The sequence below is a fragment of the Gopherus evgoodei genome, chromosome 10, assembly GCF_007399415.2.
Source record: "Gopherus evgoodei ecotype Sinaloan lineage chromosome 10, rGopEvg1_v1.p, whole genome shotgun sequence".
NCBI lineage: Eukaryota > Metazoa > Chordata > Testudines > Testudinidae > Gopherus > Gopherus evgoodei.
In genome coordinates, this window is record NC_044331.1 from 69,630,734 (window position 1) to 69,749,551 (window position 118,818).

The 118,818-nt window shown below is 43.1% G+C and overlaps 1 protein-coding gene across 2 annotated transcripts; it reads right to left on the minus strand.

The window, feature by feature from the left end:
- Positions 1 to 3,113: 3,113 nt before the first annotated feature.
- Positions 3,114 to 114,984, minus strand: DNAH3 (dynein axonemal heavy chain 3). 2 transcript variants are annotated; one of them, XM_030578529.1, is made up of 62 exons: positions 114,957 to 114,984; positions 114,189 to 114,311; positions 110,850 to 110,951; positions 107,661 to 107,886; positions 105,006 to 105,075; positions 102,915 to 103,104; positions 102,136 to 102,325; positions 88,602 to 88,797; positions 87,408 to 87,533; positions 84,594 to 84,789; positions 83,400 to 83,579; positions 82,378 to 82,514; positions 82,126 to 82,231; positions 81,082 to 81,260; positions 79,742 to 79,926; positions 76,019 to 76,142; positions 75,191 to 75,344; positions 74,829 to 74,973; positions 73,784 to 73,995; positions 73,420 to 73,511; positions 71,449 to 71,563; positions 69,256 to 69,372; positions 67,011 to 67,190; positions 65,550 to 65,686; positions 64,574 to 64,775; positions 63,072 to 63,164; positions 62,658 to 62,768; positions 61,131 to 61,245; positions 52,154 to 52,352; positions 50,872 to 50,980; positions 49,788 to 49,901; positions 48,720 to 48,896; positions 43,802 to 43,893; positions 42,867 to 43,086; positions 41,493 to 41,627; positions 40,340 to 40,451; positions 39,428 to 39,669; positions 38,924 to 39,024; positions 38,724 to 38,829; positions 35,781 to 35,910; positions 35,046 to 35,279; positions 34,195 to 34,298; positions 32,365 to 32,659; positions 31,245 to 31,424; positions 29,830 to 29,953; positions 29,554 to 29,710; positions 27,669 to 27,812; positions 26,422 to 27,088; positions 26,169 to 26,334; positions 24,239 to 24,455; positions 23,054 to 23,236; positions 20,433 to 20,631; positions 17,480 to 19,621; positions 16,721 to 16,946; positions 16,171 to 16,415; positions 14,425 to 14,541; positions 11,407 to 11,561; positions 10,494 to 10,661; positions 9,357 to 9,499; positions 8,586 to 8,790; positions 8,056 to 8,193; positions 3,114 to 3,527 (listed from the first exon to the last, which is right to left on the minus strand). In XM_030578529.1, exons 2-62 carry the CDS (start codon positions 114,219 to 114,221, stop codon positions 3,174 to 3,176), a joined length of 12,213 nt encoding a protein of 4,070 aa, XP_030434389.1. In that variant the 5' UTR covers positions 114,222 to 114,311; positions 114,957 to 114,984; the 3' UTR covers positions 3,114 to 3,173. The 2 variants fall into 2 exon arrangements, with proteins under 2 accessions (XP_030434389.1, XP_030434390.1); XM_030578530.1 differs by lacking the exons at positions 102,915 to 103,104; positions 107,661 to 107,886; positions 110,850 to 110,951; positions 114,189 to 114,311; positions 114,957 to 114,984 and having other exon boundaries at positions 105,006 to 105,067.
- Between the last annotated feature and the right edge of the window lie 3,834 nt (positions 114,985 to 118,818).

Sequence of the window (118,818 nt, forward strand, 5' to 3'; positions counted from 1 at the left end):
TTAACCCTCTACTATACAGATTTCACATGGGAGACCTGCATTTCTCAAAATGGGGGTCCTGACCCAAAAGGGAGTTGCAGGGGGATCACAAGGTTATTTTAGGGGGAGTCGCAGTATTGTCACCCTCACTTCTATGCTGCCTTCAGAGCTGGGTGGCTGGCGAACAGAGACTGTTGGCCTGGTGCCCAGCTCTGAAGGCAGCGCCCCCCCAACAGCAGCAGCACACAAGTAAGGTGGCAATACCATACCATGCCTTTACGTCTGCACTGCTGCCTTCAGAGCGGGGGGCGGGGGGGAAAGAGTGGCAGCTTCTGTCTGAGGGCACAGCTCTGCAGGCAGCAATGCAGAAGTAAGGATGGCAATACCATACCAGGCCATCCTTACTTCTGTGCTGCTGCTGGCAGCGGTTCTGCCTTCAGAGCTGGGCTTCCAGTCAGCAGCCGCTGCTCTCCAGCTGCCCAGCTCTGAAGGCAGTGGTGTCGCCAGCAGCAGCACAGAAGTAAGGGTAGCAGTACCAGGCCCCCCTCCCAACTCCTTTTTGGGTCAGGACTCCTACAGTTACAACACCGTGAAATTTCAGATTTAAATAGCTGAAATCATGAAATTTACAATTTTTAAAATTCTGTGACCATGACATTCACCAGAAATGGATTGGGAATTTGGGAGTGCCCTACCCATGTTCCTACTTGTAGATCTATCAACATGTAATAATAATGTACCAAATACCTGTATGCGATACTGTATATAATGTACCAAATACTTGGGTATAATGATACTGCATCAAGTACCTGTGGCTATTTTTATAGAGAACATTATACGAAGTGCCCGTTACTTCACTTACTGGTATAGATCATATCACACTTAAAATATGTGCATTTTACATCTAAATATTCCTATAACAGTTAATAAAATGATAATGGGCAATGTTTTATGCTGTTTGCTATACTATCTAGACACAATGGGCAAATTCTTGAGATAAGACATGGTGAGACTTAATTACCCAAGACAGCATCATCTAATCATAGAATATCAGGGTTGGAGACATGAAACTAGGGGCTAGGAACATCTAAGTTTTCACTCCAGTTCTGACAATAACTCACTACCTGGCTACCTGGCCTCAATTAAGTCATTTAGGTGCCAAAAGTAGGGCAGCCAAAAAATTAAGAGTCAGAAAATTAGCAAATGCCTTTGAGAATATTAGCTCTGCTCTCTGACCTCTGTTTCCCCTAAGTCTAATACGAGCCTCATGATCTGTAAGCATACAGCTCATCAGTCAGCACACCCTGTGGGGCCTGGGCATGGCATATCCGGAGCTCCTCCCTTAGCACTTCCTGCTGAACAGCTGTGCTGGCCCAGCGGTGTTGCTTGTTGCGACTCAGCCCTTCAGCCAGGGCACAGAGTCCCACATGTACTGGGTATATTACTGGGATACCGGTAGTCCTACAAATAATAGTCTGTCAACTTCACATGGAACCATCAGTCCAAGTCTGGACTCATTAGTTCTTACCCCTTTATTACAGTGATGGTGGGGGGGAGGGGTTACAGTAGTCCTTACTCCTTGTCAGCAGGGGTTTCTGCTCCTCCTTCCTCAGCAGTCTGGTAGAGGAACTCAGGCCCTCCTTCTCTACTGGGTTCCAGGCCACAGACCCTTGAATAGGCAGACAAGGCCCAACTGCACAAGTGCTGCCCCCTCAGACCACTTCCTTGCTCTACCTTGGGCTTTTGCCTCAGTCTCTTCATGGGTTCTCAGCATGTCAGTTCCAAACATACCTTCCTTTAGAGAGGCTCCATCTCCCAGCTATCCCACTCAGCTCTCTGACTCCCCCACGTTTCTCCCACTGAGCAAGAACCAACAATCTGCTCTCCTTCCTGAGTAGGGCCTAACTGAGCCAGGCTCAGGCCTTTTCACGCCTTCCTCCAGGCTTAACACCTACTGCAGGCTGATTGCACCCACAGGTCCTCATTAACCCCTTCTAGCCCAGTGTGGGGTTGGTACACACCCATCACAGATCCCCTGTCTATCTCAGCAGGGTGTTGTGGGGAGTAATTAGTTAATGACTGTGTAGCTCTAAGAAGATGCACAGCACTACTTTATTTTTAATTAGTTTGCAAAGTACTTTGAGTTCCTTTGATGAGAGGCTCTAAACAAACACTATAGATAATCAGGTTATGAATTAAACATATGAGAGGGTGGGCTGAGGAGGTAAGGCCTAGCTGGCACAGGGAGAAATTCTATTGCCTTTCTCTCAGGCACACAGAATGTGTATGGTCGGGTAAGACAGACAAAATAGAACAGCACTCTGAATGATACGTATAAATTATATTGAAACAGAAAATTTAAACATGCTGAAGCAAGCATATGCCTCGGGCATGCTGAAAACCATGTACATGCTGTCTCAGAAACACAGAGGCTTGTTCTGAAATTCTGGGGCCTATCATCATCTGGTGTAAATGATCATAGCTCCACAATGCAACTATGACAATTTACACCACCAGAGGGCCTGTTCTGTTTGTTTGGGACAGACTCTAGCCCTGTCTCTTCTCCACACAGCAGTAGGCAGATCCAGTAAGGGCGGCCTATTTTCACAAGTAATGGTTGCTGGAGGAAAGCATCTAAATCTCTTTCAGATTAAGCAGCCACCTAGGCCCCGATCCTACTCTCGTTTCAAATCAATGACAAAGCCCCATTCGGCAGGTCTAAGCCCCTAGTTCATAAGTGGGGAATAGGGTTGCCAATTTTGGTTGAATGTATTCCTGGATGTATTCACATCACTTCATCTTTCATTAAAGATTTATTTTTAAATTCCTGGAGACTCCAGGACAATCCTTGAGGGTTGGCAACCCTAGTAAGGGGGAGCTAAGCAAACTGCACGAAGATTCGTGTTTATCAGGATTTCACAAGGTCAGAATGATGTGGATCATACAATGAATATTTTCTCTGGGAATTCTGCCCACTTTCATCTACAGCACAGTGAGGCCCAAGTCTTTGTAACAGAGTTTTGTTTTAATCAGTCCTCCCTCTACTAATGCAAAATGGCTGAAAAGCGAAAGAAATAGGAAGCAGAAATGTTTAAAAATCAACAATAAATGTTGATGTAAAAAAGAAGTGCAGCTACAGGAGCATGAAGTATGTCTTTTAATTATAAAATGAAGGTATTTTGACGTACATAAAGTTAATCATCTAACTGGCATAATGCTGCCACACCACGATTTATCCAGTGTTTCTGTGGCTGGTCTGAAGGGAGCTCTATTGAGAGAACATAGTTAGTTGAATGGCCTGTAGTGGACAAGATACCTCTTCTTGCACTTGTCTTATAAACAGGGCATGAGTAAATGTTCTCATGCAGAAATGCTGAACTTTCTCCAGGTTTCAGCCAAATTACAGGCATAGAATCATAAAGGATTTTTGGAAGTGATTCCCCAATCTGCATGGTTTCTCTGTCCCAACGGGCACCTTCTAAAAACAGTCCTTTCACATATGCCCCATCTTCTGGCATTTCCTCCATGCTGTGTTCCTGTCTTGTCACCTGGAATGATTAAATAATTGGCTTTGGTCTCTTTTTATATCCAGAATATATTTACTCGTGGAATCATAATATCTGCAGTGCTCTGATAGCTGATTAAGAGCCTGATCCAAAGCCCAATGAAGTCAATGGGAGATTTTCTTTGACTTAAATGGATTTAGGATCAAGCCATACATGCTTCTTTGGCGTTCCCGTCCTGCAATTCTTACAGAGACCCAATCTATCTTTTGTTCATACTACTGGCAAATATGCCAAAAAATCATATGTATTATTGAGTTTGCCATCATTTTAGTGGCATTTGTATAGTTGTATGCAAAGGGGGTGAACTTCACCTTTGTATAGAGGACTGCACACTAGTTAAATGCCACTTAAGCTCTCAGAATAGGATTTAAGTGGTGCATAGGTCTTGTGCCAGCTCTCTGCAGAGGGATGAATTTTACTCAGAGACCTTATGATAAGAATGAATTAATTAAACAAAAAGATGCCTTGGTGATCACACAATTAAGATACCAAAGGAAAATTAACAAAATATAAAAGAAGAAATTAATGGCACTTAACCCGAACAGGGCCCAGGCTAAATACTCCTGCAACAAAAGTAGGGAGGCACACAACAAAAAAAACAGTATGCTCAATTATGTACATCCTCTGCTACTAAAGGGAGTTCCTTCAACCACTGGTGGCTACTTTCCTCGTAGAGAAGCGATTGTAATAAATCCCCCTTGCCGCACACAAGATATATGACTGATTCATCTTCTCATTTGTGCTTCCCTTGGTTTGTTTTCAGAGCATTCACTAAGATGGTTTTTAAGACCATTTTTCTAGCATGTGGCAAGTCTCATAAAAACAGGCATTGATCATGTACCATTGCAGTCAAGGGGAGCTCTGCCAACTGACTTCAGTGAGCATAGTAGGATCAAAGCCATGGAGAATCCACAACAATACTTCTAAAGATAACGTATTTTCTATGCCCTAGTGTTTCACAGTCTGCTCATTATGGTATATAAGTGTTTAATGGTCTTTGGCCTCATTATTAAGGGGGTAGAGATAGCTCAGTGGTTTGAGCACTAGCCTGTTAAACCCAGGATTATGAGTTCAATCCTCAAAGGGGCCACTTAGTGATCTGGGGCAAAATCAGCAGTTGGTCCTGCTAGAGAAGGCAGGGGGCTGGATTCAATGACCTTTCAGCATCTCTTCCAGTTCTATGAGATAGGTATATCTCTTTCTGTGCAAATCACGGACTTAAACTATTATCCTGAGGAAACTACAATGCACTGATCACCTCCCAGAAAACACCATCCTAGCCACCATGGATGTAGAGGCTCTCTACACAAACATCCCACACACAGATGGAATACAAGCTGTCAGGAACACTATCCCTGATGATGCCACAGCACAACTGGCTGCTGAGCTCCGTGCCTTTATACTTACACACAACTATTTCAAATTTGATGACAATATGTATCTCCAGATCAGTGGTACTGCTATGGGCACCCGCATGGCCCCACAATATGCCAATATCTTTATGGCCGACCTGGAACAACGCTTCCTCAGCTCTTGTCCACTCACGCCCCTTCTCTACCTACGCTACATTGATGACATCTTCATCATCTGGACCCATGGGAAGGAGACTCTGGAAAAATTCCACCATGATTTCAACAGCTTCCACCCCACCATCAACCTCAGCCTGGACCAATCTACACGGGAGGTCCACTTTCTTGACACCACGGTGCAAATAAGTGATGGTCACATTAACACCACCCTATATCGAAAACCTACCGACCACTATGCCTACCTTCATGCCTCCAGCTTCTATCCCGGACACATCACATGATCCATTGTCTACAGCCAAGCACTGAGGTACAACCACATCTGCTCTAACCCCTCAGACAGAGACCAACACCTACAAAATCTCCACCAAGCATTCTCAAAACTACAATACCCGCACGAGGAAATAAGGAAACAGATAAACAGAGCCAGACGTGTACCCAGAAGCCTCCTACTGCAAGACAAACCCAAGAAAGAAACCAACAGGACTCCACTGGCCATCACATACAGCCCCCAGCTAAAACCCCTCCAATGCATCATCAAGGATCTACAACCCATCCTGGACAATGATCCCACACTTTCACAGGCCTTGGGTGGCAGGCCAGTCCTTGCCCACAGACAACCTGCCAACCTGAAACATATTTTCACCAGTAACTGCACACTGCACCATAATAACTCTAGCTCAGGAACCAATCTATGTAACAAACCTCGATGCCAACTCTGCCCACATATCTACACCAGTGACACCATCACAGGACCTAACCAGATCAGCCATACCATCACTGGTTCATTCACCTGCACATCCACCAACGTAATATACGCCATCATATGCCAGCAATGCCCCTCTGCTATGTACATCGGCCAAACTGGACAGTCTCTACGGAAAAGGATAAATGGACACAAATCAGACATTAGGAATGGCAATATACAAAAACCTGTAGGAGAGCACTTCAACCTCCCTGGCCACACTATAGCAGACCTTAAGGTGGCCATCCTGCAGCAAAAAAACTTCAGGACCAGACTTCAAAGAGAAACTGCTGAGCTTCAGTTCATCTGCAAATTTGACATCATCAGCTCAGGATTGAACAAAGACTGTGAATGGCTTGCCAACTACAGAACCAGTTTCTCCTCTCTTGGTTTTCACACCTCAACTGCTAGAACAGAGCCTCATCCTCCCTGATTGAACTGACCTCGTTATCTCTAGCTTGCTTGCTAGCATATATATACCTGCCCCTGGATATTTCCACCACATGCATCTGAAGAAGTGGGTATTCACCCACGAAAGCTCATGCTCCAAAACGTGTTAGTCTATAAGGTGCCACAGGATTCTTTGCTGCTTTTACAGATCCAGACTAACACGGCTACCCCTCTGATACTTGAAACTATTATCAGTTTATCTCTCCAAGATCCTGTTTTTTCCATTCAGCATTCATTCTTCCCACTAGTTCTCTAATATTTTTCAGACTAGTGTCTCCTAGCCAAGGGATCAATTAAGTAGAAAAATAGCCTCTGGCACTTCTAGCCTCTAAAAGCTCTGTAGGGACCCCGGCCTCTGCAGCCTCAGAATCTATTTCTGATTGTTCAGGAAAAGCATCCCCTCTTCAACAAGGACCCAGTTCTGCAGCATTCCACATCAGTTTCCAACTCCCCAGACAAAAGTCTCCTAATCCAGCCAGTATGGTCACAGAGTTGATGATGACAGCAGTAAGAATGGGGCCCTCAGGCTGTAAGCTCACCAGGGCTGAGATGCTGGGCCAGGAACAGCAGCACAGGAGCCAGCAAACAGAACTGGAAACAGGGGAGTTTGAATAGGTGTTTGTAAGAGAAGTTTGGGGAAGGGAGGAGGGTTGTGTTGTAGATTTTTGGAGGGGGGGTTCTTATTTTCTTGAGAGGAGCTTAGGCAGGAAGGCTATGACAGCCACTGAGACAGCAGAGGTAGTGACCCAAGGAATGGAAGAGACAATAAAGATGACGGGATGTAGAAGTTGCAGAATGTACATTATCCTGGAGCAGGTACATGAAAAGTGCTTTGTTTGAATGAAATGCCACAGCTGATAGAAGAGAAGATCCAAGGTTTGGAGATGCAAGTAGAAACTAAGGTTGAGTTTCAAAGGGGATTCAAACAATGATGGAGGGAAGGTGAGAAGAGGCTCAAGGGAAAACTCAAGACTCGCAGACAAGTTATTTAAGTTAAGCGCCAATGTTGACACAAGAAAAAAATGGATAACTGGCCATCAGCAAGTTTAGGCTTGAAATTAGAGAAAGGTTTCCAAAAATCAGGAGAGTGAAGTTCTGGAACAGTCTTTCAAGGGGAGCAAAAAACCTAACTGGCTTCAAGACTGAGCTTGATAAATTTATGGAGGGGATGGTATGATGAGATTGCTACAGTGATATGTGATTCATCTGCAACTGCTAGCAGTAAAAATCCCCAACGGCTGGAGATGGGACACTAGGTGGGGAGGGCCCTGAGTTACTACAGAGAATTCTTTCCTAGGTGGTCTTGCTGATGTGCTCAGGGTTCAACCAATCGCCATACTTGGGATTGGTAAGGAATTTTCCCGCAGGTCAGATTGCTGAGACCCTTGGGTATTTTTGCCATCTTCTAAAGCATAAGTCACGTATCACTTGCTGGTTTAAACTAGAATAAATGGTGGATTCTCTGTAACTTGAAGTCTATAATCATGATTTGAGGACTTCAGTAACTCAAGACAGAAGTTATGGGTCTAATACTGGAGGGGCTGGGTAAGGTTGTGGCCTGCAATGTGCAGGAGGTCAGACTAGATGATCACAATGATCCCTTAAAGTCTATGAGTCTATGAGATTCTAATTTCTGTTACATTGGTGTAAATCTAGAGTGACTCAGGTTCACACTGACACCCTAACATGTCCCCATTGTCTTGTCTGTAAAGTGCTAGTTTCTTTTTGTTCTTTTTGTATAACACATGAAAATGGTTTGTATAAACGAAATTCCTCCACATATTTTTACCTCAAATTCAAATCCAATATGATCAATTGGGATGGTGTATTTTCTAGCATAGTTCTGTGAAACACCTGTTAAGAAGGACTGAGTAAAGTAGAATCCCGATATCCAAAATACGTTGGGTGACCCTTCGTTGATCCACTCCTGAATATGAAAAAAAAAACAATATATTTATTAGCAAAACCCAAAACATTTATTTCTTTAGATTGTAAAAACTCTTCAACCCTATCTTGCTGCTGAACACGATGTAAAATATTTCTCCTTACTGAAAAGTCTAAAGTAAAAAGCTGGGAACTGTACATTCTCACTACAGAGTAAGGGCCAGATTGTGAAGTCCTTACTCACACTTTTGAGCAGTTACTCACATGGATAATTCCAAGAGGACTGTTCATGAGTAACTGCTTGTGAATGTGTGTAAGAAGTTCACAAACTGGCTCTATTTGGGAATTATTAAGTTGACCCTAACTGAAGTAAATCCTCTCATTCAGCTTTCACATGTTGGTCCCTGAGATGGATCCAAATCAGTTTTAGTATACCTGGAAGAAGGCCAAACGTGTAAGAAGATCAGACACATAGCTGCCCAGGGGTTTCAGCGATGGATAGGATTTGGCTGCCCACATTGGTGGTACTTTGCCTCCAAGCATGCTGTTGAAAACATCCTCAAGTTCAGACGACATCAACACTTGACCTTTGATAGCTTTGCCTAAATTGACAAGACTGCTCCGAACAACTTCTGTAAGCCTGCAGATAAAGGGGAGATTGCCATTTCATTACTCACTAAACCTCTGATCCAAAGCCAACTGAATTCTATGGACTGATTGCCATTGACTGAAAGCCCTGGAGAGTATTGAGAAATTTCTCACTGTGTCTGTAAATACCAAAACCATTCTTTGGCTATTAACTTCTAGTAAAAACTTACAATAGACCAAGGAAATTAATTAACAATAGCTCTAAACTTTAGATACGAGTTGAAATATTGTCATATGCTGGGAATATGGGGGAATGAATGACTCAGAGGATTCGTAATAGGATATGTAGTCTTTCACCTCATCATCACTCGTTCACATGTGGTCCAGGTTAGCAGTGACTAAATGTTGTTACTATCAGATAACTGACCATCAGGATTCAGGAAGTCATTTGCTGCAGCTTTCAAGTATTTTGAATCTGCTCTCAAATAGCTTTTGTAAATGAAGTTTATTACAAAATGCTTGCAATTGTCTAAAGCTTGTGACCTGGTGCTGATCATGAACACAAACATTTTAGCATCTTTCAGCTTTTGTAAAGTTAAAGAAAACAGGCTGCCCCACCTGTTGAATCTAATAAGTTCTTGCCTAAGAACTGTATTCATGGACTCCTCATAAAGCACTGGGTATTTCTTCATTACTGCTTCCAGGTTAAAGTCATTTGGTAATTTGGACAGGATGTCCCGTGCCAAATCTTCAACAGTTTCCTGAAATCAAGAATGTGCAGAGAATGGGGATTTTTTTCAAATGGCCTTTTTTTTGTTATTGTTACTTTTTACAAAACAGATTTCCTCAAATATTGTTGTTTTATATGCTTTTGCTTCAATGGATTTTTATATAGCTATTTATAGACAATATACAAAGGCCCTGTTCCCCACATTACTGAGGAGCTATGAGCTGGCCTGACTGATCTGAGGGACTCTCGGCACAGAGCAGAATAGGGTGTGAAACGGGATCCCTGGCTCCTCCATGATCACGGCCTGTGGAGCTGCAGAAAGGGGTGGGGAGTGGATTAAATGACTCATCTTTCCCAAGCTGGCCTTCTCTGGATTCTGGCCCCTGTATCTTCACCACAGGAGTCACCCAGCCTACTGCAGCCCTGAGACTGCAGCAACTCCTATGGAGCAGCCAAAGGGAAGCACAGCTGACAATCTGTATCCTAGCAGTTAAGAACCTTGAGGACAGCCATGTGTTGTGTTGAGGGGAGGATGCGAGGAGAGGAAAGACCTGCTACAACATCTTGATTTCTGGGGGAAGGACACCTTTGGCCCTAATGGGCCTATGTTGTCTGACTGATCGTCCTTGAGGTCACTTCCCAGAACCATGGACTCTGTGCCCAGGGCAAGTCTGAGCAGACATCCTGCTGAAGGAGATTTGACTAGTGCTGTGTGGGTGAGGAGCCCAGGTCAGAGCACAAACCTCCAGGATCAGTATTTGCTCAATGAAATTAAATTCCATATTTTGAAACTGCCTTGGAATCTGAATCCAGGAGCATAATCAATTGTATGTTTCAATTATCACTGTCACAGTTGCAATGTGGTGATGATTGAATCCATAAGGAGTCACCCAAAGCCATTCCCGGCCCAGTAGTCATAGGTGGAGGTGGCTAACTCCTCTAAACTATAAGGGATGATGCACTAAGAATGCTTCTCTAAGATGCTTCCTTGACAGGGGATTGTTTGGATCTCCATTCCCCATTACCTGTGGGGACTTGCCACCTCCACCCACTTGTCTAGGCAGAGTCAAAAGCACTCCACTGAAAAGCTGGTTGGTCTCCTGATTATCTTTAGTGATGTCTGCATTTTCATGAAGCCCAAACACTTCAGGATGTGTTGCAATTGGTAAGCTTCTTAAGTAGTCAATGTAAGACTGCAAGGAAAACATGTAGTTACCAAAAATGTGTATTTAATAACATTTTTTATCCATCAGTAAGTACAACCCAGCTTTAATGGAACATAATGAGAATGTAATACACAGCTGGTCATATTCAAGCACATGAATTCCCAACTAAAAAATCATTGGTTTACATAATCCAAGCAGACAAATACAAAAGCTTTGAAGATTTCAGAAACTAATTCAGGACCTGATCTTGCAGTCCTCATATAAGTATTGAATTTATCTAATTTTCTATAGTAGCTAATAAACTCCCCAGCCTTACTCAGATTATGCTGTTGAAAGCAGGAGCCAGGTGCAATATTTTCAAATATCAAAAGAGCTAGACCTGGGCAAACCATGCTGTCATGGCAAAAAGGGCCTGCGGGAGGTGTAGAGTCCCCCTGCAGCCTGACCCTTCCCAGCTTTGCAGCACCATAATGGTCCCGAAGTAGAAAACCTGCATAAATGTGGCATCATTTTCACTCATAGGAAACAGAACATTGTAAGATCATCGTATCTATCATCAAGTTGCATCAGAACATTAACTGCCGGTTCAAGACTGGTGAGTCTGTATTCTGTGCATACAGAGATACATTCTGACACTCTTTATGATCTTATATTTTTTTTGTTTCCTGTACACAGTAATACACAGCAATGTACTCTGAGAATATTGTTCTTAAAAGTTCACATATAAACTAAATGATTTATTAAAAGGAATTTCTGTCCTTTAGTTCCCTACCTGGTATGGTCCATGCGGTGGTATATAGTAGTCATCCCCAGGTGAAAGTTTATACTTCTCCTGTTCTATATCTTTATTATAGACTATGGAAAGAAGTGACAGGAGAAGACGCCTGTCTTTGTCGTCTGTTACTCTCCCACCATAGTTACATTCCCCTGGGAGATTAAACAGAAAACAAGGCTGAAAGATTGAATGGTTATTTATAAAGATGTAATAAAAATGGCTTACATTAAAGAATTCCTCTGGTAAGCTGAAAACCGTGACAGGAACTAACTAACCCAGTGTTGCTCAAGCTGTGATCTCTTGGCCATAAATGGTATGGGGGGCACTTCCAGCTGGTCTGGAAAACTCCTTCCCTCACAATGATGAATCATGTCATGCTTCAAGCAGTGATACTTCCTGCTAACTGAAACCCATCTTTGGGCCTTTCCATTTTCCACAGGCTTTATCTGACCAGCTAACCTCCAAAAACTAAGCACTTCTCTAAGCCCTATGTAACTTCTTCCTGTCTTTGGTATAAACTCAACCCTGACTATATTTGTTCACGATGGCAAAACTGTAGAGACATAAACACTCTGCAAAAGGACCTGGAAAGATTAGAACAGTGGGCGCTGCAGGCAATGAAGAGAGATTTGGTTCTAAGGGTATGTCTACATTACGAAATTAGGTCGATTTTATAGATGTTGATTTCTTAGAATTCGATTTTATACAGTCTATTGCAGATATCCACACTAAGCGCATTAAGTCGGCGGAATGCATCCTCACTACTGCGGCTAGCATTGACTTACAGAGTGGTGCACTGTGGGTAGCTATCCCACAGTTCCCGCAGTCTCTGCTGCCCATTGGAATTCTGGGTTAAGCTCCCAATGCCTGATGGGGCAAAAACTTTGTTGCGGGTCGTTTTGGATACATGTCATCAGGTCCCCCTCCCTCCCTCCTTCCATGAAAGCAATGGCAGACAATCGTTTTGCGCCTTTTTTCCAGGGTCCCGTCCGCCAGACCTGCTCAGCCCCCTACCTGCCTGGATGACCGGAACCCCAGGCAGTCAGGAGGCTGAGTAGGTCCGGTGGACAGGACCTCAGACCGGCAGCAGGCTGAGCAGCTCAGCCCACTGCTGGTCTGGGGCTCCGTCTGCCAGCTCCTGACAGCCGGGGTCTTGCTCAGCTGGCAGACCTCGGTGAGGTCAATCAGGGATGCCTGGACAGACATGGCTATCCTCCTCTCAGAGCACTGAATAGGAGTGACGCCAGGTCATTCTCTTCTTTTAGTTTAGTCTCATGGAGATTCAGTCCTGCCTGGAATATCATGCGAGCTGGAGGCTTCTACCTCACGCTGCTCTCCCAGCTGGCAGCACTGTGCAGTCGCACCTACCCCAGCCTGCCCCTTGCTCCCATGGCCATGAAGCCTGAACAATAGAGCAGTTCAGCTTGTGGAATGACAAATCCAGAAGAAAGGATTGCATGCTATGGGCCATGGTAAGATTATTTCAGAGTCCTAGATAGCACTTAGTCCCTATAAAAGGTTTCATGAAAATTTTCCCCTGCCCCTAACAAAAATGTTAATTTATCAGAGCAGCTGAAAGGGTAAGGAACCAGAACTATAACTCAGAGAGAGCTTCCATATTATTTAACTCATAATTGATATAATTCAAAGTAAAATTTCAGAGCTCAGTCTGTTCTAAGACTAAAAATGCAGAAGGAGAGTCAGAAAAAGAAGCAATGACCTGTTTCCACCTGGTTTTGAACTGGGGACGTTTCACATGTTAGGTGAACATGATAACCACTACACAAAGGGGCTTCTCTTTTTTTGCCACAGACTCTGCCAAATGCACAGGAATGTTTTCTCTAGCTACAGAAGTTACCTAATGCAATGTCTGTATCTATGGCCTTCCTGCTCACAAAGCGGTCATGCCCCCGCCCAAGGCTGACATAGCGTGGAGTGCATGTGACACAGTGACCTGCCTCGGGCAGGATTGCTAGCAAGGCATGATATTTTTGCTGTTAAGCAAACACAGCAATTCTTTCCTGGCTTCTGCCACTGAATGCCTCCCTGCATTATGCTGTGCCCTATCAGTGAGGGAGGACTGCATGAGCTCGGAAAACATGTCATCCCGAGTGCATTTTTTTCGTCTTCTAATCTGCGATAACCTCAGGGACAGACATGACAGGGGGAGCATAGAAATGTTCTGGAGGGACTGCATGGTCACCTGTGCTACTGAGTTCACCACACTGGCCAAACAGAAAATGAAATTCAAAAGCTCCCGGGGTTTTTCCTGTCTACCTGGCTAGTGCATCTGAGTTCAAAGTGCTGACATAAACTTGTAGTGTAGATCAGGGCTAAGAGAATAGAAACTTTTATACCAGGGAAGAGAAAATAACAGCCTACATACAAAGTGGGGAAACACAGCCAAGCAGTCACACCTGTTACATTAAACAAGTTTATTTTCATATCTTCTTTCCATAATACTATCCCAATATTACTTTTCATGTAACTAAATTCTCTATTCACTACAAAGAAGCATGAAATCATGTTTTGGAGGTTAGGAGGGGAGGTATCCATGAGCAGGCCTCTAGCTGAAGAATGAGCAATATTTAGGTGACTGTGACTACCAGAAAATATTATATCAACTATTTACAAGGCACAGAGCAATCCCCAATACCTTACAAGGGAGGGGGATTATCACACTCCCTGGCAAATCTCCAGCACTGAATATATCATGCTCTGATGTATTTGTCAGCCAAGGTGACCCAGATGCTGTTGATGCTTTCATTTGACAAATGTTAATCAAAGCCCAGGAGTTTTTCTGGACCATGAGTAACATTTCTAGCTATGCAAACTACAACAATGATCTAGTTACTCAAATCTTATGCCTGGGGATATAGCCGCTTGGCTGGGGGGAGGGAGGATGGCAAGAAAGAATAAGTAAATGGAATCTATCCCATTTATCATTCATCACCTGAAGTTATTTTTATAAACTACCCATCAGTCTATGTACATTACAGAGTGCAACTTCTATACCTGTTAGATAGGTCAGAGCTTCAAATGGGATTTCTTCATATTCATTCAAAAACATCTGGATCTGTCGCATACTGATTCTAAGATCAGATTCATTGAATTCATATGGAATATTCCAACCTGTTCAATTTAAAAAAAAACATGATGCAGTGGTATATAGTCCTGATAACTGTGCTTAGGAAATAATGACATTGGTATGAAGTTGTTATTACAGAATAACAGTCTCCTGTCACTAGATAACTATGCAGTGAAGCTTACGCATTTGCCTGAGTGTTTACTGCCCAAGTTCGAGATAGCTACCCTTAACAATATTCTATCCCAGTGCAACATTATATAATTACTTACTGAATTCAAAAGAATTAAAGATGTGCCCATAGGTCCTGACATTTTGACACTGCTCACAACTGAAAAGTGTATTCTAATAGATGTACAATGCTTTAGCTGATCTGAAATCAGCTGGATAGGGACACCATAGGAATTCTGACTGATTTCAATTTTTTAACCTTTGTGACTGACTGAACTTATACTTTTTACTTTTTATCAATAAACAAATATCCTCCTTCTAGCAATCTAACTGTTGTGCATTTAAATGGGTACAATGGTTGCTACTAAAAAGATAATGTTTAACAAGAATTACTACATATCACATAGTGCTATCAAAGATATGGAAGTTATTTCATATCCTAAGTATAGGGAAATGGTAACATGTAAGATAAACTCTTGGCAGATGTTGTCTTTTTAATGGTGATCATTGTGACATGTATTTTGAATAATTCTGATCTGAATAAAACATAGTCCATATGTCACTATATATCAAACCAACCTTGCAAAACTGTACCCACTTAGTCATCTAGGACAGGTATCTTTCTCTGACAGACAAGTCAAATATTTTTCTTTTATCATCGGCTGCATGATCAGGTGGGTGAGTAGATTGTGTGTATAGAGTGATTAATTTGTATGATAAGTTAGCAATGCTGTGTTAAGCATACAATGTGCATGCCAAGTTCAGACTTGGTGTAAGCGGGCAGAACTCCATATAAGTCAATGGAATATATGACATCTGAGTTTGTCCCTAAATATTTTTTAAAATAACTTATAATTCCACACCATATTTGTTGGTCATGTAAGACTTATTTACAAAAAATAAAACACAACTCAAATTCTTATATATGTTATGCTTTTGGAAATTTTCATTGTGTGGCCAATTAACTGCAGCTAAATAAATTCAAATGCTACACTAAAGAAACACATGTACTAGTTTTGCTCGATAAAAAAAGTAAAAAAAAAAACAGTAAAATTCAATTTTTATTAATAAAAAAGGTAAATTATTTAAAATGAAAATTTGAATAGGAGTTGTTTTTGACAAACAGTTTTTTATGTAGAAATGTAATAAAATAATAATAACAATAACACAGCAATTTATAACAACATAAATACATACTATGTTTACTGTGCAAGCTCCCAGTGACTTTCATAGCAATTTTGTCTGAATAAGAACCTCAGGAGTGGAACCTGTGTGTATTTATACAGCCCAAAACCTCAAAATAGCTTTTAAATGTTGCTTCACTATATTCTATGCAATGCTGACACACATAAAAATTCTCAGCCATCATCAGATAACATGACCATCCTCTTGTCACAATGCTGGAGGTAATGCTTCTGGCTGGCGTTCTGGAGGCAAGACTGAAGTAACATATTGCAAAACTGCTAATGCTTTTTAGAAAGTCTGCAAAATGATCCAAATCTTACCCAACGGGCCAAAATTTTTCCTTTCTTGAACCAGGGCATGGAAAAAGCAAAGTCCAAAGAGCAATTTTTGCCACATTTCTTGTTTTTGGCAACTAGTAAAGAATGCAGGATCAGACACTGGGTCATTGAGGTACGAACGTAGGAGGTTTGCTCTAACCCCTTTAGGGGGTTCATTGGTCATTTTGATGCCATTCTGGAGAATACTGACAGGAAACTTTTCTGATGGATAACTGGTTAACCATAATCTGAACAGGGTAAAGACAGAAACATATTTGATTACATATCCTCAGTCTTGAACTGCATCAGTTTTAAACTTTAATATAAGAGTCAGTTGCAATTTAAATATATTTTTAGAAACATGTGGATTAGATAAATTGAATAACTACACAAAAAAGATGGTGTCTTGATTACATATTGCTATTTTCTCAATGATCTTTAAATATTCTAATGTGATAATTATTCATATAACCTCTTTGTTCCTTTCTACTAGCAATCCTAATTTATATGGGAAGTAATCCCAAAGAAAATGGAAGAATATTAAAGCTTCTACCTGAATTTTTCATGGGTATTCTCAGGCACTATCATTTCTTCACAGATTTTCTCCAAAGCAGGCATCCAGCTGGTTGCAAGATGGCAATTTTGTAACACTACCCAAGTTCCATCAATGATAGCCTGACATATCATTTTTGCTGCTATTGGACCCTGGCCCTGGCCAAGTGAAATAGTCTGAATGCTTGTACCTCCCATGCCAAGATCATCAGCAAACTTTAGCAAACCTATTATAGAAAATATAACGCACACAAAATCTTTTAGCAAATAGATCCATGTTGCGTATGTTATTTATATAATCAGAAATATGATTAAAGGTATATATGTTAATCTGATTCTAGTCAATTAAAAAATAAAGAAAGGTAAAAGTAGTCAGGTGGTATGTGTGAATGAATCTCCCAGACAGATGCTGTTTTTAGATGTAAATTACTCCCAATTTAAAGAGTGGTGTAAAAGGGCCTTAATATAAATGAGAATCTGGCTTGGAATCTAAATCTTGTTAAACCCCCGAAGATTGGAGATTTCTTCATTTAATCAGCATTATAATTATAATTTATTTTCCCCAATTTCTGCCCTATTTTGGTGTGTTTCCATGAGGTGTTTTTACACGATAAAGGACACATGGAAGGATAAGAATGTTTGAAATACGAAGCTAATACTACTACAATTAATTTATTGTACTATAAAGGGACTATTTAAATGAAAGAGCCCACATGTTATCATGCAAAGATTTCAATTTAAAATCTTTTTTTAACCTCACCTGCCATAGGATCAGCACCTGGTGATAATACAAAAATCAAAGGTGCACAGCAATTGGAATCATTGTAACTTCCCACAAGGTCAAAAGTGGGTGGTTCTATATAAGTTCTTCCCATATTTTCTGTGATGAAATCCTGTGTTGCTGGAATGATTTTGTCAGGTCTTAAACACCTTAGAATGATCATACGATCTAGCCCTACTAATGTCTTCCATACATCTGGGAATGCTTCTTCCTGGGGCTTTGCAGAGTCATAAATCATTTTCCACTTTGAAACATTCTCCCTTACATGATCCATCAGTCCATGATGGTTTTTTAGACTGGATGCACGTACAATCTCAGCCCATGATTTGTCAGTCAACCACTCTGGGGCTGGGTTGAGGTAAGGGTTATCAAGAGCAACACCCCCTGTCAATAGGAACCGCCAAACCTCATCATCTATTTTATCTTCTCCTTTCATTATTCCTATAGTCAGGAGGAGGGAGAATAGCAGTTTATCCTTCTCAAATAGTGAACGGCAGACATTATTGTAGATGCTTACTGTGAAATGTTCAATTATATTCTCAATTCTCTCCTTTAGATCATCACTCTTTTTGCTATTAGCAATGGATTGAATGTACAAGTTAATGAACCAAATTAATGAATACTGGTACATAGGTTCAATGTTTGCCAGATCAGAGATGCAGAAGAAGAGAGTTGCTGAATGAACAGCCACTGGCTTGTAACCCATTCGAGTAGCATCTATCTGCATTTCAGTTACAGATGCAATTTCCTGCTTTTCTGAGATTTCTTCAGATAGCTCTTTGGATGAAGATAAAACCTTAATTGCGGTTTCATCTTCTAAGATGTTTCCTTCTGACTTGGAAAGAACCTCAAGGATTTTATCTTCTATCTCCTTCAGCTGTTTCTTGTTGGCCGCACTTTCTATGATCAGTTTATTTTTCTTTTCTTCCAGCTCAGGCTTTTCCTTTGCAGCTACAATTCCAAGAAGTTGGTCCTGAAGACCTAGTGGTGTAATCATGAAGTTGAGTAGACAAACTTTCACAGCCACTTCAGGAAAATAATGAGGATTCCTTAAGCGAGTTGTCATGTAAAACTTAAAGTCTCTTGAGTATTCAATTATATTTTCACCTAACCTCATGTATTCCACACCTTGTTGCTTGAATGTTAGCTTTAGCAATATAGGTTCTATGAAAGCATCTAGTTCTTCACCAATATTTTCAAGCAAGACTGGTGTTCCAAACTGGATAGCATTTTCCAGTATCCTCACATAGTTTGTATCAGACAGTTTGATAACTGAAAGCTTGTTAGCTTTCTCCATATTTTTTATCCACTTGTTGGCTTGCCTTTGAGGATCAATCATTAAAGCCCATCTTCTTGAGTTAGAAACAATTATACCATTATCAACTGAAAATGAATCAACTGGCAATCCAGCAATCTGCCAGGCACGGATTTTGACAGGATCCCCTAAAGTATTACTGAGGCTAAAATCATTGGAACATGGTATGTGCTTCTCCTTGCATAGGACCTGCCATTGCTTTTGGCATTCAAGGCGATAGTCTACAGTAAAGGCTCCCAAATAAGCCACTGTTCCTGAAGATAACAAAACATCACCAGTAAGATCTGTGTATCGGATTCCCAACAATCGTGCAGCTTCTGTCCACCTATCTTTCTCTCCTCCAAGTCCACTAATCAGCTTTTCAGCTCTTACCAGCTTTTGTGAACAGATTTCAATGTTGTTTTCTAATTCTTTCTTCCGGTTATTCATGGTTTCAAATTCATCGTTCAAAGCTTGGAGACGGTCCATTACATCCTTAAGTTCAGCACGCTTTGTATTTAGCTTTTTCATTTGAATTTCAAGTAAACCTTCCGCCTCCCTAAGGCGCTCACGTTTTGGAGCAACCACTTTAGCTACACGGTCATACACCTCCATGGCTCTCACCCATTTGCATAAACCTTCACAGGCTGATGACACATTTTTTATGACAGCCGGCTGAAAATCTGGATGCTCAATAAACCTCTCTCGGATCCTCTTCATTACAGCAGGAGGAATATTCTCCTTGTCGTATGTCTTTAAGCCTTCAAGGAATTTCAGATCTCCTAGAAGCTTTCTAGAGATTCCCCAATAGTCTTCTATCATTTTACCTGTATTGCACATAAATCAAATCAGGCTTAAATCAGAGGTATTTAAAATTAAAATACTTTAAGCACTGATACGAAATAGCTAATACTAATTATCTTGTTGTAGGTTTGTGCCATACGCTGCAGTTAACAAATTTTAGAAAAATGCTTACATATTAAAATTCAAATAAGGACACAGCATCATTAATCTGTGTTGAACTGAAATTTAGTGGGCATGTACATTAACGATACAACAATTTTAATTTTAATCTGCCAAAAGCAAAGGGAGAGAGAAACAAATGGTTATAAAAGTTTTTTGGGGTTGACTTTTATTAAATAAATCCTATTCTGAGGATTTCCTTCCTAATTTACATAATAAAAGCAATATTTATACTATTAATTCCTAATTATTAAGGGATAAACTGTGGGTGCACTAGGTAGGGGAGAAGGTGGTAAAAGGCATCTCTTCCCCTCTTCCATCCAGTATGCTTATGTGTGACACAATACTAATCCTATTAATCCCCCTGTGCAAAAGTCTGGCTAGCATGACTAGAGATGCTCCACAGGTGCAACAGGAGTGGTTATCTAGAAGTATGGCATAGCCTGGATTCTACCTCCCCTACATGCTTGGTAGTGTTTGGCAGGTGGTGCTGGAGGGGAGCATGCAGGTGTAAGGTACAATAGTGCAGCATACTCCACCAGAGCTCTCTGAGGCATCCTTCTTGCAGCTGCAAATCTTAGCTCGGTGTGAATGTAAAGCAGAATACTTGACTGTGTCTCAGCTAGGACACAGATGACACAAACAGTCCCTAAGCTTTCACAATGGTATTATTACCGCTGCCACTTGGATCAGGCTTCCTCTCTGGTTTCATTCCTTTCATTACACAGATACTCTCCATAACAAGCTTGACAGGGCCTGGTGGATTCTGCATGGCTTTGACAAGTGAGATGTCTGAGGGGTTCAGGGTATCAAGAGCTGAGAGTGCAGCCTCTAGAGCTGGCATGGCCTCTGCAAGGTCCCCTTCACACTCTTCCTGAAAATACATTGAACAGAATGCTTTAACCCTTTGAAGCAGTTTACAGTCTATTGTAAACTGACTGACACGAGCTGAGAGATGCTAATGAGGTATTAGTGAACCATTTGCACTTATAATTAACTAGGAAAAATGTACATAGCAGTACATTTCAAGCAGAGATAACTATTTTAATAATCTGTCCTGACAGTTTAGTGTATTACTCTAAACACAGTCATTTTAACTGTATGTCACCACCATGTTCCTTTTTACAGTTGAAGGCCCAAGGGATATCTCCATTTCACTATTTAAACATCTTCAGAATGCTTCTGCTGACATGTTGCAGGTACTGAGAAATGTGAGGGGTGGGGAAGAGTTACAGATTCATGGAACATCAGAAGTGTGCTGAGCAGCTCATTTCTTTTACCATGTGCATGTTACTATTACAGCAGAATACAGTATATAGCAATAACTTCAGAGATAACCCCAAGTATCAGCAGTTGTATATGTTTTGCATTTCTGCAATAGCTGAGACAGTGCTAGAGATTCTCACAATCTCTCATGGAGGCCTTTGTGCCACTAATATCTGATCATGGAGATATTCCCTCTGAGGCTGTTTGGTCCTGGCCTATAACTGAGGCTCCTGGGTTACTATCATAATATAAATAATAATAATAATTTTTTATGACCATCTCATTCCCCAGTAGTGTGGATACAGGGTTCTGGATTAATGACTTGCAACTCCTGGCCTATATACAAGACTGTCACACACAAAGCACTGCAGGACAGTTTCCAACCTGATGATGGGATACTGTGTTGGGACACCTCATCTCCTAGTGTCCAAGACTTAATCTCATCCTTGTAAAGCACACATCTTGTGTTTCTGCTACATTCATTAGAGTGAATGGAATATTAGGCTCACTGGGCAACATTGTAACAAGACAACATGTTTTGTAGGCCTGTCTGCTATCACCAAGGGTATGTCTGTACCGAGTCAGCTGACTTGGGCTTGTCGTGCTCAGGTTAAGGGGCTGTTTAACTGCAGTGCAGATGTGTGTGCTCGGGCTGAAGCCTGGGCTCTATGATCCTGTGAGGTCGGAAATCCCCAGAGTTCAAGCTGCAGCCAGAGCCCGAACATCTGCACCATAATTAAACAGCCTTATACCGCAAGCCATGTGAGCCTGAGTCAGTGGGCACAAGTCAGCTGCAGTGTCTAACTGCATTGTAGACATAGTCAAGAGACTACAGGTGAAATTCTAGGATCTGTAGAAGGCCCCACTGCTTTGGAGCTACTGCAGTCCCAGTGCATGGGAAATGGTGGTCTGAGAAGCTATTCCTACATGCTGTAGAACTCAGGAACACTAGCACAGAGTGGGGAGTGGAGCTATGGATTGGCTGACAGAGTGACATGGCATAGTAATGTGTCCACAAACTGAAAATACCATAACACCACAAAAGCCCCACATAAAGCAGTGGGCTTGGCATACCATAACTTGCTGCTCCAGCTTAGAGACTATGGCTCCTGTCTGCATATAGCAGCCACAGAGTAACTGCACTATGCCCCACATCAGCTGTGGGGAAGAGATTTCTCCATCCCCGGAACCCTTTATAGAGTCTCTATATAAAACCTGTTTACTGGTGCTTTATGCAGAGTATGAGCAGGGCCGGCGCTACCATTTAGGCAGCCTAGGCAATCGCCTAGAGTGCCAGGATTATTCGAGGGGCGGCATTTTGCCAGGGGGGCGGCAGGCAGCTGCGGTTGACCTGCTGCAGGCATGCTGCGGAGGGTCCGTTCGTCCGCGGCTCCGGTGGAGCTGCCGCAGTCATGCCTGTGGATGGTCGGCTGCTCGCGCGGCTCCGGTGGACCGCCCGCAGGCATGACTGCGGCAGCTCCACCAGAGCCATGGACCAACGGACCCTCCGCAGGAATGACTGTGGCAGCTCCACCAGAGCTGCGGGATCAGCGCGGGGGGGTGGCGAAATGGCCATGTGCCTAGGGCGCAAGAAACCCTAGCACCGGTCCTGAGTATGAGACTTATTCCAGATAAATAACAATCCTGGAAACATACCCCACCCATGTAATTAGGTCCATCTCTTTCTTTAATCAGTTGCTTAAGGGGACTAATTTTCCCTTTCAGGAAGATCTGAGATGCACCTTGAATGACGTGTGCAAGATATATGTTAAAGTCAGGACTGGAAAAAGGAATTCTGGGAGCACTGTAGAATTAGTATCCAGCCATCACTAAATACAGACAGGGTAACATTTGTTAACATTATTAACATCTCAATCATCATCTCTCATGTTTTTGTTTTTTTAATTACATTGTTAGGAACTTGGGCCTCACCTGTAAAGTACTTTGCATCTATCTCTGCAACCCCCAATTACTTTGATGGGAGTTGAGGCAGATTCAGTACCTAACAGGGACAGGCCGTTGTAAACTACCTTAATAGCTTTGGAAACAGCCGCAGCATCATTAGCCTCCTTTTCATCTGCAGATACTAGCTCCTTCTTTGCATCTACTTGGATCGTTTCTTCTTCTATCTGGATCATCATTTTCTCTGTTTCTGCAGAGGTTTGAATTAGTTCAGGCTGCAGGGCAGTCAGCTCCTTCTGCATTTCTGCAACCTAGTGAAGATATCAAGTGAGAGAAATCCTGGTAATTTGCATGAGCATTTCCTGTCTCAGTGTGATAGGTAGAAAATGGTAAAGCTATTATGACACATAGTACAATTTAAAAAAGGACACTCAGCATACAAATCACATTTTAAAAAGTAGCCTTCTTACCTATTTTACTGAGATCTCCTCCTGTTAAAACTGAAGCAGATTTTAAAAATCTAATGTGTTTTTCATATTGTAATGTCTTTAGTTTTTGCAATTCACTCAGCCTGGACACTGAAAATAAACTGATCAGTTTTGATTTTCTTATAGTCAGCTGGTGGACCCCAATGCTTCCCTCCATTTACATGCATGGATGAGAATCAAATCCAGCATAAACCAGACAAGGGTTACAGAAGTGGGAATAGCAGCAGATCCTTGGGGTGCTCTGCTCTCCTCTACTAGGGAAGTGCACAGAAGTTGGAAGCCCCTTTGTTTTGCCAGGGTCTGTTCCAGGAGCAGCAGGGAGAGGATCTGGGAAGCTGGGAAGCTGAGGGCTTGGTGGATTTCCTAGTGCAAATCTCCTCAAGAGGTAATGCTCATTCATGCAACAGTAACTCCCTTTCTGCATCTTCTTCCCATTTTGAAAGGAGGAACAGGCATAGGCATGCGCAGCCAATGTCACGAAAGCTCTTGAAGAAACTATGCTGCCAGAGATTCTTCAACTGGGGCTCTGAGAAAACTATAATGTTACTTGAACTTAGCAAAGCTTTTCTAACATGTTTGGTTAAGTAGCATTGACTCCATTCAATCTTAGATTAGGAGATCTTCTTTGAAGTTACATGCCACCGTTTCTTAAAATAGCTAAGCAAGAATCTCAGATTTGCTGGTGGCTTTTAAGAGGAAAATTATTAACACAACAGTGAACAGAGAATTAAGCTTGCAACTCCTATTAGCATTAGCAGATGCTGTGTGCTAAATTAACCATATGCTATGTTAAAAATATTCTTCAAGTTTTCTGTCTAAACTTACTTGTGAAGATGCAAATTCAAGTTTTTGAAGACCCACAAGATAACGATTTCTCATCATGTCAACTTCTTGCCTCTTGCTATTTAGTAGAGTCTTAAAGGTGAGAATCAATTCCAGATAAGATGTTGGTGTTACGTAGTTGTGTCTTCGCAGTGTGCTGTAATAGCTGACAGAGAGTTCTCTCACACTTTCTTGGAAATATTTGCACATTGACACAACCCTGTGGAAAATCTTACATATTAATATGAATGAAAATATCTCTTTATATTAATCCTGGCAATTTTGTGTCCTACTAACTGTTTGGTTATTTCTATTAGCATCTAAAATAATGGAGTCAAAGTTTGCTCTCGCTTACTCCAATGTAAATCCAAAATAACTACACAGAAGTCAATGAAATTATATTAGTGTTACTGAGAGCAAAATTTAGTCCATTTTTTAAAATATACTGAGCTAAATTCTTTTCTCAGAGAGGATTTTAAAAGGTACTGAATGAACATAGTTCACACTAAAGTCAAAGGGAACTTCAGGTATTGAGCACCAATAAAAATTGGTCCATAAACCCACACAGACCCAAACTGACTATTGTCCTAGGATGGCTCCCAACTGGGGTGCCCACCAGCATCTGGCAGCAGCATCACTAATGTGCCTGCCCCAATTTCCCCTTCAGTAGTTCCCAGAAATAGTCTAAGCAGTCTTTCTGAATATACACCTCTACCTCGATATAACGCTGAGCCAAAAAATCTTACCACGTTATAGGTGAAACTGCATTATATTGAACCTGCTTTGATCCACCAGAGTGAACAGCCCCGTCCCCCCTGAGAGCTGCTTTACCACGTTATATCCGAATTCGTGTTATATCAGGTCATGTTATATCGGGGTAGAGGTATATATAGCACTTGCAGCGTTAATTTATTACAGAATAAAGCCCTGTATGTATAAACCCATAATAAACCGAATCCCCAACGGTCTATCAGCATCCCAAGTCATCTCAGTGTCTCCCATCACGCTTACCCCTCAAGTACTGCTCTGGCATCTCTCAGCAGACCTCACCCCAGCCTTCAACCCTCTCTGGCCCCGGCTCTCTAGCTCACGAAGGTCAGCAAAGTCTGCTGGCTTCCAGGCAACTCCTCCCTCTGCAGATTTCCCCCAGGCAACTCTCTGGCATAGGTGCCGACTTTCTAATTTTACCGGGGGTGCTCAACCCCTGCTTGCCCCAGGTCCCACCCCCACTCCATCCCTCCCCAAGCCCCACCACTGGCTCTTCCCACCCTCGCTCCACCTCTTCCCATGGCCGCCATGCCTCTTCCTACCCTGTTCTTCCCCCTTCCCCGAGCGCACCCTGCCCTTGCTCTGCCCTTCTCCTGCATGCCACCGAACAGCTGATCTGCAGTGGGCAGGAGATGCTAGGAGGGAGCAGGAGGAGCTGATTGGTGGGGCCACCAGTGGGTGCTGAACACCTGCTATTTTTTTCCCATGGGTGTTCCAGCCCTGGAGCACTCATGGAGTCAGCACCTGTGCTCTCTGGTGCTCCTTCTGTCTCTCCTCTGTTCCCAGGCAGTTCTCACCCATGCCTTCCTGTCTTCTTTCAGAGACCCCTCAGGCAGCTCTCACCTGCCCTTTTCCTGACTGACTCCATCTGCACTCTAAGGCAGTTCTGACTCACCAGGTCTGTCTCCCTTTGGCTCTAGAGCCCAGGTGTCCTCTTTTAAGCCCCATCTATGGGTGAAATGACCAGTCTTACAGGGCCAGTGTCACCCTGTGAAAACATCAATGGAGTTGCACTCTTGTAACTAAGGGTATGTTGACACTTTGAGCTGAAGCTGATAACATCTTCAGCTGAAGCATCACATAGCTGTGATGTTATCCTTATATGATCCTTCAGCTGGAGATGTGATTATCAGCTTCAGAACCCTCTTGACAAATAAACACATACGCTTTTCTTATTTCATCTTCGAGTTCGACATCCTCCAAAAACTTGTTTGCAACCATTTCCAAAGCATCAGTGGGCCAGGTCTGGAACCAGTCAATGGTGCAGCAGTTTATCAGTGAAGGGAACATTCGTAGTCGATTCCGGAATGCATCTCCAATTGGACTCATTGCTGGAAAGAATGTATATTGTTCTTAAGTCCACCAACAGTTAAGAGGCAGAAAGATTTAGAATAAGACACTGAGTGTTATATACAGACCTAAGACAATATGTAAATTTTTCTTCACTCTTTCAATAAAGAAATTGTACATAGCAAGTGGAGTAGCCTCGATTTTCCTGCCTTCCGTCCTTGCTGCAGCCTGCATTTTCTCAACAACGTCAGCCTTCTCATCCGCTGCAAAGATATTAGGCACATCACCTGTATTTAAAAGCATGTTAACATCCTCCACAAATGACTCGTCTTTTATTTGATTGTCACAGAACAAAAAAGACACATTTTTGTTACTGACGCCAGTCTGCAGCATGATTCGTTTCACATCTTCCTTCCATTCGTTGTTGCCATAGGACTTCGTGATTTCAATCTGAAAAAGCTCAAAAGCATTCATGAAGGTGGCCAGCTTGGTAGCACTTTGTCGCCCACTCCCACCAATTCCCACCAAAAGCAAATGACCATTGTCCTGTTTCAGTACTCTGCATATCCTTGAGATATGCTCAATGGCAAACTTAAACATGACCAACGACATTGGTGCCTTGCTGATATTGTTGTACTCATCAAGGTAATATTCCATCAAAGTTGTCAGTTGCTTTAAGTCTGTGATTTCATCATAAGCTTTTACATCACTGTCTGGTTTAAAGTAGTCTCCAAAGAAGAGGCTGCGGATATTATTATCGGTGATCTTGCCAGTAGGTGACAGATGACTCAGTACCTATGAAAAAGACAAGATTCAACTGATAATTCAAACTCAGTTTTTTCTCTAAAGAAATACTCATACATATCCACATAGTAGTAGGTCCTACTGCTGTGGAAATGCTATCTTCCAGCTGTTCCAGTATATTATTTTAGACCAAAAAACCCAAAACAATGTATACTGAAATGTTGTTTTTCAGATATGCATACCTCAAAATATGAGCATTCTGCTTTCAATGTCCAGTATATGTCTAAGTTTCCAAAAAGCCTAATAAAATACCCACAGCACGTATGGACCCTTCCAAATAGGCACAAATCAAATAACAGCATGACTAACTACCTCAGCCCCAATCCTGCCAGTTACTCATTCCAGGTGATCTCCTGCTCCTGGAGAGAGCCCCACTGAAGTCAGGAGTCCACCTGCAAAAAGTAATTTGCAGGATGAGATCCCTAACTTGCATATTGAGGGTGCACCAATGGAGAAGGTTTAAATTGTTTTCTCATACTGCTACAGTATATCTGAAATGTTGAATTAGTTTTGTAAATTTGTCAGTCCCATCTACCTGTCCAAACTGTTCTCAGTGTATAATCCAGTGTACCTTATCAACGCTCTGCTTGAATTTGTTTGATGTTGTTTCTTTTACCATCTTAAAGAACATCTCCCTGTCATCATTGTCAATTAAGCGGTCGTAGAAAACTCGATAAACTTCATGGATCCAAAGTCTGATCAGCTTATCCCCATCCTGTAAAAGCAGATATAAATGAATAGCTAAACATTTAAAGGGCAGGATGTTTCATAACAAAGTAATCAGATCTCCATTTGAGGCCTGATCCAACTCTCACTAAAGTCAATGGGAGGATTTCAGTTGTGAGAGTGCAAGCAAATGGATCAACTGGCTTCCTCAATACATAATGATTGTGTCAAATCTTTCCTGCCAATAAAGTCTTGGCCTCTGCTCACAAAGCACTTAACTATTGTTACATCAAGGGTGTTTATCTTTGGGGCACTCTATGATGATTTTTCATATTTTAGAATAATACCAGTGGCAATGAACAATAAACAATGGGGGTGAAATCCATGCCCCTCTGAAAGCAGTTTAGTCCTGAGTACATTCTCATCTCAAGGAATAAGGATTAACACGCATGTCTCCCACCCCTGTAGTAACATTAATAAAGGTCCCCACTGACACACCCCTCCTGCCTCAATAGGTCTACCCCCTGCATGCCTGCTATATTAAAGCTGGCACAGAGATCCTCACAGGACAGCTGCAGCTGTCTGCCTCAGTTCCTGCACTAGAGGAATTCTCCCCTGGATACATCAAGAGTTTTTATGGCCACTTGTAACAGGGCAGCGACCACATTCTTAGAGAAAAGACAAGGATGATTGGAGAAGCAGCCACAGCTGGGGCCACACCCCAATCAGGCCACAGCTGGCCCTATAAAAGGGCTGTGAGCCAGGAGCTAAGGCAGTCTCTCTCCAGCTGTAGAGAGAGAAGGATCTGGCTGCCTGGGAGAGAAGGGGATCTGAGTAGAGTAGTGCTGGGGAATAGGGCAAAGGAGCTGCGGAGTTCCAGCCTGGCAACTCCCCAGGCTGCAGATCCTGTGCAAGGTCTACAGAGGTGTAGCCTGGGGTTAGGGAAAGGCAGCAGGTCCAAACCCACCCCCGTCAGTGATGAGTGGTCTGCCCATTGAGCGGGAGCTAGGTGGTGACTGGCAGTAGCCACTGAGGCAAGGTGGGGATAGGGGGTTCCGCTGGGAGGGGAGACCCAGAGCAGGGGTACTATAGAGGGCAGAATCCCAAGGAAAGAGGCCCTGGGGCCTGGAAGGGACATGGGGCCAGTGGCAGGTGAGACCCCAGCCTGCCGAGGGTGCTCTGGGCCATAGAAGAGCTAATTCCCAGGACGACCAGCAGGAGGCGCTGCTGGTGGTGAGTCTCGCTTCATTACACCACTCTATGTCACTCCAGCCCTTTTACCAAGTGTAAAGGGATGAGAATATTCCCTAACGTGCTTAATAGCTTTGTTTGGCTTTTTTATATTACATAGAAACTTCCATCATCAGCTAATAGCAAGATACATTTTTGGGGGCCAAGCCATTCAACCTCTTTGTGCATCAGTTCCCTCATCTGTAAAATGGGGATAATAATCCTTCTTTTCTCTCTTCTTCCTTTGTCTTGTCTATTTAGGTAACAAGTTCAGGGGCAGTGACTGTCTCCTACTATGGATATTACAGGTCCTAACACATCAGGGCCCTGATCTAACAGTTACTGTAATACAAGCAAATAAATAATAACAATATCTGAATATGTTTTTCTTCATCAAGAGGAAGGAGGAAAGTGCACAGCAAAATATTCAGGCCCAATCTTGCTCTCAGTTATATGCATGCAAACCTATTAAAATTACAGTGCATGTTAGTGAAGAGAATTTAGCTTTAATACTTTATTTGTTTAACTATCATTTTATGAACAGTTAAACAGCAGCCTACTTGTAAATGGGTGTGTGGACACAACAGCACTCCTCTAACAACACGGGAGAAATCACGCAGATTAAAGACGTAATGGGATTTTGAAGGAGTTGGAAGAAAATTCTCGACAGCCATTTTATAAATGGCCATTGTAGCTTGGATTATCATCTTGCCAAGCCTTAAAAAATAAATAAATAAAAAGAAGAGAAAGGTGAATTTAATTGTGAGGCATGCAAATAAAAGATCTAAGACAATATGTTCTCTGTAAAATAGTCTTGGGAATCATAACACCATTACCTTGTAAATACAGCTTCAAATCCTTTGCTGAAATGCCAGTCAACAATCGAAGAGAAAATCTTGGTTAAAATGTCATCATCAAAAGCATTGATGGAAATAATATTCAAGTGTCGTGTGAAACGCCCTGTAATACACAGTGAACGACACAGTCATGTCCAGTACTGCACAATTTTCTTTCCACCGTACATCTACCATTTGTCTAGCAGTGACCATCTTATTAGCAATAAAATCAAGCTGCAAAATTTGGATTTGGATCTGGATCTGGTTCCAGGGTTTTGTTTCAGGAACATTTCTACACCTTAATAAAATGACACTATCACTAGGTGAGACTGATATGAGATAGAAGTATAGTAGTAGCAGCAGGAGTGGCGGAAAGGGCTAGCTTCCCTCGGTACAAACCCAACATCTCTAACGGACACACACTCAAGGCTGTTAGTCCTCTCACTGTTTACACTGCCATGGCTACATTCTACTTCTAGTGCATTAGCTCAGTGAGGAGCTAGCGCAAGTATGTCTACCCGAGCTGGGAATCATACTCCCAACTCGAAATGTGGACATACCCTGAGATGAACTAAAATTCTGGTGAAGGCAAGACAATCTGTAGTTTTCACACAAATTAGCAAGTTAAGATAAACCTTAGATTCACCCTAGTTTTCACCTTGACCTGGTAAAATGTGCAAAAGCTACAAACTGCCTTGTCTATACTAGGATTTTACTGTGTTAGTCAGCATTTGTTATCTAACGTGATAAAAACAACCTGTTCCTAAGTATTTGGTATTATTTTCAGGCTTTGTATCTTCTGCTGATTATTAAACCCACCCGGAGGAAACAAACGCAGATTAAACTTGAGTCATCATCAATCACCACCACCACCATCATCATCATTCTTCCCATACCATCAGGTGAGGCAGAAGTCAAACACCACCAATCATCCTTATCCTGGGCTCATTTTTCCAGCTCCTTTATATTCAGATGTAATAATAAATGTGTGTATGTGGGTTTTATTTGGAATGGCCCAGCTGGTGAATCTGCCCGCTGGCTTACAAGCTGTATACAAACACAGCACTTGCTTACACAAAGATTTAGCTACAGATTAACTGTCCATGTGGACAGTTCATTAATGCACTTTGATCTAGTCCCGTTTCAAAGAGGACTGGATCAAAGCACATTGAGAAACTGTTAAGGCGTATCATCACGGTCCGCATGGACAGTGATCCTGCAGCATGCTAGTGCAGGTTAGACTCATACCCCAGCTTGCCGCAAACTAATTATTCATGTAGACAAGCTCATAGTTTTCTATTTTAATAACATTAGGTAAGCCAGGATTCCCTCTATAACCTCAGCCAACTAGACAATGGGTTGTCGTAGTGATGTATTTCTATATTATATTATATTATATTATATTTATTTCCTACCTGTAATATCATTTCTTCCTCCACCAGGAGGGCCCATTGCTGAAACAAGTAAGACATCTATGATATCAAGCCTGGATGTATCCTTCTTGTCATACCAGTGACCATGATCAATCCACTGTCTAAGAAGCTCAATAGGTGGCTGGGCTCCGTACACCTCCTTTGCAGGCATGTTTAGGTCATCTAAAAAGAACGTTCATGTCTTAAGAAATAAATCAAAGCACAGATACCTATTATCTCTCTTAACAAGGAAAAGGTTACCTTTCATTATTATTATTTCTCTTTGATGCAACAACTGAATCTAATGTAGGTATACCATACAGGGGTAATTTTTTTTAAGTTAAAGATATTGGTTTAATTTTGTTCGGCTGATGGGCTGGTTGTTTTGTTTGTTTTGTGTTTACTTAAGATCACAAATTGCAACATAAGGTACCAAACTGAACAGATTTAAAGTAAGGGAGCAAACCATCTTAAAGACAAGCACCACTTCAGTGCAGTGTCATTGGACCACTTTTTACAACGGAGGGTGCTGAAAGCCAAAGGTCTCCAACTTTTTACCTCGCACCCTCTCCCCTGAGCTGGGGCCAGGACCAGACTATGGCTCCGAGAGGTCAGGGAGACGGGGACAGGGGTAAGGGGGCTGAGGCTGGAACCACAGCTGTGGAAGGAAGCAGAGTCCTGGGTGCGGGGCCAGCAGCCAGATCCCTGCATACAGGGCCTGCAGCAGAACCCCAGGCCTGTGGGTCCTGCAGCCAGGACCCTGGGTGTGGGGCCAAGAGCAGAGCCCTGGACACAGGTCCTGCATCTGGAACCCTGAGTGCAGGACGAGGAGCGGATTCCTGGGCATGGGGCCAGCAGCAGCGGGACCCTGGGTGCTGGGCCAGCGGCCGGGACCTCATGCAAAACATGGGGGTGCTGTAGCACCCCCCCCACATCACTAGCTCTCACACTTGTGCTTCAATGTATGTAAATTTTCCAGCAGAGGACAATCCTAATCCTTTCACAGATGCCTTTTAAAAAAAAAAAAAGTAGTGGGTAGTGTATAATTACCAGACCAATGAAGCACTTAGTTCTCCTAAGCCTGATTTTACATGAAGAAATAAGAACACACAAGCTGTCTTACCTACAAATATTACAGCTTTTTTCCCCACAGGAGGTCCAAATAGTCCCTTTCTTCTTCTGTCCAGCTTTGACATAATAATATCCTGGGTTTGGTTAGCTGAAGTTCTTGCAGAGAAATTGATGCAGTTAGGGACGTATTTAAGTTTTGGAAGTTGCAGCAGAAAGCTGTTGGTAATCGCGGATTTTCCTGTACCAGTGGGGCCCACAAACAGCAAGGGGATGTTATGTTCCACATATGTTTTTAGAAAAAAGGATTGCCTGGCTGTTTCCATTGTTGGAATTATAAGCTCGGACACCTATTATATGGAAAATTAAAATACTATGTGGAAAACAAATATCTAACATTGTAACCAATACTGAGGTTTGAAATCAATTTACTGCAGAGAGTTTATTGCCCAAAAAAGGAGTTTTTAAAAATTACTTCTATATGTAAATAAAGGTTATGACAAGTTTCTTGCAGATACTGTAAATGGTAAGGAGCTGCTTTTGTTCTGTGTTTGTACAGCACCTAGCACAATGGAGCCTAAGTCATGCATGACTAGGGCTCCAAGGCATTGTGACAATTCAAAGCAAAAATGGGAGCACTGGATAATTCCTAATCTGGGGCTCAATTCTGCCCTTCACTGTGCAAAGGGAAGGGGTAAAATGTCACAGGGAGTCTCTTCTCCCCCCACATCAGTGGGGTAGCTATGTGCTGTGTACTTAAAAGTTATTTTTAAATGATGAAATAAAGATTCATCCTCCTTCTTTCCACATATGTCATGTAGATGCTAGCTGTACTAATATCTAGCACGTCAATGAGGAATAGCGGTAATGAGGCAATGGTTAACAACATTTTGAACTTCTTAAAGATTTTTACAACCATTAATGAATTTAACCCCACATCACAGCTGTAAGGCAGGTGTAACAGGGTGGCTCACCCCTTAAGGGCCAGGGCTAGCCAACCCTGATTATACAATGAGCCACTCTATAAAGAGCAGAAGGAGGCTGCAGTGAAAGAGGGAATGAATATCCAGGATTAGAGACTGCTAGGAGAGTGAGCAGGTTCTAGCAGAGAGTCCTGGAAGTTAGGACTGAGACTCTGACCAGGCAAGGCCTGGGAGTGGCCTGCCAAAGCAGAAAAGATGCCAGGCAGGAAGGCCTGGGAGGAGGAAGAGAAACCTTTGTCTTGTGTGGGCTTTTGGATGGAAAGAGGGGAAAGTGAGGCAGACTGCCTGTTGAATGACCTTAGGCCATGAGGGGGGACGTGGGAGGCAGTCAGCCCTGTTACAATTGGGAAGGATCTTTAGCCCCACTTTGCAGATGGGCAAACCAAGGCACACAGAGATTATGTTCAAAGCTTGCCATCAAAATGTGGATGCCTCTGTTGTGGGTTGTTGGACACCCTAAGTTGGCCTCCGCATCCTAAGGAAGCTGTGAGTCAATTCTTGTAGAAGTGCTGATTAATCAATGTTATATTACACAAGGTCTCAGCCTGAACACCCAAAAACAGGCACCAAAAATCAGAGGCTGCTTCTTGGTTAAGTGACTTGCCCAAGGTCATACAAGGATTCTGTAACAAAGCCAGGAATTGAGCCCAGATCTTTCACCACAAGATCACCCTTATGCTCCATATTTACCTTTTGAACTGAGATTTAAATATAGGTCTGATATCAGAACCAAGGTTTAAGCAAGGGAGAGCCCATACAGCTTAAGACATTCATAGTAAGCAGAAAGAAGTCATATATAAATTAATCTGAGCTACTAAATGTAACTGACTTGTAACTCTGTCATTTCACAACATTGTTTTCATCACTGAGTTCTTTTCCATAATAAAAAAAAAAATGTTAACCTTTGCACCAGCAGGGATATTTTGCTCCTCCCTAGTGATGTAATCAGTCCATATGTTCCATTGCCCACTGGCTTGCTTGTGAAAATAGAAGTCATACACACTCCCTGTTAAACAAAACACAGAATATAGGTATCAAGGGGTAGTTGTGTTAGTCTGGATCTGTAAAAGCAGCAGAGTCCTGTGGCACCTTATAGACTAACAGACATTTTGGAGCATGAGCTTTCATGGGTGATTACCCACTTCGTCGGAGGCATGTGTCATGCATCCGACGAAGTGGGTATTCACCCACAAAAGCTCATGCTCCAAAACATCTGTTATTCCATGCATCCAATGAAGTGGGTATTCACCCACGAAAGCTCATGCTCCAAAACATCTGTTAGTCTATAAGGTGCCACAGGATTCTTTGCTGCTTTTACAGAATATAGGAAAATTGACTGAATAGACAGTCAAAATAATGTCATGTCACTTTAGCCTCTAAAGAGTTTCCCCCTAGTTCTTTCTAGTACAAGGGTAGAAATGATCAAATTGATTTGTCAGTTCTTCACATGGCCTGTGCAGCAATGAATGCCTTCTAAATAATACTGAATATCCTCCTCTCCCATTGAACCTCACTGTCAGGAAGTTGTTAGCTGCAACAGATTTCACCGTTTAGGTCAATCTGGGGCACACGTTCCTCTTGTTTAGAGCAACAAAAAAGAGCTCCCCACTGTGTATCTTTCAGGCCTGGCTGCAGGATTTCTGCAGCAAAGGAAAAGTGCCAGACACCCCAGTCTGTCCGGCAGTGCTAGACAGGATTTGGCAGGGTTTGTAAAGCAAGACTACGCAATACAAATACAGTTATGTAGAAACACCTTTTTCTGGAAAGATATTGTTTTTGGTGAGCTTCACGCTTTTGGGGCGTGGGTTCTCATCATCCATTCCCATTAGCAAGTTGCGGAAAAACAGATCAAATTTCTTTCTGCTGTCTGCATTGATGGTCCCGCCGATTGTCCAAACCAATGCGAAAAGGAAAAGCCCCTGTAGCCATAAGATGATCTGCTGACTAGACATGGTTTCACCTTCTTCGCCTGATTTCCTTATTTCATCTAAAAAAATGCATTCAAATCTTGGTTAAATGATCAAAATCTGCTTTTGTAAAAAAATCATTCTAAGCCAGATCCTCATCATTGCCTTTAATGGCACTAAATCAATTTTCACCAGGTGAGACTCTGGCCCTGTTTTGATAGTGCAATATATTGTTTTAAATTAAAAATGAATGAGTGGGAAATATTTAAAGGAGATCTAAATATTTCATTAGGATGCTAGCAAACAGCATGCTAAACATCTAAGGCCATGCCCACAGGGCCTTACTCAGACCTGTAAAGTACTTTGAGATCCTGAGCTGAGAGGTGCTAAACAAGGCACAAAGGACTGTTGTTATTACTAGGTCAGTGAAAAGACCTACGGCATATGATCCACACCTCCATAGCACTTGCTTCATTCAAAATGAAGTCATCTAGCATTAACTTGTCTCTAGTGGCCTGGTTTTTCTATTGTTATGACATATCAGGAAAAAATAAGAGGCTGAAGCATTAAAAGATACTGACCGAGCAGACAGGTATAGAGTTTCATCATGCTATAGGACAGATGGACAGCGGATGTCTGTACTATGATTTTGCAGTGAAGGCGAACAAATTCCAAGCAAGGCTGGACTAGCCACATAAACATGTCATCAATCTGCAGGCAGAACAGGAAACAGTTTTAAAACAGTGTAGGAGTGGCATTATTTTCCTTACTTACCTAGTCTTGTATCAAAGGTTTATTTGACTTAGCTGTTCAATAAAATTGGATCCTTAAGGCACCAATAATTCTGCCTGGGTTGGTGGAGGGGGAGATTGGGGAGTGGCCTTGACAAGGCACTATGGGAGTTGCCACAGAGCCATGGAACCTGCCTGCCAGTGGATAGAAGCTGCTTTTGTCAGAAGCAAATAAATGGTTTGGAATAAGAAGTTTGTTCTCCTCTTATTAATCCAGACAGCAGAAGGACCTTTCCACATCTGGGAGCTGTTACTCCACCCAGACACATGGACTAAATATGGGAAGACCACATTTCACTGAGGTTTACAGGATAATCTGAGAGACCAAATCCAAGGTCTAGTAAGCATACAGCAGAAGGAACACAGACCAGGGTTCCATCAGACCATTAAGGGCACTGGGAGTAGTGCATAGTCACCTCATCCCATTGTGAAATGCCTTCTAGAGCTCCCCAGTATGCAGGGAGAGTGTGACCACTGCTGTAAGTGAAGCATCATTGCTTTCCCTCTACGGCAAGCCAGCTCTGCTGACTTATGCAGGGTGCAGGAAGTCATGGCCCAACCTCTCCTGTGCCTCTATCTTGGCCTTTTCCGAGGGTATTGCAGATAGTTTATAAAGGGATAGAGATTGCTTCTTAACCAACAGCAGGCAGCATTCCCTCATCCCTAAGCACTTTTCTGAATGTGGTCCCAACTCCTGTCTGCTCTTCCATTGAACAGTGAAGAAGGGGACTGGCAGATCACAGAAAACTACGGCTTCATCTAGCTCTATCATAACCTAGTCCCAGATTTGGACCTTAGTGTCCAAAATATGGGTGTTAGCATGAAAACCTCCAAGCTTAGTTACCAGCTTGGACCTGGTAAAGCTGCCACCACCCAAAAAATTAGAGTGTTTTGGGGCACTCTGGTCCCCCCAAAAACCTTCCCTGGGGACCCCAAGACCCAAATCCCTTGAGTCTCACAACAAAGGGAAATAAACCTTTTCCCTTCCCCCCTCCAGGTGTTCCTGGAGAGATACACAGAAACAACCTCCGTGAATCTAAGCAGAGGGATTCCAGCCTCCCCCGTTTCCAGCCTGGAAACACAAGCACTTCCCTCTTCACCCAGAGGGAATGCAAAGTCAGGCTAGTAAATCTAACACACACAGATTTCCCCCTGACTTCCTCCTCCCACCAATTCCCTGGTGAGTTGCAGACTCAATTCCCTGGAGTTCCCCACTAAAGAAAAACTCCAACAGGTCTTAAAAAGAAAGCTTTATATAAAAAGAAAGAAAAATACATAAAAATGGTCTCTCTATATCAAGGTGACAAATACAGGGTCATTTGCTTAAACGAAATATGAATAAACAGCCTTATTCAAAAAGAATACAATTCAAAGCACTCCAGCAACTATAGACATGTAAATACAAAACAACAAACCAACTTTGTACTCACAACTTGGAAACAGAAGATTAGAAAGCAGGAAATAGAAAAATCCTTCTCATAGCTGAGAGGGACAGGCAGAAGACCCAGAACAAAGGACCCACACATACAAACCCCTCCACCCAGATTTGAAAAAGACTGGTTTCCTGATTGGTCCTCTGGTCAGGTGCTTCAGGTTACTTTTTTTTTTAGGTGAAAGAGACATTAACCCTTAGCTATCTGTTTATGACAAGCTCTAGGCCCAACACAAAAAAGTCTGTTTGGCCTTTTAATGCCTGATCCTCCTCTCACTGAACTCAATGTTTAATGCTTAGATAACCTTCAGAACCTATTCCTGCAAACCCACAGTCTCATTTGTAAGTGCACTACACGAACATGAGCACCACTGATCCATCTGAGTTGTTCTACTCAGTAAGAACTACTCTAGTGAGTAAGGGTTTGCAAAAGCAGACCCTGAATGATAAGAATGTTATTAATATATGCATTTCCCATGCTAGGATCTGACTGCCCCAAACCGGTGACAGTGCATTTTTAATGCACATTTCTCACCCCCCTTCTCCTGGACCTGGCTCACATAATCTCCACCTATCAAGCACTAGGACTCTGTTAGTGAAGTCTCACACATCACTAAACCCCATGTAATATTGGATATAACTTTCAAAAGTGGAAGGGAGCCCAGGGATTAGAGACTGCTAGGAGAGTGAGCAGGTTCTAGCAGAGAGTCCTGGAAGTTAGGACTGAGACTCTGACCAGGCAGGGCCTGGGAGTGGCCTGCCAAAGCAGAAAAGATGACAGGCAGGAAGGAGGAAGATAAACCTTTGCCTTGTGTAGGCTTTTGGATAGAAAGATGGGAAAGTGGGGAAAGTGAGGCAGACTGCCTGTGGAGCCCCTTGAGATTCACAGTATGTCTTCATTGAGATCAGAGGTGTGACTGCAGCACATGTAGATGTACATGAACTAGCTTTGTTCTGTTGCAGTGAAACCATGGCAGTATAAGTGGCAGCACAGAAGGTACAAGCTCATCAGGGATCTTAGGCATGCTTGGCAAGCTAGCCTGTGCTGCCTCCCATGCTAGCACAGTTTCACTGGTATAGTTATTCAAGCTAGCTAGAGTAAAGCTAGTGTGGTTATGTCTACATGTGCTGCAGTGTGATTGCAATGTAGACATACCCTTTGTGTCCTGATTCACTGAGGTGCTTTGAAAACATTACTCAATGTGCCTACCTGGAAGCCCATAGGACATACTAGGACATGGTGGGCAGATTACCTTTAAAGTAAAAGTTATAAGGGTGACACATAAAAAAAAGGCTCGTACCAGTTCTTTGTGCTCCTGTTGCAGATTTGGGGGCAGTGTGTCCATGTAGGAATCCTTCAGAGGCTTCCAACCTAACTGATTAGGATCCATATAGATCATACCACACCTGGAAAAATAAGTAGTCATGGTGCAGTAAGGTATCTGAAATGCATCAGGTACATTGTGTGAGGTAGTTCAGACTTTAGGTGGGTTACTGTTACCTGCTAACAGTTGCTGGAGATGCCTCCTCCAAGTCAGCTGGCTCGAAGATTAAACTCATTTTGGAACTCATCTGAATTATTTCCCCACTCATTAAACATAGCTGGAAAGCAAACATGGCGTAAACATGGTTTAATCATATCATAGCTGAACATTCACTTATAGCAATGCTTGTCATAAAACCACTGAACAGCCATCCCATTTAGTATTCATTCATTCATGTTCCCGTAGTATTCGATATTTCTAGAATTCTGTCTTAGAGAGCTCTCTATTTGTTATTGCCAAGTCTTGCAGACTTGGGAGAAAAAGAAAAAATGAAGCATTAGCCAGCTCTTTATATATTCCACAATAAAAAGGAATCCTTTTTCTTTTAGCAGTTAAAGATAATTATAATTCATGTATTTCAATTTACTTAAAAGAGTTAGATCACTAGCTGCAATAACCAAACAACTGCAATTAATTATGTGCGTTCACACGCTAAAGTAACAGGCAAAAATGATGGCTACCTTCTTATTATCATCTAGCACAGTGTTCATGTTCTCTATCCAAACTGCATCCACTGGTCCATCAAATATAATCCACTTCCTGTCTTCTGTGGTTGAAGATGCTTGTTGTCTGAAGGTGTTTGCAAGGACTCCATCTGTCCACTCATGGCTCACGGGGTCAAAACACCCATACAGCTGTCCCATTGTAATAGCTTTGGGATTAATAATTCTGTACTCAACAGCAAACTCATCCATGGAATTTGCTAGGTAGGAATTAAAAATAGAATATATTGATTAGCTAGCTAGAAGGCAAAAGTTCTTTACAAATATTTTTAATTAATGAAGTTTAGAAGTGGAAGATTCCTGATAGAATCCCAGTGTAGCCACTCAATAGACCTTACATGTGGAAGCTACCCAGCAGCAAGTAATGACCTCCTTTACTTACACATAGAGTTTATTGCTGCACAAGGCCTGTGTTGTGTGCAAAAGCACAAGGTAAAAAATGAGGAACAGGACAGAAGCACAATGGAAACTGATGATGCATTAATGAGACAGCTTCACAAAATCTCTCCCAGGGAATAGATCTGTTGAGCAAAGAGGTGCCATTTTTGCAGCCATTTTCCAGAGAAGTACCATATATTAAGAGATTTGTTTGATGCGACTATTGCTGCTAGTTTTGCATGACTACTGTGCACAAATATACTGCTTAACAAAATGTGTAACTGACTTTTTTGCATATTTGTGTGATCAGTTTAAAAGAACAATATTTCTGACTGAGTTTTTCCAATCTTATTCCTGCATATCCAAATTCTCTTCTATTCTGCAACCCATTAACAGCAGAATTAGCAACCTGAACTTATATTTGTACAGCAAATTCATTGGTCATAGAATTAATTTTTTATGAGAAGTCTTCAGTAGGCTTTTTAGTTTTACCTGTGTACAAATCACCAAGGGCTGAGGCTAGCACTTTGTATGCACAGGTCTTTCCACCCAAAGCATCTCCAACAATCATGTATCCATGGCGCACCAGCATCATTTCATAAATCTGTATTAATGACATGAGTTTTATACTTAAATATATTAAAGAACTGAATGTAATGTGTGTGAAACTAGTCTCTTTTGCACTCCTACATTGTGTGAAAGAGCAGATCAGCCAATCTAGACACAAACACTGACATTCCTGTCCTTAAAGAGCCTAAGGCCAAACTCAGAGGGGAGTCTAAGACAGCATAATTACACTTCCTGCCTCCTAAGAGTGTAAATTACTCCAACCCAGGCCTTGTTTTCATTAGAAATTTGCACTGGTTTAACTTAAGTTTGTTTTTAAACTGATTTAAACTAGTGCAAACCCCGGTAGACATTCTTATTTTAGTTTAGAGGGCCTTTTTTGACTTTAGCTTAATCCAATTGCTATCTGACCCAAGCTACACCAAAATAAGTCTGGTTTAAACCAGAACAAAAAAGTGTCCACCCAACCGTTTGTACCTGTTTAACTAACTTGATTTCAAATCAGCAAAAGCAACTAATAAAAGGGTGAAAGTTAAAGCAGTGGGAGTAATAAAAGCACAGCACATGAGTGGTGGTAATAACAGTACCGAGATCTCAAAACACTTCACAAAGACAGTCAGTATCATTATTGCCATTTTACAGATGGGGAAACTGAGGTATAGAGCAATGAACTGACTTGCTCAAGGTCATCCAGCAGACCAGTAACAGAGCCAGGAACATAGGTTTTATGAGTCTTAGTCCAGTGCTCTCAATGCTAAGACACATTGGTTCCTCTAGTAAGACTGAACTTCATTTGCTGGCTCCAGTCATATGACCTGAGTCATGGGTGCAAATATGAGTACCCTTGCCACATGGAAGGGGGCAATATCTACTGACCAACTCATACTTACTGTTATAGAGGGTGGAGTTTTTTTCTGGCATATCAATGTCTGTACATTTTGTGGTTTTCACTTTGTATAGATAAGCTTTCTGTAATGCTCTGCTAGCTACTAATTTAGGCCCTGATTCAGCCAGGTACTTTAATGGTTTATACATAAATTATCTTTTTTCAGATGTGATGAATATTTTCTTTAAATACCTGAATAATTTTTCCAATAAACCAAGGAACTGGTTGAAGATTCATTTTTGTAATATTGTCAGTCAGTGCCTGCACAAACAGCTCATAGGCTGGTTTAGGAAGAACCACCCCAGGAAACAGATCAGATATGATACCCTGTTAATGAAAAAACACAGGATACTATTAAAAGCAGACTAACAAAAACAAAGGCAGAACTTCTGAGTGTTAATACATAGAAAATGGTAGGAAACTGGACTTTAAGGGTGAATGTATTCAGCTGGACTGAGTCCTAATTTACAGGCACTAATTGCACCCACATTTTTGGACCTGCAAAATTAACTGCAGGTGCAGACCTCAGTAGCTGTGCCTTTAATTGATTCACTTGTATCCACAATCAGATAGAGCTGAAGGCACTCTGTTTTGCACTCACAAATGAATGAACATCACAAATGATACAGGCATGAATTGCTCCTGCAAAACAAATGTAAAACTGCTGAAAATCTGCCTTTAAATGTACTGGGGGAGGAGAGAGATTAAATGACTAATGGGGAGATCTGTGTTCTTTTACTTCACAGCAGTGACTTTTTTCAAAAGTCCAGATCTTAGGTCTTTATAATTAACGCAGATGGCTTTGAAGCTTAATACATTGATTATCCTCCTTCTATGGAAGCATAACATTAGCAATAACATCATGGTTTTCACTCTGACTTTCAAAGAAAATATTTTCTATTGCTTGCAATTTAACTTTCCCCACCTCCTTCACAGGCTGGCCTACACTTAAAAGTTAGGTCAATGTAGCTACATTGGTCAGCAGTGTGAAAAATCCACACCCCCGAGTGCCACAGCCATGCTGACTTAACCCCGAGCATAGATGCAACTATATTGATGGAAGAATGCTTCCATCGACATAGCTACTGTACCTAAGGAAGGCGGTGTTCCTATAGTGGGGAAAAAACCCTTCCGTTGGTGTAGACCGCGTCTACACTACAGGGTTATGCTGACATAGCTACAGAAACTTAGAAATGCCTGTATAGTCTCCATAGTGTAGACACATCCTTATATACAAAATTAGCAAAGAATGATTTTCATTGGCATGAGTTAATGGAGTTACAAGAGATCATGTCAATGGCATGCAACATATCATAAGGTAACTCAAAAGGTAACTCCTATCATTGCTATAAGTTCATTTTTCAAAACAATACTAAGAGCTAAATTATGCCCACAATTAGACTGGTGCAACCCCACTGACTTCAGTAGTAATGATGAAAGAATTTGGACAAAACTGTTTTAAATTAAACAATGGTCTGTTTTCTTAGTTTATCATGGCAGTCCCATCTATCTGTCTTTCTAGGTTCTTATAACTTAGTATTTTAATGCAAGTACCTGTTATCTTACCTGAAAGAGAGGAACATCTTGTGCCAAGAATTTAGCTAAGTTAACATCCAGCAGAGCTCGAAGTAACAATACACTTTCATCTTCTTCTGGGTACTTTAGTTTTAAGTTTCCTGCTGCTGTCAGGACAGATTTAACAGCACGCATTCCATAGTCATAGTGATGCTGAGATGATAACTGCTCAGAGCAAAGGCGGTACGTGGCAACAATTTTCTGGGCAAGACTGTGGATGTTAAAATATGGTGTGTGAAATGCAAATAAAATGCCAAATATATCAGATATTTGCATATTTAAAGCCCAGATCTTTGAAGTAAATGGAGTGATGTCAGTTTACACCTGAGGACATGCCCCAAAATGTATAGAACTCTAAATGACAGATTTCTCCATTGTTTTGGGTTTTGTAAAACAGTAACAGCTCAAATGCTGTTTCCCTGTTCACGTGCCTCAAACATATATAAAACTTCATTCACACAGAGTGACAATTCACCTCTGTGCCAAGTTCCAGAAGAAGGTTTACGCACTACTTATGGAGGCTTAAGTAAGCCTTAAGTAAAGTGTAACCTTGTGCTTCCCTCCACCTAGGGGTACATTTCACCTATGGTAGCCAAGGTACATATCAAAGGTTTGTTGTGTGCTTTTGCTGTTTTACAAACTTGAATCAATTAATATCATGCAGGTCTTTTGAGATGGATTGTCAGGAAAACCCATTAAGGTGTTCATTTTCAAAGCAATGCATATGGATTTAATCACGTGATTTTAACTGAACAGAACAGTTGCCTGGATAAATATTTACACAACACTTGGAAAATTTAGTCCAAATTATCAGTAGAAACCACACCACACACACATACTCCCCACCCTCCGCCTCACACACAGAGTGATTAGCCTCCTGAGGAATTTCAGAGCCAGCTGTAAGTGAAAAATTGAATATGACTCACCTTCTAGAATCAATAAATCCCATTGAATAAAGTGAAATTTCACCAATCAAAGCATAATCTGGAACCATCATGGCAACTGTTCGGAATAGTGCCTATGGGAGAAAAAATTAACATCTAAAAGAACGCAGACCCAAGAATAGAGAATAAAGCAATAACTTGAATTAGTTTTATAGGTGTAGTGTTCCTCTTTAAATTCACAGACTTTTGTCATTTGCCTTCCATGCATATGACTTTAGGAATCAAACTGAGGTCAGGGAGAGTCTGTTATTATCGTTATTCTTGATTATTTGCATTATGGTATTGCCAAGAGGCTTTAACCAAGACCAGATCTGCATTTTGCTAGGCACCATACAGACACAGCAAGAGACATCCACTACTCTGAAAATTTCACGATCTAAATAGATAAGACAGAGGAAGTATTATTAGCCCATTTTACATATGAGCAAACTGACACATGGAGGAGAGATTGTATGCGGTATGTTGTAGCTGTGTCGTGAGCGGACCGGTGTAATCACTAGGTGAACTAGGTGGCTGCCTAGGGTGCCAAAATTTGGGGGTGCCGAAAAGTGATGTCCAACATTTTTTTTTGTACACAACAGTGGAGTCACATCTTATGCGGGGGTTAGGTTCTAAGGCAGGGGTCGGCAACCTTTCAGAAGTGCTGTGCCAAGTCTCCATTTATTCACTCTAATTTAAGGTTTCACGTAATAAATTTTAACGTTTTTAGACGGTCTCTTTCTCCAGTCTATAATATATAACTAAACTATTGTTGTATGTAAAGTAAATAAGGTTTTTAAAATGTTTAAGAAGCTTCATTTAAAATTACATTAAAATGCAGAGCCCCCTAGACCGGTGGCCAGGACTCAGGCAGTGTGGGGGCCACTGAAAATCAGCACACATGTTGCCTTCGGCACACATGCCATAGGTTGCCTACCCCGTTCTAAGGTCAGCGCGTAAGAGGAAAATCGCATATAGTGAAAAGTACCATAAAGTACAGTACACACAGTATACACAAAATACGCGGTATACACTAGAACAGTGGTCCTCAACCTACAGTTTGGCACGCGAGCCGATTTTTTTTTTTAATGGCAGGCTGTGGGTCCCAGCTGCCACTGAGCCTGTTGCCGGCCTGGGGTTCCATTCACTCAGCCTGCAGCGAGCTGAGTGGGGCCAGAAGTGGGCTGAGCAGGCCGGCGGCCAGGACCCCGGCTGGCAGGAGCCAGCGGACGGAACTGCCCCCCAGACCAGCAGCAGGCTCAGCCCACTGCCAGTCTGGTGTTCCGTCCACTGGCTCCTGCCAGCCAGGGTCCCAGCCACCAGCCCTGCTCAGCCCACTGCCAGCCAGGGTCCCAGCCGGCGGCTCCGCTCAGCCTCCTGCCGGCCTGGGTGAACAGTCTGGGGTTCCGTTCACCTAGGTCGGCAGGAGGCTGAGCAGAGCCAGCGGCTGGGACCCCGACTGGCAGCAGGCTGATGTCCCAGTCGCCACCCTGCTCAGCCCACTTCAGGTCTGTCTGAGCAGCTGCCAGCCCCTTGCCAGTCGGGATCTCAGCTGTCAGCCCCGCTCAGCCTCCAGCCAGCCTGGGTTAATGGAACCCCACACAGTCAGCAGGCTGAGCGGGCCCGGTGGTCTGGGGTTCCATCCACTGGTTCCTGGCAGCTGGGATCCCAGCCACTGGCCCTGCTCAGCCTGCTGCTGGCCCCTCTCAGCCAGCTGCTGGATGAATGAATGGAACCCCAGACCGGCAACAGGCTCAGAGGCGGCCGGGACCCACAGCCTGCCATTAAAAAAAAAATTGGCTCGTGTGCCACCTTTGGCATGCGTGGCATAGGTTGAGGACTCCTGTTCTAGTGTAGACCGTGTATACTGTCTAAACTGTACTTTATGGTAATTTTCACTATATGCAATTTTCCTCTTATGCGCTGATCTTAGACCCTAACCCCCACGTAAGATGTGACTCCACTGTATTCATTTTTGAAAGTTTATAATAAGCAATGCTCCGGAGGGGGTGGAGGGAGGGGGCGCAAGGTGGAAGTTTCACCTAGCGCGCAAAATATCCTTGCAGCGGCCCTGGTATTATATTACTTAACTAGGGTCACACAGGGAATCTATGGCAAAGCTGGGAATTGAACTCAGATTTCCTGAGTCCCAGTCCAGTGCCTACAACTATTTTCCTTACTGATACAAGAACATTTGTTATACTTTGAGGCTGAGATTTGCAAAGCTGTTTAGGGGATTTTAATTATAATTAATTTTAATGAGAATTGGGCATCCAAATCCCTCGGGTATTCTGAAGACTGCAACCTGAATTGTCACTGTACTCCACAATAGAAGATTTTAAGCAGGCAGTTTATCTGTGACAGGTGGAATCTGACTCTCAGAGGATTTTCCAGTTTTAACTAAATCTATCAAATATTAAATAACCTACACGTAAAATGAATGTAACAACTTTTTTATTCCCAAAACCCAAGTCAAAAGCTCTGCATTTCTCCTGTAACAGCTGCCATCATTTGCACCTATAACAGACCAAGAAACTACATTTCTTGTGCTGTTTATGGCTTTAGGTTTCAGAGTGGTAGCCGAGTTAGTCTGTATCAGCAAAAACAATGAGGAGTCCTTGTAGCACTTTAGAGACTAACAAATTTATTTGGTCATAAGCTTTAGTGAGATGCCTGTGACCATAGGCCGTGGGTATAATTGCCCAGGCGCTGCTGTTCACCTGCCGCCAGACACCTGGACTGCGGTGGCCCCATCCCTTCCCTGAGGCCCCACTGTCTGCTCCTCCTGCCTGCTTGCCTGCCTGCCATGTCTCCTCTACTCCATCCCCACTCCAAAGGTCCCTGCTGCTTGCTGTGTCCCTCCTCCTCGGGGATGGGGGAGTGAGGAGGGATGCAGAGAGCCAGCAGCAAGTGGGGGAGTGAGGAGGGTTGGCCGGGTGCTGAGGCTGGTGGCTGAGCCTTCAGGGACAGGAGGGTCTGGAGCTCAGGGGGCTGGCCCAGCACTGGCAGTGGGGGCCAGTAGATTGGCCAGGAGAGGACCTTCAGGGTTTGGACAGCCAGCAGCTCAGCTGGGGGGTTGTTGGGGGGATGGTGGCTCATCCTGGTGCTGGGGCTTGCCTGGCACCTAGGGGGAGCCAGTGGCTTGGACCAGCACTGGCCAGGGTAGGGGGCGGCAACTTGGCTGAGGAGACCATCAGAGGAGGGGGGGCGGGCAGTGGCTCAACCCGGTTTGGCTGGGACGGGCTAGCTGGGGCTCCTTGGGTCACGGGGGGGGGGGCCCACAGGGTTTCTCCTGTTATGGGGGGGAGGGGCTTGGGGCTCCAGCCTACAGAAGGGGCAAGGCCAGTGGGCTAGCCTCCCCAAAGTGGGGGTTCACCCACCGCCCATGTCTGTGACACATATTGCAACATGCAGTATCTTTGGGGACTATATTGTATTGCGATTATCAATGTTTTATCTATCATTGTGGGCAGGGGACTGTGTGCAACTCCAAGGAGGGAAAATTACAAGGGGGTGATTACTACAGTCCTTGGTTTAAGACGGTCCCAGAGCAGAGGGAAGGAACTGAGAAAGAACTTGGGATATAAAAGGCTGGGTCTTTCTTTTGATTCAGCAAACAGACAGGACCATTGATCCTAGGAGTCCCCCAACACTTGCTGTAGTGTTGGAATGTTTTTGGCTTAGCAGGGCCCCATAGGACTGGTGGACAATGTTTGGAGTGTTTTGCAAGCACATAGAACCTTTTATTGTTTTTATATGTTTCCTCTGTATGCACTTTATCCTGAACAATGCACTCTGCTGAGAAAGAGCTGCATGGTGACATGTTACTGCTGGCATACACTGTTCATAGCTCTTGGAGAGAAAGCAAAGCACAGGTGCTGGCCTTTAGACAGACTAGCTTGCTGGGGATATCACAGTGAATTCTAGGGAGCTACAACCTAAAAGAGAGAAGGGAGTAGCACACAGGGACCTACCCAGAGAGAGGGGAAGGCCAGAGGCCTTAAAGCTCAGAGGCATTCCTGAAGTGGACCATGGATGGGGTTAAAGGTGTGGTTATCATCACACATTACAAGAGAAGCACAGACCCCTAAACTCTGGTCTTGGCTGATAAAAGCAAAAGGAAATTACCTTCAGTTTAAACACAAATGCATTGATTTGTAATGTGTAGGTGCACAGATGTGAGACCAAATTCTGCACTGACCTACACCCTGCGCAATTCTATTGATTTCAATAGGATTACTGGGATAGTAAATCAGCATAGAATAAGGCCCACATTATTTTAATGATTAAGGATCTTAATGTTATTTATTGAAGTCAATTGGATTCCATGTGGGCGTACCTGTACAGTGGATTCACTTAACGTTTTTTCCATTTTGATATATTCTAGCAGTTTCAGAGAGATTCTCTTTACACACAATGGGGATTGTCATTGGAGCAGACAGAAACTGTCAAAACAGCAACAACGCCCCTGGTTTGCCCAAGAATAGCATACTAGTGAGTACACTGGTGAGTCTCTAAAGCCTGATCCTGCAAATGCGGATTAATGTGAGCATTCCTTACTCATATCAGTACTCCCATTGACTACCACAAGACTACTCACAAAAGTAGGGATTCAGAGGACGGGACCTGACTCCAGGCTTACTTACACCAGTGTAATTCAGGAGTAACTCAATGGACGTCAATAATGTTGACTAGTGTAAAACTGATGTAAGTGAGATCAGATTCAGGCCTATTGTTTATTCATTTTGTGCAACATTAAAACACATTATTAAAGCTTAACCACTAATGAACCAGAATGAGAACACCTAAATGGAATTATGCCCTTATATTTCACAGTTGCTTTTGCACTATCCATACTATATTGGAATCAAAACTGTAAATTGTGTTTCATTTCTACTAGAAATCAGAACTCCAGAATTACCTTTAGATTATCAGGAAGTTCTGCCCGTCCAGCATATCCAGGATTCATAGTGATGAAGACAGCGCAGGTTGGATTAAGAGAGATCTCTGTGCCTTCAAAGAGGAATGTTTTCAGATTTCGCACAATAGCCTGCTGTATACTGAGTATCTGTTGTGCAACTACAGACAACACTTCAACCTAATAATAAAGAAACAAATTAGAAAACATCCAATATATGGAACCAACATAAAAGCAGCATTTCTGGTCTAAATAGGTTTTTTTTTTTAAATATAGCTTAATGGCTTTATGTTGAAGTCCTAGAGATGGAAATTGCCCTGAAGTACCAGAATAAAAGAATTTTAGAAAATTAAAATGCTGGCTTTCAACTTCGCTGGGGTACACGCTAACAAAATCTAATGTAATGGAACAATGAATGTGATAGAATAGACTATAAAGAATACACAAAATACTATAATATACAGAACAGACAGATTATGGATGGGATTTTCGAAAGTATTTAGCATTGGCCTAATTTTGCTTCCAGTGAAGTCAGTGGTGAAAGTCACAGGAGGAGAGTTATCCCAAAGGTGAGCGCATTTAAAAATCCCATGTATTGGAAGAAGAGAAAGTATAGAGAGACTATGTGTCAATAGCTCTTAAAACTAAAAATGTAGGACCCAGATTTTCACAGCTAATAATACCAAGTCTTATCCAGTATCAGTAGATGTAAAAGTGCTTTAGAGGTAGGTGAGTATGATTATCCCCATTTTACAGATGCGGAAACTGAGACACAGAGATGTGAAGTGACTTTCCCAAGGTCACCCAACAGGCTAGTGGCAGAGTCAGGGTTTGAACCCACTCCACAGTTCCAGTGCTCTATCTACCCAGACCACACTGCCCCTGTCAAAATGTGTGCATGCACTATGGCAGCTGTGTATGCATGTAATTATGAAAACTTGGGCCTAGGTTGCAAGCTGTGCTAAAAGCAGGAACTTAATGGTACTACATATTCATGTCTACTTTTAAAGCTATTTTTTACATTTTTTAACTATATTTTTGTTGTTTTAAATACTTTGGTTAAAAAGTTACCTCAATTCTGTTGAACTCATCAAAGCAGGCCCAAGCTCCAGATTGTGCCAGTCCCTTAAAGAATTTACCCATGGCTTTGTAATCAAGACCATCAGAGCAATTAAAGACAACACACTATATTAAAAAAAAACAAAAACCCACAACAGCATTCAGTATAAACGTTTATTATAAAAATGTTGGCATCTATAAACAGAAGGGGATTATTATTGCCATGGTAACTGATAAATTAGAAGACTATAATATCTAAATATCTAGCTAATTGATCTAGTCATGATATTAATATTAATATGTTGGTAGTGAAGTACCTGATAAGTATTTATTCACTACAAGGATTCAGATTAGTTTTATGTGACATAACACACTACTGTATATTGGATGTGTGGAGACATCTCAAAGATTTTGCAAGCCTGAGAAATTCAAAACAATACTCGTTTATCACTTGGCTTAGGTGAAAATGTATATTAACAAATTAAAGATCACAATTCAGCATTTTTCTAAGATGCTTGTCAAAAAAGAAAATCTCTGGGAAAGGAATACTTCCTAAAAGGCAAATCCTGCTTCCTTTTTCTGGATGTGTAAGTGTCCAAACACAACTGAAATATCATGTTTCTACCACACAGTTGAGACCCATACAAAGAGAACCTGCATCCACACTGAGTCATTGACTAACCTCTGCGAAAGCTTCCTATACACGGGAACATGGAAAGGGGATTTTAGGTGGGCCAGGATGCAGCATGGCAGTCAGCAGTGGGCCAGGTCTATTAATTGCTCCGGTACCCTGAAGGAGCAGCTGCAGTTTAGGTACATACTGGCTATCGCAGACTGGGGCTGAGGATTCCATTATTCATCCCCATACCTATTGGAAACATTTCATGGAATGCACACAGCCTGTTCAGTCAGGCTGTGTGCTTTTTGCCAGGATTTTGTCCTAATTATAAGCGTTCCATTAGCAATCTCCATAAGTGGATAATAGGTGAAGGGCACCAACACGTTCGTGAGAAAGAACTCCAGAGAAGACCTGCATCTCCAAACATAAAACAACGTGACGCAACAATGCACTGCAACCTTTCATTAATTTTGTTACCTGCTTAGCCAGTGCTTTTGCTAGATCTTTCGTTGTTTCGGTTTTGCCAGTCCCCGCAGGTCCTTCTGGAGCACCACCAAGATTTAGTTTCAAAGCCCCCATTAATGTTCTACATAATGAAAAATAAATAACATATGAATCATAGGCCAGCCCTCAGCAGCTGTAAGTTAGCACAGACCCATAGGCACAGCAATGATTTACACTTGCTAAGGGATCTGGCCCCTGCATTGTTATCAGGAATTCATTTTTTTAATTGGTTGGCCATCTCCACCCACCAAACTGGCATATCCTCAGCATGGACTCCTGGAGTTAGAAGCCATTTCAAACATCCAAAATAAAGGCTCAAATCCAAACATGGTGAAAGTAGGTGCAATATCATTTACTTCACGGTCTGACCTTGGTTTACTATATGTGTTTGTACCTGAGCACATGCATTCAGCGTCTATGTCCTCATGTGCGGGACTCAAGTGTCATGAACAAGTCAGGACAGTTGTAAGCATAAGCCCAAGGCAGAACAGTTAGTAGATGCTAAACCTTTTGATAGGTAGGCTGGAACTGTATCCGTTCAGAGCCACAATGTCAACTACAGCAGTTAGAAAACTGGAGTAGGCTTGATGGGAACCTTGACAAAGAAAATTAATCTTGGAAGTGCTTAAAGAGGATGGAGATTGTTCCTAAAAACCTGAGAATCATCTATCTTCCTTCTATGGGGAATAGCTTGGCAGTGTTCATACTAATATGTTGCTGCCCCTTAAAGAGTAGGTCCATCAAGCACCTTATCTTAGAAGTTCTGGGTCCATGAAGGCCCCCTGAAGTCTTTTCTACACTAGGAAAACAACATGTTGTGAACTGTGTTTTTTTAAATGTTGCTAAGCATGGTTTGTCCTGCTCTATAGTTGCAATTAAATAGAGTTCAGCACCCAGTCAATAGTGGGTAATTTCCCTCATGTCAGCAGGGCCCATAAGTGACACATGCAGCCATATTTATAGCTACTACATCAGCTCCGCCGCAAGACCCACAGACTTCAAGGCAAGAAGGGACCATCATCGACCTAGCTCTGGCCTCTCAGAGAGGTGGATTAACTACATTGATGGAAAAACCCCTTCCAACACTATAGAAAATGTCCACACTGTGGCACTACAGTGGAACATAAAAAAAACAGGGAGGGGAGGAAAGAAAATTAATGATTGAGGCTCTTTTCATTAGCAACTGTTACAATATATATTAAATACAAGTCAGCAGGAAAGTGAATGCTACAGTCATAGAAAATATGAATTTTACCTATAGCATCTATCAGTCAGTGGAGTTATAACCAGACGTAGAGAATTGCCAAGGTACTCATAGCCATATTTGGCTTCTGTCGTAATCATTCGCACCATTACATCTCCTTTTTCCCAGTAATATCTCAACTGAGAAATCCACTGGAAATCATTCTGATCTGTGATTTTGTCCTCAACCAATTTTGCAACCACATCACGAGCTGCAGGAACAGAAACAGCTCATAAAATACCTAATAAACAGTAAGATAACATTTACAGCTGTAGCTCAGCTTTCATTTTTCAAAAGGAAACTGCATCCATTTTGCTTAATGAACCATCTTTATTCAATTGGGCAAAATTCTAGACCCCAGTGCCCAGCATGAGTAGCCAGGCCAGGTGCTGGGGAGCTGTGCAGGGGTGGAGGAGTACAATCACTCTACAAAGGCCATTTAAGACCAGTGGCTGAACAAACCTATATAGGACACTTGCATCCCCCAAATCCAGGAAATATGCAAGGATCTGTGCAGTGATAGGTCTCTTTCACCCCTCCCCCAGTTCACCCATGCCCTGCTGCCCCCTGTAAATGAGAACGCTTGCTCACAGCAGGGCTCTGTACCACACAGGAGTCGTACACCTGCTCCACAGCTCCCTATTCTCCAGCCCCCATTTTTTGCACAACAGAATACCACTGTGGCCTTCTATAGCCACAAAGGAGGAGGCTAGATTTGCCCCTGGACAGAAAACTCTTCCTTTGTTGGCATGTTATCCACAAATTCAAACAGAGCCAACTATATCTGAAAATAAAGGCTCTTGCAAACTCCACTCAATCTGCACTTGGAACTCCTACTGGCATCACATATTATTACATATATACAATCATTAGGTTTCCTTACATTTCTGGGTCTCTGCTAACAAATATACTGCTGAAAAGCAACACTGTATGTCACATAGTCTACTTGCAGGAGTGCGATCAAAGGGTCATAAGAAAGGAGCCTGATGGGGACACCAAGCAGAGAACCCCGGACAGCGCCCACTGCTCCTTGAAGGCGTCAAGGGAGCCAGTGGAACGCAGCCCAGAGGAACTCTGCCCGGATGCGTGAACGGACAGAGGATCGGAAACAAGCCCCACAGTCACAGGACTCTCCATTGGCCAGCCTCCTCTCTCTGGTTGCATAGATGGCCATTATAGCCAGGGCAAGGAGGAGGCTGACCAGGAGGTCCCATGACTTTGTGGGGCCACGGATAGGGAGTGCATAGAGAAGGAGGTGAGGGGAAAACTGCAGCCAGAAATGCAACAGTATATCGGTGAGGAGTCGGTATAGGGGCTGCAACCTGGCTCACTCTAAGTAAACGTGCGCCAGCGTCTCCCTCACGCGGCAGAAGGGACAGGTGTCTGGGGCAGGGGTAAACCGCGCCAAATACACGCCCATGCTCGTGGCCCCATGAAGGAGCTGCCAACTGATATCCCCGGCGGGCCTCGAGACCAGGGTAGAGTATAGGCTGGCCCACCGGGGCTCCTCACCCTCCAGAGGTGGCAGGAGGTCCCGCCACTTTGTGTCGGGGAGGGACACGAGGGTGAGAAAGTGAAGGGTGTGGAGCATAAGCGTGTAGAGATGTGTCCTTGGTGCGGTTTGGAAGCGGACCAGCTGCAGATCGTGCAGCAGGCTTGCAGAGAAGGGGTGGGGGGCCGATCGGGTCCACGGGGCAGGAGCCCGATGAAAAGGTCCGGAGGGCCCGGGGTGGAGGGTGGGCGGGGCATGCCCTCTCGCAGGACCCGGTTGAGGTAGGCCCGAACAGTGGGCGGCAAAGGGGCCTTCACTTCTAGCTTTGCCTAGGGTTAGCAATCAGAAGCACAGTATTTTTTAATGACAGAATCCTATAAATGTACAATTGGAAGGGACATTGAGAGGTCATCTATTCCAGCCCCTTGCATTAAGGCAGGACTAAATAAACCTAGACCATCCCTGACAAGTACCTGTCTAATCTGTTTTTAAAAACCTCCAATGATAGGGATTCCACAACCTCCTTTGGAAGCCTATTCCACTGCTTTATGATGCATAAAATTTGAATTTTTTTCCTAAGATCTAACCTAAATTTCCCTTGCTGTGTATTACTGATTACTTCCTGTCCTACCTTCAGTGGATATGGAGAAAAATTGATCACCATCCTCTTTATAACAGCCCTTAACATATTAGAAGACTCTTATGAGGTCCCTCAGTCTTCTTTTCCCAAGACTAAAGATACCCAGTTTTTTAACTTTCTCTTATAGGTCAGGTTTTCTAAATCTCATCATTTTTTTTGATTTCCTCTAGACTCTCTCCAATTTGTCCATATCTTTCTAAAAGTGGGGCACCCAAAACTGAACATAATAGTCCAGCTGAGGCCTTATCAGTGCCAAGTAAAGCAGGACAATTACCTCCTGTGTCTTAGATATGACACTCTTGACAATACACCCCAGAATGACACTCATCTTTTTTACAACCACATCACATTGTTGACTCAAATTTAATTTGTGATCCACTATAACTCTAATCCCTTTACTGCAGTATTACTGCCTAGCCAGTTATCCCCCATTCTGTAGTTGTGCATTTAATTTTTGCTTCCTAGGTGTTTTTCTGAATTTCATCTTGTTAATTTCAGACCAAGTCCCCAATTTGCCAAGGTAATTTTGAAGCCTAATCCTGTCTTCCAAAAGGCTTGCAGCCTCTCTGAGATTGGTGTCATCCACAGATTTTATAAGCATACTCTCCTCTCCATTATCCAAGTCATTAATGAAAATATTAAATAGTACTGGACCCAGGACAGACCCCTGCGGAACCCCATTATATAAATCCCTCCATACATCCCCCTAGGTTGATAGCAAACCATTGATAACTACCCTTCGAGTATGCTCTTTCAATTAGTTGTATACCCACTTTACAGTAATTTCATCTAGACCAAACTTCCCCAGTTTACTTATGAAAATGTCATGTGGACCTGTGTCAAAAGCCTTACTAAAATCAAGATATTTTATATCTACTACTTTCCTCGCTATCCTGTAGGCTAGTAACCCTATCAAAGAAGAAAATTAGGTTGGTTTGGGACGCTTTGTACTTGATAAATCCATGCTGGCTATTTCTTCTATGCCTGTAATCCTCTCGGTGTTTGCAAATTGATTGTTTAACAATTTGTTCCAGTATCTGTCCAGATATTGACATTAGGTAGACTGGTCTATAATTCCCTAAGTCCTCTTTGTTCCCCTTTTTAAAGACAGTGTGCCCTTTGCTAGTCCTTTGGGACTTCACTCATTCTCTGAGTTCTCAAAAATAATTGCTCATAGTTCCAAGACTGCCTCAGTTAGTTCCTTATGTAACCTCGGGTGAATTCCATCAGGCCATGCCAACTTGAATACGTCTAAATGATTTAAATACTCTTTAACCTGGACTTTCCCTATTTTGGCTTGCGTTCCTTCCCCCTTGTTGTTATATTAATTGCTACGCATCTAGCCATAATTAACCTCCTTAGTGAGAATGAAGCAAAATAGGCATAAACACCTCACCCTTCTTGATGTTTGTTATTAGTTCTCCTTCCTCCACTATGTAGAGAACCTATGCTTTCTCTCGTCTTTCTCTTGATCCTAATGTATTTATAGAACCTCTTCTTATTCTCTTTTATGTCCCTTGCTAGATGTAACTCACCCGGTGCCTCAGGTTTCTGATTTTATCTCTACATGCTTGTGTTATTCTATGATGAAACCAGGTGGGCATGAGTATTGTAAAGTCACACCAAAAGCAGTGCCCGAGGTTACATGCAAGATGTTAGGGACAAAATCCTGACTAAAGGCTGATTCCTTCTATGACCTACAAGCCAGGCAAATCCAGAATTTTTCCCTAAAAGTATGGGGATGTTATAAACTGGCAGAGTTCCGTTAACTTTGGTGATTAAATAGTAATTTTAAGAACCTGATTCTTGTTGCTCTCCATTTCCTTGTATGTAGCAGTAACACAATAAACAAGTTTAGTAGGTCAAAGTTACATTGAGCTGAGTAATTGAAGAGAATTTCAGCAGAGGTTGCAAGCATCCAAGAATAAAGTTACTTAGTTTTTTTCCAACTCAATATAGTCTTAACATTATTTGTTAATTTAAAAAGTGAAGTGATTGCTATTTTACTGTAGGAGATGGTCTAACAACATAAACAGAAATTTTATGGGGTTAAAAGAATATTTTTATAGAAGAACACATAGCACAGAATTGGGCTGCAATCTTTTTCAATTACAGCTGTAATATCACATTTAGCAATACTATATTTCTCAACTGCTGTGCTGCATTTCTTTCTTGGAATCCAGTTCAAATTTATCCTTGATCAAACAGAAAAAAGAAGAATTAGTACCAGCATTTAGGCCAGAATCTCAAAATGGAAAAAAAATGTTCAAAACTGGACAGGCACCATACTATAGAGTTGGTAGACTGAACAGTGAAATAGCAACCAATGATTAACAGCTAAGCCAAGCCACACCTTACTGTTGAACCATGCATGTTGTCACCAGGGATCCTAGTCTTCTGTGATAAAAAAACCCAAAATTCTCCGATAAAAAAAACATAAAAATCCATGTTTTTCCGCAATTAAAATGAAATGCTGAACTTCAGTTTCCCTGTTCCCAGCCACAATATAAAACTAAAGATTTTCTGTAAAAATGCAAATTCCACATTTTTCCATGGCAAGTGTATTTCTGAGATTCCTGGTCATCACTATAATACTTGTTTATAAATATCTATCAATGTATTTATAACTGTAACTTTTCACTGGGACCAGCCTTACCCTTTCTGAGTCCCCTGGGCCAGAGCTCCACTTAGTACAGATGTGAGAGTAGGAGCCATCACGCAGGGCCGGCGCTTCCATTTAGGCGACCTAGGCAATCGCCTAGGGCACCAGGATTATTGGTGGGCGGCATTTTGCCGGAGGGGGCAGCAGGCGGCTCCAGTGCAGCTGCCGCAGTAGTGCCTGCGGAGGGTCCACTGGTCCGCGGCTCCAGTGGAACTGCCGTAGTCATGCCTGCGGACGGTCGGCTGCTCCCGTGGCTCCAGTGGACCACCCGCAACCACTGCGGTAGCTCCACTGGAGCCGCGGACCAGCGGACCCTCTGCAGGCACGACTGCGGCAGCTCCTCCGGAGCCGCGGGACCAGGGCGAGGGGCGGTGAAATTGCTGTGCACTTTGGGCGCTAAAACCCCTAGCGCCGGTCCTGCCATCAGGGAGCCAGTTGCAGCTCCCTTATTCTGCACTACCTAAGGAGATGCTCTGACATATGCTGGTGAAGGATGGGTGTAGCAGAGTTCTACTCCAGCATACCCTCTCCCAGCCCCCATAGGGCGACCTCCTTTTCCCTACACCAGAGGTAGGAGGGCAACTAGTATAGAAGGCAGCTATGCTGCTTCCGCCAGTCTGACACCAGTGGAGAATTCCCACATGCAAAGGGAATTCTCAACTGGACACCTCCGGACAGAATACAACCACTCTGCTCCACTTGAATAGTGCATAGTAGCACACTGGACTGGAAAATCCAACCCACTGTTCTCCCTGAAGCTGAGTTGCCTCCCGATTCAGCAGGGTCGGCTTTATGAACTGCAGGGCCCGATTCGAATACCCGGCGGCGGACTGGGGCTTCAGCAGCACTTCGACGGCGGGGGGCCTACTCTGGGTCTTCCGTGGCACCAAAAGACCCCCCACCACTGAAATGCCACCATAGACCTGGAGCGGATACACACACACACACACACACACACAGAGCCACTGCCGAAATGCTGCCGAAGGCCCAGAGTGGACCGGGTGAGTAAAAAAAATTTAAAAAATTAAAAAGGTGCCTAAGGCATGGGGCCCTCTTAGGCGTGGGTGTGGGGCCCTCTTAGGCACAGGGCCCTCTTAGGCGCGGGGCCCAATTCTGGGGAATCGGCCTAAAGCCGGCCCCCATCAGTTCTGGTGCTGGAAGGGGAAGGGAGATTGGTCTAAGAAAGAGGGGAGCCATTTAGGGGGGATATGGTAGGGCTCTAGGCCCCCCACCCCCCGAGTTTTGTGGGGGAGGTCTACTCATCCTAGCTCCAGACTGAGCGTGATATGTGATGAGTTCGGAAGCTGGGAGCAGCAAAGCCTTTGTGGCAGGGAGTTTGTTTATAAACAGAGGCAAGGTGATTAAGATAACAAAAGGCTTATCATTAAAGTAAATTAAGGATTGTTTGATGATCCTGAAAGAACTGCCAGGCACTTCAGTTAAAAAATAGGAAACAAAGGGTAGAAATAAAAGGTGAGAATGGAGAGAGGTAAATAGTGGTGTCCCTCAGGGGTCTGTACTGGGACTCATAGATTCATAGACTCTAGGACTGGAAGGGACCTCGAGAGATCATCAAGTCCAGTCCCCTGCCCTCATGGCAGGACCAAATACTGTCTAGACCATCCCTAATAGATATTTATCTAACCTACTCTTAAATATCTCCAGAGATGGAGATTCCACAACTTCCCTAGGCAATCTATTCCAGTGTTTAACTACCCTGACAGTTAGGAACTTTTTCCTAATGTCCAACCTGAATCTCCCTTGCTGCAGTTTAAGTCCATTGCTTCTTGTTCTATCATTGGAGCCTAAGGTGAACAAGTTTTCTCCCTCCTCCTGATGACACCCTTTTAGATACCTGAAAACTGCTATCAGGTCCCCTCTCAGTCTTCTCTTTTCCAAACTAAACAAACCCAATTCCTTCAGCCTTCCTTCATAGGTCATGTTCTCAAGACCTTTAATCATTCTTGTTGCTCTTCTCTGGACCCTCTCCAATTTTTCCACATCTTTCTTGAAATGCGGTGCCCAGAACTGGACACAATACTCCAGTTGAGGCCAAACCAGCGCAGAGTAAAGCGGAAGAATGACTTCTCGTGTCTTGTTTACAACACACCTGCTAATGCATCCCAGAATCACATTTGCTTTTTTTGCAACAGTATCACACTGTTGACTCATATTAAGCTTGTGGTCTACTATGACCCCTAGATCTCTTTCTGCCATACTCCTTCCTAGACAGTCTCTTCCCATTCTGTATGTTGAATAGGACCAGTCCTATTCAACATAGTCATATATGATCTGGAAAAAGGGGTACTCAGTGATGTGGTAAAATTGCAAATAATACAAAATTACTCAAAATAGTTAAGTCCAAAGCAGATGCCAAAGAATTACAAAGGGATCTCACAAAACTGGGTTAGTGGGCAACAAAACGGCAGAAGAAATTCACTGTTGATAAATGCAAAGTAATGTACTTGGCAAAATATAATCCCAACTACACATATACAATGATGGGGTCCAAATTAGCTGAACCCATCAATAAAAGATCTTGGAGTCATTGTGAATAGTTCTCTGAAAACATCTGCTCAATGTGCAGCTGCAATTTAAAAAATCAAATAAAATATTGGAAATAATTAGAAAAGGGACAGATAATAAGAAAAAAATATCATATTACCTCTATATAAATCTACAATGCACCAACATATTGAATAGAGCGTGAAGATTTGGTCACCCCATCACCCCACCCATCTCAAAAAAGATATATTGGATTTGAAAAGGTACAGAGAAGGGCAACAGAAACAATTAGGGGTATAGAAACACCTTCTGTATAAGGATAGATTAAAAAGACTGGGACTTCTCAGCTTGGAAAAGAGATGACTAAGGCGGGGATATGATAGAGGTTTATAAAATCATGACTATTGTGGATAAAGTAAAAAAGGAAGTGTTATTTACTCTTTCACATAACACAAGAACTAGGGGTCACCAAAAGAAATTAATAGGCAACAGATTTAAAACAAACAAAAAAAAGTATTTCTTCACAGTCAACGTGTAGAACTCTTTGCCAGGGGATGTTGTGAAGGCCAAAACTGTAATAGGGTTCCAATAAGAACTAGATTAGTTCATGGAGCATAGGTCCAGCAATGGCTATTAGCCAGCGTGGCCAGGGATCCAATACCATGTTGTGCGTGTCCCTCGCCTCTGTTTTCCAGAAGCTGGGAGTGGGCAACAGGGCAACTTGATGATTACCTGTTCTGTTCATTTCCCCCAGGACACCTGGCATTGGCCACTGCTGGAAGACCAAATACTGGGTTAGATGGACCATTGGTCTTACCCAATATGGCCATTCTGATGTTCTTATATAGAACCCAGATGTATCTGCTCCCCATTGTTTCCCACTAGACCAGTGGGTCTCAAACTTTTTTACCAGCAACCCCTTTCACACAGCAAGCCTCTGAGCGGGCCCCCCTAATAAATTAAACACACTTTTTAATATATTGAACACCATTATAAATGCTGGAGGCAAGCGGGGTTTGGGGTTGAGGTTGACAGCTCGTGACCCACCATGTAATAACCTCACAACCCCCTCAGGGGTCCCAACCCCCAGTTTGAGAACCCCCATTCTCCTCTCAGAGCTGGGATAGGACCCAGCAGTCCTGATGGGGTCTCTCTCTCCACAGAGTTAGTAATAAAGTAAGAATATACATTAACATTTTAAACCTAACCAATGTCCCTTAAGTGACTTGCCACAAGATGTCAGAACATGTTATTAGAGCTGAGTGGGTTTAATATTTATTTAATTTTCTTTCTCTTATAAAGGAATTAGATACAGGGCTCCTATCAGCTAATTGCAAAGTTATCTGCCAAAAAACTAGAATTTTCAAGTGCCTAAGTAGCCCCAGGAATCACGGTTAAAGTTGCCCCTCCCTACCAAAATCTGAAATGGCAACTCCTGCTAAGAGGCACTGAAATTAGGCATCCCATAAAGTTTGCTCAAGCTACATGCTCAAACCATTAGTTATCTTGCTTATGCTTAAGGCTGGCATTTACAACTAGCTTTTGTCTCGTGAATTAGCAGATGAAAATAATTAATAGAATCCTTTAGCTTGGGGAAGCATCTCAGCTGCCTGTTGCAGATAATTTGCCATAGTTAATGGTAACAGTTCTGCCTGGAATGTAATGAGAGAGGTAATAATCATGCATTTACCGTGCACATCAATGACAGTGAGAGCCCCAAGAGTCAGACGGGCACCGCTGGACAACTGTCCTCTCACTAACTGAACAATTTCTCCAATTTGTAGGTTGCTCTTCTCCAAGAATTCCTGTTACGGAAAGAAATGTGAATATTAATGGCAAGTTGTAGCAAATAGCTCCTAAACTCCCAGGACAGTCATTAGAACAAACTCTTCCAACAAAATGAGGCAGTTCAGTAATGTCTTCCTGGCACTATGCAAACATTTAAGAGTCTCCTTCATATACTGCTGTTTTATTTCATCATAACTACTCAGAAGGGTTTTGTAGTCTGAAATGGAAGCCTTTTATTTCTCCCTAAATCAAATGCAAGGTCTCTGTACCAGGAGATATGGATGCTCTCTCTATTGTCTAAAGATGGATTAAATGTTTTGTAATAAATAGTTATTCAGCAAATGTAATATTGTCCTGAATTTACTCTTTATTTTAAATTATTTTTCCCAAGTTTCTACTAATAATTTTGATCCATGGATCACTGATGATAATTTTTTTGCAAGCATTTTAAATTCAGCCTATTTTGACTGGGCACATGGGTTCAGATCCTCCGCTGCAGTAAATCAGCATAGCTTAACTGAATCCAAGGAATTTTGTATGTCCTGAGTGGATAAGTACAAGCATCAGAATCTGGTTTCTGCTGCAGTAACTATTTTAAAATGTTCTGTTTTCAGGAAAATCCCTGCCAGTAGACTCATTTGCCAGGGCAGCTCCAGAACGTGAACAAAGAATGTTGCAGTATTCACTCAACTCTACTAGGGTCCAATCAAAAGCCCATTAAAGTTAACAGGAGGTCTTTCCATTATTTAGTGTGCTTTAGATCAGTTCCCAATGGGGTAATACATAAGACCATGGGATGATGGATGAATTGCAAACACTTGTGGGAAGAATAACATTCAACTACCAAACATAGCTGATGCATCTTTATTCTACAGAGAAGCTAGCAGCCACAAGAGCTGTGTAATCACCTGTTCCTGCAAACAGCTACTCCTGTGTGTAGTTCCCATGAGACTAGGCATATACGCATACTAGCAGGGTAAGCATACATAGAGGAGTAACTATTTATAAGATCTGGTCATAGTTTGCAACTTTTGTTTGATTTTTCAATTCACAGTTGCAAAGCTCTATGACACAAGAATAAGAGTCCACAACTTGCTTCAGCGGAGTCACTCCTGATTTACACCAGGGTAAGTGAAATCAAAATCCATGTCCATAATGATAGAGAAATAGTTGCTGCTGAGATGTAAGACAAATATACAACATGACTGAATGCAAAGTGAAAACAGAAAACAAAGCAGACAAATGACAAAAGTGAATAGCAAGAAAAGTGGAAAAAGCAAAGCACTCTGAGTTAAATTCTGCCATGATTTAACTTAAATAGAAAAGTCAAAATTTATGCTTTCAGAAATGCATGTCACTTTGTTAGAGTTCTTCGTAATATCATAATTTAGTCTCTGGTTAATTGAAAGAATTTACAAGAAAACCTTACAGGTAAAGTTCCTGATTGCATAGCTTCAGACACTTCCTTTGTCCAGTAGATGGATGAAACACAAATAACCACCTGTCCAGGCCACTGAAGTACCCACTTATTTCGGGGAACCTTTAAAAAAAAATCACACTTGAAAATGATGTGTATGCACTAGGCTTTGTCAATTATAAAATCTATTTTCCCTAATGCTTTTAAATCTGATTTATAAAATAAACAGCACTCAGCACTGAGAACTTCATTAATTTTCTTGCAAGGAAATTAGATATGAGACTTTTAATGGATGCTGCTGAATTGGCACAGCAGGATTCTACTTAGTGTAAAACCTAACATTGTGGTAAAGGGGAGTTTGGGCCCTGTACACGTGCAGATTACTTTATGCTGTAATGTATTGATACAGAAGAGATGAATAATTACTTGAACATATCCTCCAATGCCATCTTGAATAACTTGTCTTATGCTGGCCAACATCATTTCCTCTACTTGCAAAAGCCATTTCTCTACCATGCCCTTAAAACAAGAAAAAGAGAGCAGATTTGCGATTAAATGGCATTTAAAGGGCAAATTTTACTCTGGAATAAACCTTTGACTATATTAGGCTTAAAGCACAAAGGCTGACTCATGCCTTTTTCTGCTCTGGTGGGTAAGGAAGAAAATGGGTGGACAGCCTCCAAATAGATGCACAAGCACTAGTGTACACAATGAAGGCATGACTGCAGCATAACAGTCCATACAGACAAATAAGCCATGTGAACTGCATGAGCAGTGCATCTGAAGGGGCAGCATGGTGGCCATACATCCAGGTAGTGTAAATGCAGCTCTGGGAGGTCAATGCAACATGGCCACAATACCAGTGAACACATTGTTCCTGAAAGATGTGATCTAAAGGTTGTTACATAAAATATCCCCTATCTTTCACAACCCCTCCTTTTACCCCCATTCATGGCTGCCACATCGGAATTCACCTCCATACAATTTAGTGGGGCATGGCCGAGGAGAGGCAGAGGAATCAGCCACTCATTATGGAAAGTTTCTACAAAACCTACAGATGTATAGATTGTAAGGCCAGAAGAGACCATTAGATCATCTAGTCCTACCTCCAGTCCTAGACAACACAGGTCAGGGAATTTCATCCATCTAATTCATATTATAACAGCACACCTTATTACATAGTTTATAGTGTAAGTTACTGTTGCTCTTGGCAACAACAGTAACTCCTCTCAGTTTATCACCTCCCGCCATTCCTAAACGGGCTGTGGCCACACACGCAGATGAGAAGAGCAGCTAATGACAAGGCATCTCTTTGAGCCACACTACTATTGTTGTGGGGAAGGCACAGCCATGATGAGGGATAGTCTTAGATCCACAAGGCTTTCCCCATGTTTTCATGCCATTCTCCACACTGGCTGTGCCTCCCTCCTGTTTCACTTAGGACTTAGCCTTTTGCCACCCCTACTCCCCAAGGGACAATGCAGCAGAGCAATAGTGTGCTCTGTACTCTGGCCTCATGTGTGGCTTCCTGCCCTGAGGAAGACACAGTGTTTCTTCAACTTGTTACATGCTGCTACCTCCACTATGCCACCTTTTGACCAAAAGGCTAGGCGGTAATCCTATACTAGTACCTTTAATATTTTCATTCATTCCTTGTTTCATCTGTAATGTGGTATCTTAGTTATGTTCTAAGGGCCAAATTGTTAAAGGTATTTAGATGCTTGAAGATGCAGATAGGCACCTACAGAATTTTCAACACCGCCCAAGTGCCTAACTTCATTTTAAAACTCCCAGTAGGCACCTATCTGCATTTTTAGATAACTAAATACCTTTAAAAATCTGGTCTTAGTATTTTAAAACTCATTTCCCCAAAAGCACATCCTTTACCATCAGCTATTCATGTAATGTCATAAGAGAAAAAAAATTACTTTTGCTTTCACTGGGTAGATTTTCTGTATGAAAGGAACAGTTTCTTTCTCTGAACTGATCATTCCTGTGATCTCCAGATCTTCTGTAAACTCTAATTTAGAGATTCCCTCAAAACACTTCTTTAAATGTGGCTGTACTCGAAGGGGATCTTTGGTTTCTGACAAAATCTCAAGCAGCTCATCATTAGACAGGAAAAAGAACCTATTGAAAAGACAATGCACATGCAGTTTTCAGACATGAAACTCATCATCTGAGAAGCTATTATATGCCAGGAGTGTGGATTTTCTCTAACTCTTGAAGTAAGAAAGACTTATCACAAAAGGGAAGTTACCTGCTCTGATTTGGGGAATGCACTATTCTCAAGAACTTCTGGGTTCATGTGAATCTTTTATCATTGGACATAAAAGTTTTAAAAGTTATAAAACTGTTACACCTTTTTACATGCCGGTTGTCACATTGATCCCCTTATGCAAAACAGAGAGGAGAAAGAAATCTAATCAGGTTTGGGGGACAGCCATGCACACTGTAAAGGTAGCACATAGCTTGTTCTCCACCATCACCTAGTCATCTTTAGACCCTCTGGGGCAATTACCTGGGACATCACCTCCGTGCAGCTGAGTAGGGCATGGCTTAGTGTGTGATAGGCGGTGGCGAGGGGTGTGTAATCAACTGCTGAAGATGGCATGTTCCCCTGAAAATACACTGTAACTGATGATGTATTTTCCACTGCAAGTTCCTGCTGCACTAAGACACCTTTGCCTCCCTACCCCCTCAAATCTTGGGCCAAGCATAGCTCAGCTGGATCAGGGTTACATTTCTAGAAAGGGAAATAGGTTGTCATTTTTTGTTGAATTGAACTGTGTTCTGTGACAACTAGAAGTCACTCAACTCAATAAAAATTATTTCAGACAAAGAGAGCATTAGAATCTTTTTATGGTTCTTACTGCTCTAAGTTGAACCTGTTAATCAATTTACCGTGAGAAAAATAATCTTTTCTTCTCCAAGTAAGTATTCAGCCCCTTCTGGATATCATCTAAGAGAACATTTGCTTCCTGAAGCCTCTCCAACATCCTGGGTTGCTCAGTTGCTACAAGTACCCTGGTGTCTTTCACCTTTATAAAAAGAAAGTGTAGAAATGGCTAAAAAGTTCACATTTGGTCTGTCAGTTTGTTTCATTTTATTTTTATTTCATGACAACGAAGGCTACAGAATATGTTACAGAGCATGGAAAGTTAGAAACTGTTTTGTTGAATGTCCTCACATGAGGAAAATATATATGCAGTATTTGACAGTTATTGCTGTTTAAGACCATTGCTTTGTCCAGATAAAACAGTACCAACAGTATTGCAACCTGTGAAAAAATGTGCAGGATCACATCCATAGGTATACTGATTTGGAGAGAAAATTGCTATTTCTATGGATATTCACCTGTGCCTTGGGCTTGCAGCACTCACAGATTCATAGACATTAAGGTCAGAAGAAACCATTGTGATCATCTAGTTTGACCTCCTGCACATTGCAGGCCACAGAACCTCACTCACTCCTGAAACAGACCCCTAGCCTCCGGATGAGTTACTGAAGTCCTCAAATCATGGTTTAAAGACTTCAAGTTACAGAAAATTCACCATTTACAGTACAAGTGACACATGCTCCACGCTGCAGAGGAAGGTGAAAAATTCCCAGGATCTCAGCCAATCTGACCTGGGGAAAATTCCTTCCTGACCCCAGATATGGCTATCAGTTAGACCCTGAGCATGTGGGCAAGACACACCAGGCAGAGACCTTGGAAAGAATTCTCTGTAGTAACTCAGAGCCCTCCCCATCTAGTGTCCTGTCTCCAGCAATTGGTGATTTGTGCTACTGGCGGTTGCCAATGGACCATATACCATCGTAGGCAGTCCCATCATATCATCCCCTCCATAAACTTATCAAGTTCAATCTTGAAGCCAGTTAGGTTTTTTTGCCCTCACTGTTTCCCTTGGAAAGCTGTTTCAGAACTTCACTCCTCTGATGGTTAGAAACATTTGCCTAATGTCAAGCCTAAGGATAGCCAGTTTACAGTCATTTGTTCATTCACAAACAGGAGTACAGTGCAAGTCCTATGAAATGCATCTGTAGCACCCTACATTTATCTTCTTCTGTACCTTCTCAGAGTTGTGTTTGCTCTCTATTACTCTCCTTTCAATGTGAAAAGATCAGCTGTAATTTATTCTGTGATGTCTACATTCTACAGAAATCTCAAAAGGGTAGATAATCTTACCTACAATTTTTCCTAAAAGACTAGGCATTAACATTGTTTTGGACTCTGTGTTCTATGTTCCAATGACCGAAATCTGAGTCTCTGACTCTGGATAAGCAGACAAATTATCTTACTTAAAACTAATTTGATGAAATATAAATAAATATATTTTCACTTTATTAAATGCAAATACTCACTGTTTGTATCATAATGTCTTTCCAGTAAGCGTCTACTATTCCAAACTTTCTGCCCTCTTCTGGCATTTGAGCTATAATATCTTCTGAACTAAAAATTGGTTCCAGGTAAAGCCATGTGGCTTGACATTTTAACCAGCTATCTAAAATATCTTGCACTGAAACAAGCTTCTCTTCCCATGCCTGTAAACAGAACATTTAACACATATGGTCTGCAAACAATGGTTTTAAATTGTACGCTGAGTAGCAGAATAAACAGAGGGTAAAATATCAGATAATTACTTATTTTAATGCAACATTTCCAGTTACAGTTCTCTGTTATCAGTATATGTTAGATTGAAAACAAACCACCCTAAGAGCTTTTCCTATAATATTATACTCTTGCCTGAAAGAACTACTTAAAAAACAAACAAAAAAAAATCAGGGACTGATCATGCATCTTTCATTCATGGGTTTATTACTTATTCACATGAGCAGTCCCACTGGCACTACTTGTGTGAAGAACTACTCATGTAAGTAAGGTCACAAGATTGGACTTTTTGTCTGTTTGACTGTAAATTAGTTCATTTCAGGAGATAAACACCACCGTTTCAAAACTCTGGATGAAAGCATTGTTCTTAGTCATGAGTGACTGCCTCTGGACATGTTCAGAGATACTCTCTATAAATGGACTCTTTTTGGTTGTACAACATACCTCTGTTTTTACCCTTATTAGGTAGCCAAGTTAAAGTTTAGTCAAATCCTTTAAGCAGCAAATACCGCACATTTACAAAAAGAACTCAACAGTCACATCAAAGGAGGCATATGAGTTTTCCAGGGCAATCTTTTGGATACTGTATTTCCAATAAAAGATGGTCCAACAAAAGATACTATTTCACCCATCTTGTCTCTCTCATATCCTGGGACCAGCATGGCTATGACAACATCGCAAACTACAATGATATTGTAACTTAAGGACTAAAATCCCTTTGTTTGTTGCAAAAATAATCAGTCTCTTGCATCCGATAAAACCCCTGAAATAATTTTGACAATGAAATGACACAAGCCATGTGGGCAGAGTAGCACATTATTTTACACCCTCAAAATTAGTCTTTATTAAAAAAAAACAATGATGTGATTTAAAAAGAATGGAGAAACACAGAGATCTTCTGAACTTCACTCCAGACACACAATAAATATCTGAATATTCATTAACTTTGACTCAATATTATACTGCTGACAGCCAAATTGTTCATTGAAGTCAATGGGTGCATTGCCTGAATAAAAAGAGGAGGACTGGGCCCTCTTTCCTTGCCAAACCCTCTCACAGATCCCTTTGTAAGGGATATGCCAGGTATGTATTATAGGAAGAGGTGTAGCCAGCCTGTATTGTGTTTCAGTAAATGCCAGCTGCCATACAGCCCGTTGGGAACTGTTACAGGTGGCTATAAAATGAAGTAGCATTTGCTCCCACTACCCTCAGCTCTTGATAGATCAGGACCAATGTCCTAAGGAATGGATGGAATTAAGGGTTTAGAAGTGTTGACAAGTCATGACAATTAGGTTAAAAAAGCCTCCAAATCATCATCAAATATTGATGGGAAAAGTCTGTTTTCTGTGGAAGCTTCCTTTAGGGAAATCATTATATTTAACTCCTCTTTCCATCAATGAATTACTTGTAGGAAGGCTTTGTTTCATCAAAACAACAAGGAGTCTGGTGGCACCTTAAAGACTAACAGATTTATTTGGGCATCCCCAAATAAATGTTAGTCTTTAAGGTGCCACCAGATTCCTTGTTGTTTTTGTTGATACAGACTAACATGGCTACCTCCTGAAATTTGTTTCATTAGCTTACCATGAAATCATATCTGTATGGACTGGCGGACCAACAGCTAGAATGACTTTGAAAATCTTATGGTAATGCTAAAAGATTATAAATATATTATTTCTCACAAATGACAGAACTGTATCTCATCACACAACTTAGCAGAATTTGTTTAAAGCAACTGACCTATTCCCAAAAAACATGCACCAAATGGCTTGTCTATGCAATTACAGTTTCCTTCAGCGTAGTGGCACGCTCTGCATATGCTTCTTTGGAAACCAGTAGCTCAGTGCTCTTTGAAAATATAATATGAATATTTGAGTTCTTTAGAAACAGCTCAAGTTTATATTTTAACATCTTCTCATGCCAAAATACCACAAAGCACTTGAGAAAAAGGTGTATTATGAGAGACATATTAACTCAATCAAACCAGCTTCCTCTTACCCGGCATTCAGTTTCTATCGGTTTGATGAACGGAGAGCCGCACATTGTCTGTGTTTTAACAATGTGATCATCGAGCAAAAGCTGGATATCATCAATTGCTGACAGGATACTGGTATTCTGTAAACATATCAGACTTTGTTAAGGCAAATGACATTATTCTGATTCATTGATCTCAAACTATTTTACTCCTAAAAATTTAACCTGTAATTTCCTGTCTCTCTAAGGTATGGTGGAAGCAAATGAGCGCTTGTAACATATCAGAAGAGATGGAATGTATCTCTGCTGTATGCCTCCATTTCCAAAATGTCCACAGAGACTCTACCTTAGCTGGGAAAGAAGGATGGTCCAGTGATTGGGGTGTAAGCCTGGGACTCAGAAAGATTTGGATTCTGTTCCCTGCTCTACCATAGACTTCCTTTGCATCCTTGAGCAAGTCACTTAATCTCTCTTTGCCTCAGTTCCCCATCCATAAAATAGGGATAACACCACTTCCCTACCTCCTAAGGATGCTATGAGGATAAATATGTCAAAGACTATGAAATGCTCAGATACTATGATATTGAAGGCCATATAAGTACCTAAAATAGATAGTCTGGTAACTTCACATGGTCTGTTGGGCCTGATTCTCCTCCTCTCAGTTAGTTATACCATTGTAAATCAGGAATAATTCCACTATTTTGCTGAATCAGTGTGAGACAGACTACATCTAAAATTTTGCAGCGCTGGTTGTTACAGCTGTATTAGTACAGCTGTATAGGGCCAGCGCTGCAGAGTGGCCACACTTACAGCAACCAGCGCTGCAAGTGGTGTTAGATGTGGCCACACTGCAGCGCTGTTGGGCGGCTTCAATGGGGGTTCGGGGAACGAGAGAGCAAACCGGGAAAGGAGACCAGCTTCGCCGCGGTTTGCTCTCGCGTTCCCCGAACCACCCAGCAAACCGCAGGGAAGGAGACCTGCTTGTTCGGGGAACGCGAGAGCAAACCGGGAAAGGAGACCAGCTTCGCTGCGGTTTGCTCTCGCGTTCCCCGAACCACCCTGAAAACCGCAGGGAAGGAGACCTGCTTGCTCGGGGGTTCGGGGAACGCGAGAGCAAACCGGGAAAGGAGACCAGCTTCGCCGCGGTTTGCTCTCGCGTTCCCCGAACCACCCGGCAAACCGCAGGGAAGGAGACCTGCTTGCTCGGGGGTTCGGGGAACGAGAGAGCAAACCGGGAAAGGAGACCAGCTTCGCCGCGGTTTGCTCTCGCGTTCCCCGAACCACCCTGCAAACCGCAGGGAAGGAGACCTGCTTGTTCAGGGTTCCGGGAACGAGAGAGCAAACCGGGAAAGGAGACCAGCTTCGCCGCGGTTTGCTCTCGCGTTCCCCGAACCACCCTGCAAACCGCAGGGAAGGAGACCTGCTTGCTCGGGGGTTCGGGGAACGAGAGAGCAAACCGGGAAAGGAGACCAGCTTCGCCGCGGTTTGCTCTCGCGTTCCCCGAACCACCCTGCAAACCGCAGGGAAGGAGACCTGCTTGTTCGGGGAACGCGAGAGCAAACCGGGAAAGGAGACCAGCTTCGCCGCGGTTTGCTCTCGCGTTCCCCGAACCACACAGCAAACCGCAGGGAAGGAGACCTGCTTGTTCGGGGAACGCGAGAGCAAACCGGGAAAGGAGACCAGCTTCGCCGCGGTTTGCTCTCGCGTTCCCCGAACCACCCAGCAAACCGCAGGGAAGGAGACCTGCTTGTTCGGGGAACGCGAGAGCAAACCGGGAAAGGAGACCAGCTTCGCCGCGGTTTGCTCTCGCGTTCCCGGAACCACCCAGCAAACCGCAGGGAAGGAGACCTGCTTGCTCGGGGTTCGGGGAACGCGAGAGCAAGCCGGGGAAGGAGACCAGCTTGATTACCAGAGGCTTCCTCAGGTATGCTGGGATACCTGCTTATTCCACGGAGGTCAAGAAAAGCGCTGGTAAGTGTCTATACTTGATTACCAGCGCTGGATCACCAGCGCTGGATCCTCTACACCCGAGACAAAACGGGAGTACGGCCAGCGCTGCAAACAGGGAGTTGCAGCGCTGGTGGTGCCCTGCAGATGTGTACACCTCCTAAGTTGCAGCGCTGTAACTCCCTCACCAGCGCTGCAACTTTCTGATGTAGACAAGCCCTCAGACCCATTCTCCTTAACAACACATTTTTTAGTTTGATGTATACTCACAGTGTCCCTGTACTTCACAAAACTGAAGCTTATATTGGCCCATTCTGATTTCATTTTGTCCATGGATTTCTCTAGGGAATATTCTTTACTGGCTGCTGCTCCAATAGGCTCCAGTCTAGATTAAAATGAAATTTGGTTTAGCTACATCACAAAAAAAACTCAACACTCTAAAGATAAAAAGGAAAAGATTTTGAATAAATAAATAAATATAATTTAGAGAAGTGATACTCAGACTGAAACTCATGAGTTACAAGCGGCTCATTAATGTGTCTCCTGTGGCTCTTTGCAGCATATGATATTAAACACTTTGTGGTTTAATTATTAACTAATCTAAGTTATTGACCAATCAGGATGCCTTTACTATGTTATTAACCAATTGTAGTTGATAAAATAATGCTTGGTCAATCATTTTACTGTGAATGAAACAATGGATTCACAGTACTGTGACTCTTTTGGGTAATGTTGATCGCTAACGTGACTCCTGAACCACTGCGGTCTGAGTTTTAGAGTAAGATGCAGATCTGTAAAGCAGCAGTGGCTTCTGTTTTTTTCTCTGGCTCTGAAACCTGGGCCATCACAGAGAATTGCAAATGCACCAGCTGGATGCTTTCAACATGAAAGAGCAATGACGTATTGAAGGCATATGATAGTTTCATCGCATTACGAATGAGGATGTCAGGCACCAGACCACCCAGCCTCTAGTGTCTTCCCAAGTGATTCAATAATGGCTCAGATAGCTTGGCTATCTGCTCCATATGCCATGTGTGTTTGATCCAACACAAGCTGAAAGGGGAAGACATTATGGATGGCTTTGCCAAAACACTGGAGGGATGTCATGGCTTCTGACCTCACCTGCCTCAGCCTTAAAAAATAGCAAGCTGCAACATGGACAGGAAACTGGGCTCTCTGGAAATGGGGGCTACAAAGTGTGTACTCTATACTCCACAAGCAGGAGAATGAATGAATGAATGAAATCTTCCACTGCAGGAAGGAAAAAGGCAACTAGGTGAGAAAACGTGAGAAAAATTACAGATTTTCACATGCCTTTGAAGAGTTTGTGCATTACAGCCCAGTATTTGCATACAAAAGTGATCAGTTAAATGCATGTCTCACATATATTTGTTAATTCATAATAAAAAAAATATCATATATATTATGGTAGTGCCTAAAGACCAGGATCCCATTGTGCTCGGTGTTATACAAACACAGAAGAAAAACACAGCCCCTGCCCAAAAGAGCCTACAATCTACGTTAAATTAAGCATATACCCAATGTTGGTAACTACATGCTTATCATTCTAGAAAACAGGCCCAGAATTCCTGAAAGATGTACACTGGATATCAAGGTACCTGACTTCAGAGACAAAGATACAGAATGTAATAAAAAATAGTACCAAAAATGTGTTTTAAAATTGTCTAAAAGAGTTTTACTGTAAAATATGTGGCAAAGACAAATACATGACAGTGTGGTGAATGTTTTATTGTCTCTTTTTAGGGATTACCTGCATAATTCACTCATAGCCTAGAAGTTTTCTGGGCATTCCAGAATCACTGCTCCATCTGCTGCTGTTCCTCCACACTGCATATGCATATATTTCAAGGATTTTTTATTTATATGTTCAAACTAATCAAGTTATTGCTGGTAATCACTATGATATAATGCTGCTGCTTGGTTGTAAATTAAAGCTTTGTAGAGATTGGGTGGGGGTTGTGAAGTGAAGTAATTTAAATACATAATCCCATTGTTTTTCAGTGAGGCTAGTGCTCTTTAGGCACTTTTGAAAGTGCCATCCTTAGTGAATAAAGTTCAGCAGTGAAAATTTGAAAGGCCTTGAAAACTCTAAAATAATAATAATAATAATAATTAATAATCCAATAAGCCTCAATGCACTAGAATTTAGTATCTGATTATGAAAGCATATAAAATATATTGGTTGCTTTTAAGGAATTAGATTTAGGATGTATTTCTTACTTTTCAATGTACTTTGATAATCCATATTCCAACATGTTTAGAAGGCAAGTAGTTTCATCAGGTCTTATTTCATACCCTACTATTTCACTGATCTGAAAATAAGTGAAAAAATAAGAACCATCATCACATAAATTTGTAACCAAAGTTTATCAAGTAGCTGGTAAGATATAAAAATTAAAGAAATACCAACATAATTTCCCTCAGTTCTGTAGTTTTACCAGCAGGCCAAACTCCCACTTTGTCACAGGGAGTTTTGCCTGCACCCATTAAAATTTCAATATTAGACCATCATGTGGTAAATTTTGAGCGGATTTCCTTGCTGTGGTAGACTGTTTTCATTGTTTAAAATGTATTTCTATGGCACCTGCTCCCAATGTCTGTCCTTCATTCCGCGATTGCAGGCAATAGACAGGATGGGAAGATGCTGCTTAAACTTGTCAAGTTTAAATTTCACATTTTCTGCTAAGCGTCTAGGTCCAGGCAGGTCTGCAAAAGTCTTAGTTAGTTTATACATCATCCGCCACATATTTCCAATTTCCTCAGTAATTTCTTCAGAATTCAAGTCCTGGATAGATCCTGCATGTATAATTAGAAAAGAGCAGCAAGAAGATCTCAGTGCCAAGTTATTACTAAAAAGATTCATTTATAGGCATTTGTTACCATTCTCCCTTAAGGAAAATGTGCAAACAAATTAAATTCCTGAAAACTACCTTAAAATAACACCAGGTCCAGGCCCACAATTATATTTAGCACTTATATACAGTGCTTTACCTCTTCAAAATGTTTTATACACAGCCACTAATTAATCTTTTCAATATCTGCGTGAGCACAGTAAGTAAGTAATAGCATTCTCATTTTATAGATAGGGACATGGAGATACAGAGCAGTTAAGTGACTTGCTTAGACCACACAGCAAATCAGTATCACAGACTGATTCAATCTCAGAAACTCAGGGACTTGGTCCCAACTGCTTCTCAAGACATTGCTGGCTATAATTCTATCGGGGCGGCTCCAGGCCCCAGCACGCCAAGCACGTGCTTGGGGCGGCATGCCATAGGGGGCGCTCTGCCAGTCGCCTGGAGGGCGGCAGGCAGCTCCGGTGGACCTCCCGCAGCCGCGGGTCCCACAGCTTCTGTGGAGCATCTGCAGGCACGCCTGCAGGAGGTCCACCGGAGCTGCAGGACCAGCGGACCCTCCGCAGGGACGTCTGCGGGAGGTCCACCAGAACCATGGAACTGGCGACCGGCAGAGCGCCCCCCGCAGCGTGCCGCCGTGCTTGGGGTGGCGAAATGGCTAGAGCCGCCCCTGAATTCTATAGAATTCTACAGAAGTTCAGCCAACTCAAATATGGTAAATTTCATCATATAAAACTTTTTGTGAGAAATATTTCATTCAGTTCTTGTCCTCACCATTCATCCATTCCTCAGACTTAGTATGGAAATTGTAAGCTGTTACCCAAACTTGCTCAAAGGGTTGTTTATTTACAATAATAGTTTGCAATAAAGGAAACTGGCTCTTCTCCCGCTCAAGTAACTCCTCTTCTTTATTAATAGCCTTTAAGGAAAAAAACCCAACTTTAATAAACAGCAATAGCAATGGAAATGGCAAGATATTGGCAATAGATGTCTGAGAACTTGGAAAAATTACTCAAAGCCAACTCCAATATATTTGCCTATAACTGTGAAAAAACAGGAAATGAACCTAAGCACCTATCTTACCTAACACACATTACAAATAAACTTTTCACCTAAGCCAGGTGATAATTACTTGCCTCGAATTCCACTAGTGCATTATCCAGATTCTTATCCAACTCATTAAATTTCTCAACATTATTCTTCATTTCTTCCATGGTCATGACATCCCGTTTCTTGTAACTTTCTACTTCTTTGAAATAACTTTCAAGTAATGCCTCAAACTGGGCGCACCTAATTAGAGTCAAAGACAGCTCAGTAATATTACATTTTTCAGGTTTTTGGTTATTTTTTAAATTACAAAGGACACAATCAAGTGAAATCTAACCTCAACATTTAGGATTTGTAAGTAAAGATGCCCCTGCAAACATACATTAATTAATAATTACAACAGCCCTATCAGGTTCCCATTTCACAGATGAGGACACTGAGACACAAAGGTAAATTAATTTGCCCATATCCATGCAGTAAATTCGTGCTAGAGACAGTATTAGAACTCAAGACTCATTTTAAAACTTAGTTCCATACTCAGTCGACTAGTCCTTGCTGCCTTTTACAGATGTATGAAACGTACAAACAACGAGGAGAGAACGTAAGATTTTGGCATAGTATATGGGGATGTAATGAGGAATAATGGGATGAAATTATGAAAATCCTAGCACCATCCTTCCTTCCATCCTTTAGACCTATTCAGGAATAGGGAAAAAATCTAGCCCATCTGGCGTAGAGATATTTTTCTGAAACATGGTTTAAAACCCCATAGTACTAGAAGACAAATTTTTCTCCCACTAGCAGTTCCATTGACTTGACAATACATCCCTTTTTGTTGGTCCAAAGTGTTTTCATTTCTCTTGCTTAATTAAGCTTAAATTCCTAGTTCAAGAGAATGTCCTAGTTTAATAGCATACCTTTTAACCAGAGAAGCCTCTGCATGATCTCTCTTGCTAAACAACTGGGCTCTGCAATTTTCAAAGATTATCTCAATCTGTTCCGGCCAGTGAAAAACAGTACTATTCAACTTTATGTCCTCAGCTATAATTAAAAAAAAACATTTTAGAAATTGTCCTTTGAGCAGTGATGTACAAGTAGTTAATATGAAGAGTAAGCAAAACAGTTCAGATTACATTTAGGAAAAAGTGACATCTTTAAAAAAATGGCATCCATATTTTTGTGAGTGGAATGTTGCAAGCACAAATAATCTAGGGTGTCATTTTGCATTTGCAATTGTTTTCACTTGTAATTTTGTGGAGTAAAACTGCAGACCAAGTTGGTCTCAAAATCAGGCCTAGCATGATCCTCATGAAGAGGTGAAAGTAAGCTGGTCCGGTCCGGTATGAAGTACCAGTATGCTGTGCCGGACCAGACCAGCTTCCTCAGGCTGGCACTTTAAAGGGTCCCTGCAGCAGCTGGAGCCCCAGGCCCTTTAAATTGCCTCCCGAGCCCTGGGACTCCAGCAGCTGGGCTCAGGCGGCAATTTAAAGGGCCTGGGGCTCCTGCCACTGCGGGGAGCCCCAGAGCTAAGCTGCCGTAGAGGTGGCCAGAGCCCTGAGCCATTTAAACCTCTGCAGCAGGTAGCTCCGAGGGTGATTTAAAAGCCCTGGGCCTCCCAACCACAGCCAGAGGAGGGCCTTTAAATCTTCATTTCAAGGTCCCACCTCTTCAGGTTGAGGCCATGTCTCTTCCGGTTGAGGCCACATCCCTGCTCAGGACCACCAGTAAGTCCTTTAAGTTACTTTCACCTCTGTCCTGTCCTCATGTAAAATTATTAGAGTTGGTTGAAAAACTGAGAGTCTGTTTCTACCTTCATTTATGCCAGTGCTACCCCAATTTGCTCTTCCGTGTTCCAAAAGAGACATATATCAATATAAAGGGCTCTTTATATCAGTTTCTGTACTCCTCCCCAACGAGAGGAGTAGTGCTAATATTGGTATTACCATATTGGATTAGGGTTAGTGTGGCTGCAAATCGACGGTATTGGCCTCCTGGCGGTATCCCACAGTACACCACTGTGACCACTCTGGACAGCAATCTCATCTCAGATGCAGTGGCCAGGTAAACAGGAAAAGCCCCGCGAAATTTTGATTTTCATTTCCTGTTTGCCCAGCATGGAGCTCTGATCAGCACGGGTGGCAATGCAGTCCCAAATCCAAAAAGAGCTCCAGCATGGACCGTACGGGAGATACTGAATCTGATCGCTGTATGGGGAAAGAAATCTGTTCTATCAGAGCTCCATTACAGAAGACGAAATGCCAAAGCGTTTGAAAAAAAAATCTACAGGCTACACAGTGCTGCGTGACAAGCATAACGGGAAGCCAGAGACTCAAACGGATGCTCATGGAGGAAGGGAGGGGGTACTGAGGACTCCAGCTATCCCACAGTTCACAGCAGTCTCCGAAAAGTATTTGCATTCTTGGCTGAGCTCCCAATGCCTGTAGGGTCAAATACATTGTCCGGCGTGGTTCAGGGAATAGCTCGTCAATTTACTCCCCCCCCATGTGAAAGAAAAGGGAAAGAAATCGTTTCTTGACTTTTTTCAATGTCACCCTATGTCTACTGAATGCTGGTGGTAGACACGATGCTGCAGCAGTGAAGAGCAGAATCTACTCCTCTCCCCTCCCTGGTGACAGACGGTACAATATGACTGATATCCGTCGTCACCATCAGCCCATGAGTGCTCTGGCTTGCCTCAGATGAGGTCGGCTGGGGGCGCCTGGGTAAAAATAGCAATGATTCCTGGTCATTCCCAGTAGATGGGACAGAACGGCTGGTAACCATCCTCATCATAGCAACTGGGGGCTGAGCTCCATCAGCCTCCTCCCTTTCCTGTGTAAAGAAAAGATTCTGTACTGCCTGGACTATCATAGCAGCAGGATGCTGGGCTCCTCTCCTCCGCACCGCTTAATGTCCTGCCTGGACTGTCATAGCACTGGGAGGCTGCCTCCCCCTCATTTTATCTCACTAACAAGTCACTGTTTCTTATTCCTGCATTCCTTATAACTTCATGACACAAATGGGGGGACACTGACACGGTAGCCCAGGAAGGTTGGGGGAGGAGGGAAGCAACGGGTGGGGTTGTTGCAGAGGCACCCCCCATGAATGGCATGTAGCTCATCATTTCTGCAGGATCTGACACAGAGCAGCCGTACTCTCTGATACACTGCTTCTCTAGTACACTTGCCCCAAATTCTAGGCAGGACTGACTCTATTTTTAGAAACCATAAAGGAGGGATTGACTCGGGAAGTCATTCCCAGTTTTGCTTTTGCGCCCCTGGCCAACTCAGCCAGGGCACCCATGATAGCAGCAGACAGCACAGAAGGACAGATAACCGTCATCTCATTGCCAAATTACCCTGGCAGTAGACGGTACAGAACGACTGGTAACCATCTCTGCTATCATGCAAAAGCAAATGAATGCTGCTGTGTAGCGCTGGAGTATCGCCTCTGTCCGCGGCATCCAGTACACATACGGTGACTGTAAAAAAAAAAAGCTGAACGGGCTCCATGGTTGCCGTGCTATGGCATCTGCCAGGACAATCCAGGGAAAAGGGGCGCGAAATGATTGTCTGCCGTTGCTTTCCCGGAGGAAGGAATGACTGACGACATTTACCCAGAACCACCCGCGACAATGATTTTTGCCCCATCAGCCACTGGGTTCTCAACCCAGAATTCTAAGGGGCGGGGGAGATTACGGGAACTATGGGATAGCTACAGAATAGCTACCCACAGTGCAACGCTCCGGAAATCGACGCTAGCCTCGGACCATGGACGCACACCACCAAATTAATGTGCTTAGTGTGGCCACGTGCACTCGACTTTATACAATCTGTTTTATAAAACCAGTTTATGTAAAATCGGAATTATCTCGTAGTGTAGACGTTCCCCCCAGATGTGGATTTAGCTGTTTAGCTTTGTTTCCTTAAATAGTTTAGTGTGATCACAAAATACTGACATCAGCTCAGAAATATTGCACTATCTACATGAAGCCTTGACTACCTGGGTGAAATTGACCAGCATAGCTATTCCAAATAACAATTCTGCTATAGCTATTTGGTATAATTTAGCTAAGGGGAATAAGCTAAACCAGAGAAAGGCATTCTGATCCCAGAATAAGTGTGTCCTAAATATCCAGGCATAGACAAGCCCTTAGAGGTGCACTGATTTTCATTTCTAAACTATTTTCAGATTACCCTCAAAACCTTTGCAGCAATTTATTAAACGGACAGAAACATCTTTAATAAATAACATGCCAGGCTACTTGATTTTGCCAGTACAGTGGTGAAGAATGTTAGTTGAATCACTGCACATACTATAAAAATTCTCAGAAAGAGTTCTCAGTTCATAGATCTCTCAGAGAGAGATCATAGAGAAGAAAGAATGTGTGGGCAGAGCAGAGGAGAGGGGAATCTTCCTTCTTTTACACATCTTTTCCATCTAGAAAATCGTTTTGTCTTGTCATTTGCCTCTTTTTGAAATCTTTCATTAGCGTAGTAGAAGTTGTACGTTTATCTAGCTTCCTTTGATAAATAATAAATAGAAGCCCTAATTTTACATATATATGTGTGTATATACAGACAGATACATACACACATTTTTGCCAGGGACACTTTTCTATACCATATTTTTAAACATACAAGGCAGATCAGCATAGTCCATCAAGAATTCCAGTCTGTAGGCTGCTTCAGAGATCTCACGTCTCAGTTTAAAAACAGTAACTTCACTGGCTTTTTTTAAGCACGCCGTAAGCTCTACCAGCTCTTCAGTGTTCAAAGGCACCTCACTAACTTTGTCTGCGATTATGTTGTATTGATTGCAAATGCTACAACAAAAAAGAAAGCAGACACATAATTACGATTATTATTATTCATGAAGAGTGGTGCAGGATCTCATGAATGAAGATTGCATGTCAAAGGATACTAATGCATCTTTACAAACAAGATATTCTCATTAATACACATAACAGACATGGAATAATTAAGGGCATTCAGTTCCAACATCCTACCACTCTTTCAAGGACTGAAGTATCCAGACAGTAGAATGCTTGTTAAATTGGCATTAAATTGTCACTGCTAACACACTAAGTTAACTGCTCCCTCCCACAGATTTAGAAAGTTCTGTTTCAAGAGCTGAACTCTTACATACAGAGGCATCCTTAAGTGCAGAAATCAGCAGCTCATTTATTCTCCTGACACCTACAGAACTAAGGATCCTGCATGAAATTTGGGCAAAAAGATAACATTTACCCCCAGATCCTCAAAATGAACATGGACAAAAAATGGAAAAAAATACAGATGAAAAAAAGAAAACCATTACATATCATTTCCCAGCAATGTATTTTCTTGTTTGAGGTTTGGACTAAGCACTTTTGTTATCCATACATGCACAGTACACAAGTACAACCCAATTCCAAGAGTAACCATCCATATTTACTCACGAGGAAAGGAATTTCTTTCAAGTGAAGCACAATTATACCAGTAGATTAAAGCTAAATTCATTGTAAAGTAAACTTTTCACTGGCTAAAACTGGAGTTCAAAGCCTGTGTCTTTCTTACAGAAGACATCTCAGACATCTCGATATGCAGAACAGGGAACTACGATTCTTACCCTGCTTTAGGTGGGCATTAGTTCTTGCAGGGGAAACACAGAACCCTCAACTTAACTTCTAGCAAATCAGTAAAAAAGGAAATAATTGTCAAATATTTTCATTGTGATTTTCAGATCTATCCAGGTAGAACCTAACTCACGAACTTTTTTAAAAAAATATTTGTTTAAAGAACATTTCAGATCAACTTTACATACACAACACGGAGTCCTTGCAAACCAGTGAAATGCTGTGTTAATTTACAGAAGCCTGTGGATATACCTGTACAAATCCAGCAGATGAATAAAATTATCTCAGCAATGTACACAGGCACTGGTATATGGCATCAACGCACAAATCTAGTGATAGCCATGAATTCTCACATATGTGTACCTCTTATTTAACTCCCTGTTTTCATCCACTTCAAACTCAATCAGCTTATTTTTAAGTTTTTGGGCCCGATTGCAAAGCTCCTCATTCAGCTTTAAAGCATCCAGGCAGAACATGGCGAGAGGGACAGTAACATGCATGGAGGCTATTTCTTTTTTCAGTTTTGTTAAACTGTCAATCTTCTACAAAAGGGAAAAGAATAATCCTGTTAGTTTCCTTAGACTCTACAGATGGGAAATGCTACATGAGGGCAAAGAATTATCTGTCAGCCACCAGGTGGATAATATATTTTAAACAGAAATAACAATCCATGTTTACCCATTTAGGGCTCAAATCACCCTCAACCCCGGAACCCCGGAAGGCCCCCAACAATGAAAAGTCCACATGGATGCCATGGCACAAGTGCCTGCAAAAACTGCACTCAGCCCAGCAGGCGCAGCAGCATAGAAAGCGGGTGGGCTTGGTTAAGGAGAGGGAAGCGGAGGGATAAAGAAAGGATGTGCTGGTCAGGACACATTCTGGACAGCCTCCTCTAGTGGGGCTCTGCATGGAACATAGCTTTGCCCTCCCCAGCATAACCTGGCACATAACCTGGCCCCCCTACAGGCAGGGAGGGATGTAAATTGTCCCGACTCCTCTTTACCTACAAAGGTGAATCATGCTCTTAAACCGAGGCGGCTCTAGCTTTTTTCCTGCCCCAAGCACGGCAGGCAGGCTGCCTTCAGTGGCTTGCCTGCAGGGGGTCTCCTGTCCCCAGGCTTCGGCGTACCCGCCACCAAATTGCCGCTGAATCCACGGGACTGGCGGACCTCCCACAGGCAAGTGGCGGAAGGCTCCCTGACTGCCGCCCTCACAGGGACTGGCAGGGCATCCCCCCATAGCCTGTCACTCCAGGCACGCGCTTGGAACGCTGGTGCCTGGAGCTGCCACTGCCTTAGACTAGAAAGCATGGGGTGGAAAACTTGTAGTGATCTGTGTCTGTAAACTGCAATGTAAATGTTGACTGTTGTATAAGTGATTAGTAATAATAATATGGTTAGATGTTACCTTAGTGAAATCATCTAGAGAATGGCTTTCCTTCAAAAAATCAGTAATGTCTTGTTCTGCACGGTTGTTCAAAAGATCACTGTATTTCTTGTACACATTTAAGTACCTTAAACACAGAAGAACGTAAATCAAACACAAGCTCCCAAAATTAGGCTTCATGGCAATGGGAAGTAACATGCAAAAATGACACTGACGCTGCCTTAACATGCTGGTGGATCCAGATAAGCATCAAAGTTAAAAGCAAAAACTTACTTCTGTGGACCAACCACGTTGCTGTCAAATATCCTGGCAGTTTTGTTCACATATTCTGAAACCAAAGATTCATCCACTTTCACTGTACGAAGAGTGGGGTCATCTTTTTTTAATTCTGGAAAGAGTTGCATTTCTACCTAGAAGGAACCCCACAACACAAATACAGCATACTACAGGAAAAGCAAGGGCATGTCACACCATGGCTAGAAGTGTAGAATTCTACCTATCTAGTGATCTAGCAGAAATAGCATCCTGCACTACACTGTTCTGCTTCAGCAAAGCAATTAAACGTGCACCTTAGGAATATGCTTTGATGCTTTGCTGAAACAGGACAATAGTCAGGAGTAAGCTCAAAATACTAACTGGGCCACTGGAGTTCAAATATCACATATTTAGACACTTGAGCAGGCATTCAGTGGCATCCAATATGCTTTTAGGCACTGGTATTTGCATTCCTAAATACTGATCTGAGCATTCAAATGCAAGATTCTGATGCTCTGTTGGAGCCTATGTTTAAAAATTGGGTCGACTTTATGAACATTTTACTGCAGGACATAAAAGAATCCCAGAGAACACTTTTATATAATAGAGTGGAATAAATGGGAAAACATAATCAGATCATTTGCACTTTTCCAATTGTCATGAAAGATAAAGTGTTCCCACTTAGAACAGTTGTACAAAAATCTGTTATTGTAAGAAAAGTAGCAGAGAGCAGAGGTAATAATTATTTGTACTGTTGGAATAGCTTTCACTTGACAACACATATTCCTTGTTTGTGAACAGTACGTGAGATCAGACCAAAGCAGTAAAGCAGCTTGGATGTGAGCAGGAATCCTTTCTATGTTCTCTACTATAATCACTAAAGCTTCCTCAGCTACTGATACATAACTTTCTTTGTCTTCTGTATCGGAGTTTTTATACCACACTCAGCACTTTATTAGCTGAAGGCTGACTTACAGGTTTCATTCTGCATGCAGCATTCTCTGCACAATACAGCCCATCTCCCTTCTTTTACCCTGTACCTTCGGAAGTCCCTCCGAACTCCGCAGGATCTCCATGAAGCAGTGGTAGATTAAATTCCAACAATCTTCCCAAAGGGGCTGAAACACAATTTTGGGTTCCTCCACATTGAGTTTGATTATTAGTATTTGAGGGACAAAGAACTGCATTTCTTGATATGGTTCTCCAAAGTCATTCCCATCCTCAAGGGAAAAAAGCACAAAAACAATAAATGCTGAACTGATTAAGTATAATATGCACAACTCAAAAGTAATTTAAAATTACTTAAAATCCCATATATAAACAGAGATCTTTTAATACACTGCACCACGAGTATCTTCATCCTGAGCTGGAGCCTGATCTCTCAAAGTACTGAGCACCCTCAGTCCTCACTGAATGGAAGTAGAGCTCTGACCACCTCACAGAATCAAACCCCTAATGAGTGAAAATCGTTTTTAATTATTTAGTTTTTAATTATTTTGTTTGCATCCCAATTGTTTGCACAGCACCTGGCACGATGTCTGGGGGCCTGATCTAGGAGCTACTGCAAAACAAATCATAAATCATCATCATCCAGATGCAGCACTTAGCACAAGGCAGGTGCAGCTCCATACTTTGTCAATACGCTTCTGTGGCTATTTGCCACAATCCAGCCAAATTTGTGCTATTTACAAATGTTTTGCATAGTGGATTATAGCAGATCCTGGGTGATACTTAACTACTGACACAACCATGTTACTGAAGGGAAGAAATGATAGGCACTCGTGCTGGAGTCATAGCACCACATATTAATAAGTTGGTTATTGCCTGTACACACATATGATTTTATGGGACAGAATTAGCAAAGCACTTAAGCACTTTTGGCTTCAATGGGACTACTTACATGCTGAAAGTTAAACATGCTAAAGTACTTTGCTAGATCAGGGCCTATCTAAACAGCAACAGTACAGCAATGCACATTAATAGCTGAAAACTTTTAGAACTTGCTATTTATGGTCCTAATCCTGCAAACTCTTACACAAATGAATAGCTCTTGATCACACAAGAAGTCCTACTGAATACCAGCAAAGATTTACAGAATCAGGCCATATGTTTGGAAGGCAGGAGAAATCCTGGGCATTTACCCCTGAAAAGGTATTTGATTTGAAGAATGTATCGATTCCTATTTCTACATTACAATGAAAAGAAACAGCAGCAGCTCACTTCATTCCATATACCTTGTGTATCATAAAAAATGCCAGAAGGTCTTCCAAAGAATTAATAACCATCTCGCGTAGCTGTAATGACATGAGATTTGCAACAGAAGCAAAATACTCTTCAATTTGCTTAGGGGAATCATAGTCGCTCTGGGGTGCCAAATGAAGCCACCTCTCCTTCTGATCAATAAAGAGGGATGCACAAGTTGGGATCCACCTGCAATAAAATACAAAGCACATTTAGAAACCCTATAGACCTAATGTGCTGTATGTAATGAAACCTGCACTAAGCAGTCACCCAAGGGACCAACAAAACTCAGCTGTGTAGAAGAGACTGATCTTTACCTAAAGATTAAACAAAGTTGAAGATATTGATTGCTTGAGCTAGAGATGCCTACGTGTGTCGGGGGGTCCATAGTGCTGGTTTCAACATATAATGATAGTGCTTAGTCTAGCAACACAAAACCAAATAACTAGAGTTTGGTCTAGCATGACAATTTTCAGTGTGATACAGTTTTCAATCCCCTCAGATGGATTTTTATAAATATTATATTGTGTTTAAAATATCCAGAAAGCAAATTTAATTTAAACCCATAAAAGCTATGATGGCAAATTCATGGCACTCCTGTATGAAATGATTCTTGACACCAATTCCACTGGCCTATGCCTGGAGCCTCAGTGGAGATGGGGGAGCTGATACAGGTGTCTGTGACATGACACATCCTAAGGGATGGGAGGACTTTTTTGGGTGACTGCAGTAGAATAGGAACAGAGGACGCAGTCTGAAAGGGAGATGAATAGGGAGCTAAGGAATGAAAGAGATAGAACAAAGGGGAAGGAATTCAGATAGAAAGGGAAGAGAATGTGAGAAAGAAGAGGCCGGATAAGGCTCTGTCTTCAGCTGAATTTACAACCAGTGTTTTCCCTTGGGTCTTGATTCAAATTTCAGGGGGCTGCACATGTACTTAAAGTTAAGCACTCGCTCAAGTGCTGTGCTGGATCTGGACAGGGCTGCCCGGAGGATTCAGGGGGCCTGGGGCAAAGCAATTTCGGGGGCTCCTTCCATAAAAAAAAGTTACAATACTATAGAATACTATATTCTCATGGAGGTCCTTGCAGGGCCTGGGGCCTAAGGCAAATTGCCCCCCGCCCCCACCCTCTCGGCAGCCCTGGATCTGGAGCTTTACCAGTGCTGGACTTGGTGGTCCTGTGGGCGTAGTCCAGGTCATCCAAGTTTAACATTTGTTGTTAATAAGCTGCCCAGACCCTCTATAATTTTTAAAAATTTAAAATGAATTTAAAACCTCAAACACTGGAGGCTCTGGGACTTGTGGAGTCTGAGCTGCTCAATATCTTTCCTGCAAACTTTTTGAAAAGTACAGGACTCAAGCAGGATTTGTAGAGAACTGAAGACAGAAATAAGCAGCTTTCAAAGAGAGACATTTCTATTCTATTCACAGTCAGCTCTGCGTTCAAACTCCTCTGTGAGCAGAATAAAACCTTCAGTCCAAGCCCTGCTGATTTCAAACACTTCACACAGGGGAGGCCAAATGGCTTAGGCTAATGCTACCAAGTTCAGAAAAAGTTCTGAAGCTCAGAGGAGACACCTGAAGATCCCAGGGCCTCCAAGATTTATTTCTTTAGTTCATTCTGAATGGATTGAAGTAAATAAGATTATTAGCCTGCTTTAAAAATAAAAAAAAACATTCCTGGATGAAAAGCTCTAGAAGAGACTGATGCAGCCAACAAATCCTTTAGGATGGATGCCCACATTCCTAAAGTTTGGAAACTTTCATCAGTTACATGGCTTCCTTTCTCTAGGTTAGTTTGTGAACACTTAAAATACTACAGGTTTAAAACACAACCTTGCCACACAATCAATGTCACTTGCCTGAAAGATAAATGCCTTGGCTCTGTCTCAACATTTTCCATATAGCCAATGCCACAGGACATAGGGCCTGATCCAAAACCCACTGAAGCCCATGAGAGGTATTCCACTGATGACATGGGCTTTGGATCAGACCCTTAGGGACTAACTGTGCACCACTGAAGTCAATAAGAATTAAGCCATTTATTGATTCATTTCACTGAGATCAGGATTGAGCCGTTAGGTAGCAACTGGGGATCATTAGTCTGCAACTAAATTCTGTATCATGGACTTTGCATCTGAAATCTGGCCTCTCTGAAGCCAGTGGGGGCAGGATTTCAACTGTCTTTTAAAAACTAAATATTTTATGTATTATACTATAATAACAGCACATGAGTATTACAGGCAGAATTCTGCAGTGCTTCCTTCTTGACTACACAATTTGGCCTATCAAGTTTAGCTTTGGATGATCAACTAAAACAGCAACAGTTTGTAAATACTAATAATATCAAAACTAATACAAATATGACAATGTACAAGGCTTCATTCTGGAATTTAAGGTCAATTTTTCAAATGTGGGCACAGTTGCAAGTGTGCGTGCATACCTTTTCGATAAAGTAAACCCAGTAACTTGTGCATCAGACTATTATTCTGTGCATGCAGCTAGTGATAATAATATAATATTATTATTGATAATATAATGGGCCACATAATGTAGTCCCTACTCTAGCAAAATTACCATAGCTTTCTTGGGGTGTTTCATTAAAAAAAATCTCAATTTTGTTTGCATGAAGACAGAAGGAGATGGGTTAGTGATAATACTTAGCACTTATATAATCGCACATGCAAACTTTGAGTTTTGTAGGAACAAATGATTCACATTTTTGTGCATTCCCCCATTGCAGTTACCTGTACAAATCTACTCCAAGAATATTCTATTCATCTAGATTCTTATATACAGTACTGACTTGTTCTGAAGAATGTCATGTGCTTCCATACAATGTCTTCGAACTAAATCTTCAAATTCACTGGGCAGCACTGGCAGGTCACCTGACAGCATTTCTTTTGTACGAACAAACCTTAGGTCACTAAACCTTGGGAAAATAAAATATAACTCAAATAGCTGTGATTAATTTAATTTAAAATAAAATTAATGGGATACAATCAGAAGGCTCTTATAAGTAATTAAAATGTGAATACTGCTTTTCACTGATGCAACTTGTTTCTTTCCTAAGTTACCCTAAATATTTCTGATTCATTTTTACTATCAGCAAACTTTCAGGGCTGAACTGAATGAATTTCATTTTGTATTTGTCTTTTTCATATCAAAATTACTTTTTCCTAAAATGTTTTGTTTCATTTCATTGTTGGATTCATTATTCCACTCAGCCAAAGATGAACATGTAGAGTGACAGAGTTTCTTCTCTTTCTATGCTCGCTAACAGAAATACATATAAGTGTCCATTTTGGCTAAACTGTTGGAAGAAAAAGTCAAAATCTGGTCTGCTTTTGCACACTGAGGTTCAGTGTCTAACATGATACACATCCCACTTTGCAATGTTCTGTAAATCACAAATGAACAGATTAGATTCCTGACCACAAAGTGCAGTGTTACTTAAATATAAATAACAAAGCTGCAATAGCATACAAATCTGACATAACCCCACAAGGAGGCCCATGATTTTCAAAAGTGGCTAGTGATTTTGCATCACCAACCTGAGACATCTTAAAGGGGTCTGATTTTCAGAAGAGTGGAGTGCCCATCTCTGCAAATCAGGCCCTGTTCAGTTGTCAAGTTGAGAACACAAAAATTTAAGCACCAAAATCACTAGTCACTTCTGAAAATCTTGACTAGGAGTTCTGAGTTAATGGTGGAGTGTTTTACCATAGGGACTGATCAAGCTAGCATGCTAAAAAGAGGAGTGTAGCTGCAGCAACCCCAGCAGCAGGAAGGATTAACCACCCAAGCATGTACCTAGGGTCTCAAATGGTCTCTTACAATGAAAAGAAACCATATGTTTCTTGCTGACTCAGTGTTTCTTGTTTTTAATGTAATGTCTTGTGTCCAGATGACACAGCAATGCAAGAACTAAAAAATCATTAAAATAAATCATGGTACAAAGAATCACTCTAACCAATCTACAGTAAGCAAGACATCTTACTCAGTAAACCAGAGGTGTTGTAACATAAGCATCATTGGATTCACTGTGAACAGATGGTTTTCATTCCAGCTTTTTATATCTTGGTAAACACTATGCCATGGGACTGGTGCACGAATCACTCTCTGAGGAAAAGGGTGTGGGATATTTCCAATAAAGAGTCTCTCTCTCTCAGCTGGATCCATCAAGATGTAATCAACTACAACAAATCATATAAATGATTGTAAGACTGTATGCACTGCTAATAACCACACATATAGATTATGGCACACTGGTGCCAGACCAAACTCGTCATAACACAATATAATTTGGTTACTCTTACATATATTTAAAATGCATGGCTGGAAACAGAAGTCTGCTAAACAACAATCATGACTGGATATTGGTAGTTTCAAACACTCCTACAGGTTCACTGAAGCTGTGGGTATTATTGAATGATGACCTGACTTCATCACAAACCTGTTCAGGGAGCAGTTCATCTCTGTCCCACTATAGGCATGGTAGAGACATCTCTAAGGCCTCAAGAGTTGCTCCACATTAAGCAGGGACATCTGAATATTGTCTAGGGACAAGTGTGTTCTGTTAACACCCCAAGAGTTCCCGTGATGCCCTCAGGTTAAATCCACTCCCTATATAACAATCCTAGGAATACTAGTGACCACAAGAAAAGTCTACTTAGTATGTAGACCCAAGTTCAGCGTGAGCTGGGTTTCTCCTGTTTGCAGTAGCTGATGGTTAATAGTCACCAATTCAACTCCTGAAATACATATTTTTTTTCCTTTTCGGCACTGGCTGTTCATCATGGATCAGATTTATTACAGACCCTGAGTCCAATAGCATTGTGATTTTCCAGCAGGTGATGTCTCCAGACATAAAGTAACAGGTATCTGGGCAGCTCTTCAGATGGGCCATTTTAATAGTTGCTAGCCCTACTGCATCCTAACTTTTTGTTTCCCTTATTGTGGCTTCCCTCTGTTTAGGCAATTCCATCTCCGTGGCATTTGCTTTCACAATTCCTGCAAATGTCACCTGGCCTGAGACTCATTTGGGAAAAAGACGGTTACTCACCTTTGTAACTGTTGTTCTTTGAGATGTGTTGCTCACATCCATTCCAGTTAGGTGTGCGCGCCGCGCGTGCACGTTCGTCGGAAACTTTTTTTACCCTACCAACTCCAGTGGGCCGGCAGGTCGCCTCCTAGAGTGGCGCCGCCATGGCGCTCGATATATACCCCTGCCGGCCCACCCGCTCCTCAGTTCCTTCTTGCCGGCTACTCCGACAGTGGGGAAGGAGGGCGGGTGTGGAATGGATGTGAGCAACACATCTCGAAGAACAACAGTTACAAAGGTGAGTAACCGTCTTTTCTTCTTCGAGTGATTGCTCACATCCATTCCAGTTAGGTGAATCCCAAGCCATATCTAGGCAGTGGGGTCGGAGTGAGAAGTCGCGGCATGGAGCACTGCAGATCCGAAGGCCGCATCCTCTCTTGACTGCTGGACCAGGGGGTAGTGGGAAGCAAAGGTGTGGACCGATGACCAGGTCGCTGCCCGACAGATTTCCTGGATGGGCACATGGGCGAGGAAAGCCAGCGACGACGCCTGCGCCCTGGTAGAATGCGCAGTCACACGGCCCGTAGGAACATGGGCCAGCTCATAGCAGGTCCTGATACAGGAAGTTACCCATGAGGATAACCTCTGCGAAGAAATGGGAAGCCCCTTCATGCGGTCCGCTACTGCCACGAAAAGCTGGGGGGATTTGCGGAACGGTTTGGTCCTCTCCACATAGAACGCGAGAGCCCTACGGACGTCAAGTGAGTGGAGTTGTTGCTCCCTGCCTGAAGAGTGAGGTTTCGGGAAAAAAACCGGGAGGAATATCTCTTGGTTTACGTGGAAGGCTGAGACCACCTTAGGGAGAAAGGCAGGGTGTGGCCTCAGCTGCACCTTATCTTTATGGAAGACTGTATACGGGGGGTCTACCGTGAGAGCCCGGAGTTCCGACACCCGTCTAACTGAGGTGATAGCTACTAGAAAGGCAGTCTTCCAAGAAAGATAGAGTAGGGAGCAAGTAGCTAACGGCTCGAAGGGGGGCCCCATGAGCCGAGACAACACCAGGTTAAGATCCCAGGTCGGGGCAGGGAGTCGGACATTAGGGTATAGACGTTCCAGCCCCTTCAGGAATCTAGTCACCGTCGGGTGAGAAAAAACGGAGCGGCCATCCCCACCCGGGTAAAAGGTGGAGATAGCCGCCAGGTGGACCCGCAGGGACGATATCGCCAGGCCCTGTTGTTTGAGGGACCAAATATAGTCCAAAATATTGGCCACCGAAACTTCCATCGGGCGGAGACCTTTCTCCACGCACCAACAGGAGAAACGCTTCCACTTGGCCGAGTATGTCGCTCTAGTGGAAGGCTTCCTGCTGCCCAAGAGTACCTCCCGTACCGGGGTGGAGCAGCGCAACTCAGAACTGGTCAGCCACGCAGGAGCCACGCTGCTAGGTGCAGCGACTGGAGGTCCGGGTGACAGAGAGTTCCGTGTTCCTGGGTGATCAGGTCCGGGTGAAGGGGCAGGGGAACTGGGTCGGCTATGGCCAGGTCCAGCAACATGGGGTACCAATGCTGTCTGGGCCACGCCGGGGCTACCATGATCACGCGGGCCCTGTCCCTGCGCACCTTCAGAAGGACTCTGTGGACCAGTGGGAACGGGGGGAACGCGTAGAACAAGTGGGTCGTCCACGGAATAAGGAAGGCGTCCGCTATAGACCCAGGTTCCCGGCCCTGAAAGGAGCAGAACGCCTGGCATTTCCTGTTCCCCCCGGACGCGAAGAGGTCCACACGGGGACAACCCCACCTCTGGAAGATCGAGAGGGTGACGTCCGGGCGAAGGGACCACTCGTGTGAGAGGAAGGATCTGCTCAGGCGGTCCGCCAGCGCGTTCCACACTCCGGGGAGGGAGGAAGCCGTGAGGTGAATGGAGTGGGCTATACAAAAGTCCCAGAGTCGCATCGCCTCGTGAATTAGGGGAGAGGATCTGGTGCTGCCCTGCTTGTTGATATAGTACATGGTCGTCGTGTTGTCGGTAAATACCGCGACACAACGGCCCTGAAGCTGGTGATAGAACGTTTGACAAGCAAGGCAGACCGCTCTCAACTCCCGCATGTTGATGTGCAGCTTCACCTCCTGTGGGGACCACAGGCCTTGTGTTCTCAGGGATCCCAAGTGGGCCCCCCAGCCGAGATCTGAGGCATCCGTCGTTAGGGACACCAAGGGCTGGGGCGGGTGGAATGGGAGCCCCGCACACACTACGGACTGGTCTAGCCACCAGCTGAGAGAATCCAACACCCCCTGGGGGATAGTGATCAGCATGTCTAGTGGTTGCCTTGCCGGCCGGTAGTGTCTGATGAGCCACGACTGGAGGGGCCTCATGCGGAGCCGAGCGTAACTGGTCACAAATGTGCATGCTGCCATGTGGCCTAACAGGGTTAGACATGTCCGTATCGATGTCAAGGGGGCTGCCCGCAAGCGCTGAACAATCGCCGACAACGTCTGGAACCTTGGCAACGGCAGAAGAGCCCTGGCCACGGTGGAGTTCAGGACGGCCCCAATGAATTCTACCCTCTGCGAGGGGAGCAGGGTGGACTTGTCTACGTTGATCATGAGGCCCAAGGTAGCAAACAGGCCGGTGATCCTGCAGACGTGGCCGCAAACCTGTAGCTCCGACGTGCCCCGAATTAACCAATCGTCTAGGTAAGGGAACACGTGGATACAACTGCGCCGAAGATGTGCCACAACGACAGCCATGCATTTTGTGAATACCCTAGGAGCCGTAGAAAGGCCAAATGGGAGGACTGCAAATTGGTAGTGAAGGCGGCCCACCACGAATCGAAGGAAACGTCTGTGGTGTGGCCAAATGGCAATGTGAAAATAAGCGTCCTGCATGTCGAGGGCGGCATACCAGTCTCCCGGATCCAGGGATGGAATAATGGTCCCCAGGGACACCATGCGGAACTTCAACTTCACTAGGTACTTGTTGAGCTCTCGCAGGTCGAGGATGGGCCTGAGGCCTCCCTTGGCCTTGGGGATCAGAAAGTAGCGGGAATAAAACCCCTTGCCTTTCTCGTTTTCCGGAACCGCCTCTATAGCTCCTTTGTTGAGGAGCGTCTGTACCTCCTGCCGAAGGAATTGCTCGTGAGAGGGGTCCCTGAAGAGGGACGAGGAAGGGGGGCGGGAGGGAGGAAATGATACAAACTGCAGACAGTATCCCGTCTGCACCGTGCGTAAGACCCAGCGGTCCGATGTTATTTGGGTCCACGCCGGGAGGAAAAATGAAAGGCGGTTGGAAAACGGGGGGGAAGGATCCGTGGGGGAAACTGTTACTGCGCCCTCGGGCGTACCTTCAAAACGAAGGCTTGGGCCCAGGCGGGGGCTTGGAGGAGCTTTGATTTTGCCCCCCTTGGTTCCCTGAATGTCTACGCCTTCCATTCCTGCCGCGGCGCCTATTAAGGTCCTGCCGCTGGCGGAACTGGGGGTATGGCCTACGCTGCTGTTGCTGCTGTGGCCGGAAGGGTCTGCGCTGCGTTCCTGGCGTGTGCATCCCGAGGGAGCGCATAATGACCCGATTATCTTTAAGACTTTTCAGCCTGGGGTCTGTCTTTTCTGAAAACAAGCCCTGGCCTTCGAACGGGAGGTCCTGGATGGTGTATTGGAGCTCCAGTGGAAGGCCAGAAACCTGAAGCCAGGAGATGCGGCGCATCGTTACCCCCGAGGCGAGGGTGCGGGCAGCCGAGTCTGCAGCGTCCAAAGAGGCCTGTAACGAGGTTCGTGCAATCTTCTTGCCCTCGTCAAGAATCGCCGCGAATTCTTGACGGGCCTCCTGTGGCAGCAGCTCTTTGAACTTGTCCGCTGCCACCCATGAGTTAAAAGCATATCTGCTAAGAAGGGCTTGCTGATTTGAAACCCTGAGCTGAAGGGCCCCAGCCGAATAGACCTTGCGGCCGAGGAGGTCCATACGCCTGGCCTCCTTGGATTTGGGGGCTGGGGCTTCCTGTCCGTGGCGCTCCCTCTCGTTCATCGACTGCACCACCAGGGAACACGGTGTCGGGTGAACGTGGAGGTACTCGTAGCCCTTGGAGGGGGCCATGTACTTCCTCTCGACGCCCCTCGCCGTAGGGGGGATGGAGGCCGGTGACTGCCAGATTGTATTGGCGTTGGCCTGGATCGTCCTAATGAAGGGTAGGGCGACCCTGGTGGGAGCATTGGATGAGAGGATGGTGACGATGGGGTCCTCGATCTCAGAGACCTCCTCGGCTTGCAAGCTCAGATTCTGTGCTACTCGCCTAAGGAGGTCTTGGTGTGCCCTGAGATCTAGCGGAGGAGGGCTACTGGAGGAAGTGCCAGCCACCGCTTCGTCGGGGGAGGAAGATGAGGAGACCCCTGGCAAGAAAGTGTCCAGTGGGGGGTCCCCCTCAGCCCTCGCCTCTGTCTCAGGAGCAAGACCAGGGTCCTGCTGCTTCAATCCTTCCTCTCCATCAGGGGAGGGAGGGGGGCGAGACAACGAAGTCTCTGGCACCCTGTGCTCCGCCGTTGCAGGCCTAGCAGGAAGCTGTTGGAGGCCCTGGGCTTGATGGTACGCCCAGGGTGTCCAAAACCCCCACTGCTGCGGACCCTGGTCCTGTTGCGGAGGGTCCTGGAATAATGCCGCCTGTCTGTCGGTGCCCAGCGCATATACGCTGTCCGCTTGAGATGACACCGACGGCTGTCTAGAAGGCCATGGCGGGGCCGACCGCGGCTGATAAGAGTCTGCGCGGTTCGGCACCGAAGATCTTCTCGGTGCCGGGGATCGGTACCGGGAGTCATAGCGGCGCCGGGATCGGGACCGGGTTCTGTCTTGGTGCCGGGATCTGGACCGGTACCAGCCGCTGCTTCGGTGCCGGGATCGGGACCGGGACCTGCCACCGACGTGGTGCCGGGAGGTCGACCGGGACCGGGACCTGCCACCGACGTGGTGCCGGGAGGTCGACCGGCGCGGTGAAGGACGGCGAGACTGGCTCCTAGAGTCACGGTGCCGGTATCGACGGCTGGAGTCAGACCGTGACCGTCTGGAGGTCGATCGGTGCCGCGAGTGCGACTGGTACCGCCGAGGGGAGCGGTGCCGGGACTGCGAGCGGAGGCGGGATCTCGAGCGACCGTGGCGTCGGGACCTCGATCGCGAGCGTGAGTCCCGAGACGGTGCCGTTATCATGGGCTTGCCCCTAGATGCTACCCGCACCGGAGGTACCGGGGGTGGCGGCTGAGTCGAGTCAGTCAGGGCGATAAGGTCCCGTGCCGAGGCGAAGGTCTCCGGAGTGGATGGGACCAATAGCTCAACCCCAGATCTTATGGGGGAGCTTGGCGGTACCGGACTCGACGGACCCACCGGGCCCGGAGTCGACGGTGCCGGTAGTGCCGCGGCCGATGTCGATGCCGGGCGCTCCATTCGAGTCTGCCTGGCTGGAGTAGCAGACGTTGATGGTCTCGTTTCTGCACCCGGTGCCGGAGAAGGTCGGTGCCGGGGAGTCAAGTGCCGCTTCCATTAAGAGAGTCCTGAGTCTCTGGTCTCTCTCCTTCTTTGTTCTGGGCTTAAAAGCCTTGCAAATGCGGCACTTGTCCGACCTGTGCGATTCCCCCAGGCACTTTAGACACGCGTCGTGAGGGTCGCTGGTTGGCATAGGCTTTTTACAGGCCGCACATTGCTTAAAGCCCGGCGAACCAGGCATGAGCCCGGTGCCGGGTGCCGGGAAGGGCTACAGCCCAGACCGGCGAACAACTAAATACAAATACTATTTACACTACAACTAATTAACTAACTATACTTAACGACTAACTAACAACTGTAGTAACAACGGTAGTAACAAGGAGAGCTAGGGACGTGGAGGACAGCAATGCCGCGCTCCACAGTTCCAACGACCGACACGGCGGTAAGAAGGAACTGAGGAGCGGGTGGGCCAGCAGGGGTATATATCGAGCGCCATGGCGGCGCCACTCTAGGGGGCGACCTGCCGGCCCACTGGAGTTGCTAGGGTAAAAAAAGTTTCCGACGAACATGCACGCACGGCGCGCACACCTAACTGGAATGGATGTGAGCAATCACTCGAAGAAGAACCATGTCTCTTCTGACCCCTGGGACACCTGTGAATGGCTTGCACTTGGGTCTCCTCCAATTTTTTAGCTAGCAATCATTTCTTGAAGTGCTGCATTAGTATAAAGGTGTCACCGTGAGGCTGGGAATTAACAGCCAATACCTTTAAGGAAACATCAATTTCTTCTTCTAGATTTTGAACTCTGTAGATAATCTGGTCCATAGATTTATCCAGTATGTTATCCTCCTTCACCAGCGGGTTATGAAATGTCCCTGTTAAACCATTTATAAACTGACTTTTCACATATGATCTTCCCATAGCGGGCCACTGAGCATATGCCCTTCTGCATTACCAGTTCCAGATGGGGTGCTGTAGGTTCCACTTCACTGGAGCCATCTCCCAGATGCAGAGAAAGCCCTATCGAACAGTCTCTTTAGTGTGCACATATAACTATTTAGGGCAGGGGTAGGCAACCTATGGCACACGTGCCGAAGGCAACACATGAGCTGATTTTCAGTGGCACTCATACTGCCTGGGTCCTGGTCACCGGTCCAGGAGGCTCTGCATTTTAATTTAATTTTAAATGAAGCTTCTTAAACATTTTAAAAACCTTATTTACTTAACATACAACAATAGTTTAGTTATATATTAAAGACTTATAGGCCTTCTGAAAACGTTAACATGTATTACTGGCATGCAAAACCTTAAATTAGAGTGAATAAATGAAGACTCGGCACACCACTTCTGAAAGGCTGCTAACCCCTGATGTAGGGGTTCCCCTTCCAGCCTCCTCCTGGCTTGCCGTTGCTTTCTATTTTTCAAAAGGGCCAATTCCCCTTCACAGCGGTTGTATATCTGATTGTATGACTGTCTTTAAGATCCATGATCCACACTGAGAAGCTGCCAAAGTATTTACTGGCACCACGATCCAAAAATACTGCTAGGTACTATGCTGCTCCCTCCTCAGTCCACTCATTCACAGAGAGCAACACCTCAAAGTCTGTTGAGTACTCACAGAGTCCAGTCTTCTCTGTATGATCAGTAAATTTCTTCTTTTGCCATCTTGAAGCCACCATTTGTAATACTTGCTTATAGAATCAGAGCTGTATTGGGACAATGCAAGTACCAACTCCAGTCACACAGGCAGGACTGAACTTTGTGCTAGCTCCCCACCTCCTGGTCAGATCAACAACATCATAACATACACAACACCACTAAGATACACTACCCATTGGCTGTTGAGATGGAGTCTACGATAATCGTTACAGATCACTGAATTGTCCTCCAATCTAGCAACAAAGTCTGATTATCATAGCAATTTTATACTTTGGTGGAGTTATTTCTGAGGTTATCAAGTTTCAGAGGGGTAGACGTGTTAGTCTGGATCTGTAAAAAGCAACAAAGAGTCCTGGGGCACCTTATAGACTAACAGAGGTATTGGAGCATAAGCTTTCGTGGGTGAATACTCACCTCGTCAGATGCAGTGAGTATCCTGTGTCTGACAAAGTAGGTATTCACCCATGAAAGCTTATGTTCCAATACCTCTGTTAGTCCAGGCCTGCACAATATGCGGCTCGGGGACTGCATGCGGCCCGTGTGGACTCACTGTGCAGCCTATGGGGTATGAGTAGGTGGGCTCACTGTGCAGCCCATGAAGGGTGAGTAGGCAAGCGGTGGGTGAGGGAGGGGGGCTGAAGAGGCAGGTGGGCAGTGGCGGGGGGTGAAGAGGCAAGCCAGAGGGGTGGGGGGCTGAGGAGGTGAGTGAGGAATCAGTGGCTGACTTGTTCTACTGATCTGGTCAGGCTCCCATCCCCTCTCCAAGGGTTGAAGCTGTCTGGAGGTGCCAACCTTCCATGCCTTCCTCATTCACACCTCATTCATTCAACAGGACAATTCATTACAAAGTGGGGGGAAGATCTTATTCTACTTCGAGCAAAAAGATATTTTTCTTTTACCTTAATTATACTACCTTAGGGGCCCGCTATAACATATTACCAAGGTTCAATATTGCTGTTTCGGTGGGACAGCACTGGGGAAGGAGGGTTTGTTTCCATGGGGTGGGCGGTGCTGGGGGGGAGAGTATTTCAGGGGGGCCGGGCAGCGCTGGGGTGTGTGTTGTGTTTTGGGGTGGAGGGGTCGGTGGAGCCAGGGGGGGTTCAGCCCTCAGCTGTTTTCTTTGGCGTAATATGGCCCTCGACGCTTTATGAGTTGTGAAAGCCTGTGTTAGTCTATAAGGTGCCACAGGACTCTTTGTTGCTTTCTGAGGTTATGTCTAGAGTTAAACAGTTGCAATGGCACAGCTGCAGTGCTGAAACTGTACTGCTGTAGCACTTCAGTATAGACACTCACTGCAGCCACAAGAGGGGTTCCCCTGTCACTGTAGTGAATCCACCTCCCTGAGAGGCAGTAGCTAGATCGACAGAAGAACTGGGTTAGGTCAGCTGAACTACGTTGCTCAACGGTGTGGATTTTTCATAGCTCTGAGTGCCATAGCAGAGTCAACTTAACTTTTTAGTACAGACCTGGCTTGATTTACAACCATGTAAATTTACCACTGGGTTCAAAAGCCTTCAGGCTACCCAGTTCCCCTGAACAGGGAGCAGTTTTGTTGCACTCTGTAACTCAAGCTGTATCTACACTACCACTTAAGTTAGTGTAACTTATGTCACTCAGAGGTGTGAATAAATAAGCCATTCCGCTGAGTAACATAAGTTACACTGACCTAAGCATCGGTGTGGACAAAGCTATGTTGGTGGAAGAGCTTCTCCCATAGACATAGCTGGTGCCACTCATTGGGAATGGATTAATTAAGTCGATGGGAGAGCTCTCTCCTGTAAGCTTAGAGTGGCTACAGTAGAGAACTTACAGCTGTAAGCTCTCTAGTGTAGCCATAGCCTCAAATACTTCCTTTCAACTTCCCATACTGCAACCCTTGACATCCATGTTCTGAGGCTCAGGTAAATCAAACTGATTAAGTTGCCCCATTTCCCCTTTTAAAATGGATTTTCTCCCTTGAATGAGATCTTTCAATTACTAGGTGCTCCATACTGGGGAACACCCATCATGCCAATATTCCAAACTGCGGAGTCATTCCTGCTGCACTTTATGCAAACCAGCCATGCTGTTCACACTGCTTGATCTATTAGTCAGTAATGGAGGCTCTCACTGCTCTTCCTTGAGGGAGCACAGAAAGGGATAAGTACTTACTTCAATGTATCTAAATTCTGTAATGACAATCTGGTTCTGATTCCTACACAGATATAAGCTCCTTCCCAGCCAGCCCCCTAGTAACTCGTAAGAACATGTGTGCGTACCTATTTCATAAAAGGTATTTCAGCCGTGGCACAACACCAACATTTATGTGCCAGAACAAGAACTGTGATGGTGAGGCAAATACTCTACTGACAGTTCAGTTCCCAGACCTGTATGAAGGGAGTAAGCGATTAGTTCAGTGCCTTTAGGATTAGAGAAAGAGTGTGAAGGCTTATCCACATGGGAGATTTTTCCAGTTACACTGGTTTAATTATACTGGTATAACTCCAATTGTCAATCCTCGTATTCTGGAATAAGATTGCCTTTTTTTTTTTTGGTGGTGGGGGGGGGTGTAACAGCCTATAGGACTAACCTGCTTGCATAAATATATATAGATAGATATATTTTTATTTGATGTATTGTATTAGGTTTATAGATTTATATTACAGTAAGTCTGGCTATAATGCAAGAGACCTACAGGCAATATCCCGTATGTTAAACTAAAGCAAAGTTAGCATATCTATATTAAGACCTTTTATTCAGAAAGCAAAGTTGACCTATATCTTGTTAAATAGATGAGTACCCACACCTTGTCTATGACCTTTTATTTAGACTGATGACAATGACGAATGGCATAGGGGTTTTTCCCACAGACTTAACAAGTACACCACAAGAGACAGATGTGCGTACATACCTGTCATCAATATGCACATACATACTAGCCTGTGGGGTAAGGGAACCCTAACATTTCTGGGGGTGAGGAATGAAATTTGGGCATAAGAGGAAGGAAGTCCGGCATTTGCCCTACAAAAGAGGTAACCACCTCCATAAAGAATCTCCATTTTCTTACTAGCTTTAGATCTCCATTTTCTCTTCATCTTCATTCTCTCCATTTCCCTCTATCTCCATTTCTCATTTACTTCTTCCATTCTATCTATCTACAATGACTGCTACTATTTATAGGCTATACTTTTCCTTAAATTTTAAGTTTCAAGGGAACTAGGCTAAGCTAGGTTTCCCTAAGTTTTATTCTTAGTTTGTTTATTAGGTTTTGATTTAAGTTTAAGATAGTCAAGTAAACCCTAGTCAGCTTTAATAGCTCTTAGCATTTTCTAAGCATTGCATCCCTCACTCAAGAATTGAGAAACCTGAACTACAAGGCTGGTCCTGTGTCTCTTACCACCAGGTTTTCAAGGAAGGGTGTGAGTATATTAACCAAAGCTTTGTTGCATATAATACTATATTCTCATATGTATCTGTTGAATAGCAGAAATGCAATTGTAACTTTGTAACTCTTGAGTATTCTACCATTTACTTACTATTATTGACTTTAATAAAAAGTCTTTAAGACAATATCTATCTCAGTGTAAGCTTCCTGTCATACCCCCGAGAGTCCTTTATAAATTTTGTGGAGCCTGATTCAGGACAAGAACTTTTATCTTCTGATCACACAGATTGGTGAGCCTTAACTCATACTAATTAATTATTATTATTATTAAGATCGATAAAATTACATTAATAAACTAAATTCCCATATTATCCAAAATTAATATTATCAGTACACCCAAAATCAGGCTCCGGGGGGGAGGGAGAAAGGGTTAGCTTTAACCACCACCAAAGCCACATAAGCTAAACCAGAGAAAGGCACTCTTATTCCTGAATAAAATTGTCCACTCCAGGGGTTATACTGGATAACTATTGTGATTTAAATTTGTATTGCTATGATATTCTCATGTGACAAGCCCTTAAATTGGGATATGCTGGCCATCATTGAGATTGGAAAAGAAACATAAGTAAACATAGTACTTTAGTGATATATATAGCTGAAAGATGGGAAGATCTCTGTTCTGGAGAACTTACAATGTAACTTATTCAAATAACAGTAATTAACATTAGCAAAATATGGAATGTAAGGAAAGTCTGGGTGGAAATTCCAGTTGAATATTTTGAACTGATCCCAACTCAGAAGCTACATTTGGAAAAGAGCAACAAGTCTATTGGATCCTGGGGCTACCAAACAAAGTCCAGCTGGAAAATTATAATGAATCTACTGGAAAAAAAGAGAAGGGAAGAGAAAGCTACACTTGAGAGGTCATTGTTTTATCAGAATCATTTCCCTCACACTCAATCTCCTGGAACTGAACATTAGTGAATTTCAATACTTCTAATCTTCTGTATTAGGCTCAAATGTAAAAGCATCTTAACCCTGTAATTATTTCCTATTTCAGTTCCATGTGTTCCATTCTCATTAATCCTGTAATGATTTAAATAAAAACCTTTAACTCATGACACTATGGATCCTGGTGTAAAAGCACTGGAATTCAGTGGAGCCATATAAGAGATGAATTTGTCTCATTGAATGATATTGTCAGGTTATGCAGATTTGAGCCTGCATTAGAAATGGGAAACTGCATGTGAAGGGGGTGCCCAGAGACTAATTGTCTACTGAAAGCAGCAAAGCGTCCTGTGGCACCTTATAGACTAACAGACGTATTGGAGCATGAGTTTTCCTATGTGAATACCCACTTTGTCGGCTACATCCGACAAAGTGGGTATTCACCCACGAAAGCTCATGCTCCAATACATCTCTTAGTATATAAGGTTCCACAGGACGCTTTGCTGCTTTTACAGCTCCAGACTAACATGGCTACCCCTCTGATACTTGTCTACCGAAGCTGACTCTATATTAATTGAAGTCTTACAGTGCTTAGTAAATAAGGATACTTGATGAAACTGGAATTAAATGTTGCATTATCATGGATTGCATCTACATGGAAATCTAGAGTGATTCTACTGACCTCAAATGAGTAAGCCATGTGAGCAGGGGTGGCTCTAGGTATTTTGCCACTCCAAGCACGGCAGGCAGGCTGCCTTTGGCAGCTTGCCTGCGGGAGGTCCCCAGTCCCGTGGATTTGGAGGCCTGCCTGTGGGAGGTCCGCCGAAGCCGCGGGACCAAAGGACCCTCCGCAGGCATGCCACCGAAGGCAACCTGCCTGCCGCCCTCGCGGTGACTGGCAGAGCGTCCCCAGTGGCTTGCCGCCCCAGGCATGTGCTTGGCGTGTTGGTGCCTTGAGCCGCCCCTGCATGTGGAGCTGAAAGAAAAACGAGGCCCTTTATTTTTGGACTGAAAAACCAATGCATCTGCCAAAACTACTGAGACGTTTGCCCTCTTACCAATGTTTTTCATGAGGCTGATGTGGTAGTCATCCTGAATCTCTTCTGTTAAACTATGAAGCAATGTCTCCAGATTTGGGTTGGTAAGCAAATGATTTGGAATATGCTTTAAAATCATGTCTTTCACTTCTTTATCCTGGGGCGCCAGCATGTCTTTCTGTATTCCATTATGTATGTAATAACAATATCTCTGTAAAAATAAAAATATCCTTATTATATTGACTTTTAAGACAGAGAACTGACTATGATGAAATATTTTCCAGGTTTGTTTGTTTTTTTTAATCTTCTCGCCCTTTTCACAGATAGAAGGCACTTAAACTATCATGTGCCTTGATTATTTCAAACTTGAGTTTCTTTTAAACCAGTACAAATTTCTGATGTAATTTTTTTAAAGTAGTTCCATCTGCTTAGATACATTGTTCTGGGCTGGACCAACTAAAATTTAGTAAAATTTGAAGTGCGAGGCAATAATATGAGCAGTTACGAATTTGGTTAGATGCGCTTAGATGCAACACTCTGGCCTGGAGAACAGACTGAGGAGTGAGAAACTATTAAAAGAAAAAGAAAACAATTGGGAAGGAAATGGAGGCAGATTAGGGTTAAAGAAAGATTTAAACACAATTTGTTGTATTTAGTTTTTATACATGCTTTGTCTGGTGCATAGAAATTTTCTTCTTTTCCCAATTTATGCCCAATTTAAGTGGGCATAACTGTACATATTCATACTCCCGATTATGACTATCATCACTTTTCTCAACTTAAAAAAGTGAAGTTAATACCTCTATATCACTTTTCGAAGGTGACTCTTCTTGCTTATGTATCTCCTCCTCGTGCTGAAGCATGACAACAAACTGTTCCTCTGGAGTCAATGGTTGGGTGTCTGAATAATATATGATGCCTAATTCTGGACTATGTCTATCTGAATATAATGAATTTGAATCTATACTGTACAGTTGGGTTGGTGTGGTTCTGAAACAAAAGGGCACTAGTTTAGTATACTTACAACCAGAGATGCATTCTCATAACATTCTGGCCAAATTCATGCTGTTTTCCAGTTGCATTATGCTGAGGATGAACATGGCCTATTCTACAGTACTCAATTATTCATGAAGATGTAGTAAACCCATACACCAAATTGCTTCATTGTAAACAATATACCTGCTGCCTTATATGGTAATATGAAAACTAGCAAGTATATTGCAGGTAATGGCAGTGTATCGTACAATATATATACACAATCCCCCAGTTTGAAATAGTCCAAATTTGGTGACCTTCTGGTCATGCTACAAAAGACATCTGTTTGATAGGGCATTGAGAGAGGGCTGGCTGATCATTTTAATGCTGCTGACTTCTAAATTGCATTGTTAATGTGTGTTGGGGCACCTAGTGTCTTGGACAGGCATCTTTTAAGTTATTTTTAAATCAAAATAAACAAAACATAGAAATATGTATGGGTAATTATAATGACAAAGGTGGGTAACATTATTATAGGCAAACTGGTAGCACCACCTATTATTAAGGTTGACTGACATTTTACATCAGATCCATTTTCAGCTGTGTATAATTTTGCCTAACTTTAACCATTTAGGCTGAAATTTTCCATGCCAGGTGTCTACCTGAGGTTGAATACTTGTGGATAATTAAAGTCAAAGTGGTTCAGCCATTTCCGAGAATGAGACTAGAGAAAAATATGTTTTGTGGGGTTTTTTTACTCATGTTACAATCTGATAATCTTTTCTTTGAACAGTTCTAGTTCCCCCAGGCATGGAGCAGGGTTTGAAATGTGGTACACAGTGGCCTCTGTGTCTGAGATGTCCCCTTTTTGCTGTCCCCATTAAAATCTGCCTACATTTAGCCAAGTTATAAGCCACTAAAAAACCGAAATTCGCACATAGGCAGTAAACTTCTTAGATTTTGGAAGATAAATTCCACAAAGATTCCATCCGTCTTGGGCGTGTTCCAGCCAGGGGCTGAGTAAAACTTTCCCTGCAATTGCAGCCCTGATGGCCATGATGGTCCGTCCAGGCACCTGAACTGAGAACAGGAAGTCCATCTCTCTTGTTCTCTCAGTGACCTCCCCAGCTCGCACACACACTTGCAGGTGCCTGTACTGAATGCAGAGGGAAGATCTGTGGGAGGAGGAGAGGGAGAAATGGAGAGAGTAGACTGGGGACAAGGGTCCCAGATAAGGAAGACTGAAACTGAGCCTGGAAGCTGATAGCAGGGGAGTGGAAAGGAAAACTGGAACTGGATGGGCAAGGACACTGGGACAAGGAGCCAGGGAAGGAGACTGTGATTGGGAGCCAATAGGGACAGGGAATATGGGCAAAGGGTTGGGAGAAACGGGAAACCACTGGAGGCCAGGGCATGGGAGACAGATCAGATGAGGAGTCAGGGGAAGGTGGGAACAGGTAATGTCTGGGCATGGAGATGAATTGGGAGAAAAGAAACCAATATTTTCCCACTATTCAAAAGTACTGTATCTCTGAAAAACTGATAGTGTAATTAGAGCATATTTCTAGGTGTCTTGTGACTACTGCCTGTGAATATATCATCCATCCATGTACACCCCAGGGAAATAGTTCAGTATCACAATTCATTAAATGTGCCATTCTATATGCTAGAAGTGAAATTCATCCCTCTGCAAAGGACCAGCAAAAAGTGACACATGAGCTTTCTGATGGCCCTGTCTGCTCAGGCAGGAATTTCACAAACAGATTTTATAAAAAACATAAAATTTTATTGTAACTACATCCAAACTGAGAGAAAAATGAAAGCAACAGGATACTGTAAGTGTGTTAAACTGCAGAGCTCTAGCTCGAGACTTATTTCAGTACTCCATGTCTTTATGATCAACTATGGTACATTACCTATCAGATTCATATATACTTCTTTGTGTAAGTTTGAGCCTCTTCTCAGAAGGTGCAAATTCTTTTGAAGCTATAAGTATCAGTCAAGAAAATAATTTGTAATGAGGTTATTTCAAGTTATTGCAAAGGAGCGATACATGAATTAACTACAACAGACAGTGAAATAACAGAAAAAATATAATCTGCACATAGGCGGCTAGGGTCCTGATTCAGCAACGTACTTAAACACATGCTGAAGTACCTTGCTGAACTGAGGTTCAGGAAAGCATTCAGCATGTGCTTAACCTTAAGCATGTGCTTAAGTTCCATTGATGTCAATGTTTCAGTGTTTTCCTCAATAGGAATGCTTAAGTGAAATAGAACCTATATTTCTAACTTTTACATACAGATAGTGCAATGTAATATCTAAAGGTAGTGTGATAAAATATGAAGTTATAACAAATTCACTATATATGACTAATTTGTGGACAAAAGGCTGTTATGACAGGCTTTTCAGCCATCTAAATAATCAGTCGCCATATAATGCCTTTTCTCCAAGGAAACAGACCCTGACTATGACTGCATTCCATTTCATATACTTTTATTCCTTGGAAATGCATGTGGATCCAAGAAAACAGGCAAAGAAACAATGGAAAGAGGCTTAGTAACCAAAACAAAGCCTACTTAAGTATCAGAGGGTAGCCGTGTTAGTCTGGATCTGTAAAGGCAGCAAAGAATCCTGTGACGCCTTATAGACTAACAGACGTTTTGGAGCATGAGCTTTCGTGGGTGAATACCCACTTCCTCAGATGCATGTAATGGAAATATCCAGGGGCAGGTATATATATGTGTGCTAGCAAGCAAGCTAGAGATAACGAGGTCAGTTCAATCAGGGAGGATGAGGCCCTGTTCTAGCAGTTGAGGTGTGAAAACCAAGAGAGGAGAAACTGGTTCTGTAATTGGCAAGCCATTCACAGTCTTTGTTCAATCCTGAGCTGATGGTGTCAAATTTGCAGATGAACTGAAGCTCAGCAGTTTCTCTTTGAAGTCTGGTCCTGAAGTTTTTTTGCTGCAGGATGGCCACCTTAAGGTCTGCTATAGTGTGGCCAGGGAGGTTGAAGTGCTCTCCTACAGGTTTTTGTATATTGCCATTCCTAATGTCTGATTTGTGTCCATTTAACCTTTTCCGTAGAGACTGTCCAGTTTGGCCGATGTACATAGCAGACGGGCATTGCTGGCATATGATGGCGTATATTACATTGGTGGACGTGCAGGTGAATGAACCTCGATGCCAACTCTGCCCACATATCTACACCAGCGACACCATCACAGGACCTAACCAGATCAGCCACACCATCACTGGTTCATTCACCTGCACATCCACCAATGTAATATACGCCATCATATGCCAGCAATGCCCGTCTCTACGGAAAAGGATAAAGGAAAAACCTGTAGGAGAGCACTTCAACCTCCCTGGCCACACTATAGCAGACCTTAAGGTGGCCTTCCTGCAGCAAAAAAACTTCAGGACCAGACTTCAAAGAGAAACTACTGAGCTTCAGTTCATCTGCAAATTTGACACCATCAGCTCAGGATTGAACAAAGACTGTGAATGGCTTGCCAATTACAGAACCAGTTTCTCCTCTCTTGGTTTTCACACCTCAACTGCTAGAACAGGGCCTCATCCTCCCTGATTGAACTGACCTCGTTATCTCTAGCTTGCTTGCTAGCACACATATATATACCTGCCCCTGGATATTTCCATTACATGCATCTGAGGAAGTGGGTATTCACCCACGAAAGCTCATGCTCCAAAACGTCTGTTAGTCTATAAGGTGCCACAGGATTCTTTCCTACTTAAGTAGTGTGCAAGAGAACAAAGTGGACACTGAAACTCTTTTGTCAAATTCCCAATCATTTGCCAAGATGAAAAGAAAGGAAGCAACGGCCTGGATTAACAGACAGCTTTACACAAATAAAGTAAGTAATGGGAAGTTAGCATACTACATTATAGCAATCTTTCACTAATAGCAGTGGTTTATGAGGAGATGCTAGAATCTTCAGAAGAAAGTTCACAAATTAAAAAGTAGATTTTAAATTGTTGTGACCTTGTGTTTGCATATCATACAAGGCTCTTCGCTAGGAGGGACAGCTTATGTGAATGTAAGGATTCTGTTGCCCCTGTACATTATGAAAGAATCAGTCTACTGTTGATACTGACTACGACTTGCTGGAAAATAAGAATTTTGGTCTGTGAAAAGTGTTGACATTTTAAAATTTGATTTCGGTCCACACTGAAATGAAAATAAGACATTCAGAATTTTTTTGTGATAAAACTTGATACCACCCTGCCTCAGAATAACCAATAGCCTGGTGATTGGGATATAGGACATGGAGGTTCAAGGCCCAGTGTCTGAACGTGGGTCTCTGACATCCCAGATAAGTGCCCTAATCACAGAGCTATTAGCTAATCTGGCATAGGTCTCTTTCTTGCTCAAGTTGTATGGGCTAAACCTCTGACTAAACCTCTGGCCATTTTATAACCAAACTTCACCCAAGAAAGATTAACAGGAAAGAATGGTCACATACAGGAACGGCAGATTTGTACTGCTAATTAAATATGCAGAGATCAAATGAACCATTAGGCAATGTGCTAATATATGCAAGTATGGATACACGGTGAGACTGCTCTCTGATTTGCTGAACCCAATGTTGCTCTCGCCATTGCAGGGGGCACCATTTTATGCAGATCTTTCAGTTTTAGATCACGTGCAGTAAGTGTGTAGTTATTAGCTATGGAATCACTTGGGCTTCGGTAATAACGCTGTTCTTTAAATGGAACCGCCAAAGTCCATGACACTCTTTGCATCAAAGGAGGATAATAGCTGTTCTTAAGGACAAGCTGAAATTAAAAAATAGTAATATTATTAAGTCATTGGGCTATCTAAGAAGTGTCTTCCTGTAGCTAGCACAAGAAAGAATAATTGCTATTTCTTAGCCCGAAGTCCGCCTAAAACTCTTGGCTCTACCACATCACAAACACCAGTTCACATTTTGCACTGACTGATATTTTAAAAAATCTATGTTTATATAATGCTCAAGAAAAGTTCCAGATTGACAGGCCTGAAGAGCGAAGTTAGAGACGAGTGATAGCGCAGGCAGCAGTACTGCAAGCTTCCCCACACACCCCTGCTGGTGAGCAGGGCCAGTGCAACCACTTAGGCAAATTAGGTTGCCGCCTAGTGTGCCTAGTGGTTGAGGGAGCCTAAAAGCCCACTCAGGTGAGGAGGTGGAGTGGAGGTGAGCTGGGGATGGGGGGACTGTGGAGGGCCTCCCACAGTAACGGGGGAGGGGGGGATTTACAGGGGAACCTCTCCCCGCCCCAGATCAACTCCACTCTGCCTCCTTCGCTGAGCACACAGCCCCCGCTCTAAGTCTCCTCCAATCGGAGCCACAAGCCTGGGAGGGGAGGAGAATTAGAGCGACACCGGCGTGCTCAGAGGAGGAGGTGGAGACGAGGTGAGCTGGGGCAGGCTCCTCAGGCAGAGTTAGCTGCCGCGGGGGGGGGGGCTCCCCGGCCGGGGTTAGCTGCCATGGGATGGGGGGGCTCCCCGGCAGGGGTTAGCTGCGGGGGCGATTACTGCTGGGGGGGGCTCCACGGGCAGGGGGGACAGCAGGCTCCCTGGGAGGGGGGTCCCTGGGTCGGGGGCTGGGTTAGCTGCGGTGGGAGGGCTCCTCTGGTGGGGGAGCGGGGGGCATGGTTAGCTGCGGGGGGGGGCAGGATTAGCTGGGGGGGGAGGTGGCGCAAGGTGGAAGTTTCACCTAGGGCGCGAAACTTCCTTGCACTGTCCCTGCCAGTGAGCCTCACCCTTGAGCAGGAAAAAACAAGGGCACATCACTCTCCACAACCACATGATCCCTTGGCCATTCTGTTGAACCAGCCACCCAGAGAGTTGGCCAGTGTCAGTTCCAGTGGTGTTTCCTATGATGTGGATGTTTTGTCACTGAAAAACACTAAACTTATTTCATGCAGGCCACTTGAGGGGGCCACTTAGGGATCTGGGGCAAAATCAGTACTTGGTCCCGCTAGTGAAGGCAGGGGGCTGGACACAATGACCTTTCAGGGTCCCTTCCAGTTCTATGAGATAGGTATATCTCCATATATTATATTATTAACCCATGTAAAAAATACATTAGTTGATTTTTATCTTCAAGTATATATTTTATATCCTCATTGGTTTGATTTATAGCCAGCACAGTGATGCTCTTACATTTATTCCAGCTTTGTCTTGATGTATAATATATTCTAACAATGGCAATTTAAAATGAACAGCTCATTTGTCATATGACTGTATATGGTAATATTCTTGAAAAACAAATGGTGTTCTTAACTTATTTCAGTCATTATTGGAAATTCATTGAATAATTTGAAAATGTGTCTGAAATGTAGACTGCTGTGGAAAAAAATAAATAATGTCAGGCTTAGGCAGCAGAAAAAAGCCTCTAAAGCTTGTGTCCCCTGAAGAACTGACTACTGGCCTTCCGAGCTACTGTATCATACACAAAAGCTGCACTTTACTTAGAAGAAGAAACAGTCCCCTTGCTGGCAGCCAGGAAATGCCACATTAGACATCACGTAGCTATATCTAGCTGCCCCCTTCTGAGGAACACCATCTATCACTTCATGCAGTCTGACTAGCATATATGGCAAACAAGCCAATCTGGTTCATGGGAATGACAGTTGGGGACAGAAGTGGTGACTTTTATTTTTCCCAATGAGTTCTCCACCACCGCTCTGCCCTGAGGCCCCACCCGAGCTCTGCCTCTCCCCTGAGACCCCACCCTCTCCACCTCTTCCCACCCCTGCTCCACCCTCTCTTTGAAGGCCCGGCATTTGGTCTGCCTCTTCCTGCCCCCACTCCGGCCCCTCCCTCAAAGCCCCCCACCTGCCTACTGCTCACTGCTTTCCACTCTCCTCTGAGCACCTCCGCCAGCTGCCAAACAGCTGACTAGTGGCTCTCATCGAACAGCTGTGGCTGGTGAGTGCTGAGCACCACCTATTCTTTTTCCCATGGGTGCTTGAGCACCCCACTTAACCTTTCCTCACCTAAAAAAAATGCAATGAAAACATTGCTACTTGCTTTCTCACCTCTCTTTGCATGACATCATTACTAGCATCAAGTTTCTAATAATTTAAATAGCTTTTTTTAATAGGTTATTGACAATCCTGCCTTCCATTCCCTCACTTCTCTTTCCATTCCTTCAGGAGCTGCAATTAAACGTGTCTGCTCAGCTGGCCATCACCATATGACCTCTGGGAAGGCAGAGTATTAAGACATGAAATAACTTCCTTCCATTTGTGTTACTGATGCAACTTTTTTTCTTCCCCAGTCTATCATGAGCTTTAGTAAAAAAATGATAATGATGTAGTTAGCCAATTTAAAATAGATGATAAAACCAGATTACAACTCCTGCTGTGGGTTTTTCTTATGATCAATGTGGCTAATCTTATCAGTAAGGAAACAGGCATTCATACTGCTGTTAAAGTGCACTCATACTCCCTAAAATCACATTTGAAAGTTCATAGGCTCTATTCTGTTCAGTTTCTTATACCTCACCCATCACCATGGTATCTGAGAGCTTTCCAAAAGAGTTTTCAGTAATGTAACTAGCATAGGTAACTAGGCTCTTGTATAATTCTACAATATTTGGAAAGGGGGAGAGTTAGATAAATCTAAAACCTAATTAGCAGCCTAGGCTGCCCTTTTACCTCATCGTCTGCTTAAAACCTAAAAATATCCAATGCCTGCAGGCATTCCAGTACTCTGCTTAAAAGTTTTATATCAGAGAAAAGATGACACAAACCTTATACAGTTCTGAGGGTTCTGTTGTGGTTGCAGCCGGCAGAGGTGGTAACTCTGGTATCCCTTTGGAATGACTCATATTATACACAGAATTATTTTGGGACTAGAGAGAATAAAAATGTGTTTTACAAAAAGATTTTGAACTGCATTGCTTAACAAAGGACTTTATTCATGAAGGACGGAGTCACTTGATTTTCTTACAAGAACAGTATGTTGCAACTGTTCCAACATAGGAGAAAACTGATATTCTTACTCAGAGCAAATCAGGTTTTCTGGCAGCACTGTCATCTTTGACCTCTTCACAGCCCTCTGACAAATGTGTCTATTTCAAAGAAAAACCTGACTTTGGAGGCATCTTTCACTGGTGGATAAAAACTCTGGAGCAAAAGCTGATATTCCAAAATTTAGGTGCTCATGTTAGAAAAAAAATTAAAGTGTTTATCAAAGTCTGCCTCAAGACACAGATGGCTCACACAGTTAGGTGTAGCCAACAGGACCACAAGGAATTAACACGGCCAGCATGACTTCCAACCTCTATTGATTTCACTGTGCACCAGAAACCCATTTTGTAGCTAGGTGAATTGCAAGCAGCATTTCACTGTAAGATCAAACAAGACTCAAATCCACACCCTTCAGGATCCTGGCTAGCACCTTAACCAGTCAGTCACCACACCTGTTTTGCTTTAAATATTTGCTCTAGCAGGTTTAGAATGAACTAAATATTGCAGCATTGTAACAGTGAATGCATACTCGAAAGTGAATCTGACTAATCCTTGTCTAAGCTGAGTGAAATGCAAAACGTAAATATAGGGCTTTTACTGAGCAAAGGAAATCAGAGTTCAAAAATTATTTCAATTTCAATTCAGGGAGGGGCTGATGTGCTGAGATAGCTTTCTGGGATTCTATGTGGAGTTTTCTTAATACATTTCCCCCTTTTATAATTTCTTCTTTGTGTGTAGAGTTAAGGAGGTGCCCAAGGAAATTATATAAAGCGACGCTAGCAGCAAAGAATGGTGGACTTGCAGACTCTAAAATTTTACATTGTTTTATTTTTGAATGCAGGGTTTTTTTTACATAATTCTACATTTGTAAGTTCAACTTTCATGATAAAGAGATTGCACTATAGCACTTGTATTTGGTAAATTGAAAAACTCTTTTTTGTTTGTTTTTTTACAGTGCAAATACTTGTAATCAAAAATAAAAATAAAGTGAGCACTGTACACTTTGTATTCTGTGTTGTAATTGAAATCAATATATTTGAAAATGTAGAAAACATCCAAAATATTTAAATAAGCGGGAGTCTATTATTATTTAACAATGCGATTAATCGCGATTAATTTTTTTTATCGCTTGATAGCCCTAATATATATACGTATATAAAAAAAACCTAGGTTACATTCCATATGGAGCTACGAAACACATTAAAGGATCACAGAAAGCTATAGTTCCATACTGCAACAACTATTGTTTGGAATCTTCCAAGTCTATATCCCTTAATAGAGGCATAAATCCCAACTACAGCAGATGGGTAAGTGATAGCAGAAATGTGTAACATTTAAGTGCACAGTATTTGAAGGCTGATGCATTAAATAACCATCAAAAGGGCACGTATTATCAGTTGTAATTACACTTCCAAAATGTATTCTTTTTTCTATAGGATGTTTCTTTGATACATTTTGTAGCAAGAGGCTATTGACTCTTGATTCATGTGGCCATAGCAGAGAAGACAGTCCAAACTGTATTCAGCCAATCAAATTCCTTCTTTTGTGATACCCAGTGAAGAGCTCATTTATAAATGGGATTTATAAAAGAAGGAATCTGATTGACCTGTCATAAACAGATAAGTAAGAGTTAATAGAACAACAGTGCTTCATATCTCTTTTGCCTGGAAAGGGTTAACAAGAACAGTGAGCCTGGCTGTCACCTGACCAGAGGACCAATCAGAGGACAGGATACTTTCAAATCTTGAGGGAGGGAAGTTTTGTGTGTGCTGTTAGTTTTTTGGTTGTTGTTCACTCTGGGGGCACAGAGGGATCAGATGTGCAACCAGGTTTCTCTCCAATCTCTCCGATACAGGCACTTATAAGTTCAGAATAGTGAGTACTAGGTAGATAAAGCGAGTTAGGCTTATGGTTGTTTTCTTTATTTGCAAATGTGTATTTGGTTGGAAGGAGTTTAAATTGGTATTTTGCTGAAAGATTTTAATTTGTACTTGTATACTTAGGCTGGGAGGGTATTCCCAGTGTCTATAGCTGAAAGACCTGTACCTATTCCATTTTTTAAATTTACAAAGATAATTTTTACTGTTTTTTCTTTTTTTAATTAAAAGTTTCTTGTTTAAGAACCTGATTGTTTTTTTATTCTGGTGTGAGACCCCAGGAGACGGGGTCTGGATTCACCAGGGAATTGGTGGGGAGAAAGGAGGGAAGGGGGAGAGAGAGGCTAATTTCTCTCTGTGTTAGGATTACTGTCTCTCTCAGGGAGAGTCTGGGAGGGGGAAAGAGAAGGAGGGGGGAAGGTGCATTTTCCTCTCTGTTTAAGATTCAAGGAGTTTGAATCACAGTGATCTTCCAGGGTAACCCAGGGAGGGGAAGCCTGGGAGAGGCAACGGTGAGGGAAAGGGTTTACTTTCCTTGTGTTAAGATCCAGAGGGTCTGGATCTTGGGGGTCCCCAGGCAAGGTTTTGGGGGGACTAGAGTGTACCAGGCACTGGAATTCCTGGTTGGTGGCAGCGCTACAGGTTCTAAGCTGGTAATTAAGCTTAGAAGAATTCATGCTTTTGGACGCTAAGGTTCAGAGTGGGGAATTATACCATGACAGACCTCCATAGACTATTCTCCAGCACAATAATACACAAGATAAATCATAGTTTTGGGCCATACTCCATGGTCCTGTATCAAGCAAAACTCCACTGAAGTCATCAGGAATTTCACTTGATTAAAGACTGGAGAATTTACTGGTGTTTTTGTTTGTTTGTTTTTAAAGTGAACAAACAATAGAGTTTATTAGGCGCTTGTTCTTCCTTAAAGTTCCAGGAGTTGGTAGGAAAGTGAATATTCCTGCTAAGGCAGCTCTTGACATGCTATAAAAGCAATTCCAAACATTAATATCCTTTTAATTTAGCGTGCTTGAGCTATATTACCTTTTCAGAGGGAATACTTTACAGAGGCTAACACGTGATTAATATTTAACCACATGGAGCTTCTTTGAACACTCTGATCTGTAAACCAGGAGTAAGGATCATCAAGAATCCTTAACGATAAAGTTCCAATTGTGTTCAAGGTTTTCAAATTTCATTGTGAATAATTCACAGAGCCCCAACAATAAATCGCTCACTTACCCTCAGGAGCCTTGGAGTCTGTATTGGCTTCATTGTAAACTTCGGTCAAATTGTTTCTTGTTTGTTAAAATGTATAGATTAGGTCAATTTTTTTCTTAAAATAAATAAACTTGTATTAGCTACCTGCATACAGAAAATTAGGGAAATAGTTTCAGGACATAGTTTCCATTCAGGAGACTAGAGAAAGTGTTATAATAGATGCCTGCTTTCCGGACACCTCAGCAGCTGGAAGGAAACAGCTCTCTTGAAACTCCCTCCACCTGTCTGTTCCTCAAGTTGTCTTCTCCCTCTCCCATGCTGGCCCCACTAAGACCTCTTCTCCCTGCTACTCAAGCTCTCTTCCATTTCTACCCCACTTTAAGCTCACTTTTTCCCTGCATCTCATCTCAAACTCTCTTCTATCCTCCTCCAGCTGTCCCAAGCATTCTTCCACCCACCTCCTTTCCCCAAGCTCTCTAGCTTTCTTTGCTCCCATTCCCAGCTCTCTTCTCTGCCTCCTTCCATGCTCCTTTCTCCCCCCAAGCCCATATTCTCTTCCTTTCCCTTTCCCACTGCCTCCCACTCACTCCTTTACGAATGCCCAAATTTGTGGTTTTAAGTAAACAATTTCACACACATTTATTGCTGTGAAATGTGAACAAACATCAAAGTGTGAAAGAGACAGATAGACAGACAATGCCCACTAAGCCTCTTCCTAATGTAGTTTATTGGTGAGGGAGGCAGGGGAGGTTTGCTACCTGCTGCTGCCCTTCTTAACCACCTCCTTACCTGGCTGCAGCTTCTAGCACAAGTGAACTTCTCTGACACTATGCCTTTCACTTCTCAGCCTGGTAGCCAAGGTGACAGCATTTTCGTTGCTAGGAGACATAAGAATGACTCCTTTTCCCCCTCCCTGCTTTCCCACTCCTCCACAATGGCTGAAGAAAAATTCCACCCAGTGTAATCTTACGTTAGGGTGACCAGATGTCCAGATTTTATAGGGATAGTCCTGATTTTGGGGTCTTTTTCTTATATAGGCTCCTATTACCACCCACCTCCTGTCCTGATTTTTCACATTTGCTGTCTGGTCAACCTATCTTATGTACTGCTGAAGCCAGGGAGGAATGGTTCAGGAATGCATCTGTCATTGCTACAGGCTTGTTTACTATTATACTGCTGAAAATTACAGGGATGTTTTGGGACAGATTATGGTTACCTGGGGTAGGGCTGGGGAAGCCACCCATCCAGCAGAGGAGAGGCAAATAAAAAACCTCAGATCTGAAAGGGAAAAAACACAAGGATTCAAATCCCTGAATCCAAACTGCTCTAGGCACTTTTGATTCTGGTTCTGAACCAAAACCCATGGGGTCCCAGAAGTTTAGGTTCAGATGTGGGTGCTTAAACCCCCATGCTGCCCCAGCAGATTCATCCTGCTCCCCTCAGATCCACCTCCCGAATCCACTTGTCTTTCACCATCTTCAGAGAGAGAGAATCCTGGTATCCTGACTCTCTTCACCATCCAAGTTATTCAGAGGCTTCAGGGTGGCCACTACCCCACACTCAGCCTGGTACCTTTCCCCTTGCAACCCCCTCAAGAGGGCCCTGGCAACTACATAGTTCCCAGTGGGTCTTCTGCAAATGATAAAAGACAAAAACACCACATCACCTGTGGGTGAACATTTTTCACAAAACATTCCCTCTATATGCGACCTCTCAGTCCTCATCCTCAAAGGAAACCTACATACCTTCAAAAGATGAGCCTGGATGTTTAAATTCATAACTTTGCTAGACAGTAAATATCATGGATTGAATAGAGTCACTGAATTTATTACAAGAATCTACAACTCCTCCCTCCTCCATGACTGGAGAGATATTAACAGGCCGCTTCACCTAGAATGATCCCTTGAAATATGTGTTAACTACTTACGTTAAACAATCTGTTCCACCTTGTATTTAGCTGTGACATTTCCCAGACCTGAAAGAAAGCTCTGTGTAAGCTTGAAAGCTTGTCTCGCTCACGAACGGAAGTTGGTCCAATAAATGGTATTAGTTGCTGACTCACCTTGTATCTCTACTATTCTGGAGAACCAACATGGCTCCAACAACACTGCATACCCTTTAATAATGTCAGATATGAATATTTTTAGTAGTCTTAGAAAAAGCACTCTTACCTTTCTCTCTCTCTCTCACTCTTGTCTTTGAGTATTTCTTTTTTGCTGTGCATCTTTGAGTACAGAGCCTAATATAGGCAGTGGAGCAAATTTTGAGCTGATTTAGGCCCCTATCCTTCAATTTAATAAATGGACAGATCCTTACACCTGTACAGTTCAACTGAAGTCAATGGGTCTCTTCAAGGGCACAAGGTTCCATTGTCCCATTGAGTCTGTTAAAGCAGCTCATTCATAAAGCTTCATTTTAATTTAAAAAGACTGTTGCAGAATTTATACAGAATATGCAAGGGAACTTGGAAGGATTCCCCCCTCTCCCCCAACAATATAGAGTGCATGTTAAAAGGGCAGTATATGCTCATATATCTTTTTTTAAAAAGTTTTCATCTATGTTGCTAACCAGCAGGGCCAGCGCTTCCATTTAGGCAGTCTAGGCAATCGCCTAGGGCGCCAGGATTATTGGTGGGCAGCATTTTGCTGGAGGGGGTGGCAGGCAGCTCCGGTGGAGCTGCCGCAGTCGTGCCTGCGGAGGGTCTGCTGGTCCGCGGCTCTGGTGGAGCTGCCGCAGTCGTGCCTGCGGACGGTCGGCTGCTCCCACGGCTCCGGTGGACCTCCCACAGGCACGACTGCGGCAGCTCCACCGGAGCCGCGGGACTAGGGCGTGGGGTGGCGAAATTGCCATGCGCCTAGGGCGCTAAAACCCCTAGCTCCGGTCCTGCTAACCACCTTTGATTACTAAAGCCCCAATCCTCTGTGAATCTCCTTGCAGTATCAGGGTGCAAAATGGAAACAATTTTAAAAATCGAATTTACTTTTCACGAGCTGGGGTATTTACTTTTTTCATTTCACTTAGCTGGGACGGTTAAACTAGATGGGTCAGTTTCACGCTCGTGAGCAATCAGTGTCGTGGTCAGATTCCCGTGCCCTAACAGAACTCTGCGATGTTTTGGTTACAAACACTATTGAAGAATTTTAAAATCTAATTTAAAAAAATCTATTTTCATTGACAATTTTTAAAAAAATAGTGAAACCAATTATTTTCAGTTTTGTAACAGTCTTAATGATGACTAAAAAGTACTAATCAGAAACTTGCACATTTCTGAACATACTTAGCATTAAAACTTCAATACAGCAAAAGGAACTAATAAAGTAAAATTGGGCCATTCGGATCCTGCATCTGCCACCAGTGTAATGAATCCATAAACATCCAACAACTTCCATTTCACTATACTTCATACTAAACCACTCAGAAATTCACAGCAGCATTGGGAAAACTGTTCGCTACTCCTGCTCTGAAGGCAGGATTAGTGATACATAGTTCAACAGTTCCAAGAGCATCCAGTAGCAGGAAGTGATACATCCTTACGCTAGCCCGTTCATTACAACACCCTATCAAGTTCCTTACCAAAATTCTTCCCACTCTATACCGTGTTTTGCCAACTTGCACGATTTTATCAGGAGTTTCATGATGTTTGGTGACCTTCTTAAAGCCCCAGTTCCTGGAGTAAAGAGGGATTACATGAGAAGCTCTGATTTTATTTATTATTTTAAAGTAACATTATATCTCTAATTTTTTTTTGAAAATTGAAAATGTAGTCAAAGTGTACTGAAAGGCTCACAAATAAAAAAGCAAATAAAATAAACCCGAGTTTTAAAAAAAATCATGATTTTTAGAAAACTATGACTTTTTTTAAAAAGGCTCTGACGTGGTTTTTGAATGCTTGGGCACTATACTGTACACTTCTGCTATGGAGTGTGATGTCTGTCATTGTCTAACAGGCTGCTATCATCTATCCCAGTTTCCTTTATTTCAGGAGTGAAGTTGTATCCCACGTTAGGGATCTTTCCCTAGAATATCTAGGCTGGAAGGGACCTCAGGAGATCATCTGGTCTAACCCCCTGCTCGAAGCAAGACCAATCCCCAGGGCTGGTCTACACTACGGGGGAAAATCGATCTCAGATACGCAACTTCAGCTATGTGAATAACGTAGCTGAAGTCGAAGTATCTAAGATCGAATTACTCACCATCCTCATGGCGCGGGATCGATGTCCGCGGCTCCCCATGTTGACTCCGCAACTCCGTTTGGGTTGGTGAAGTTCCGGACTCGATATAAGTGCGTTTGGGGATTGATATATCACATCTAGATGAGACGCGATATATCGATCCCCGAGCAATCGATTGCTACCCGCCGATATGGTGAGTAGTGAAGACGTAGCCCCAGACAGATTTTTGCCCAGATCCCTGGGTGATCCTCTCAAGGATTAAACACACAACCCTGGGTTTAGGAGGCCAATGTTCAAACCACTGAGCTACCCCTACTTCTCTGCAAGCCAAAAGTCATCTCCTGCAAGCTTTCCACAGTTTGCCCTCATCCCCACTTGCTGCCTGGCCTATCTTGCTCCAGCCTATTATGCAATCTGCACAGATTTCCAAATGAAACTTACATTTTTCCATGTGCCAACAGCCAAAACATAATGTGGCC

Bases quoted from the DNA above. Each gene is read 5' to 3' on its own strand.
- DNAH3 (XM_030578529.1), bottom strand. From the start codon at position 114,221: ATGAAGCCAATACAGACTCCAAGGCTCCTGAGG. The intron at 67,191-69,255 runs GTAAGAGGAAGC...TTCTGTTTACAG, and splicing joins CGATAGAAACTGAATGCCGG to GCATGGGAAGAGAAGCTTGT. The intron at 43,087-43,801 runs GTGAGTCATATT...TAACATCCACAG, and splicing joins GGATTTATTGATTCTAGAAG to TCTTGCCCAGAAAATTGTTG.